The sequence below is a fragment of the Cygnus atratus genome, chromosome 9, assembly GCF_013377495.2.
Source record: "Cygnus atratus isolate AKBS03 ecotype Queensland, Australia chromosome 9, CAtr_DNAZoo_HiC_assembly, whole genome shotgun sequence".
Taxonomy (NCBI): domain Eukaryota; kingdom Metazoa; phylum Chordata; class Aves; order Anseriformes; family Anatidae; genus Cygnus; species Cygnus atratus.
In genome coordinates, this window is record NC_066370.1 from 4,487,804 (window position 1) to 4,617,224 (window position 129,421).

A 129,421-nucleotide genomic window follows, 5' to 3' on the forward strand; every position below is an offset into this window, starting at 1 on the left:
TCAGCTTTTAATAATGAAGTTAGCACTAGCAACACGTGTGCTGGGGTGCTGTATTGCTAAGCTGATGGTGTAAAATAAAGCTCCTTGACATGAGAATTGAGGTATGAGAGCAATTTGATTTTTTTCAGCCTACTGTGCCAAACTGAGCGGCGAGTAAGGATGAGTCAGCACTTTTCTGACTTTGAGATAAAAATATGCGTGAGGAGCAACTCGGATGGAGAGAAGGGAAGCGGCTGATGTCTGTGGGCTGCTGTACGCGTAAGGCCAGGTCGGGAGGAAGCACAGGGGCAGTAATTAGAGAAGTTAATCTACAGCAATCCGCAGTAATGGGTACAGGAAAAGCACACGGGCATTGTTCTCAGCTGTCTGCTTTGTTGGGAGAAGACAGGCCAGATCCTTAAACAGCTCGAGGGAAGAGCTTTGGGTCTGTAATGCAGGGACGACTCTGTTGCAAAGTAACGTTTTCAAAACGTAAACTGGGTTTCGCCACCGATTTCCAGCCCACTTCTGTTTTGGGGGCCTTTTCGACAAAAGCCAACCCCAACACTTTTCAGAAGACGTGGTCTTGGCTGTCCCAGAACGGGAAAAAGACAAAAAAAAAAGGGGGGGGGGGGGGGGCACGCCGCACTCCGCGGGGGCGCTGAGGGGCGCCCCCAGGGCCCGAGGCCCCACCTGAGGCCGATCCGGGTGAGGCCCAGCCTCCTCCCCACGCCCCGCCCCCTCCCCGCTCCCCCCAATCAGCGCCGCCCTCTCCTCCCCCCTCCCCTCTCCGTCCCCTCCGCCGCGGCGGTGACAGCTGGGCGGCGCTCTCGCGAGCCTTCCGCCGCTCTCGCGAGAACTGCGAGGCTCCCCCCCCCCGCCCCTCCCTCCCTCCCTCCCTCCCTGCCGCCCCCCCCGCCCCGCCCCGCCGCCGCCGCCGCCGCGGCCGGATCCGGATCCGCGCCTCGCTGCTGCCGGGGCGGAGGGGAGGGAGCGAGGGGCGGAGGGAGAGCAGCGGCGGCAGCAGCAGCAGCAGGAGGAGGAGGAGGAGGGGGAGGGAAGGAGGGGGGCTCCCGGCCCTGCGCACTGCGCGATGCTCGGCCGCCATCGCGGCGGAGGAGGAGGCTGAGGGAAGCGCCGCCACCGGAGCGCGGGGCCTGCACCGCCGCCGCCGCCTCGCCGCCCCCCGGCCCGGCCCGGCCCGGCCCCTCCCGGCCTCGCCGCAGCCCCGCAGCGCAGGGCGCCGCCAGCGGCCTCCCCGCACCCGGCCTCCCCCCCCCCCCGCCTCCCGGCGCCCCTCCGGAGAGGGGAGGCGCCGCCGCCGCCGCCGGCCCCGAAGATGTCGAACCTGAGCAAGGGGACGGGCAGCAGGAAGGACACCAAGATGCGGATCCGGGCCTTCCCCGTGAGTACCGCGCATAGGCCGCGGGCACGGCCTCCGCGGGCCTCGCCGCCCCCCCCGCACACACACGCACACGCACAGGCCCCGGGGGGGCCGGGCTGTCAGCGGGCCGCCCGCACCCCGGCGGGAGCCGAGGGGCCGGGGGGAGGCCGGGGGGGCGAGGGGAGCGCTCCCCGCCGCTCTGCGGGGCGGGGGGCCGGCGGCCGGCTCCTTTGTTTTCAGGGGAAGGGCCTCCGGGCGGGAGGAGCGGGCTGCCTCCGCGGCACGGGCTAACCCCGGAGAGTGGGAGCCCGGGGGGGGGGTGCCCCGGGGGAGCCCGTGCCGTGCCCCGCGAGGGGGCTGGAGTCGGGGGGCTGTAAGGTGCGGGTGGCAGGTCGCCGCTTGGGCAGGGGCTGGGACTGTAAACACCTCGGCACAGGTAGCTCGCGTGTCCCGCAGAGCCGTCCCCGTGGTTTACACAGGGGAACGATCCGGATTATTAATTTATGCCGCCATAAAGCTCGCTGTGCTCTGACAGCTGCTTCAATTAAAGCTCGCAGCAGAATAACAACTCCGCTACTGTTAATGGCGTGGAGGAGCGAGAGAAATCGAAAACCTTCGCTCAGCCCAAGGACCGCCAGGAAGCGCGTGCATGTGTGTGTGTTCATAGGTGCCTATGTTAAAAGGGAGATACTTAGTTGAGTCACTGGCTTGTAAGGTTTAGCGTAACTTTTTGATGTTATGTCTGATCCCACTAGGCAGTAGTACAGAGCTACTGTGCCTTGCCTTTATAAAGAAACTGGACATACCTGTTTATCCTAGTTCACTGGCAAGGAATATATCAATAAATTTGCTTCATCAGAGATCTCGCTGATGAAATTAGAGAATTCTCTATATTTTCAACAGCTTGTTCAGCTACAGCAATCTGACTTACTACTTTCTTCTTACTCTTCCCTCTGCTTTTAATCATTGACAGTTGCGTTTAGTGGTAAAGGTCAAAATAAAAAAATGAACTATGAAATGTGAATTTTAGCTGATGAAAGGTTTTTGATTCCTAAATTACATAGTTTTTTTAAAATAGCCTTTTCCAAGAATGTCAGGTTTTTTTTAGGAAATTTTATGTCATAGAAATAAAGAATTACTTCAGCGTGGCCAGGGCGTTACTGACAAGTAGTAGGAAAATTGTATAGAAAAAAAAAAAACATGATAAAAACAGTGTGTATGTTTTATATCAAACTACACCCGCTAAAAAATCGCATTCTTCTAATTTGATAAACAGATTCATTTATCTCAACTGTGAATATGTAGCAGTGGTTCAGCCAATAAAGGGCAATTTAGCAATGGAATAAACTTGAGTTTGTGTTTTATTTGTTTCACCACTTGTGTAAATGAGCACGTGAAATCAGGTTGGTGGTGAAGAATGCTCATACAGAGCTCTGCTCTTAAAGAAATTCAAGCGCTGTCATCATTTTTTTCTTCTGAAATTGTTCTTGCTAGCATTGTTTTTCCTTTTTTCTCAGCTGTTTAAAACAAGTCTAGATTGAAGTCCTAAAATTGAGACAAAAAAATCTCCCCCGAATTATCTTCTCCCTAAAGTAATTCAATAAGTATGTATAGGCATCGAGGCCTGCAGATCTCAAATGTTGGATGACGTCTGTTGACAGCAGTTTTTCAGGTGTTCCCTTCAATAGATTTCTTCTAAGACATGCTGTTGACAATCCTGTTGGTGAAGCGTTTATGGAGAAGAAGCATGCACTTGGCTGAGAGAGCTGGAGGGCTTTATCTTTCCTAATTGCAGAAGGCAATAGCTTTAGTTCATGTAAAAATCTTAACAGAGATTTTGCAGGGACCTAAGTGTTTGTGTATCTTTGGTTCTGCAAATAGTGCCAGCGACTGCAGTGGGATTATTCGTGTCAATGAGGTTACATCCGTGTGCAGGATAGAATCTATATTTAGAACGTGTACTATCTGTACTTCAGTTACTGATCTTCGCTCTTTTATCTCAAATTTGGTGCTTCTGCTCGCTACTGAATCGAGTGCTTTCAGAGGTGACTTTGTGGATTGCTTCAAATTGTTCAATTTGCTTCATATTGATCATCTTCCCACAGTAGGTCTACCTGTTCTAGCTGGATTCTCGCACGGAGGTAGCTACTGACTATTGTATTAAAGTAGAAGTAGCCAGATTGGACGGGTAAGGTTCCTGGAGCCCAGCAATATTATGGTAACTCCATCCGCACGCGTTCCGTCCCTTTTACGTGGCATAGTTTATGAAATGTCACGGAATTGTCAGCGATGTAAGTTAATATAGTTTGTAAGATTTTTTTGTGTTATTTGGAGTACAGTAGCCTTTTTGCTAAAAGGTAGTGTGTGTATGTGCAAAAAATACAGATTTGATACTGCTACAAAACATGTATTCGTGGCTCCCTGTTGTGGAGACATGCTGGGGGTTGTCTTCCACACCCTCCCCAGCTTAAAGTACTCTCGGGTCTCAGGTGGTCTCGCACTGCTTAACTCTCAGTGAACCCGCTAGTGCTGGCTAAAGGAATACTTTAAGAGTTCTCAAAACAATCTTGCAGCAAATCTAATGTTGACATGATTTACTTGACCTGTGAAAAGTGGTACCAAAGAGTGACAGTTGTGCACTTGAAGCTCTTGGAGAGATGTCTACAACTGTGATCTAGAGTGTATAATAAATTAGGTTTCCTGCAAGTTTTGTTGTTAGTTAGTGAAAATAATAGCCTTAAATGGGTTTTGATGGAAGAGTTTTAGTAAGTTTAAAAAAAAAAAAAAAAAAAAAGGGCACATACTTGTTTATTCCTACAAGAATAAACAGTATATGAGAATTCAGGAAGCATTTGGGAATTAGTTTTCAAATTTTATTAAAGTAACATTGAGCTAGAATGAATGAACTTTATTTTCTTTTTAACTCTGTAAATTGATATGTTAGTGGTCACCATAAAACTGGTGGGATAGATCTTTCTGAAAACCAGCACGGCCTGATGTAGGTTATTGGGTTTGATCTTCATAATGTGTGTTTTTTTCCTCAGTGCTTTTAATCATTTTCATTTCCTGCAGAGCTGTCTTCACTCTCTAGAGCAAGGCTGCAAAATAGTATTTTGCCAGTTCTCAGAACTATCTATTCTGGTGAATCACTATTATATGGTTACATTATGAATTCTGGAAAGCATTTAGACAGATCCTACGCATGCATTTGAGATAGAATGAGTCTTTCAAGTGTGTATATATAAGCTTCACTGATTCATTTTATTTGAAATACTTGTGCCCAAGAAAATTCTCGTTTCATCCAGTCTTATGCAAAAAGGCCACTTTCAACCCAGTTTATCAATTGATGTTACTTCTGAGATTTCAGAACTCTTTTTGAGGAAGAAGTCAGTGGCTTCAACTCTTACATACGAAGTACTATGGCTCACATCTTCATTGGTGTTGCTCCTTTCCCTTCAGATCTAACAGCCACTTGTTCAAGGCTTTGTATAGGCAAAAGGTCCCTGTCCCCCCTTCAGGGAGTGCTGACTTCTGTGGTTTGTTTTGAATCTTGGAGAATTTATGATGCAAGTCGATACGAGGTCTGTTAAATTTATGCTGCCAACCTGCAATGTGTAGATCTATCAATTCAAGAAGTTGATGTAAATTTTTTATCTTGCTTGAGCATCTTATAGCAGATAGAGCCTAGAAAACATGTTGAGCTGCAGTTAAATCTCTATACGTTCAGATTATACAAGCAATATTTATTTGTGTTTCTGCTTTGGCTTAACCTTCAGAACATATCTGCTGTATTGCTGAGTGCGAATGGGCAGACATGGAGGACAGGATAAGGACAGAATTGGAGGATGGTTTACTGCAGGCTTTTTCAGCTCTGATTAAAATAATGTAACTCCACTGAGTGCTGCAATTCACAGCGGACCGCCCAGTGAACTTGATGGTTTTCTGTGGTTGGCTTTGTGAATCTCACTTGCTTTAGGTTCTCGAATAAGTATTTGCAAGAGCATCTTGGCTCTTAATCCATATAGCGCATACAGCAGTAATAAGTTAATGTTTGCAACCAAAATTTTAGTAGGTTTAAAACTTAGAAGTAAAGCAGACCAGAAGATTAAAACACTGTTTCTTATTCAAACAAAACAGGTATTGTTTTGCTATAAACTACAATTACAGAAATATTTGCTGTTTATTGGACATTTAATCTTATGAAAGTCTTCTAGTTTCCACAGATTTTTTTTTTTGAATTAAATGCTATGTGTTACTTGTAGTATTTTGAGGAGATGCTAACACTAATTCCAAGGTAGCCTTTGAATTGTTGTGGGTTCTTGGTTTTGTTTTATCTAACACAAAGTATTTTCTTTTAGTTGTGGTCTAACCTAATCTCAGTAGAAATTCTTAGTTCTGTCGATACTTGGGGCTCAGTCTCAAGTTTTCTTGTTTTTCTCTTGGTAGCTTCTGAACTTTCCTTGTCAGGTCTTAAGTTCTGAGCAGTCGTCAGTCCACATGGTCTGAGGTTTGAGTAAGTGTCCCTGAGTGGCAATGAAAAGACAACTGCTGTTTTTGCATCTTGCCTGCGTTTGAAATTCACATGAAAAAATCAAGCAAAGTATAAACCAGAATGCACTGGCATTCTGTTAAAATCTGTTAAGATTTTATACTGGCTGATTCAATCGGTGCTTTTTGAGTGGCTTGGTAGGTTTCTCCACCACCTCACCCTCCCATGGTCGTTTTGTATAGCAGCGTGTTATTAAACAGGAATTACCATTTTTACCCTGCTAGATAGCCATAGGTAAGAGGGCTTTGAGAGCTGCTATAAGACTGATCAATGTTTTCTGGTATTCTACATGAAAGGTTACGATAATAGTACATAACAAAGCTAGAAGATTTTTTTCCTCAGAAAATTATTATTGTTATAATTTTTGAAAATGCTTCTATTTTCTGTTTCACACAGGTGTGTGCATGCCTAACACGACACCATTTCTCAGAGTTTCAAATGTGTGTTCTCAAGCCTTTGGCTTTGATCTGTAGGACAGGTAGTCCTAGTGCAGGAGCTTTTACATTTTCATCACTGTGACTGATCTATGGTGTTTGAATCTCTCTGTGTGTGGTGAAAGCATTTTGTGATAGATTGGGACAGATTTTCTTAAGATAATTCAAATGAGTTCATTCACAAAACACAGTAATCCTGTGATGCTCCAACACAGGTTCTTGGTCTTGTGCTTATGATGGCCGGATGTTGTCTTTGGTTTCTAGTAGCTGTATACGCAGAAAACCAACTCTTGAGAAGCAGGGAGCTTCTATTTCTCATTCTAAATCGCTTTTTGTGAGGAAACAAGGAACAGGAAAGCATTGGAATATAAAATTGTAGCATGCCTGAACATATTTTTTTGTTACATGATTATTTTATTTTTCTGAAATTCAGTTAAAGTCAGCAGAATCTTTTAAATCACTAATGATTCTTTTGTAGAAGTGCAAAGTCTGGCATATCAGCAGAAGTAACCACTGTTAGGTGATTTAACAAAAGAACTCCAGTACAGACACTTCTAACACACAGACTTCAGGCAAGGAAAAAAGCCTACGTTTAGTACTTGAGTACAGCAAGGAGGACAAAATTGTAATAAATATTTACATTTGGATGGTGCTTGCTGAGGGGTTGACTGGATTCTTCAATCAGTTACGCAGAAAATTAGTGTTTAAAGGGCTGAAACCATCTTGTACATTAAATAAGACCTAATTGTATGTAAAATGCACACAGATAACTTGCTTTATTTGTTTATAGTTGTGGATGAAGTCTGTGGAAATACCAATTTTTGTTTTAATACTAATAAGTTATATTTGTCTTCATTTGTATTTTTAAATTACAAATATGGTATGAAGTTGTACTGTAGCTTATCTCATAAAAAAACATTATATCCAGTTCTTATACTACATGTAGCATAAATGTGGGCTGTTTCTTGTATTTTCTGTATGAATAATCTATATTGAAATTAAGGCTTGTCTTATTTTTACACTGCCTTTATTTTTAAAGTATTGGTACTGTCTGAGTGGACCTGTTTTTTCACATTGCTATATACGTGGGTATATTCCCATGTGTAGTTCTGGATTTGTTTTTCTGTTGCACTTCTTTCAGTGTTAGTTTCGCTCTTCTAGGCACTGCTGATTTCGATCATGGTGTATACACTAAATAGTGCCCCAAAAAAGAAGAAAAATCCAAACCTGAACAAAACCCACAAGGAAAGTTTTCTGTCAGCATGCAGTGGTATTGATTATGTGTGTATTTATAAGTGATTTATTAAATGTATCTTCTTCATTTCCCTCCCTCAAGTAAACTGAAAAAAAATATTCTATTGTTGTCCTCTGTCTACCATAAGATTTTATCTCATATAAAAGTTTTGGATTATTAATGCTGTAATCATTGGGAATAGAAGTTGTCAGCAAGCTCCCGAAACCTTTAAAGTCCACCCCTCCCTTCTTCCCCAAGTAGATTATTTTGTTTCTTGCTATGAAATGGCTTTGGGGAATGTGGCTGCAATCTCTATACACTGCAGCATGTTTCATAGATTTCCTCTTTAAGTTGTGCTGATTTTTGAACAATTGTAAAATACTGAATTACTTGTAGGTTAATTGAGGGGGCGAGGAAAAAAAACCAACAAACTAGTTCTTGTGGGACTTGCATTGAAGTGAAGTGAGCAAGGAATGGGCCATTTGTGTTCCAGGAAACCTTCCGAATTCAGGCCACGGAGGCTGGGAAGCCGAGGCACTACTGGGTTTTTCACTCAGGGAAATGGCGCCCTGAGGAGGAGCAGGCCCGGTGCTTCCACACAAGCTGCGGGCCTCTTCTCCCCCCGGCGGCCTTCAGCTGGGAGTCGGACACACGACATCTCTGCCGTGCTTTAAAGGCATTATAGTTTTAATATTATACAAGCTGTTAGCCTAAGAGATTTGCAAAGTCTGCTGGCAGAGGCATGGGAGTGGTGGTGGTGTGAGGGCGGGCAGCCCCGGGCCGTTAGGGCGGTTGGAAGGCAACGCCTGGCGCTCCTCGGCCCGAACGGGCAAACCTGCGCCCGGGCCCTAAAAGGAGACAGAGGGAGTCAGGGACCTAAATCCTGCCGACATTTTGGAGCTCCAGCATTTTTTGTTGTTGGGTTACAGACGGAGTTGCCTTTCAGCTCTAAGGTCTGTAGTACGTTGGAAGTCGTTGCAGTGGAAGAGGAATGAGGCACCTTCCCTCTCCTGCAGCGTGAGGGCCTGCGCGCAGCCCGTCAGCACGTAAGCTGCTTTGTGAAAATTTGCAGTCGGGCTTGCTTTGTGGCGGTTAGCTCACGTTCACGTAGTCCTCAAGAGTTTGAAAAGTATGACCTGGGCTGTTCTAACGATTTTATTGCGGAGTGAAATGTTAAATGACTTGAATGACTAAATGATTTCATTCACTTCTGGGCCTTGCTTGTAAACGGTGAAAGGCCCAGTAAATTTGCAAAATCTTGTGCCTCTGTTTCACTGTCATTTCACCTTCTTCAAGAGCCTGTGTGACAGCTATGGACAGTGCTGTGCAGAGCTAGCTTTGTCTCCCAAGTACCCTCTAAATATCTGGCATTCTGCGGACAGAGGAGGTGGACGGTTTGCTCCCTGAAATCCAGCTTTTCATTCCATTTCTGCTGTCCTAAATAGGTTCAAATATTTTAACACCAACTTGGCATAGGTTAGAAACCTTAAACCCATTGTATTTCTTTCAGCAACATGTTTTCTTCTGTTACACAAACCTTTCATATTTTTTCCATAACTTTAATTTAAGGAAACTTGTCTTAGGATCACTACTTCTGAAGTGAGTCAAGAGGATTCTGAACTTCTCAGTATTCTTCAGAATACTGATACCCATTTTTATCCTTTCGGGCAGGAGAGGTGAAAACAGCTTTGGTGTCAATTTTTTGTATTTATTACTCTGTTTCATTTAGAATTGATTGGGGGGAGTGTTAAGCAGTCCTGACCTGCTATATTTTTTGTACAATCAGTACGAAATCAGAGTCGGAAGTAGGAGGACTACTGAAATAAACCAAGAAGTTATTTCCTGTCTAAAAATTCTTGTGTTACCTTGCAAAGTTAAACATGAAAGATCAGACTTTTTGAAGTGTAAACTAAGATCTAGACTTTGGCTAATACTTCCCAAATTAGCAAGAGAAGTTTCAGAAGTATAGGCAGTTCTTCCTCACTGTTGTTTAGGTTGAAGTGTTCTTAGGAAATAAGTAGTTTCATTATAGGTATTTCATAATTCTCCATTTTCAGACATCGTAGTAATGAGCACCGTAGAAATGTCATTGAATGTTTTTAAAAGGACCATGGTTAATAATACGGGCAATGTTGCTCTTTTGGCTGTATGAGCACTTCCATTCTGTAGCAATGACAACTATCTTTTGAACTGGAACTTGCTATTTTTAGTTTCTTACCAATTCAGTTTTTCTAGATGCTTGAACAAAAACAGTTACTTATTATTTTTTAATACTTTTTCTAAGCAAGTTTCATATTTCGGTGGCAGGTGGGCAAAAACTTGCACCTGAATTAAATAACATGCTGCTATTCTCTTTGGTAAAGCATTTAATTTTAGGATAAAGTCACTGGTATAATTAGTAGTATCTTTGAAATATTGAAGAGGAATTGATCCCCGCCCCTGGTGCATCCATCCTTGCTGGAGGATAAGATCCTTCAGACCTTGCTGACTAAAGTAGATGTGCGTTTCAAGGTATTTGGGTCATGTGGAAAATAAATAGTAAGATAGATGAGTGTGTAAAAGGCAAGATGAAGCTTTATGTAAGCAATCATAGATACAGTATTTACTAACTTTACTGATTTATTTAATTTACTAGTCAAGTGAGGCTGGTCAGCTGTCTCTCTTTTTTTTGTTGACCCATACAGATGGGTGACATTCTGCCTTTATCTGTATTAATGAGTGACTATTTGAAGGTGCATTTCTTAAGTTGAGCATCATAAATTGCAAATTAAAATCCTAAATTGGTTTCAAGAGAGTATAGCATAGTTTGTGGACTAGCCCTGATGGACCTGCAGGAGAGAAAAAAGCTAGAGGAGTCTTACCCATGGACTTAAACTTGCTGTACAAGAGTCTGTGTCTCTAATGGAAAAAATGAAAGGATCAGTGAATCAGAGTCTCAGTGGTGTCAGAAATGAGTGAATACACAACATGAGACTTGGTCTGAATGAAACAGATGCTTCTGCTATTTATAGCTATCTAAAGGTAATGCTTTGATCTTGAGCAATCTTTCGAGAGCTGACCAAATATTTAGCCTTTCACGCTTGTCATATACGCTGTGAAGCAGTTTGGGGGAAGGTTGCCCTTAGCCTTTTTGTATCCGATACGTTCTCACAGTTACGTGTTAGTAGTTACAAATACTGTGGGGGGTTAGTGTAGGGAAGGTGCACAAAGGTCTGTAAATGGAAAGATGTCTGTGCTCACAGAACCAGTGCTGATTCTGTTTCAGTTTATGTTTAGAGCTGTCTGCTTCTCCAGATTATCTTGATTGTTTTTGCATTTTTTAAAGCAACGAAACAAAAGGTTTCAGATTACGTTTTGCCTTGTGTTTATTCAGTAACTGGTGGCTGCTCAGATTTACATAGTCCATAGGCACAGTTCACATGAAACAGGTGCCTGGGAGGAGTTTTCTCATTCTTCCCCTTTCTTCCAGGACACTGTTCCATAGATCTGCGAGATTAAAGTTGGAGGTGCATTTGGAGAAACTGAAAGAAGTTATGTATATATATAAAAAATAATAGTAATAATTGAAGTATGTTGGCAGGTCAGGTTTAGTCTCATTTTTCTGAATCTGTTCCTAAAATATGGAAGAAAAACCAGTCTCTGATCTGTCTTTAAGTATGTTGGGTTTCCTAACCATGTTGAAAGCAGTGCTGTAGTATGACATTTTCTGTTTAAGGACTTGTTTTAAACTTTTCACAGAGACTGTCAAATGGCTGCTGTGTGGTGAAGCTCCTGTGTCAGGTCTGCTAATAATGCAGTCAAATATTACTTTTTGAGGGGAAGAGCAAATCTTTTTTTTTTTTTTTTTTTCTGGGGCTTTGGCCTTATTAGAAAAGGAAGTTCTTGAAGACTTACAATTTGCTGTAGAATTTATTGAAACCAAGCAACCAAACCCAGCCTCTTCCTTTTCAAGCCCCCACCCCAAAACAGCACTTGTTTGTGATGAGCCCAGCAGTGCTCGCAGACAATGCCTTGGAGGTAGACCAACCCTATCAATCACCGAGCGGGAGGTGCAACTCCATCTTTTGAGAAATAATCGCTTTTTAATCTACTTATCTCTTCCGCTCCATGCTGGCAGAGTGGCTTTTCATTGCTGCAGAACTCATTTCAGTGAACGGGAGGAGGACGGGGGTTTTGCCTACTGTACTGCAGCTCTTGGGTGTTCTAATTGACAGAGGATTATTTTTTTGTCTCAGTTGTGCATTCTGCTTACTTTTGAGCAAAGTCTGGTAGAGCTGGGAAGGACAGGTGGATATTGCAATTCCTACGTTTGTACTGCCTGTGTGTTTTCATGGAGTCCTGTCTAGTTTGCAGAGGCTTGAGCCCTTTGGCGTGGCTGGGTGTCAGGTGAGAGTTGATTTTCCTCAGTCGTTATGGGGCTACTCCGCTCATCTTGAGCCAGGAGTGCATTGCGGTGCAGTCCGCGAGTATTCCTTGCCGGAATGAATCTGGAGAAGCCTGGTGTAAAGGTCGCCCTCCATAACAAGTGTAAGGCTGGAATGCCAAAGGGTGAGTGAAGAACAAGACTCAGATATTAAAAATGGTGTCAATATTGAGTGCTGGAAATGGTAACTGGCCATAAGCAAACTCCAAGTACAACTTCCCTCCCACCAGCCCACAAACAAACGCCCTCTGAAGGAGTGTAATAGTGTAGTAGGCGTTTCCTGACACTCTCGGGAGACATAGATGATGTTGGATTATCATCTCCAACTGTTGTTATAGGTCACTTGGGAGCAGAAGGCTAATTATTTGGGCTGCTTTTTGTGGCATGTTGTGATGACTTTCCTGTGACTCTTTCAGCAAATGGCCAAAGTGGGCTCATGACCCAGATCAGGATCCAGTAGGTCAGGATGCTCCTTACTTTCTTCTTTCTATCCCTTCTCTTAGCTTCCACTTGTGTTTTTCTGTGTGTCTCGACCTGTTCAGATAACACACTATTAAGGACTTCTGTGCCTGGTGATATTGTTTGTCTGAGATCAGTTGTTTTTATTTCAGAGTGTGGGTAATGGAGTTGTTGAATTCTTGACATACTGATGTTTTCTGGACATGAAGTGTAGCCAGTGTATCCTCTTCCAGGCATGCCGATCACTACACAGAGATAAAGATTTCAAAATCCAGAGGAGGGTGAATATTCTTGTCCATCTGTCATTAATGGGAGTACCTTTTTATCTGTTCTGTAGCTGAAGAAGATAGGGAACTAATATGCCATGTTCAGAGGATTCTTGGAGCAAACTCTAGGCTGCATATCTCTGTCATCATAAGTTCTTGCCTTTTAAATTAATATTAGAAGGGCTTATAAAAATTCAAGTAGCGATTAAGTTTGGAGGCAGGGAATGTGCTGCTCTTGCCGCTTTCTGGTTAACCTCGGCCAAGCTTCATCCAGAATGAAGGTTTCAGGCAGAGGATGCTAAACTCTTGTGTAACAGGCTATTTAGTGCCATCTTGATGACTTCCCTGTCTTGAAGTGACAATATAGTTTTCACAGTGTCCCTCACCTCATGGACTGTGGGTCAAGGCCCCTGTGGTGGCAGTTCGTGATGGCAGCAGTCAGCCCCTGCTCATTTTGTCTGCTGACAGCTGGCAAGTAAGGGAGTCTAACAGGCTGCAATCACTAGGTGCAAATGTTTACTAACAGAGCTGCTAACTAGCTTTAATTGCCAGTATCCACTCACTTCCTTCAACGTAGGCAGCGTAAACACTCGCATTCTGTAATTTCAATCTGTGCTTGCTCTGAGGTATTAGACCTAAAGGATGTCATGGGAAGGAATGAGGCAGGTGTTGGTTGAGTTTCTGAAAACTTGATTATTGCAAAGCAACTCTTCTTCATTTCTGGATTGATCCGGTTCCCTTGGTAGCATGTAGAATTGTGGCAAACGCCCTGCTGGAAACTACAGTAGAAAAATTGAGTAGCGATGTTTGCAACCTTTAAAAAGGAAAAATCTGATGCAGGTCTTTTTACAGACTTTTAAAACTTATGAGAATTTAACAGTGGCCTGTTTGGCATCAGATGTTTGTGGGAGCCTCGTGGAATAAGTGATTGCTGATTCAGGCTTGGAGGTTTTGATAGGATAGACAAACTATTGTTAAAGGCAGCACATACATCTGATTCTGCATTGTGGCAGTACTGTGGAATAAAGGACCTTTTGAGTCCTTTGCAGGCTTTTTTCTGTGAAATGACTACAATATCAGTATACATGAAAGTGCAGTCTAACTTCCTCAAGATGTACTTCTGCTTTGCTTTGAGTTCAGATGTTTGTGTTCAAGCTGTATCTTTGAATCACTAGCATTAGAGCCGCAGTTTGTGGAAGTTTTCCAACTAGTGGCTTGTTACGAACAGACATCTCTCCTGCCAATGATGGACTTGATCTCTTGCCCGTTCCCCAAGAAAGGTAATGTTCAGATAAACTGGAGTACATTAATACATTTCCTCTCTTTGGACGTTGGTTTCTAACTATCTTTTTATGAAACTGGGTGCTGGGTGTAAGCACTATTGAAATTATTGGGATTTTGCTTTTAATGCTTTTTTTTTTGAACCGCCTTTTTTTTTTTCCGAGAAGCACCAGCAGAAACAGAAATTCAGCTTTTGCTAAAATCTGCTAGAATAGAAGGCACGAGTGTGACAACTGGATTGCAGCCATGCAGTTCACTTTTCTAATATATGGCCGTTAGAAGAAATCTGGGAATGAGCTTGCAAGAACATTTGGGTTTTGATACTGTATTCAGGTTTGTGGAAGAGGATCACACAAAAGCTTTGCTGTTAGTGGGATCTGGAGAGTTGTGTAAATCTATACTGGATGATCTCTACAGGGTGATTGGGATTATAATTCTCTAACAGAGTTTTTAGAGATGCTTTGGTACAAAATTCCAAGAGGTGAAAAAGTGGTTTAGTGGCACCATGAACTAATTTTATTTATTGCTTGTTTTTTTTTGCTTTGTTTTGTGTTTTTTTTTTAATCTGTGTGCAAGCCTAACATAAGGAAAGAGTATGAAAAAGGTGAACCTCAAGCTCGTAATCCAAGAGTAGATCTAGTCATTGCAGTTCCTACACAACTTTGAAGGTGATACAGTGGCAGTTCAAAGTTAAACCACTTTCACTAGTGGGGAGGAAATAACTTTTTTTTCAAAAACTCTACTGTCTGATAAGGCAGAGTTATTTAAAGTGTTTACCATCTCTGATTTGCTGGAAAGCACTGATGCAAACAAGCTGGTGAAGTTTGATCTTTTTTGGAAGACGGGGCTCTTCTAACCTGATAGCTTAGAGCTTCAGCAAACCTGTTTCCCCCCGAACATCACAGATAGCAATCTAAATAGTAGCAGAATAGGAAGGTGCACTGAGCAGCAGAGTCCTTTATGTTTGATCTTAAATGGTAATAAGTTTATGCTATCATTTAAAATATACCTGTATATTTATCCCATGGAGAAGTAAACTCCTTGAAATTACCTTTTATGAATCTTTCTTGTGCTTCCCAAGTAGATTGGTGTGTGGTTTAAGTGGCAGAAAGTTCTATGTTGCACTTAACTTCAGTGAATTTGGAGCAAATATTGCAACTATTCCTTCATTTTTGATAGCATTTGAATTAAAAGTAGAAGAACTATCCCATTTTTTCTTTTCCTGAACAGATCTGAATTATTAGATGTAATGCTTATCTCTAACGTACAGAAATGTTTCCTGACTGACCAACAACCAGCAATGCTATATAATACCTTCCCAAACTAGTGGCTGGAGATTTGCCTGACTTATATAGATCATATATTTGTTTAAATGTGGTAAGCAATTAAATTGCAGTAGAGAGAGACAAAAAAAAGTCATGTTGGCTGAGAGATTTTTGATTAGCAAGGGGAGAAGATGGCATAGGTAGGTGTTGCTTTGAGAGTCTGCTTTGTTTGAAAACAGAATGGCATTTTTGTGAAAGAAAAGCTGAAAGGCTTTTACTTGGATCGCTGTCTGCAATTGCTGCCTAAATAGTTGACTTCATTATCAGTACTTGTAAAATGGCTTGTTCAGGAAGACTTTAGAAAATCATTTCCCTGAAGAGGCACCAATGTAGCAGATGCAAATTAAGAGGAAAATAACTGACCTTTCGATATTACAGGTAGGAGAATGAGCAAGGTGTGTGTGTGGAGGGGAGGGGACGTTCAATTTCTGTGCTATTGCTTCTGGAAGATAGGGAGCTAAGAATTTCTCAATGTGTGTGTGATCTGTTTTTGTTTTTTTAGACAGACATTGATATATCTGTCAAGTTTTGGATGTGTACGTATCAGTAGGTTAGTGACTCTGTTATCAGGACAGTGACAAAGTGGTGAATGATGGGGGTATTTTTGGAATGAAAACCTTTGGTTTTTAACCAAAATTCCTGAAGACTAGGGGGATGGGAGACGGTGTTTGTTTCGCTTTGTTCTGTTTATCATTGTGTTTGACTACAAATGCAATCTAGTCTTCAGTGTCCTTCCTCTCCTTACTTTGTGGTTTTTGGGTGGATGGGGAGGGAGAAGGGAGATATACCAGGGTGGGTTATGGTTTTCCTTTATGCTGTCATACCATTATTTTTTACTTATTTATTTTCAAGGGTGCTTTTATGGTATTGCTAGAATCAAGGGTATTTTCTTTCTCTACAGTAATTCTGGGAGAAGTATTTTTATTTCTTCCTCAGCCTTTTTCTTTAGGTGTAAAAGGCTAGATCAAGTCCTTCTCATATAAAGTAAACCAGAAGTATCTTTAAAAATCACATTTTAAATTTGCTTTAATTAAAGTGGATTTTCTTTCAGTTGGGTGATGGAGCTTGAGTAGATCAAACTTTATGCAATACCATCAGCAACTTTGTTGCTGTGTTTCTTTGAGCCTGTGCCATCCCAGATGCTGCTTTATCCAGATAGCATCATATTTCGAAGCACTTGGTTTCAGTAAATAACTGGGATTGGTGAAACACAATTGTAAACTGTTTCACACGAATCACTAGATAGCAATGGACAAAAATTGTTTTGGTGTTCTGTTGACACTTTGTTATAACATTTTCTTTCACTGATTTTTTTTCTGTGCTGGTACTGTTCTTATTTAGTGTATTTACTGAAGTACGTATAGTCTGAATAACAGATCAGGGTCATGCATGTTCTGGTTAGAGCCTTATACGTACCCTATAACAAGTTATTCAATCTTGTGCAGGGGAACCTTGTTCAATACAGCTGTTAATTTTGGAGATTTAAGGGATTTAGTAACAACATCTGTAAGCATTTGAATCTTGGGCACATAATTATTTGGCCTTTTGTACGTTGCGGTAAATAAAGAATACCTAGTTAGCTCAAGCAGATGGCTAAATGAGATTGCTAGCTCTGTGTCAGACATTATCATCTTTTATGGTACAAATTGATTTGGAGTCAGGTTAAGCAGATCAGTGTTTTAGTATGACTGGTGAGGTGCTGACCAGCATGTTAGTATGGGAGGAAAATTAATTTTCATTATTATGCTGTGGAGGAAGAGTAGGGAAGACTCACAGCCACAAATACCTGCATGGAATCTGGAGTTGGGTTCTGTGGATTTGCGGGTGTAGAGGAGAAAACATTAAGCCTTTACAAGTGATAGTTTTCATAACTATTTCTTGAAAAACCTACCAGTTTCATCTGTACTGTTTTGATAAAAAAAACAATGTTGGAATCAACAAAATGTGGCAGAAGCAGATGCTGCTTCTAGAGCTATAACTTCTGAAGGTAACTTTATCTTGATTCTAAACAATGATGTCCTGTTTTATTGTTACAGATGACTATGGATGAGAAGTATGTAAACAGCATTTGGGATCTCCTAAAAAATGCCATCCAAGAGATCCAGCGTAAGAATAATAGTGGTCTCAGTTTTGAGGAGCTATATAGGAATGCCTATACAATGGTGTTGCATAAACACGGAGAAAAACTCTACACTGGACTGAGGGAAGTGGTCACTGAGCATCTCATAAACAAGGTATGTCATTTTTATGATCTGAAGTCCCTTATATGGAACCATTCTGTTCAGTTATTTAAGTGACTATAATCTAATGTTACTGTGTAACATTTCGTTGAAACTGTTCAATTGATACGCTAAAAAATGGTGGTTTAGAGCTAACTTCCTGCTGCTTAATTTACTTCGTGTTCCAGATAGTTTTTGTTACAAGTTACAGATGGAGGGCACACCGTAGGAAGTTTTTGAAAGTGGAAGACAGGAAACAACTCGAGCTAAAGCATCACTGCTGCGATGCAGCCATGCCGTTTTGTTGTTGTCTTTTTCTGAAAAAGCATTTTGAAGGCATCTTGTGACTTTCTCAGAGCTCAGTTTGGTTTGTTTTTCATCTGTGAAGCAAAATAAATACCTGTGCAACAACCTGTTTGTTACGGGCAAATGAACTAATTCACAAGTTAATGAGAGAGTTGTGCTAGGATTACACAGTTTCGAGAGGCAGTGGGCAATATGCAAAAACACAGCTCAGCAGCAACAAAAGTCCTGAGCAGTCTGCATTCTATTGTTTCAACCTTATCAAAGCCATGTAATTCAGTCAAAACGACACACAGAAATTTTCTGTTTCTGAAGATGTGTATCATCTCAGAAAAGGGCTCTTCACATCTTGTGTTAAACCACGGAACCATCTCTCTAGCTTTGGTGGGAAGAATTTAGGGTTGATGGTTAAGTGTGTTACTGAAACCAAGTTGAAGCTCACTTTTTATGAATCCGGATAATATTTAGAGGTAATAGGATCTGAAGTCTAGGGAAGATGCTGTACTTCTTGTGGTAACATTCAGACTTCCTATCTTTGGAAAGAAATGCACGGCCACTTTGATCCCATATACTGTCTGTGGGTTCAGATGGAGTGTCAGATTTTTGTCCTCTTATTACAACTTTTAATTAGGAAAGTCATCTGACATTGTGTATCTTGGATGTTTACTTGTGGCAGGAGTGCAGAGGGTGGATGGGAGGTTTACACCTAAATAACGGATAATGCTCAGGAAGCTTTTTGTGTCTGTTACCTGGAGATGCTGCTGTCACTATGCATGGAAGTGCTGTTGCTGTGGCACAGGTGAAAATCAGTTTTTTTCTAAAATCTTAGTTTTCAAAGGTATGGTTCTGATAAGCATAGTCTAAAACCGACTTTGTGTTGGTGTGTGTTGTTTTTTTTAACCATTTGCATGAGAGGAAACATCCTGTGTGAAATGGCTAAATATTTTATGACTCTAATTGTAGCGCATTTGAGAGTCTCGAACACTTCTGTTTTCATAATACCTACGTTCCTGAGGCTTTCTGTGCCTTGTTTGTGTATATGCCTGTGTTTTTATCATCTACATTTGATAATAATTAGGACACTAAACTTTTTTTCTTAGGTTTGAGTTTATCCTGGTTTAATTTGAGGAAAGCTGCTTGTCTTTATTTCTAACTATTCTATTTAAATTATCCATATGCAAAAACACTATTCTGAAGCATTAACTGGCAAAGTCACAAAAGAGCAGGAGGTCCTGTGAGTTTGTGCTATCACTGCACTGCCTGAGAGGCTTGTACAGATACTAGTATAGAGAAACGCCTTTCTAATGCTTAATCCTAATTTTTCTGTTGCTTTAATTTTTTTTTCCTGTGCTATAGTACTCTGATCTTTAACATGATTAATCAATTATCTGTGTGCATGGGTAACAGAAAAACAGATGAGCAAAAGTTTTGTTTTAAATAGAAGGAATAAATACTGAGTTTTAGTAGCTAAATGCCCTAAGGTTAAAATAGCTATATTATTCAGATGTCTGATAGTGCCTTCCTATAAGTTAAATAATCCTGGGATAAAACTTAAAAAAATAAAAATAAAAATAGTGGGGATTCAAAGCCTTGTCCCTTTTGGTGGACTTTGCTTGAGGATGTTATGTTTACATAGTAATAGCTGGAAGTATGGGAAAATAGTTCATTGTTTGTTAAGAATAGAATCAGTTCTGAAATGGCATCTCATTATTGTTAGTACTTGTTATAAAATAGATAAAACAATGCTTTTGTTTAACCTCACACTTCATGCAACAGAAATTTTAGAGGAATCGTGTGTTTTCAGTGGCTCTTTCCAAGAGCATTTCTCTGTTAGATGTTAAGTAGCTAGTTAACAATAAAGGTTTTAGCCACAAATCTCTGTAAAGTTATATTCAGAGAATCAAAAGTGCTAGAGTATAGAAGAGGGGAATTTTGCCAGCTGAAATGTTGTTCATGAAAACTGTTTAACTTCATCAAAATGAAAATTTTCAGAAATGGTTAGGTTGTAGTAAAGAACAGGCAGGCAGTGTTTATAAGGAACAAAATGCAAATTTTGAATTGCAATGAAACCTTCAAACAGAATTGCTACTTTTTGTTCATGTCTTCTGGTTATCTTCCTGCAAAAAAATTGCATTCCTGTAGTATTCCAGTTATGCGGGTTAATGAAGAGTAGATGCAGAGACTAAGCAGAGGCATTGTATTCAGATGTTTTTAAAAAATAGTTGCCAAGCTTGGAAAGCAAAAGTTTATTTATGGTGAGGTATTGTTAAGAGCTCTATTTATCCTCTATGCTTGTGTAATTGCTAGATGAAAGTTGTACTTGCCCATTATTTTTATTAGAAAGAAACTCCAAAGAATAATATTTAATGTCTAAGCAAGAAAGCATAATGCCATGTGCTGTCTTTACAGCCTGTTGAATTGTAAATAAAGTGATAGGTGCAAACACAGTACAAGCATACAAGATAAAAGCACATAGGCAGGTTCCTGTGAAGGGTGCTTGGTTTTGAACTTGCAGACCCCAGCAGCCTGTAGTTAGGATCACCGTGCTTGGTGAAGGACGTAGGAAGCCAAGGAGCTTACTCCACGTAATTGGGAGGAGTTAGCTGTCTTCAGCAACTGAGTATTTACCACAGAATAAAAACATTATAAAACTTGTCTTTGCTTGTATATTGACATTATTATTATAGTACATCTAAAATCAAGTTAAAAAATGAATAAAATGCACTGAAACCTTTTACCTTAATTCAAGCATGAAACAGGGTGCATTTAATTCTTGTGCATCTGAGGTTTCACTGATTGTTCCTTTTCTTGTCGTTTGGCGTTGCTGTAGCTCGATGTGGACACTTCACGTCTTGATCCTTGTCTGTTCCTTCAACACATAAATGTTGTAAAAGTATTTGAAAAAGCAACAACAAAATGCCAACAAAGCTTAGTTTGCGGCTCTTTAACATCACTTACTAGAATAGAAAATCCTGAAGTTTGCAGGATAATGTTTTTAAAATTCCCTTCATTTCGATGAGCATTTCAGTCTGAAATCCAGACTCAAAACAATTCTATAAATTGTGTGTGAGGCAGAGGGATTGATTGATTGATTTGTTGGCCAAGCCCAATAGAGTATTTTTTTTTGGTAGGTGATAATGCTGCCAGAGTATTCTGCACATCAAAGATTCAGAAACACCAAGGACTGTTCTACACTTAAATGGGCTGAAACACGCTGGGTCGGGGAGATATTAGAGCCTTACTGAAAAGGAAGAGATTCTTGGGATACGGGAAATCTTATCAAACACTTCCCTTGCTGCCTGTCATTGGCATGCCAGAGTGCTTTACAGCATAGTCTGCTGATACAGCTGATGGAGTTTATCAATGGCAGTGCATGTTATCTCACAGCAGTAGTAACGAAAGGCATCCAAGAAAGCCCTTTGGTAAGGAGCACAGAGCCAGTCCTTGTGGGGTCGTTGCTGGATGCAGGGGGAACGTTAGGGAGTGCTGGGGCAGGTTTGGATGAAAGGCAGCGTGTCTGCTCTGGGGCTCTCTGCGATCCTTGGCAAGCTTTAACATTTGCTGTCGTGGTGCTGCAGGGAGAAGACGGGTATCTCCTCCAAGGGAATTCAAGAGATGATTTCCACAGTGTCTTTGATTTACGTGGGGAATTATGCATGAGGAGTTGTGTAGGAGATGAATTAGTGAGCTTTAGGGTCTGCTGTACACTTGGCTGACAAGATATGAAGTATTGTCTACCCTTATCTTTCTGTCCTTAATATTTTAGGATGTTCTTGTGTGAGTCTTCAATTATATGGAGGGCAAAAGGGTGAGATGGAACAGACACAAAGCGAGTGAAGTTCAGAGTAATCAATGGTTTTCAGTGTTTTGTGTTTTTTTTTCTTTTATCTAAAGGTTGGTAGCTGCGTGGTTGAACAAACATTTCTGGTAACATCACAATCAACCTGCTAACTTAGCTGAAACTTGAATATTTTAGAATACTGTCTTTTGATTTTGGGACTGTTGCACTGTTTGGACTTCTGTACAAGATGAAATTCTGTAATAAAAGTTCTTGGACCTTGAGGTCTTAGGTTAGAAAATGCCTTCCTATACTGCTGCTCCCTGCAGAGGGCTCCGTCTGTGTGAGCCTGTCCTTAGAGTACTGCAGATCACATCCTTGGACTCGTCACGCTGCTGCATCAAGACGCTGTAAGACAGAGAATGCTAGGCCCCGAGCCTGCTTTGTGTACACTTAATAGAGAGTTACTTAAAAGTATTGAAAGCTTATGCCAGCAAACTATTCTTAAGAGATTTTGTATGTGCGTGTGCTGTATTTCCTAGGAGCCATGTCCATTATAAAATATAATTGAGCCTAGAGTCGTAAGCAAGATTTCCTAATTGCAAATATAAGACCTTACATAGATTATGAAGCTGCTAATTTACTTTGAGACTGTACCTTGGCAGTCCTATTCATGCTGGATATGCCTGCCAGTTTACTGCGTGACTGCAGAGATGGTTACAGAACTCACTACAAGCTGAGTTAATTGAACCTAACATTCTGCTGATGAAACTTTCCAGACTGAAATTTTCTTAAGGCTTTAGAAGAGCAGCAGCTGTCTCTGAAGGGCTTCCTTCTGTATAGAAAAGTGTCGATGTCCAGGTTTTTTTTTTACACTGAAAGTCATTTATTCACCGAAGCAGTTTTATTCCAGGCTCTTGCTTGGCTGTGGTGTGTTGTGCTTTATAGTATTCTTCCTGTAATAGGGTTGCATTCATGACCTGTACAAGGAATGTATTCAACACGTGGTAACTGGACAGCTGATGTAAACAACAATTGGGGTGTCTTTCGTAGCAACTACAAGAACTTTTTTCCAAACCTGTCTGCAGCTTAAAATAAACTGAGGAGAGTGTCATTGGGAAGTTTTCCAGAGAGACTCTGAGGGTAGCTTTGTGCCATACAGCCCCATCGCTGGACTTAAAGCATGTTTTCAGAAAGCTGCATGGCACAGTGCATGGGGCGAAGGTAAGGTGGTGCGGATCCGAGAGCTTTCATGTCTGCTTGGAAGCAAGTCGTCATCGCTACCTGGAGGTGAGCACCCTGTTTGTTTACCAGCTGACACGTGATTTGGCACTGGCTAATCTAGTAGGATTATTGTGATGGATGTGTGTAATTATAAAGGCACAGTAGCTCTATGTTGTAGAGATCTTTGAAGCGTCCTATGATGGTCTTTCATACACTTGAGTAAAACTGATCCCTACTCCGATTCTCTATACTTGTAAATGAATTGTGCTTTTCGTTTTCCTTTGTTAAGTTTTACTGCTGTGGCTGATCCACAAAAGAATTGCTTTTCAAGGTTTCTTCATATTGATTAAGGAAGTGAAAGCAGAGATGTCATGCTTCTTTTTCTTTTTCTTGGAGATTTGGCTTACTCTTTACAAGGCTGATGAAGTTTTTAAAGCACGTTTCTATTTTAGCTAAAAGCCACGTAGATGGGATGACAGCAGCACATACGTTTGGGAGACTGAAGGGTAAATGACAGTCACTACCAGAAAGAATGAGCCAGCTAGGCAGCACTGACTGTGAATTATACCTGCGTCTTGTGTTTTCGAAAAGCAAGGAGAGGTCTTGCAGAGGAATGTCTGCAGAGCAAGAATTGGAAGATTTCAGAAAACCTTGAACAACTTGCAATCAAACCTAGTTTCAGTTACTGTTAAAACAGGGTGAATATTACTGGGATGAGCTTTTGCAGCTTATTGAGAAGAGACCGTAGTGTCTGGATGAAATGCCATGCTGTGTTTTTGGTTTGCCTGTCTAAGTTGTTGGAGTGTATATATAGTTGCATGCCAGACTGATTTTATTTTTTGGTATACTGTGTTTGCCTAGTAACTTAATAAAGCTTAAATGACACAATGATGTCTCTCGGGTGTGTGGGTGTTTGTGTGTGTGCAAGGACTCTGGGATGTGGGTTGGTGGATCAGGAGCTGGCCAGAGCCTTCTTGGAGTCTTAACTATCAACTTGGACCAGGACTGTTGCTTCTTGGCCCCTGAGCATGTCTCTCTTGTAAGGTATAGGGCACGTAATGTGACGTGAAGCACAGATGGGGGGGAGGTTGTACTGCAGGATGATTTGGAAGGAGATCCTCCCCAGCACTGCAGTAAGCTGCTGGCAGCGGTTGAGTGTTGGTTCTGGGCTCTTCCTGTCGCAGCAAGTGGTCGCGGTTGGAGAGCTGCATGGGCAGCAGCCCCAGCCATGGTGACAGGTCGGCACGTACAGGCGGGGGGAGCGATGGCATCACAGATGCACCGGCAGATTGTCCCAAACTGTTGAGATGTATTTGCAATGAAGTTCTTCCAGTATGCAGAAAACAGTAGCCTTTGGTCTATTTTTCTAGTAAATTAGTTGTATTTTGAAATGAGAGGAGCAAAGAAAATGTTGCTCTCCAGTAAAGAAAACAAGTGTTCCCAATTTTGCTAATGTTTAGAACGTGGTCTGACACAATCAACAGCCTTCAAACTGTCTGTTTGGAAGGCAGCAGTCTCTAAAAGCGTTTAGCAGTTCTATAAACCTTTATTTATTGAACCATTTACATGTTAAGTACAAATTTGAGCATTCTTTTCAGTCCCCTCTCTTACCACGATGGCTTGCATAGAGCTACACAAAAATCCAGCTGTGTGGATAGGGCTTTAGTGGGCTGTAAGAACTTGAAGCTATACCCCATTTGCACTTACCACAGATGAGGGTCCTTCTAAAAGGATGTCCCTCATCTTTGCATGCATGCCTAGAGTTCCGTAGGCTACTTCTATTGTTCTTTATTACCTATTTAGCCTGTTGACTTTCCTCTTTTGGAGGTAAGGTTGAGAAAAGGTTTCTCCAAATTTGTTTTAAAACTTTGATTTTATGTCATTATTACAAGTAAAACTAGATTTGTTTTATCCTGCGTGGAGGATGTGTACAGGTTGATGTTTAGTTAAAGCTGACTTCTAGCAAACAAACTTTTTGATCTTTAAAAGGTACCAGGTTGTTTTTGCTTGATTATTTGGTTTTTGTTTGCTTTTGCGTTTTCTTCCTAACAGATATCTGTTGGTTGTTAGTTTTTTTCCATGACAGGTTCATTATAAAGGAGGAAAAAAATGAGTATTTTCTGCTGGCTGGGAGTGGAACGTACTCTAACTCCTGGAGGTTTATTGGCCATTCATTTACGTGCCTGGACTGTATGTGTCTTTTGGGGGTTATCGTAAAGCAGAGGATGGATTCACATGATTTGGGGGTAATGCCAGAGGGCTGGATGTATTCTTTATGCTATTTCAAAATTCAATTCACACATTTTGTTAAATCTGGAGTATGTATATATATGTATTTTTACATCAGGTTTATCTTTTACAGGAGTTGAAAGCTTGAGCACTGCTAGTACATGACTGCTGCATGAAAATCAAAATACAAAACCAGATATTCTTTTTGATTAGTAGGGAGTAGTAATACCAGAAAGTAGCAAAGCCTGAAGTTGATGGGATGAACAAATCAACTAGACAATGCATTAGTAAAAATGGTGATGATTTTTTTCTTGTTCCCTGAAGTCTTGTTAGCAATTTCGGACTATTAATACGAGAGTCTGGTCTTTACTGAGTGAATGTCTCCTTTCAGAACTGCTATTTGCTGCAACTATTTGCTGCTCTCTTGGCTTGTTTTTCTAACCGTCACCATGTCTGATTTTCTACCTGTGCTTGTTTCTGCTTACAACATCTACTGGTACTTCCCAATATTCTGAAATGACTTGTGATAGTAAAGTTAACGTTAATTGAAACAGTAGAGCATAGGAAATTAAACCTTTAAGAAGTTATATAAAAATATTTCTAACATTTGAAATTTCAGATATTCCTTTGAAATTTAATATCCATGTTTATTTTGTTGCTCTTGTTTTCACACTGTTTTTTTTCTTACTTATATAAAGCCTTATTTTTCTCCTGAAGTTATATACAAGGGTATATGCAGGGCTGGCCAGCACCCAGGAAAAATACGAACGTGTTTGTGATATTCAGAGTTCACAGAAGAGAAGAATTATTGTTTTCTGAAGCAGAGCTTGTTAAGATTTAAATGATGAAGGGGAAACTGACTTGGTTTTATGACAATATATTCTTTTTCACTTCAGGTGCGAGAAGATGTGTTAAACTCCTTGAATAACAACTTCTTACAGACACTAAACCAAGCATGGAATGATCATCAAACAGCAATGGTGATGATTAGAGACATTCTGATGTATATGGTGGGTGTTCTGCTTTTTTACATGTTTAATGTGATGCTTACTTGTTTTTTTACAACTGTAAACAATTGAGGTGGAGGGATAAAAGTAAGGCATGCTGAAGTCTTAAGATGATTCTTTTAATCCCTTGTTTTGAATTCCATATGTATATGAGACCATTATTACAAGTATGTGAAAAATTATAATTAGGTGGTTCTTTTCTCATCGCTAGGAAAGAACATCTGAAAACTGGTTGAATTTTGCAGTTCTTAAAAGATTCTGGCAGGCTACAAATGTTAATTTCATGTTTTTATCCACCTAGTGGTGGTTTCTTCCTGTAGAAAGCGTGGTGGTGTAAAGCCTGCACAAATGACATTTGTCATTCTTTAAATTTTTTGTGAAGAAGATAGCTTTGCTTAGGTACAGTTTGTGTCCTAAAGTAAGGGTTGAATTCAAACTGAATGTTTTGCTGTTCATATGGAGCTTGGCACAGAATTAAGCAACATACAATCTTTCGTTGGATGGTTGTAATTTTACAAGGGGGGAAAAAAAAGACATTCCTAACCTGACAGCTGACGGAAACGGTCGTTTCTGAAGAGAGAGGGCCTTGTATCTGGATTGTGTTATGCTTTACACAGTACGTGTATGTTTAAATTCCCAGAATGGTGGGCATACTCTGAGGATGTAGGAGAGTATATTTTTACACACTTTTTAGCCAAAGGGTTAACTTCAGAAGGAAAAGAAATACATGTTGAGAGACTGTTTTTTAATGTAAAAATCTCTTATTCCAAAGTATCACACTAAAAATAGTACTTTGTGCAGTATTGCTCAGGGAGGGATAAGGTAGTGCTTCATTTTTTATTATCAAAAAAGATTTTTGACTGAGATTATACCCTTATCTACTTAACAAGGGGAATTAAGTTCTTGCAGCAATTAAAGATCTCACAGTATGAAACTGAACCTATCTAAATTAGCTGTGAAGAAATCCTGTTGGTTAATAAGCTACTAAATGCTAAAGAATTTTGAGTAATTATTGTAGCTACATAGCTCAAACTTTTTTTAATGGATTTACTGGCTTTTTTTTTTAGTTGGAAATAGACCACAAGTCTAAATATAGAGGGCCGGATAAAATGCTTCAGTGACACTTAGATCTGTGTGCCTTATCTTGCCAAAAGGAAGATTTAGAGATTATTTTGTGTAGTGAAGATATATTGCCTTCACTAGGAGAAATGCTGAATTCTCTAATCTGTTAGTGAAGGAAGAATAAAAACCAATTGCTGTTAAGTGCATCTGGATAAATTCAAATGGAAAATAAGACAAATAATACCCAGAAAAATGGTTAATGAGTAGAATAATCAACCAAAACTAGTGATGAGTTTCCAGAAACATTATAAGATGGAGCCTCATCCATGGAAGTGTTCAAAGCCAGGTTTGGATGCTGCTTTGAGCAACCTGGTCTAGTGGAAGGTCCCTTCCAACCCGACCCGTTCTGTGATTTTATGGAATCCAGAGCTTTCCAGGGGGAGTACCTGCTATGTTTTAGCCATGTACTATTTACCTTTTCAGTACAGAAGATGCTGGATTCCACCAGAACTTCAGAAGATGGAGATCTGAAGTGCAAAATGGACTTAATTCTAATTCATACAGAATAATAAACAAATTTAAATATCTCTGGAATATATAGCTAGCATGGAATTACCAGTGAAGGTCGTTTTAGATTAGACTTCCATGTGCTGTTTGACAGTTTTTAATTATTTCAAGTAGGTGTTCTGCTGAGGCCTCCACTTGACTATTTGTCTCCCTATAGGCTTTTACCTTGTACCTAAATGAGACCCAAAGTAACAGAACAGATACATCTACTATAAATATTTTCATAGTATAAGAGTAAATGTTAATAATTTTTTTTCAAAATGCTCTTATAAACTTCTCAAACTTCAGGAGCTCTTATGTGTGTTTGTTAACCATCTATAATATAACATGGCTTTATGATTATTAATTTAATTTTTATTAGATAGAATTATCTAAAGCAGGGAGCTGATAAAAATGGGCAGACTCTGGCCCTTTCTTTGAATTGGAGAAGCCTAGGACACATTTTCAGAGAAAATACACACTTTGATACAAATCGAAACATAAGGTATGCTATAAAATTGGACAGGCCTCAAAGACTTGCAGTTTCACTTTTGTCACTGGAACATCCTGTTGTCAACATAATTCTGTTTATTAGAATGAGATTAGGAGCAGGAAACTTCAAGTCTTAAGTATGCACTCATTCAAAAAGCTTGAAAAAGCTGCTGGTACCACAAAATTATACGATGGAGGGACATCTGTCAAAGATAAGACCTTACTGCTCTAAAATAAAGCACTTTATAAAGCAAGTCTTGCTATTCTATGGGATGAGTCTGAATGAAATGTGGTTTTATAGCAATGTTCTTATGCCAGAGTAGTTTGTGTCTTTAATCATGCACAGCTAAAGTTATTTAAATAAAAATGTGGGCCTTTTTGTTGTTGTTTGTTTTTAAGATAAAATAAATCACTGCATAAACACAGTCACCAGGCACTGTTAACTGACATGCTTGTGTTCTGTCCGGAGAAGTATATGCAATTACGTTTATAATAAGGGATAACCCAATCCTTCTCTTATTTTGTAGGCCATCCCAATTGCTTACCCATCAGTTTCAGGAAATGTACCTATTGGTACCCAAGAAGCCACAGTTTGACGTCAGTGAAAGTATAACATTTAACGTCCTCTTGAATTCTAATCTTACTCTCTTACAATCTTGCTTCAACCTAGTGATTGTACATCCTAAACTAAGCTGTATCTGTTTTAATACTGTTTGTTTTCCAGTTTATTTTGAACCATTAGCTCACTTACGATATAATTCAAAACAAACACCTGTCCAACACACATCTATCCTTGTCTTCTGTTCGGATGTGCCACTTCTAAAATGAAAATGAGTTCAATAGGATCGTTTTAGGAAAGTATGTTTTGTAACGTTATAGTTTGTGCATTATTATGGTACTCATTTGTAGACTTAGAATCTTTGCAATTTGAGGTTTACGGCAGAACTTCGTTTACATTCAGAACCTCCTCTTCAAGACACTGTAAAGCTTGCACTGCAATTGCATTTGAAAAAAAAAAGTATAACCTTGTCTCTTGCGTTAAAGTCTGCTTGTTTTCATGTCTGCTATATAATGTAGCTCTAGTGTGAGGTTTTGCAACCTGGAAATGCACAATGAAGGCAAATCTAGGTTTCTTGAGATATTCCAGTTTCTGCGATGGAATTTCACGTATACATAGCTGTGCTGTTTTTTGTATTATATGTGAACTAGCACGCGTCCTTTCGGTTTGTGTGTAGGCTACAATAATCAGTGCCAGAGAAGATGTAACACACACTGTAAATTCATGGCGCTGTCCGCACAAGCAGTGAGCACTGAAGTAGCGAAGTTGTGTGAAGTAGCATCATCGCGGAGCGAAGTTCTAAGACGTTAACTAATCTAAGAACTAAGACATTCCAGTAGTGAAGTCATGCACTGTTTGTGTATATTCGAAGTGCAGTCTTGTTTATGGCTGTGGTGTAGGTAAGCATACCTACAACAGTTTTTGTTTAGCTGCTGTATGCAACCGTAGCAGTGGAGATGCAGTTAGTTGTTTGGTCTTTTAACTTACAAGAGTGTGAGTATTCCTGGAACATTGTGCAGAAACTGGGCTGTACTGGATTCTCTGGTGTCCCTTCTTCACTACTTGTACTTGCTAAATTTAAAGCAATTTCAGGTATGTAAGCACAGCAGCCACACCTCTAGCTACATACAGGCATACGCATAGGTGGTAAACTGTGTCAGAAATGAGCAATTGCTCTTGTGAATGCAGTTGTGTATTTTGAAGAGTATTCCCCTCGTGCGCAGTGGATGAAGCCGGTGCCTTGATTTAAGCTAGCAGTGGCTGGTCGGCCGTGCAGGTTGTGACCTCGGGACATAAGACTCTCATTGCTTGTGGCTCACACAGGAGATAGTAGGGAGAAGTGGTCATTTTATTTTCAGAACTGGGATTAAAGACGCCTGCTGTATACGACGGTGTCCAAAGGCTGAACATCATCCAGGCAAAGTATCTGTGCAGAGGTGGTGCAAAATGTGGCTGTTGATGATGTGCAGTAGGTAACTTGTTTCAGCTGAGATCAGAGTTATTCTGCAGCGTAAGCAGCACTGTAGTTTCTGAATAATTGCCGTCTGAAACTCCACCCTTGTCTCCTGAGAGTTATTCTTACCTTTTAAGCACCTGCTGCGTCTCCCCATGGGAAGTGATTGCTGTTCAGTAGCATGTAGCCTTGTCAGTCAAACCTGTTCCCAAATGAAGCTTCCTGTCTCCGAGGTTATTTTTCTGTAGGTTGGAAGAGCTTCCAGTAAACAATAAAAGGGTCTGTTACCAAGGGAGAGCAAATCGGCAATATCAGAAACATTAATGCTGTTACTTGGTTTGGGTGCTGTAGAGTGGTCTGGCTTACTAAAGAGGCATTGCTGTTACACTGAAAAAAGTTCCTAGTGCAGCTACTACTTCATTTCATAAGGGCAGTGTTTAGCATGGGCTGCCACAACAGAAACTATGCAGATGAGTCACAACCATTGCTTTAATCCATTTTGATACCCTGCTGCCTGTGCTTCAGAGGCCTGAATATACTTTGGAAATAACTTGTGGAGGAAAGAATACATACTTACATAGCATGTTAGGCACTTCTTTTTAGTTTTGTCTTGCATCTCTTTAAAAGTGTAGTTTAAGCTTGTCTTATTTCAGAATCATATTTACTTTTGTTCTGGATGTAAGTGGGGAAGTAAGGGAGTAAAATAAATAACATTATTTCCTGAATAGCAGGAAGAAATGAAAACCAATAACATTCTAAGGATGTAGACCACCATGTGTCACTGAACTGACTTCTTGACACCAAACTGAGTAAACTGTTTGGTTTGAGGCAGGGCTCTGCTTGCTTCATGAACCACGGAGTATGTACATGTGCCTGATCTGTTCCCATCCTTTGGCTTCGTTGAAATTAAGTGCTGCCTGTCTGAAGGGTGTTAGTGCAAAATCGTTCCTGAATATGGACTCCATATTTTACTTTCATCTAGTTATCAGGAGGCAATCTGTTATATAATTCCTGCATGGATAATATTTCCATGTACATTCAGCTGCTAAAATACTGAAGGCTGTAGGATCTATTCCTTCTGATTTCTTCCAATTGTGGAACTTGTATGAACTTCCAAGGAACTTCTGTGAACTTCCAATTGTGTAATTTTTTTTCCATGGTCTGAAGTATGAGGTTTTTTAAAAAAAAAAAAGTTTAGTTTTCTGTGTGTATGAGTAACTTTACAGTTCATTTCTGAGTGTGGTAAACCACTTAAGAAGTTAATCGATGGACCTAGTGGGGAAATGAGTAGTTCATACTCCCATTCCATCATTGACCTTCATTTTCTATAGAATTTGATTTGCCGTTGATTTATTTTGTTTTAGCTATGTAAATTCTCAGAAAACCTTGTCACAAGCAGATGTGTGAGGGGGTATAGAACTCTTTTTAACTTCTACTAATATGAGCATCCTGAGGCTTAAATGGTAATAAAGCAGTGTTTTCAGTAACAACCTGAACAATTACATTAGAAGAATGAATTATGTCCTTACAGAAATGAAAAAAAAAAATCATTACTGTTCATCTCGGAAATAGTTTGTAAAAACTTTAATTTTTTTGTTGTTTTAATGATCTTATCCATTACTAGATGTTAAGTGAACATACACATTTTCAGCCTGTCAGTTAACTTTATTAGTACTCCTGCTTTTCTGGAGAGTAGATGTGTTGGGGGAAAGGAATAGAAAAGGGGTTGATGAATCAAAACTTGAACAGAAGAGAGAAATTTTTGCATTTCTGCAAACAGTAATAGGAAACTCAGGGTTGCCTGCTCAGTAGAGTCCCAGTGAACTCTGTACTGTGGCGTTTGTGCTGTACAGACTTGGAATGGTGTTTTGAGCATCGGCCTGGATTTGTAAGTGTGGGTGGTAGTATAGGGCTAGTGGATGGTCGGGCAGCCTGACCCTTCTGATACATTGAGATTATGTAGGAAGATAGAATAATTCTTACGTTTCAACATAGATTTATTCTTTCTACTCTCCCCTTTCTTTTCTCTTTTTTGGGGGGAGGGCAAGGAGTTTTTGAGGAAACAACAAAGTTTCAAAATATTTGCTCAAGTTGAATGGAAGCGAATTTTTAAATGGGGGTTCAACAGAAGCCCTTATGAGCAATTTACATTACCAATTCATAAACTTTGACTGTAACTATTCTTATTTTGGATTTACTTTGTCTTCAGTTCACCTAATGGTGCTATTTCAGGAAATTTCGCTAAATATTGAGGAGGAACTGTGAACCTGAAGGGAGTGGTAGGAGTATGTATAGGAGATAGGGGAAAAAATGATTTTTTATTCATTAAAGAAGAGAAAAGGGGGTGGATGGAAGGGGATTGCATAGATAAGTAAAACCTCTTTCAAATGATGTCATGATTTTTCTCAATATTTGGGGGCTTCCCTACTCCCCAACTAAAAATGGCATGGGTTTTGGTTTGTTCTGGCATGCTTTAGTTATAAATGCTGTGCTTTTAATCTGAACAATGTAGACTTTCTATATAAATGAGATTTTTGAAAATGGGACTGATTCTGAGATTGTTATTAATTTCCTTTTATGAAGAAAGGAGAGAAGATTAATTTGATTATATCTGTACAGCACAAATATGACCAATCGCTTTCAATTTTGAATAGCCTGGGCATGATGAATTTAGAATTTCACTGTCATGTATGCCTTCATTGTAGGACCGTGTCTATGTGCAACAAAATAACGTGGAGAATGTCTACAATTTGGGTTTGATTATTTTTCGAGATCAAGTTGTACGCTACGGCTGTATTAGGGATCATCTACGGCAAACTCTGCTGGATATGATTGCAAGAGAAAGGAAAGGAGAAGTTGTAGACAGGTAAGATGTTTGTAAGTGACTGTCTTCTGTTGTAAATGATACCTATCAACTTTTGAGTGAATCAAGAGCGTACGCAACTAAGTCATTACTTAAGCAAAAATTGCTTCATAATCTGGAAAAATATTTTTCTTTGTGCCAGAGTTTAACGTAGTAGGTAGATGGAGAAGCTCATTATTAACATTTTTAATATTTGTGGTCTTTATTAAACTTTTTGTTAAATTTCTTTGTTACCACCGTGTGTCAGAGTATTTGTTTATAAAGTGGAGGTTTGACAATTCTCTGCCCCTTGCTATCTTTTATTTCCTCTGTGCTGTTGTTCAGTCTTCTTCTAGCTTTGCTTGTTTTTTGAAGTTTTGTTTTTTCCTTCTGTTTCCCTTCCTAATGTTTTAGTCCATGTGTTTCTTAGTAGTTCAGTTGTCTCCAAGCTTTAAAATCTCCTCCTCCTGTTCTCTTGCCATATTTGTAGATGTGGAGTTCTGTACCACACACTTCAGATACTGCAGCTGAAGTAACTTGAAATTTGCAAGGTTTTTTTTGTGCTTCTGCAGTTTCAGGACAGCTGTTGGGTGTGGAGATATGTAAACTTCATGCTACTTTGGCTGCAGTTCTGTGATTGTGATTGCCCAACATGCAATTTTTGAAGAGAAAAATACTTCCTGGCAACAGCTGTATAATGTCCCCTACTGCCAGAAAGTGGAATTTTTTCCTGGATACAGTTCTTTTGTTTGTGTATTTTATTGATTTGTTTCTATGCTTAACTTGCAGATATGTTTTCATTACTTCTTTTAAAAGAAGAAGAGAAATTTGTTTTGAATTGTTCAATTCAAACCTGCATATGTCATTTTCATTTTCCTTGGTTATTTTCATGTATGGTGAAATATATTCTTGTTAATAGTTACCAGAGTTGGTAGAACTTGAGACCTGCTTCCCTATCACTGTGTTTAAAATATTTAATAAACCTTGTCAACTCCTTGGTTTAGAACAGAAAGAATCTTGCTACTGTAAGCTTCTGGAAAACCTGTTGTAGCAAACAGATTTAGGATAGAGATTTTATCAGTATGTTTTAATTAAGTTGAAATCTTCTGAGTTGTTATTCTGTGTACTCTCTATCTTGTAAGCATGTTGATTTCTCAAGTTGTTAACAACTTACTTTTTGGCAGAGGCGCAATAAGAAACGCTTGCCAGATGTTAATGATTCTAGGTCTTGAAGGAAGGTCAGTCTATGAAGAAGACTTTGAGGCTCCGTTTTTGGAGATGTCTGCAGAATTTTTTCAGGTACAACAGTTTTGTAATTATCATATTCGGAATGCTTCTGTCACTGCTTGGAATTTTGAGAATTGATGGTACTTCAACCACTATTTATTTGAAAAGTAAGCCAACTTCTGTTAAACGAAATAAGAAAATGTGAGTAACTTTGAGAAAAAGTAACACTAATTTTAACAGAATTACTATAATTCAAATGTAATTGTGAGACATGGATACATGATAACATGTAAAGTAATCATCATGCTAACCTTGTGTATGCTTTGGGCTGTTTCCTGCAGCTCGGTCTATCTTCGCATTGTAAGCACAGTCTCTAGATCTAAAAGGGTTTTTTGAGATACCAGCGGCATGGAAAGTTCAAGTGGATGCAGGTTGGGAATGGAGAGCAGAGACTAGTTGTCAAACTGCCTTTGAGAAAGCTTTGCTTCCTTCATAGTCTTTTTTTTTAATTATATGTTGTAATGATATGAACTGAGTCAAGTAATTAAGTGCATCAATGTGGCTATCCAGATGTTAACCAAACACCAAACAGTGCATTTAAAATATTTCCTGAATGTTTTGGTGAGCTTGTTTCTGGGAAAAAAAGCCAGTTGAATGGTGGTTGAGTTTAATCATGCATTGATAGAAATTGTAAAAGTGTGTTAAAGGGTACGTAGGTAAGATAATTTGTCAGTCTCTTGATTCTTATGCAGGATGACTGCCTTCCTCTCATCTCTAAATGTCTTTGAAAATCAGAAGTTTACATTGCACAAGTTTCAAAAGTCATTGCATTCTGTTTTTTATTGGTGCTACGTTAAATTAAGAAAAGAAATGACCTTGAGTTTCATTCCTTAGCTCTGCCTTTAAAAATATATATATATATAAATAAATATAAATTAATAATATTAATATAATATATATATATATATAATCTTTTCTCTAGAAGACTACACTGACCAGTGTGGACAAAAATGATTTCATATGAAATAGTATGATCAGCATTGTCATTAGCAAGTATGAGAACTGTTGATCCTCACAGCTCATAAATATGACACAAGCTGATATTTGAGAAGAATTTTTACCTTTTCCTTCTCCCCACTTTTCTGTTTTCTTTTGACCTGTAGCTAAAACTCCTGTTGGTCACTGGATACTAGGTTGGTTTAGTTTGTTTTAGCATGAAAAGTTCCGTATTCATATTCCACGTATCCCCATATGTATGTAACACAATAAGTGTACTAGAACCTTTATTTTGTGTGAAGTGCGTATGTAAATCTTGGAGGTACAATAGTCTCATTTGGTAGACGTGCTGGGTGTGATTTAACTTGTTGATGAATGCTGATCTGAAATAACCAATACATTTCCTTTTTCCACCCTTAAAAAAAAGTATCTAAAATATTAATTTGTGTTAATCGCAGATGGAAAGTCAGAAATTTTTAGCTGAAAACAGTGCTTCTGTATATATAAAGAAAGTAGAAGCTAGAATTAATGAAGAAATAGAACGGGTGATGCATTGTCTGGATAAATCAACAGAAGAACCAATTGTGAAAGTTGTTGAGAGGGAACTTATTTCCAAGCATATGAAAACTATAGTGGAAATGGAGAACTCTGGGCTAGTTCATATGCTGAAAAATGGGAAGACAGAAGGTAAGACCCCATCATATGGGAGACAAATGCTTACGAAACTGCTTATTGGTTTTAAACATAGGATAAACTGAGCTTAAAGTTCGTGTTCCTATGTAATTCTGAAAATGCTTTGGTGACTTTCTTTTGCAAACATCTGAGAATGGTACTTCAGAGGCTTTTAAGACAGACTATTTTTAACTTGTTTCTCTTATTTCGGTAAGTCAAGTATTTAGTAAGAAAAGTACTCATCTTTTGTACTGATCTTTACCTGTTTTCCATGAGCTGTTTTATTCCTTTTGTGCTTCCAGTTTGTAGCTTTCAAAATTCAAAGTATTTTATTGTGTTTTGTTTGATTTTTTTTTTTTTGTTCTTTGGGGGTCAGAGGTGGCATGTTACTTGAAAAGCGCTAGAGTAAATGACTTATTTAATCAATGTATTGTGCAGCCAATTCTTGGGGAAAAGGCTTTGCTGCAGGAAGAAGTTGTCTGTTCCTTTCTTAAGGGATGAAAAACGTTCTGAGTGGTGGAAAAAGAAGGGGTCAGTCTGGTAAGGTTTTCTGCAATGCAGGGTGATACGGGACAGGCAGCGACTGGACGGAAGTTATGGAAAGAGAGAGATCTTAAAGATTCTACAGCATCGTAACGAAGAGTGATTGTAGTAGCTATATTTAGAGATCAGTCTTCATACTAAAGCAGTAAGAAAAGGAACAGACTTTCTGCTTAGATTAACGGCTTTTGTTCCTTAAAGTAGCTTCACAATTACTAGGTGGTAGTCAGAGAGACAAAGTGAGCAAATCTCTTAGCTTTAAGAAAAGGGAATTTCTTTATTGAAAAGGGAAGTGATGATACCAGACCTTTTTTTTTCTTTAATATCCAGTTAAGCTAGGCTTCAGACTGAGAGGACAAGGATATTGAAGGGTATTCGTAAGATACAAGAATTAATTTAACTTTTATGGGCATTGATTTGATTTAGTTAAATATTAGAGGGGAAATACTTGCTGTATTGTGAAGATAAGATTGTACATAAGAGATGTATAAGGATGGATTTCTCTTCTGAAAAGTCAGGTTTAAGCTAAGTCACTTCTCATAATTTTAGATACATGAAACAAAACAGTATGAATTTATGTGGCTGGAGTATTCTTTCAGGACAAAATGAATTTAAATTCACACTTGTCTTGCTGAATTTAACTCGTATTTGTGCCATTTTTTTTGCTTTACAGAAATAAGTATCTTAGTGTTGTCCTATTCGTTTCAACATAATACTTGATACTGGGATGGTACCTTGAAAGATATGTTCTTAAATACCACTGCAAAACATAGTTTTAGCAAAGCTTAAAACACACCATATTTTAAAGCAGTGGGCCTGGGGATCAGCAACACCAGATGACGTACTATAGACAATCTCAACTAGATAACTGAATGCAACCTTTGTTTTTAATTTAATTTTCTGTGGCTGCTGCAGTCAGCATGTTCTCAGGGGTAAAGGAAAGGGGACATCAGATGATTGAACTGCCTGAGCTGTTGTTACAAGATGCTTTTTATGGCTCAAGTGGGAGAACTTCTGCTGTTTGTTCTTTTTGCTATGAAATGCATGAGTTACAGAAGTACAGAATGCAGAGTGTCCTGCATAGTATCTCATTCTTCTTTACAGATCTTGCTTGCATGTACAAGTTGTTTAGCCGTGTGCCAAATGGTCTGAAGACAATGTGTGAGTGCATGAGCTCATACTTGAGAGAGCAAGGCAAAGCACTAGTTTCTGAAGAGGGAGAAGGAAAGAATCCAGTTGACTACATTCAGGTAGTTAAATATTTTTAACTTTCTTCTGTCTTTTCCACGTTCTCCAGAGTAACACGATTAATATAGTAAACCTTAAAATTGATTCAGAAGGGTTTTTTTTAATAAGCTATATTTATATTTCTATTAAAAATGTGCACGTGTTGACTTTTCAATTGTTTAGAACTCTTCTTTTACATAAGTTGCTTGGGAGCTCATGCTCATTATTTGTGTTTTTGGTACCTGCTCTTATTAAAATATTCAGGCTAATTATTATAAACACCTGGGAACTTCTTGATTTATCCTAAATGGTATTTGCCTCTATATTGAGTTGTATGCCAAGTAGCTTTGTAGCATCTATTTCATTTAATTTTCTGTAACTTTAGCTATTGATATTTATTGATCCAGTACTTCACAGCAAGATTCTTGTGATTTACAACGTTTACCTCTCACTCTTTGTTAAATTACTTAGCTTTATTCTTGGTCTCTCTGAGAGACGAACACTTCTGCATATTAAAAAGTTTTCTTTGTTGTTCTCCATCTCGCTAAGAAGTTGTGTAGCATTAATTTATTAAGATCACAAAATACACTTCAGGAGCATGTCTTCTTTTCTTTCCTCCCATTGCCTCTGAGAAGATGGTTGTATGTTCTTTAGAGTTCATTGAACTTCAAGGAAACGTTTCATAACTGAAGATGTTTTATACTTGATGTAAAAATGTTTGTGTATTCATTAAATATGGTTTTTTAAAATGTAGTTGCAGTCCTTATGTCTGGTCCTTAGGAGAAGCGTTTAATGTTGTATAACTATTATGTCTGTTTTATTTGACATCAATAACTTTACTAGAACTGGTTACTATAATAAGAAGCCATTTGAGTATAGAAACACTTTTGATTGGACTATCAATTTTCTGGCAATGCTGAAGCAAACTTCTTACCTAGTTTGGACAAGAAACACCTCTCCAAGGATTGCTAAAAAGAAGAGAAAATGCCCTTTGAAATTTTTTAGTTTTTACTGACTACAAGCTGTTAAGTTTTTGTGGTGGTATGATTTTTTTTTTAAAGGCGCAAATAATGTGGAAAATAAGTGTCTGGATTATTTTAAAGTAATTTTCACTCCCTTTAGATTCTGATGGACCTAAAAGGGTCCCTTAAGAAATTGAGCTGAGAAAGTTAAATTCTTAATTATAAAGATGCTATCAATGTTTCCTGCCACAAAGATGAATACCTGATGAAGCTGAAGAAAACTTACAACCATATTGCATGTGCTTTGGCAGAGCTGATCTGCAGCCCATCAGTATGTACCGCAACCATCTCATGAAGACGTTCTCAAGAAGGGATTGATATTTGATTACTGCTAAAACCCCAAACATGTTTAGCTTCCATTTCCATTGACACAGTGGAAGACGAGAAAAATACCTGTGAATTGAGGAACCACCTTACTCATCTCAACCATGTTCATCTGAAACTTTCAAGAACTTAAATAGCAGTAAGAAGAGAGGCAAGCTATATTACAGTATCAAGAAAAATATACTCTTCGTAGTCTGCCGCTGCTTCTGCAACATGACATCACCAAACCCTCAGCATCATTGGTAGGATGATTGCAAAAGCATTGCCAGGGGATTAGATTTAAAACTTCTTAAAATAATTTGAAGGGATGTTGAAATGCTGTTGTAATTTAAGGTACTAACAGTTTCTCCTGTTTAACACCAGGTTGTTCAGATCGTGTACTCCTGGAGAGGAGACATAAGCTAACCTTGGTAAACAGAGAGAGATAGTGGGATTTACTTTGAATTTAAAATTTCTAATACGCATTAATTAGCCTGTCTAAAGACCATTCCTTTAAGTGAGATGGTGAGTTCCTAAGAAACATTACTTCTTCTTTGAGTAATTCTTGAATGGCTTCTTTAAGTAACCACACATAAATAATCTCTTCAGAGACCTAGGACTTTAGGATCATTTAACCTGATCATTTAACCTAGTTTGTGTGGCCAGTAGTTGTCCATGATAAATTTAACTCTTGAGTGAAATTCTGACCCCCACCCCACAGTACCTCTTCCTTGAACACTGTGTTAGTTATGTCTAAACTCTGTGTGTATCATCTATGCTTAGCAGGGTGCTTATGTGATTTTAAGATGTTTTCCATTTCTACGCCAAGTTGTTTTAATTTTGGGTTAAAATGGTGCAATCCCAAAAAATGATGTCAAATATCTGATGCTTTAGCTCAAAAGAAATGGTTCATTTCAGGTCTGTGAACTTCATGCTATGATAACTGGAGAGCACTTGCTTGTATCTAGTTTTTGTATGTTCACAGTGATTCTTAAAGATCAGTAAGAAACGTGTGACTAAATAATGCAGAACGTGTCCCAGGATTGAAATTACAGGCAGAAAAAAAAAATAAAAAGACTTGGCCTATTTTTGTGGCGTGTTTTCTGCTTAAACTTGGTTAGTAGCTCCAGAGATACAGATAATGGGTACCTATCCTCTTCTTTCTTGTATTCTGTATTTAGGATAGTGACTTTGTCAATTTTACCATAGACAAGGCTTAACAAGTACAAAAATTCCTCCTTCAAGTTGTTGAAGTTTACTGCATTTAAAATGCAGTAAATCAGCCTGCTTAAAAAGGGTGATTAAAAACTTAATCTTTGAGTAGCCTCCTATTACAGCAAGAGATTTATTGCAATATGGACATTCATTTAAAAACACATGAAATTCCAGATAGATTCAAACAATGCAGAGTGTAGACAGCATTGCAAAACTTCTGACTGTAGATATGGTCTTCTCTACAACTTCATCTGTTGTTACTGTTTTACAGCATACAATTTCAGATCAGTGAAAATGTTCTACTCTTTTTTTTTAAAGGGTTTACTGGATTTGAAGAGTAGGTTTGACCGCTTTCTTCAAGAATCTTTCAATAATGATCGACTCTTCAAACAGACTATTGCGGGTGACTTTGAGTATTTCCTCAACCTCAACTCCAGGTCTCCAGAGTACCTCTCATTATTTATTGATGATAAGCTGAAAAAAGGAGTCAAGGGAGTAAGTATAAATTAAATTAAAAGATCATACTCTTTTCTTTGTAAACTTGGATCAGATTAAACTAGGGTATTTCCATGAGAATGATTTATTTTTTTTATATTAAGGTAAAAGGCAACATTGCCTTTAAAAAACAAGCAAACAAAAAAAACCCACAACCCTGTATAATACATTTGAGTGCTTAACACTATCAAGCTAAGCTTACATAAGGTACAAAGATATCTCAAGATAGATGTTTTGTAGCTTGTCCTTCATCTCTGAAGCAGTTATACTTAAATTACTTCTGGCAGTTACTCCATTGAAAATAAAATAATATTAATAGATTATGTGGTTCTCTTGGGAACCTGTTCAGTGCCTTAAATATATTTATAGTTCAGTAGTTATTCCCAATATCTAATAATTTCTCTTGCAAATTAAGCCCCTTGGTAGGGGAAACAGTCTTTACTTTTTTTACGTATCAGAGGACTATTACCACATTGGTCTCTTCTAGCTTAAGTACTGCTCTTTCCTTTAGTCTTACTTCATAGCTTCTTTCTTAAATTTTTTGAGGTACAGCACCCAGAACTGGACACAATGATTTAGCTGAGGTTTCAGTGGCCCTGAATAAAGATGAATATTATTGCATGCATCTTAGGTTTTGGGGATGAAATAGTAAATTCTATTTATAAAAATAAGTAATCATTTTATTTGTTGTAGCACTAGTCAGGCTTTGCAAAATGAACCTTAAAATGTAAAGTTTTTCATTCTGAGCTAACTTTTCATACTGCTAATAATGGTTCCTAGCTGTGTTTTTTTTTTACTTCAAAATTTATGTTTATCCAGGAACTTCCACTGTATTTATCCAGGTATTTTAACCATCCATTGCTTCTCAATCCCTCACGATTGCTTTTTTCTCTTATTATTTTCTTCCTTTTATTGATTCCGAACCCTCTTCTTCTGGCTCTGTTATTCGCATGTTGGTTTTGTTGGTTTCTTTACAGGCTACTGTTAAGCCATATACTTGCTGTGAATTGCTTTAAGTATCTGGGTTGTAGAGGACATTTGTACTGGAAGACTAAAACCAGCAAATTATTTCTTTTACAGCTAACAGAGCAAGAAGTAGAAACTATCTTGGATAAGGCAATGGTTTTATTTAGGTTTATGCAAGAGAAAGATGTTTTTGAACGGTATTATAAACAGCACTTGGCAAGAAGACTTCTCACAAACAAGAGTGTTTCAGATGACTCTGAGAAAAATATGATATCCAAATTAAAGGTAAGGTAATACCTATGTACATTTTGTTTCATTTAGTTCTTAAACACGCTTTCTTTGGTTTACATAGGGGGATATATACATAATGTCCATCTTGGTGTTAAATACAGATTTGATTTTTAAAGCCCCAACAGAAAACATAAAAGTTTTTTCTGAAAGATTATGTGGAAATAAAAGGAAGGAAATACTGGAAAGTACCTGTGATAGGAGAGCAATCTTGAAGACAAACATAATTTTTTTCAAAATTCATTAAAAAAACATTTCCATGCAAGAGATAACAGTTGTATTCTTGACTTGATTTGAAGACAAGATTATGCTGTACTGTAGATTTTCTGTTATTGACAGTGGATTTCTTTTGATTGCATGTAATTTTGTTAAATTTTACTTTCTCCTGCAGGCTAGTAGTAATGCTCAATGCCTTTTTCATTAAACGTAGTTTGAGATAGATTGAAAAAAATCTTCATAGCCAGTGTCTAGAAACATATCTTCCTTATTTCTCTTCATTCAATTTACATGAAATTATAAGAGTGGCCAAGACCTGGAGAAGAAGTTAAAGTCCTGAAGGTTGACAATCCTTGAAGCAACTTCTAACGCAACTTCTTTCTAAGTGGCGTGTTAAGTGCCTAGGGGACTTTTGCACCTGATTGATTTGCAACTGACCTAGAATCAAACTTCTTTGATTCTCAGTTTTGACCCTCGTATTTTAATCATTAAATAAAATCTCTTTGCATCAGATTTCTCCAGATTATCAGTATTCTTTACCAATTACCTATCCACATCTTACCTGGTAATTTGGAAGGTATAGGGCATACAGATGCAAGATGAATAAATGGACCGAGACTACGTTCTTTTCTCACAATTTGCCCAGTGGTTGGAATGCTGAAGATAACATGTTTGCCTTTACCATATACATAAAACTGTTCTAGAAATATGCAGAAAGTCTGGTATATGTGAAGTAAATATATGTTTGTGCACGTGTATTCATATATGCATATGTCCCTGGTTCTAAAAAGATCCAGTAATCTCACTTTGTAATCTGCAGTAAACCTTGAAATTTATATATGCTTAAGACAACTTGTTTTCTGATACACATAAAGATTTTTATTTTTTCTTTTCAGCATCATCCTAAAAAGGAGGTGAAAGCGTATACCTTGGTCTGATAAGCTTTCACTAATTTTTTTTAAGATGAGATAGGAATACTGAAAACATACCATAATACATTAATGAGAGAAAGGGGAAGGAAGAAGAGTTTCAATTTATGTATGATTAGTTAAATCCTTATATGAATAAATGAGGTGTAGTTGTTTTGTCGTTTTTTTTTTAAGTTCTGAAAGTAATGAAAATTAGGGTCCTGGTTACCAAATGTACAGAAATAGCATTTTTATGAGATCTATAAACTAGCTCTTTTCTTCTAGAGTATTGGTGAATCGGAAGATCTCTCTTCATAGTGCTGGCACAACAAGTCTTATTTTTTGTATTTTAGACTGAATGTGGATGTCAGTTCACGTCTAAACTGGAAGGCATGTTCAGGGACATGAGCATCTCAAACACGACGATGGATGAGTTCAGGCAACATCTGCAGACGACCGGGGTAAGAGCGCAGCGGTCTGGGTACTTGGCCTTTTACTTCAGTACAAAAGCTAAAAGGCCACGTGCCCTGCTGAAAGTTTTCTTTGTTAGAATACTCATGCAGATTTGGTTAGCATCCTCAATTTGTATTTCTCTTAGTGTTTCTCATATAAATAGACGAGTCATTTCGAACGGGCTTGTCCAGCCGGTGCGGGCCGGCAGGGGGCGGGCTCCGGCTGCTCGCCTCACGGGGCTCCGGCCGCCTTCCCGCCGGGCCCGGCCGCCCCGGGTGCCTGCTGCGGGGGTCCGACACACCTGTCGTCCCCGTCTGGGCATTCCTGACGCGGCAAAGGCTTTTGTTAAACGCAGAAGTGCTGCCTGATTCAAACTGGCCGATGTGAACATAACTGTTCAGTCAGTAAGTGTTCTGTTAGCTGTCCCATGCAGCCTGAGCCCTTATGCTGCCCTTGTGCTCAGTGGGGACCTCTGAAGCTTCATATTTCACTTCTATTTCAAGATACCAGTTTGCTTGCTCTAAACACATTTTTTTTAAAGCTGACACTTAGTAGTGCCTAATAATATATAATAAATAGCCAAGTAGTTCCTTGCCTGCAGGTAAGTAAGTCTGTATGTCAAGCGTATTTGAACCAGTTTCAGAAATCCAAATGCCAGGAAAGTGTTCACGGATGTACAGTGACTCTGGTTGTGCAAGGGGGTCTGAAGTTTTTGTTGTCTTGAAGCGGTCAGCTGAAATCTACCTCATCAGCATGCTGTGAAGCATCACGAGTGGAAGAAAAGAAATGTTCTCAAAATGCTTTCAGAAAAGGTTGTGGAGACACATGTGTATAGGTATAGAGGACTTTGTGGATGGGCATCCTTACTACTGCTTCTAGTTCTTACAATCTAATGATTTTTTTTCCCTCTAGGATGGTTAAAATAAGAATTTCAAGAGCAAATTCTTAAAGCATTTCCATTTTTAGGTAGCATTTAAGACTTCTACATGGGATTTTCTTTTGTGTTAAGGATTCATGTACTTTACCTGACAATTTTACACTGAGTTAATAAATGATGTATATTTTTCCAACTTAACTATGTGTAGCTAATAAGGTAAAGTTAAAATGTTAGCAGCTATTTTACTAAACCTTATTTGAAACTCCTCCTTGGCAAGGAACCAACAGTTTGCCGTATGGTTGCCTTTTGTTCAGACTCGTCATTGCTTTTTAATGACGTTTCCGGGATATTTGTTTATGATGGACATGTATGTATTTCTCTTAGAGTTAATATTTGAGATTAATTTTAATTTTTTAAAAATATTGCTGGTAACATGCTGGTGTTATGGCATTCTGTGTGAAATAGTCTATTCTACTCATTTTTAAACAATTTATACACTTCAAATATGTGCAGTGCCTCGTAGAGAAGTCAGAAGTCTGTTCTTCTCTAAATAAGCCTACCTGCAAAGTCTCGTGCTGGGTCCTATATCCTTATGCTGCATTTCCGGTCTGGCCAAGACCAAAAAACCTCAGGGAACAGTCCCTACTTCTGCTAAGATGACTTCAGTTCTGGATAAAATTATTTTCTTTATCTTTCTATTTATATTGATGTCCTTTGGCTGGAGTCAAAATTGTTTGAAGCTTATTTTTAGGTGACTTACGGATTAGTTTTCTGTGTCTAAATAGCTGTTTGAATTTCTCTTACGAGCCTCATGACATTGGTCATGACAAAATTAGAAGCATGGCAGTAATGCTGGCTACAGAACAGTCTTTATATAGGTCTTTCCATACTTTTACAAACTGATACTCTTAAACCTTAACTAAATTCAGTTCAAGGGGATTTCAGTATGAGTAGCCTGGCATTGGTCTAAATTTTTCAGAAGTTTCCTAGGCACAACTTTGGTAATGCACAAAGGCGTTTGACACACACAATACAAAAACTAACACGGTACATGGAATGCTGTTCTGCTGCTTAATGTTGGAAGTTTCCAAATTCATATGACGTTTTTGATCTTCTAAAATATAGTGTGCACTATTTCTCTGTCATAATTTATAACAAGTTGGATATATTATGCTTTTGGTTTTTGTGTCCATAATACATCCATAATACACGATCTTTGAAAGCATTACTTACTCATCCTAGAGCTGAAAATACTGAGTTTTAAGTTTAATGGTTTAGTTGAGATACTAGTGAGGACTATGCATGCCTCACTGGTAGCCAGAAGTTTATCACTTACTAACAGAAGTGCTTTATACTTATAGATCTCTACTTGAGCTATAGAATTTTTTCTAAGCAGTGCTGGTAAAGGCTGTCTTCAGGGAAAGTGGGTTGGTTGTGTGTGTAAAAGTGAGTAACTGTTTAGTGTGGAGGCAAATTGCAGGAAGAGCTTGCTGTTGTTTAACATCAGGTATTCAGTATTATTATCTGCATCTAGAGGATAAATTTATAAACACTTACTTAGAAACTTGTCTTTAGCAACCTGGCTTTGCTGTAGTAAAAGCCTATTTAGAAAAAACTGTTAAATACATTACATATATTGTAAGTTATGTTTAGGAACACAGGTATTTCATTCTTGGTTAACGCTTACTTTTATAATATCTGTACACTCTTAAATGTCACAAGAGAATAACATGGAGGATTTTTGCTGTACCATCTGATGTTTGGCATATGTTCTGGTACTGTTGACTTCATCTGTCCATTGTTGGAAGAAAAATGTTTATAAATAGATATCCATTTTTTTCTTACTCTGTGAAAATTCTATATATCCTATGCTGCTACAGAAAAACAGTGAAACAATCCTCTTTTAAAATAGTGGATGTTTTCTTCCAATTGTTTGTAGGTCTCATTAGGTGGTGTTGATCTTACAGTGCGGGTCCTCACAACAGGTTACTGGCCTACCCAGTCAGCCACACCAAAGTGCAACATCCCTCCAGCTCCCAGACATGCTTTTGAAATATTTAGAAGGTATGTATTAAAACAGCCTTTTAGGTAGAGGGTTTAAGAGCAAACTTTATAAACTTAATTTACAGATGCGTTTTGCCTTTAGAATTAAAGATATGTTAGCACACTGCTTTTTTTTCGGTGCATGTGAAAATTGAGAATGTAATGTTCACATTGTTAGGCTAGAGATTTGGGGAGTTTTTAATTTGATTTCTAATTCAGTATTTTGAAAAAGCAGGAGATAGATTTCTTAATAGCTTTGGGAAGTCTGCATAACTACTAAGCTACTGTTAAGCAGTTTCCTCCTAGATACAAAAAGTAAACTATGTATTACATTTTTGATTAATTTGTATTACAGATTTTATTTAGCCAAACACAGTGGGCGGCAGCTGACACTCCAGCATCATATGGGTTCTGCAGATCTTAATGCTACTTTCTATGGGCCAGTTAAAAAGGTAAAGTATCAAGACTGATAACTTGATTGATATTGATTTTATAAAAGAAGATTGCCCATTGATAATGGGCAAGGAAAAGGTGCCTTTCATGATCACCTTTATTGTCTGATTCTTCCTTTGTAACAGTTTTGACACGTTTTCCTCTGAATATGATTTGAATGGGTCACTTACCATCATCCTTTTTAGTACCTCATGGAAAAGTAGTAATTTTTTTTCTTGTAGGAAATTCAGTGTTCTGAATTTTTGGCTGTTTTTTTCACTAAATCAGTCAAAAGTGAAATGAAATTTGTTTATCTTTAGAATAATTTTTGTTATTGTGGAAAAAATACTGTTAAGCCAAGTCTAGTCTGCTTTTCATGTGCAGAGTGCTAGCAACATATACATTTTTCCAAACATGAAAATCTTAGTATAGTTTACAGAAGTATAATGCCTAATAGTTGTGTATACAAGAAAATGTTATGCTAGTGATTTAGACCAGTTCTAAAATGCTAAGTTAGAGGTAGTTAATGGCATGATGCTTGGGAACAAAGAAGGCAAGGCGAAATTAAAACAAAATTCATACAATACCACATATAAATAACATGCATTTGTGAGGGTGTTAAAATTGTATTACTGTAGGACAGACGTTGTGGTAATTTTGATGACGATATGAGTAAAAACTGGAGGTTGCTCAGATAGTGGAACAGGTGCCCGGAGAGGCTGTGGAGTCTCCATCCTTAGAGGTGCTTGATATTTGACTGGACGCAGCCCTGAGCATTCTGTTCTAGATGGCCTGGCTTTGAGCAGTGGCTCGACCATGCAACATACAGAGGTGCCTTCAGGCTGAAGAAATCCAGTCTGATTATAAGACAGCTACTGGAGAGAGATTCTGGTTATGCCACCAGGTGTGTGCGATTCTATCACTTGTATAGACTGATCTCCAGGATAGGTTTCGTTATATAACTTCCATCTTGCTGAGGTAACATATTTTGGAGTGAAAAATAATCTAACACTAGTTTTATGTTTTTAAAACAGGAAGATGGCTCGGAGGTTGGTGTAGGAGGTGCCCAAGTAACTGGCTCAAATACGCGGAAGCACATATTGCAAGTCTCCACTTTCCAAATGACAATATTAATGCTCTTTAACAACAGAGAAAAATATACCTTTGAGGTAAGCATTGTGTTTTTCTCACCTGATTTTTAAATAACTGCTTTAGGCCTTCTTGCCCTCTTCAATAAAAGACATGAAGAGCAGGTGTCTCTTGTTCCACTGGAGTGTGGGTCAGGCCAATAAATAAAGGAGCAGATCAGCACCAGTGCTGTGTCTGGCAGACACTCAGAGGACGATATTGGGAACAGAAGTTTTCAGGAAAGTTGAGAGGGGTTGTGAATGTGGTTATTCCTCAACCATAGAGCTATAGAAAAGCTGTAACTGGAATGTAGCAGGTGGCTCTGCTTGCTCATTTTCCTTGAGGAAACTGTATCTAGAGGCCCAGGGGTGCAGATAGGTTTGTATCCTAGCTTTTTAAATACTGAAGTTCTTAAATTGGCTAGCTAGAGCAAGCTGCAGGGTTAATCAAAGAACTCTAGTTCCTTCTCTGACCTGCTGAACCAGAAAAGACAATGAGGAAGTTCCACATAGCTCCCTAGCAGGGAGGTTGGAGGGTCATTTCTGGGAAGGGTTGAAATGATCAGCTGATGAAAAATGGTGGAGAATGCTTTGGAAGTGGAGGAGGATCCTGTGCTGTGAGACTTGAGCATTGTATTGTTAGACAATAATATGTGTTTCTTTGGTTTGAGAGAGCATTGGAAGCCTTGGAAAGCAGTTACGGGTGCAGCTTGAAGCTAAGGGGGTTCTCAGGTTTTCTCATCGGCTTTGGATTGTGCCATGTGTGGTACTCACCTGCCTGTTTGCTTGGATTTTGCTTTTCAGCTTTTTTGGCGTACTCCTAGCCTACTAATGCAGGATGTTTCTTTGAACAGTTGGGGGAGGAAGGCAGCGTTTCCTAAGAGACTCTTAAATACTTCTCATAGTTCGCAAAAGATTATTTGGGGGACAGAAAGTTCTGTGTGCTGTGCAATGCATCACAGGAGCATTACAGCTCTGAGTACTGCTGCCGAACACTTGAACAGGAAGGGGACTTACCAGCTGGGTTGACAGCTTGTTTTTCCTTGTTGAAATTGGGCTGGTAGCTCTATTATTTTGCAAAATTACAGGCTTTATGAATAGCAGAGCTTGTCTATATATGAATAAATAATAGTTGGTAGAGTCGTGAAAAATCAAATTTTAATATGTGTTCTAAATTAGAGTCCATTTTACTTAGACCAGATGGTAGAGAGCTGTGTCCTCAGGTTTTTAGGTTTTGTTTTTTTCCTTGTTTAGGTGTTCTTAAGCCATTTCATTGTGTCACCCTGTAACTAAAACACTAAGAAGGCATGCTTGTTTTGTTTGGTTTCTTTGGAGAAGTACGTGGGAGTTGTCTTTAACTCCAGCCAGAAAAGCTTATGAAAACCTAAGGATGGATTAAATTTTCTTTGTTCGTTGATTATTGAATACCATCATTAATTACTGAGTGTTGGGCATATCCTATTGCTTTGTCATATCAAACTAGTGCTTTTACTGCAACAGTAATGTGAGACATGGCTTGTGCAGTGCTTGAGTAAGCATGGAGGCATTTTTGATCTGCAAGTGTTTCTGCAAATTCGGATCTGGACAACTTAGTTTGAAGTTGTTTTTGCATTTGGATAGACTTTGCTGTTTTGTTCGTGTTCTCTGTTAATTCTATTAATTGGAAACTTGGTAAGAGCATCACAGTAATCCTAACAGCTATTAACCCATGTGATTGTAAAATGGGATAATGATGATGAAAAATTATGCATAAGATTTTACAGAAAATTAAAGGATCGTTACATAGCACAATTCCTTGCTTAAAATGTATGCAGGTATTGTATTTCTGTATGGTAAGGATTTGTTTACGTATGCAGAAGAACTAGTGGCCATATGGGCCTAGCTTTATCTTACTCACCTCTAAGGATATTCATGCAAGCCTTCAAAGCTTGCTCGCATTTCATTCAATTTCTTCTAATGAAGTGTCATGTATTACTCAGCATTTTTTCTGCTCAAGTTTACAATACAGCTCGATGTTTTAAAGGGTGAAATGTACATCTTTGTCATCAAAAATGAGGGGAAAATATTTGGTACTTACTGTGTCTTTGGGCTTAACAAACAAGAAATACAGGTGCCTCTGTAGTAGAAGTAAAGCTGTTGGATAACAACAAAAATGAGACATTAGCACTTAAAACTGACTTGACTGTTTTCTCTTTTGCTGATCTCTGCTTTGGAAGAATTATGAGTTGAAGTCTGTATAAATAAAAAATCTTTTTAGTTTGTCTTTTTCTTGTAATTTCAACGACATGACTTTTTCCTTTTAAGTTCCTTCTGCACTTTTTCCTTCTATCAGTAAATTTTCTTCTTGTGTAGAACCAGACAGAGGCCATGCCTAAAATAATCTCTTTTGTAGCCTCCAGATAGGGCTCACTTAGTAATGTTTTTACAAGTGAGGTTGTGTAATAGGTAATGCTCTTGTGCACAGCTCAATTATTGTCTTTAAAATAAGGCATTTTTGGAGATGGGGGGGGAACACTGTACGTTTTCCACTGTATTACATCAAATGTAGAAAAGTTTCTAGAAAAATGATATGCCACAGACGGAAGGAAAAGAGCGCAGCAGCACCTGTTATCCCCATTCATATTCAGAGCTACTTTTTTTATCCAACTTGAACTTTTTGCCTTCTTCTGAGGGACTGTATTGCAGTGCAATTCTTTCTTGGTTTTTATTTTTAAGCTTGTTTATAAATTCTGAAATGATTTGCTCGCATTAGTGACTGAATTGGAATGCTACAATGTGAAATAAAACAAATACATAGTGGTTAGTATAAAGATCTTCAGCATCAAAAAAACTCAAATTTCATTTTATCTCCTTGTTTTTTAATTTATTTTTTCTTTCCATCACAAGCAGGGAATATATTTCTTGTAAAAACAACTTAATTTTGAAAGGATTACTTTTAGCTGGTGATCAGAAACCAGCGTTTGGAAACCTGCATATTGCAGGCATTATCTTTCTTCTAAGCTAGATTTGGTTTATAGCCTCAAGGCTTTACGTTTACCTAAGTCCTAAAATCTTAAGTGCTGATGTCCTTTGGTTAGTTGAGTTTATGCTGATCCATTTTAGTAAGACTTTTTGATGTGACCATCGGAAGGATTTTTTTTAATACTGCTGTGTGCTGGGTCTGGAAAAATCTGTGAAGGTGACTGTTTTTTAAAATAAAGCAACAAATGAAGAAATAACATGCCTCTTCACAAGTAACTTGAAGTTGTTGATAATAGCAAATAATTAAAATGTGGGTGCACATCGCTTATTTCAAACACTGTGAATATTTCTGGATGTACTATTTTACGAATACTCTTAAGAAAACTTAAGATTTCCCAATCATCCAAAAGCGGTAGGTATCAAAAATTCTGAGATTTGATAGTTTTTGACTTACTGAATTTTTACTAAACTCATTCAAAAGAATTTAAAATCATGTGCAAAAATGCAACTTCGCATAACTTTACATGAAGTCAACACTGCACATGTAATACTGGGTCCGTAGCTGAAAAATAAGGCTTGTTCTCTGCCTGAGCTTTGCTGAGATCTGATAGATGCTGAATGTGAAAGGCTGGTATATTCAAATTGTTTTTTATTGCCTGTTGACAGTGGTGGATGACCACAAAAGAGCAGATTTTTTTTTTAATGTGTGTACACAAAAGAAATAACATAATTTAATAGAACTTAGTTGTACGGTGACAAAGTCAAACTTCAAAGAACCCAAGTTCTTTACAAGTCTTTAAACACTGGGAGTTCTTGGACCTGTTTTTAGCTTGGTGGTCATCAATCTGACTTGTGTGCCACGAGAATGGGGAATTCTGGGGACAACAGAATAGCTGGATACTGCTCCTAGAACTGATGGTGGGGAAGCTGGGCAAGTGACAGCTCTTGTAGACAGTTACAGGTCTGTGATGCTTAGTCTTCTATTTGGTAGCTTAGTCTTTAGCTGCTCAAGGTCCCTCAAGAGTCTGAATGGGAATGTGGAATGGGAGATGCTTGGGGTTTACTCAAAACTGTGAAAAAGAAGAAACTGCAGTTAAGTCTATAATGAATGGAAGCTCAGTAAATGAGTTAAATTTGAAGCAGCGGAAGCAGTTGGCCTGCTCATGAAGCATTTTAAGACATCACTGCAGCTTTTCAGTATTATAGGGGGCTTACAAAAAAGATGGAGAGCAACTTTTTGCTCAGGCAGATAGGACAAGGGGGAATGGTTTTAAACTAAAAGAGGGGAGGCTTAGATTAGATCTAAGGAGGAAGGAAATTCTTCACCCAGAGGGTGGTGAGGCACTGGATCAGGTTATCCGGAGAAGTTGTGGATGCCCAATCCCTGGAGGTGTTCAGAACCAGGCTGGACAAGGCCCTGGGCAACCTGATCTGGTGGGTGGGATCCCTGCCCATGGCAAGAGGGTTGGAACTAGGGGATCTTTAAGGTCCCTTCCAACCCAAGCCGTTCTATGATTCTGTGATCGTTCTGCATCCAGTGTAATTTGCTTACTGACTCATGATAACTGGTGACTTACCTAACATATGTCTCTTGACTGAACTCTTAAGAATACTAAGAGAGGTACAAAAAGTTATGTAAATGTTTTTTACGAAGATACGTAAGACCTTCTACGAAGTCCTTACCTTTTCACTCTTCTGTATTTCGCCTCTAGAAGTTGTAGCTGAGGGCATATGGGCTGTAAATAAATTGTTTCAGGTTATTCACAAAGGAGGTGTAGCTAATCTGGAGCACTTCTCTGTTATTGTGAAACAGGACCTTGCTTGCTTCCATTAGTCAACATCTTGTTTTCAGCAGAGGTGCTGACTGAGAATGCAATTACACAGTTTTTCATCAGGACTGCTTGTGAACAACATGTGTTTTCCATCACTGACGGAGTTACTTAGAAGCTTTGATTTCATTCTGGTCAGTGACTATTGGAGACAGCGAATAAATCCTTTCAGCTTTCTTGAAAAAAAAAAAAACACTAGTGAAACGTAACAGCTGGTTACTCATTTCTTTTTCTGGTTTCAGCTTATGGTAACTGTACTTTGACCCATGTGGATTATTTTGCATGGTACACATTGAGACTTTGTTCATGAATTCTCACCTGTCAAGCCCTACAACTGTCAAAGTACTACTTTTTTGCAGGCTTGAAGATACTCCTTTTAAGTAGCCAGTGTTGTTGTTTGCAAAATGTGATGCTTATTTCTGCACTGGCTGTAAACTGATTAGGATATTTTTCTTCAGGAAATTCAACAAGAAACTGATATCCCCGAAAGAGAACTGGTTAGAGCCCTTCAGTCTCTTGCGTGTGGCAAACCAACACAACGTGTTCTCACAAAAGAGCCCAAGTCAAAAGAAATAGAAAATGGTCATATATTTACAGTGAATGATCAGTTCACGTCTAAACTACACAGAGTCAAGATTCAGACGGGTAAGTGGATCTTTATATGCTGTCTTGTCCCCCAGACTGCCTTAAAGCGTAAGATTCTTTTGCAGGCTCGATGTCCATAGAAGTAAAAGGAAGCGAGGAATATTTTTTTTGTTTTTGACGAGTAGTTGCATCAAAATGAGAATTTAAATTAGAAGAGTATGGAAGTTATAGTTGAGCTTATTGTTTTTCAAAATTTGTAGTTCTCTCTTAAAAGGGAAATTCAAATTGAATGATAAAATTAAAAATATCAGGCCACTGACTTCATTAAAAAAAACACACTGCCTCAGATGTGTAAGCTATTGTACTGCTGTGAAATTGAGTGACATTTTTGTCACATGATACAAAAATGTTTATTTGCATGTAACCAGGTTGCTGAAATGTCTTCGAGCAATGATTTCAGTGGAACTTAAGTGAGAGAAACGAGTCGGTGTGATACAACTTCACTAGCTCACCAAAGCGCTGGTTTATGCTGTACATAAGTAATGCTGATATCTTTTGTCTAGGAGGCTCTCTGGAAACAGTTTCTGGTTTGTAGTATCGACGTAGATGCACTTCAAAATGTTTTGCAAAATAATTTCCTGATTTTTAGTACATAAGAAAACGTTTTCTGCCTTGGTAGGTCTTGGTATGTAAAATACACTGCATTGTGGGCAGTTTAGATGTGTTTTGAGTGCAGCCTTGGTAATTCACATGCTGTTTGTTGCAAGTAATGTAACTCTGGGCTTCTGTGCAGCATGCTGTGTCCAGGGATGTAGGTGTGTAAAATCCAGTAGTGTGTACCAGTAATTAAACTATATGTATCCTGCTGCGTAAGCAATAGCTAGACTGTGTTCAAATGCATGCAGAGCGCTGTGGTCACAACCCATTTGCCACACTTGGAGTATTTCTCTAGTACAGCGACTAAATGAGGTTGTTCAAATCCCCGTGATCAGAGCACTGGCAGAACTGAGCAAAGTTCTGTGACAACTGTTGGAGCTTTGGTGCAGTTCTGCTTTTCTACTTCCGCTCCACAAATTTCTGTGAATGGGGGATATGGTTTGGGGTTCAAGATGGTTTTAGAGCAAAGTCGATACTTGTGGTTTTAACATAACAAATGGAAGTCTTTTTACATATATCTATTTAAAAGGGATAAATACTTGAGGCTTTTGAGTGAAGAAGAGAAGGGAGGAAAGTGGTAGCAGCGTAGGGGTTGCTTATAATGAGACTCGCGCGAAGGGGTAAGAAAAGCTAGGCACAAGGGCAGAAATAAAGCATAAATAGAACAGAATACAAGAGAGAATGCAGTTGAGTCAAAGAAGATAAAAAGAATGAACTATTTCTTCTGACTGAAGCAATTTCTAAGTATTAGTTATGAAATAAATTTTCAATCCTTTTTCTGTTTTAATTAGTGTATTATTCACCATATTAAAGAGAAGAATATTTAATGGAAGCATGGGGTTGGTAGTGCCTGTAAGCAGATTTGAGTACTGCTCAAATTTTAACGTAGCAGTAATTAAGTAACACATTGTTATCTTGTCAGTTGCTATCAAAATATGCCAGAAAAAGTTAATATGTTCTTGGGGCTGCTTTTCATTATATATATATATATATATATATATATATATATATATATATATATATATATTTGAGAATGTGAAAACCCAGGAAAATATAACTTGAATTCTGGATGAAGTAAATGATGAAGTTAACACTTGCACAACGAAATTAAAATTAATTCTGCTATTTCTTTCTTTTTTCTTGAAGTTGCTGCCAAACAAGGAGAATCTGATCCAGAAAGGAAAGAAACAAGGCAGAAAGTAGATGATGACAGAAAACATGAGATAGAAGCTGCTATAGTTCGGATAATGAAATCTAGAAAGAAGATGCAACACAATGTGCTAGTAGCAGAGGTATGCTTGTACATAGTTCTGATATGGACTTGAAGTTATTTTTGTTCTTCCTTTTGAATTCATGAAAGTTACACCGCCCTCCCTAACACTTTCTGAAAGGCTTTTGAGAGATGCTATATTTAATCCATCCATTTTTTCCCCCCACTGTACGTCTAAAGACATTTAAATCCAAACCCTTCAGTTTAGGATGTATTCATACATATATCTAACTTTCCTTCTTCCCTTTAGTGGTATTACAATGTCGTCATATTCCTTGACATACCAATTGGCAATGAAAACCACTGTACTCGACGTTATTTTCTGCTCTGGTCTTGACTGTTGGGTCCAAGCTTGAGAGTTTTGATCTCTTAGAGAGAAAGAGGGAGAGTCCTGCTGCTCTCACCTCCTAAGCTCTGACAGCTTAGCAGATAGGATGCGTTTTCCACTCCAGAACTCTTTCTGGTTGTGAAACTGAGAGGATTTTCAGGTGGTAACTATGCCTTTTTGAGTGTCAGTACTTGGATTCATACTCAAAAAGGAGCAAGCATCTGATGGAAAAAACTGACAGAAGTGTGCAGGCTGCTTTTTCTGCTTCGTAGTTGTAGTCAGCCTTGCTTATGTACAATTTTATGATTATTTTGGTCAGTTAAGATACTTAATGAGCTTGTTTGCACTGTGATCTTATGTTACTGTTTTTGATCTTACGTTTTAGGTAACTCAGCAGCTGAAGGCCCGATTCTTACCAAGTCCAGTTGTTATTAAAAAACGTATTGAAGGACTTATTGAGAGAGAATATTTGGCACGAACACCTGAGGATCGCAAAGTATACACTTACGTAGCATAAAATGCATTCAGAAAATTTGATTTATTCTTGGACTATACTCTTCGCATGAACTGGGAAGTTCTTTTAAATCATTAATATTAAGACGACCATCTCTTCTATTAAATTACAATACATGTTCTAGACCGTTCAGATCAAGCCTTTTACTCCTTTTGAGAGTTTTCAACATGAATTGATTGAGCTTCAGGCTTTTCAACGTTATCCCTGTAGAGATCACCCTTACAATTCTTTGGGAAAATGTGAATGTGCCGCGTTTGTTTTCAATACTGTATGAAAACAGAAAAATAAAAACAAATTTAGAAAATACAGCTCATTAAAAAATAATAAAATTGTTGGAATTTCATTTCCCCAGATCTTCAGTGTTGATGTAAATGTGTTTCTGTAGTGTTGCTTAGCACTTCGCGCATTGTATAAGTTGGGTTTAAAAAAAAACCACAACTGGTAAGGCAAAAATCCCAGTTATATTGCTCTGCTTCAAATGTTTCTTTAACTAGCCATGTTTAATTTAAATACTTGGTAATTTTTTGAAGACCCAAGAATACAACTTGAGCATGTTTCACTCGTCCAGCTGCACTCACTGTTGTTTGAACAACATGAATCAGGAACTTCTGGGGATTCAGAAAAGACCATAATAAGTTTGGCTTTCCCTTCTGTAATTTGAGTTCTTCTAAATTAAACTCTATATTGATTAGGTTTGTTCTGGTTTCTTTATAGGAAAAAGGAAAAGATTTTAGTGTGTATAAACTGTATAATAATTTTTGCTGTTGTACTCACTGCTGATGGTGGATTGTACAGGGCGATGTTTTTATTTCACTAAATGTAGACAAAATAAATTTAAAATAAATGGATCTAGTGTACACAAACAATTCAAGTGTGTTAGAGTACAGGAATGGCAATTTTTGGAACTAAATGCTGTCCTCTGGGGAAACATACTGGGATTATATTTTGTCAGTTAATATCATAGATGGATTTGTAGCCCCAGGGTTTCCCATCATAAGTACATATTTCAGGAGATTAAAGTGAAGCCAGCGCACACTATTTGTTTTTAGAAATGAATTTTAATCATGCAATAAAAAATTGTTACTATATTGAAACTTCCAGTTCTTAAACTAAAGCTTTTTTCCTTCTTCTGAGTATGCTGCAAAAATAGATTTAAAATTGCAGTTCAGTGATGTCACTGTTCTCATAGAATGGGTTGGAAGTGTGCATTGTACTGCAGAGTTTTTATTAAACTCTATTTCTGACATTGCAATGTGCATATTACACAGTTTCTCTGCTGTAACTATTTGTTTTAATTCAATACATTTTGGGGGGAGAGGGACAGTCAGGTTGTTTTTATATGTAGGTACTGAAAAATATATTTGATGGGCTTCCCAAAATGCAGAGCTGGAGTCAAAACAAAAGAAGTTGGTTGTAGATCATTAAGGTACTGCCAGAGTATTTCTTGACCAGCTGTATTAAACAAATACATTGTTGTATTTATTTAATAGCAATTCAGTTGAGTATTCTTCATAATGTGTCCCCAGTTTCACCCTTCTCTACAGCCTTTTAAGATACAAAGCCGGTCTGTTTTCAGTGGTAGGATATTTCTTCTGAGGAGGAGGACAGGAATTGGGTTGGTTTTAGCCTGATTAATTCCAAGGCTTTTTTAAAAGAAGACTACCAAAGTTGACTGCATTTTAAAAAAAAAAAAAAAAGACATTCCCCCAATCCCATGATTAGCTTTGAAGTAATGAGAGGGGAGGTGACTGGAGAGCTTACCTGCCATTGCTCATCAAGGATCTAGCTAGGCCATCAGTGCTAAAAATGAATTTGGTGGCTGTTACTAAAATGCCTGTGTGTCTGTACAGTATATGCAGAACTTCAATTGATGATGCTTTTTTCCACTAACATTAGAAATGTAATAATTGTTTAGCCATGGTACCAGTACTAAATACAGGGTTGTATGAGAGTCTGGTTTTGGATTGTGTCTTAAATTATGAGAAGAATCTTCCTCAAAATGTAACTGGCTCTTCCATGTATCGGTATGAAGGTTTTCTGCAGGTCTTAATCTTTAATAGCGTTGCTGTTGTGACAGTTGCCTGTCAACGCTTTCACAAGTACTTTTCAGAGAGGAGTGCGTTCACAGCCTTTTCCCCGTGGTTTAGAGATGCTAATGTTGCTGTCCATGACAGCAGGGCTTGATCCTTTGCGGTGCAATTGTAATTTTGCTGTGTGTCAGAGGAAGCTTTTTGCCTCTGGTTGCTTTTAGCAGGCATGGGATTTGGAGTCGTGAGCCTGAATGTTACAGCTGTGGAACTGTGTTTAAGGGCTGGCTGGGTGGGATTGACTGAGAGAGAGAAAATTTTTTGGCCACTTACGTGTGCAGGGGTGTTGCTAAAGGAGTAACAGGTGGTGATAGCTATCTTCCCTAACAAATACTGGAGTATAGCTTCCATTTTAAATTTAATAGAGCTTTGAAGAGCTAACTATTCAGGAAAGGACTTCTGCTGAGGTCACCTTTTAGAAATGCGTCTTTACCATTGAACAACCAGATTGTGATACCAGGGGCTGACTAAAAGATGAAAATGTGAAATCTGTGATCAAAGACATCTGAACAAGACATCACCAGGACTCTGCTTAAGGTGAGCTTGATGCCTGTACCTTTACGCTGTGTACATGAGTGAGATTTCTTCTACAGTCCGTAGCAGAACCCTGCTATTCTTTACCTAATTTCAATTTTTTTCTTCCTCTCTTAATCTGCATTTAAAATTTATTTGTAATTTTGTTAAAAGTAAGCTTGCATAGTCATATGTATGAGTAATTATATATTTTGTTTATGTTGGATTAATGTACAGTCAAATGCTGTAGCAACGTGAAATTAACGTGGAGTTCACTTTTCATTTTAAAAGTTCTGAAAAATCATGCTTTGAGTCTTATTTATTGTTATTTGAAGGTACATACATAGACAAGCTTATTTTTAAGGGTTGAGATTACACTTCACTTACCATTGTACAAGAGTACCCTATTTATGCCTGATTTGGTTTTTGTTCTTTTCAGCTGGCTAGCTAGCTACCTTTTCAGCTAGCTACTCTTGAATGAAATGTCTCTCTCTCCTCACCCCTGTGATAAAGCCAGACTTTGCCCTGAGAATCTTAAAAGCTTTCACTGTGCTCTTCAGTTTTGGTCTGTGAGAACTTGGCAGCTGATGGGTAGCAGATACATGGCAATGCAGCCTGTCATGATCTGGCCTTGTCCAAAGCAGCAAAAACTGGGACTACTCGTGAGCTCCAGATGCATGTCCGAAACTGTTTGGAACCTGCCCAGCTTGATCTAAAGCTCCTTAACTCTTCTTCAGCACGGTGGCTAAGGGCAAGGTGGGCTCTGATCATTAGCTTCCAGATCTTTGGGGTGCTTGAGGTTTAGGAGGAGGATTTGCCAGTCTGGAGCTACACTCCTTGTAGTGCTTAGAGCTGATCAGAGGCATTGACTTTTCTTACCTATATTGAAATTCATTTCTCTTAATATTCATTCAGGTATCTTGGATAGTAAATGACATAACCAATGCGTTCAGTCTGAAGCATGTGTTCAAGCTCCTGTTTTCTGCAATGGGTCCTGTGCAAAGTCTGTAAAACACAGAACTTGATACACGTCCAGCTGTGAAAGCTGCATAAAAGAATGGGAGGGTAATCTATCTAACTTTGTGCCTCGGGATGTAGGGAAGTGTTTGTGGGATGTGCCCACAGACTGGGTTGAATATTCTGAATCTTTCGGATGACTTTGTCTGCCTTTTAACCCTGTGTGCGCTGTGGCAGAAATGACTGTTAGTATAGAAGTGTAGAGGTGCATTTTTAAATAGAAATAGTGGCACACCTTTAGTTGTCTAGCAAACGGCTGTGATGAACCAGTGCTAAGCAACAGCAGGCCTATCAGCACAACCTGTCCTAGCTTTTGTGGTCTGGTGGTCTCCTTCAGCGCGGCTGCCGCTCAGAAGGCGACTGCCCCTCCAGTAGGTCTCCCCGGCTGCACGAGGCTTCGGCTGCTTTGGTGTGACCTTGCTGGTGTGACCGGGTTCTTCCTGCACCTCGCAGGATGCTGCTGCATTGGTGCATGCTGAGCTTGTGCAACAGCCCCATTTCTGTCGGGGTCCTGCTCTTGTCTTTGTTTCTTCAGTTCCCTGAAACTGCGGTGTTGATGGGCAGTGAGCCCGTCTGTGCAGGCTGGTGCACTTAACAGTGCTGAGATGAGTGACTATGGGTCAGAAAAGAAATCGTGTCTGTACTAACAGCAGGGATGCTTTATTACCTATGCTTGTTCCTGCAGCTCACCCCCCCCCTTTCCCCAAAAAAACTTGGCTTTTATACTGAGCCACGAGCACAGCAGATGCTGAGGAAGCCTCTGTCCCTGACGACTGCTCCTCTGCTCCTCCCGCTGAATCCTGCGGGCAGTGGTGGAGCGCTGCCACGCTCGGAAGCTGCAGCGCGCTCGGAGGGGACGGACCCCAGCATCTCCCTTCCCCAACCCCCATGTTTTTATTTTTCTTTCCATTTTTCTGTTTTCCTTTTTAAACTGAAGCTCTATTAAAAGCTCTATTAAACACCCTGTGACATCCCCGATCAGCTGCTTTTACAGTGTCCGACTCAAAACTTCTAAGAATGAATTTTGATATTTCAAAATGGATGGGGTCAGGAAAAGCAACTTCCCTTCCCACGGAACGTGACCTGCTTGAGGACTAAGCAAAGAAGAACTGGGAGTTACGTATGCGAGGCCAGGTGATAAAACAAAACAATACTGGGTCTGGAAAAGGAATCTGAAAATTGGGAGTTCTCAGTCTAGCCACGGGACATGCACTTCTCAATTTATAGTGCCAGATTTTCTTTCTTGAATGTTTCTTGCAAGCTGAAAAAGTTTCAACGGATTTCCAAAGGCACCAGAAAGAGTTTGGATTATTGGACAGTGATGAATATATTTATTGTGCTTATTATTTACTTTTGTTTTTTGTTTTTCCCTTCTAACTCGTATAACCTTCCCTTTGGCTGTGTGTTACGGGGTTGGGGTGGACTATACGACATAGCAAGTGACTCTTGTGCACCGTGAACTTGGGCTGGGGGTTAAGGAAACGAGGAGAACAATAGTAAAGAGCCCTGTCTAGACTGAAGTCCTGGTGCCTTGAGCTCTGTTCCAGCAGCAGCTCTGCAGATCCATGGTATGACAGTGCTCGGGCTCGCCAGCAGCAGCCTTCATAAGGGAACCCCTCAGAAACCCTCTCATGGAAATAGGGGAGGGATTTAGCCCTCCCAAAAGGAATATTTCTCCACCTCCTGGAAATGTACAGTGATCTCCTGTTCATGTTTCATGTTCTCTGAGTTATTTTAATTATTAACTCAATTTTTGCAGTATACATTTAACATTAAGCATAGCGTTGGGCAAAATCATTCGCAGTGGTTTTGTTGCACAGGTTGTGCTGGAGGAGAACAGCATCAGGCAGTGGCAAATAACTGCTCAGTGCCTTAGGAAAACTCACTGGGTGCTGTCTGAGAGCTAGTGGCAGCACTAATATGCTAAGCAGAAGTACTGAGAACAAAGGTACCCACTGGTTTCTTTAACACCAAGCTTTTATAAGATCCCTGCTATATGCGTATTTACTACAGGTGCTTTTCTCCTGCTGACACTGTACAACACTCAAGTTTCACATGAACAGAGCTATGATAATAGCAAGTTGACCAACACCATAGCTGTGGTTTGATTATGGGTCATAGTCTTGCCTTGCCAAAATGCCTCTCAAAATCTGTAGGAGTTATCCCAAGTCCCAGGCTGCATGGTTTAGTGCTGGGTGCTCGGTGAAAAGAGATCTCAGTTACTTGTTCCCTTGAAGGAACTGCTGCTCATCGCACTCCTCGGCCCAAGCTGGGAACTGCATTCTTCTGGGGAAGCAGATTTCACAAAGACCACGTACCCTGACTCCAGAGGTCTTCATTCAAATCAGGCCCACTGCTAGTCAAGTCTGAGCTGGGACCCAGGTGAAGGAGCCCTGCATGTGCCTGTTTGGTTTGGTCCATCTGCTGTGGATATAGGTAATATCAATGTAGAATAAGATTTTACACTCAATCTGCTCAGGTAATAATGTCATCAGAAATGGAAAAGCAAGAAAGAAATGAAATTCTAGCTAGGAAGTGGCAAATAGAAAGCAATGACTGAAAACACTTTTCCAAGGTGTGTAATATAGCTCAAGATTCTCAAATCATTCTGCTTCTGTGCTTTAAGCTTTTCCTTTGTTAGCTCCAGTAAGAATTGTGCTCTGAAAATCCAGTGTAGATGTTGGCTTACTGCCCACGACAATTATGCTCTTTCCCTATGTGGGCTGTTAGCGTTATCTTTTTTTCTGGTGTTTTTTCTCTTGTTTTTAATCTTAGTTATTTATTAATTTCATTAGGGTAGTACCCCGAGCCTCAGCAGTGATTATATTGTATTTATGCTGTATATGCAAGACACAGCATTGGCTCTTGCTTTAAGGAGCTTATTGTATTTATATCTAATATGAATTTATTTTTTACAAACTTTGAAATTAAGCCAAGTTTTTAAGGGACAGTAAGCTACTAAAGCTTCAAGGAAAAAGGGAACAGAGAAAATAGTGAGGTCTCTAGCCATACTGGAAACTCATCTGTTGAAGAAGGCTCTAGCCCTTGCTCTGTGCTGTAACAACCTGGGTTTTGCTGTGCAGTCAGCCGTTTGGAGCCATGCAGAGGCTCTGTCCTTTGCCTGTGTTTCCAAACACTCAGGTCTGAGGCCTGCCAAGGCAAGACTCTTGTGGGAGAAACTGATACCTGAACACCCCAAGCCGATCTGCTAAAAGAAGGTACTTAATTGGTACCATGTGGTGTGACTGGGGATGTGGAGATGGGACAGACTTTGCCCAGGTGAGGCTTTGTGAGTGCTGGGGGAAAGGAGCCCTGGGTGCCACCCGTCTTTGCTCCCCTCCTGCTGCTGAGCACCCAGGGGCACTTCTGTCTGGGAGAGGAGCTCATGGTGGGAGCCACCTTGTATTCTGGGTATTTGGGGTTGGGAGTATTAGCTTCTGGATGGTGACTTGGTTTAGAATAGCCCATGGACTGTGCTAAAATGGGTGGAAATGACCTGAGGATTAGTACCTTGTTCAGGAAACGATGGCCTGGCTGTTCCAGGGAAGTACATGGCTAACTGTGGTCCTGCAGCACAGGGTTTCTGCCTCATTCCAGCACCTGAGCCAGATGCTTCTGGTCCTTAAGTCTTCCAGTACCAATCCCTGTCTCACCTTTGTTTCTGTACGTTTTGCCTGCAAAGAAACTCTCACAAATGTGATGAGGATGTGACTAACACAGCAACCTCTGCCTGGGTCTCTAGACAGCCTGAAATAAACAGCTGCTGAGAGCAGGCACACTCCCCTAAAGCCTGGAAGCGTGCTGCTGTTCAGGACAGACAGGCCTGTTTCACCTCCTCCAGTCCTGGAGCAGCTGAACCGTGTTAGTTAGCTGTGCACAGAGGTGAAGAAACCCTCTGGAGAGACAGGGCCTGGGAGCCACCCGCTGCTGCTTGCCTGAGGAGAAGCTGGGAGGGACGGAGAATCCTGGCAGCGCAGCTCCCAGTTGCTGTTTGCAAACAGCCCTTACTACTGCTGTTCTCGGAAGGAACAAAACCACAAAGGGAAGTCCTTAAAGCAGCATTAGGGCCCGATGCTGCCTTACTGTGATTCCGCATGCTGCCCTTTGTTTGCAAAGTTTGCGAGGGCACGTGCCAAATCCCAGCAACCTCTGTTTCTTAGACCTTGTGCACAACTTCTGTATTTACTGTTGTTTGCTTGGACATTGCTTCTGTTGAAATTCCATTAAAGATGAGGCTAATAATCTCCTGCAGCTTGTCTGTCACAGCATTTGTTATCAACTTAATTAATTATGCAAATCTGCAATTCCAGTGTAGTGTGGGATCTGGGCCAAGGCTGCTGGTGGTGGTTTTTTTAATTAGAATTTGGGTCGTATTACCCTGTATCTTAGGAGAGTCGCCCTCAGGAATGGGAGTAATTAGAAGCTTTCACACGGTAGGCCTGATTTGCTCCTGGAGCCAAAGCTTGGGCCTGCTGGCGAGCTCCCCGCCTCCTGGTGACTTGCTCTCATTAATGCCCAGCAGGGCGCGGCTTCTGCTGGTGTCTGCTGCTGGCCTTCCAAGAATTTTTCCTTGAGTTGTCTTCAACCATGCTATATGTAAGCTGATAAAATGAACGATTCATGAGATCCTGCAAGTCTCTGCCTTATTTCGATGTGCCCATGCGCAGCCGAGGGGCAGGAGGGAGGAGGATGGCAATGGCACAGCGCGGGGTGCCAGTGGCTGCCTCTCGCCCACGCTGTTGTGGGCCGCAGTTTCCTCTCTCCAGGTTGCCTTTCCCTTTGTTTGAGCAGAATTGGGACTGATCTGGGCCTGGCAGCTGGGTTATTATCAGCCTTGTTCATATCACTGCAATGGTGCTGGCTTAACGTGGGGTTTTCAAGCTCCTGTTGAAGACAGTGTGTGTTTGGAAACTCGGGCCTCAGACTAGGTGCTCCTTTTCCTGAGAGATCGCTCAGGCACGGATGGTAAAACCTTGGCTGCCTCTAAGCCTGCAGCAGGTTCAGCAGGCTCGTGGTCTGCCCCGGTGCCAGTGATGACCCTCGTCTCGGTGGTGCTCTCCCAGCCTTGTCCTAGCACCAGCTCCGTGCTGAGGATAACTCCTTTGTTTTACTTTCTTAAGCACGGCCACTAAGTGCACAGGGAAAGCGTGGTTTGCCCCAGTTGCCCTGCGGCTGTGCCCTGTGCTGCTGAGGGATGCTGTGTCCCCAGCCTGCTGCTGCTGGAGACTCCTTTTTTGTCAGGAGGAAATTCCTTTTTGTCTGCATTTAACTCCTGGGTGAGCCTTGAAACCCTGCCTGCCCTGTGTATCGCCTGGAGCAGTGTTTCCTAAGGCAGTCTCCAGTGGCTGTGTCCTGTCGACGGGAGGAGCTGCAGCCCTGCCGGCCTCCCCTCCCCTCTCCTCCTCATGGCTCCATTTTCTCTTGTTTTCTTTTCTTTTTCTGCTTGGATCCTGACTTGCTGTGTGTGGTGAGCTCTCAGTTTTCTGTCTCATTGCTGACAGACCCTTGCTGGATTCCTCTCTTAAAGCCTGTTAAAAAGAAGGAATAAGAACTATTCAGGAGAGAAGTCTGCCTTCCTAAGTGCAGTAGGTTAGATTATGATTTTCTCTTCTGGCCGTTGGGTTTTTACTTTGAAGCTATGATGAACTGGAGGCACAAAGTTTGGAGCAAGAGGCAGACTCTTTAAAAAGCTTACTGTATTCAAGTAAGACCTTAATTCTGCTTTTTGGCTCAGTAGTGTGTGTGCTGCCGATAACTGTTGCCTAGCAGGTGAATTAATATTTTTGTCCTTGTAGGAAGAGCTTGAGATTGGCATTTAAAAAAAAAATCTTTAAAAGCAAGGAAGCCCAAGACGTTGCATGGGTTTAATAAGGCCTGCTCCTGAGATGCTGAGGTAACAGAGTCACTCTCCTGAAAGTTAATTATGTGCTAGTGTACGAAGCCTAAACCCTCACCAAGTTGCTTCGTTATGGAAGTTACTATGGATTTAAGATTAAGTCCTGTGATGCATCATCAGTCCTGCGGGTGTCAGCTGGAGTGAAGGGCTCAGCACCTCAGAGGACTGGGGGCATTGCAAGAGCTCATTAGGAAAAGGAATTATTAATTTTTCTGCACTGTCTTTCCACTGTAAGATTTGAAACATATAGCAGGTAGTGCTCTGAGCCCTCACACAACAAAGTACCTGCTAGCTGTTTACATTTGGAGTTTATTTTATGCAGAGCTTACTAGTGAATATATTGGTGGTTGGTAAAGTATGTGTTTCATATGCTCTTACACAAAACTAGACTCTGATGTATTTTGTGAGCGCAAACTGATTTTTTGTATAGGACTGAACTATTATTTTTCTAATCACTTAAAGAAATCTTTCTTGGCGTGTTTGGTAGGTCACTAGGAATAATGTGCTTTTCCGTTTGGCAGCCAGGCTGGAAAGCAGGGGAAGGGGAAGCCGAGAGGAAGGCAAGAACTAATCATAGTCAGGAATCAGAGTGAAACCAACACTTTCTTTTTCTTACAAAATCCAGAGAAATTGGTTACAGTCATCCACTCAAATCCAAGAACTTCTGCTCCTCTAAGAAAAGTGATGGATGCAGAGGTCAAAACTCTTGAGACCGAAGCAATGAGGGAGGTGGTGGGAACGGCATCTGGCTTCCCTCTGGTGCGGGGGAAGTTCCCTGGAGAGACGTTAAGGGCATGAGAATACCCCCGTGAGGTTGGAGGGCCTGGGTTTGAGCCCTTCTGCGTGGACATTTGGGTGCCGCAGCAAAGTGGACGAGGAGCAGAGCCCTCCTCTACCACATGGTGCATGGCCGGGTGGTGGGGCTGTCCCCCAAGGAGGGGTTGGGGCAGAGGCTGGTGTTCAGTTCATCTTGTGGTCCTCGTGGTGGGAGTGGTGGGTGTCCCAGCCTGGAGCTGCTGGTCTGAGAGCTTGCAGGTCCAAGCACGAGGCCTTGGCGATTGTCCTGCAGGCAGGTCCATCCCTGCAGCTCAGGGTGAGACGGCTTCCCTGGCCTGCCCCAGCACATTGCAGCAACACTGCTCAGTGCTTGGCTCTTTCCTCATGTAGCTTGGTTTCTTGGCTGAAGTAAAACCCAGTGACGCGTGAAATGGATGGCAGCTACTTTCAGGTCCCTGCTCTGCAACGGAGAGATGCAGCTGACCTTCCGCACCCTCTGTTGAAGCCACCTGCCCATCTGGGCACCGGTTTGGTTTGGGACGAGCAGGAGCTGGAGCTTGGTGCCTGCAGCGCTGATCCCCTTGCTGCTTTATCGGAGGGCGCTTTAAACTGCAAGAGCCCTGTTACCTGCCTGATGCCATTCCCCTACAGACTCCCAGCATGTTCTGCTGGGACTCTTCTCCAGGCCAGGCACAATGCTGCCATACAATGTGTGCTGGCTCCTTCCCTGTGCTGCTGCTGGGCATGGGCAGCACAGTCGGACAAGCACCGTCGTGTTCCTGGGGCACGTGGCAGCTCCGGGTCCCAGTGGTGAGGGTGCAGGGGTAGGACTGGGTGATATCCATCCCACAGGTACGTCCGTCTGCACTTACCCACCCTGACTCTAGCAGTCTCTGCTAGCTTGGTGTGACCCCAAGGCAGACCCACGGGGCTGATGCCACCCGGCCATGCTGTGCTCATGTTTCTGGCCACAATCAGGGTCCTGACAAACTCTGTCAGCTTTGGTGTTTTCTTGTACAGGCAAAATTCCCATTTTTCTCACACTCAGGAAGGCAGATGACTGCCTGCCCCTTCGTCCTCTTCCCTGCTGCAAAGAGCTAATGAATCATTTCCTTTTTTTGTAGTTCAGTAATATTTTGTGTTGTTTGTAGCTCATGTATGGTGTTCTGATGGTTTTACACTCACAGTCTTCACTCTTCCTGCAATTGTCCAACGGTTGGATTTTTTGTCCGCATCCCAACAAGTCATTACTTGCTTGGAAGCGTTGTGTGTAGCTTTGTCTCTATCAGTGCAAATTAATTTTTTCTTCATTTTCTAGCTGGTCGTCTTATTGCACATTGGTCTCAGTGCAGCTTTAAATCATGACTTTTTCTGTCAGTGAGAGTGATCTTTTAAATAAAAGAAAGCAAAGGCACAGATTTTTGTACCTCTAGACCCTAAAGATTTTGTTCAGTTGAATATAAAGCTAAGGTTATATTAAAAAAAAAAAAAGCCCTAATTTAGGGTTTTGAATACATGGCCTTTATTAACAGTGGGCTTTTTGCTCGGTGAATTACTGTTTTGTGTGTGTGGATGTTTGAGAGGCAAGCTGGTGTATCAGCTGTGTTGTATCAGAGCTGTGTTGTGCTTCGTTAGATGGGACTGGGTATGTCCTTGGTGTCCCCAGCCTTGATTTAAACCCTGCTGTGGTGTGGGCGCTGCTCACCAGGAAATGGGGGTGCCCTGACTTGTACACCCTCCTGCTGGGCTGCAAAGCGAGGAGGCAACAGGATGGTGCGATTTGTCCAGGTGCTGGAGGAGGGATATTCCAGAGTCCCAAGTGTTGTCTACACAGTAAGAAAAAATAAACACCAATATGTGAACCCAAGGAATAAGGGGGTGAAAAATTGCAGCTGTTTACTTAAGGGTGCTGGTTATGTGGGTGTACGACAGCCAGACCCATGGGTGCAAAGCAGCTTCCCTCTGCACCCAAAAAAAAAAAAAAAAAAAAGGAGGAAAAACCAGGAATTGGAGCACCGACCAGCCTGGTGCTGGGCTCGCAGGGGCTGTGCACAGTGGGACAGGGCCGGCCGAGCAGTCAGATACCAGCCCCGGGACGTGTGTAGCTCTGAGCTGTGGCTTGTCCCACAGCGCCTCTGCCCCAGGACTGATTTGTATCTGCCCTTATTGTTATCTGTCCAGTTCACATGGTTTTTCCCTTTTGTTAGACTGTTTTCCTTCCTTGCTTTTAAAGAATAGCTTATCTGTGTGCCCCAGAAGGGTGTGACTCCTGGAGATCACACGCTTTTTAAAGCAAGCTGAAGCACAGCCTGCTGACTGCAAGAACACAGGGCCGGGGTTTGGGGTTTCCAAACACGGGGCCGCATTGTGGCTGCAGGCGGCGGCGAGCAGCCCGTGGGACCTGGCCCGTGGGACCTGGCAGCGCCCTGGGGGCAGGCGAGGGTTCCTGCTCTCAGCTGGGAGCAGGACCACTCTCCTGTTTCAGCCTCCCCATCCCCGCTGTCACGGTGTGCGCAGGGCAGAGCCAGCAGGACGCAGAGGTGTTTGTGGACACGGCGGTTGTGTGCACGCGGTGACCAGATCTGGCTCAGACAATGAGCCTTCGTCTGAGCTCTGCTGTGACGTGAGTGACTTGGAACTGGCCCTGCCGTGGCTGGGCACACTTACCTGCCTCGTGCGCGTGCGTGCAAGCCTGCTCGCCTCACTGGGTTATTGCAAGGCTTGCAAATGATTGGGTTATTTTTTTGTCTTAGAGCGCACTGTCCATGTTACTGCCGCTCCGAACGTTGCAGGAGGAGATGCGAGCACCAGCTTGTCTATTTGTGTTCTGTTTTGTAGGGAAGCTTTGCGATGGGTGACAGAGCAGACCCTCTGATGACTGTGCATCTTCTTGCCAATGCGGGACACTCATCGTTTCTGCAGCAAACTCTGGATCGGCTCTTGGAGTGGATCTGCCCCAACGTTCGACTGTTCTTTGTGTCCGAGCGGATTGCTCCACAGAAATACTACGAGAGGTACCGCAAGAGGAGCTGCGGCTTTCCTGGAATATCCGTCCTCCTTTTTCTGCACGAGGACCTGGGAGAAGAGCGGATTTTCCAGGTCCACGATCTCTTCCAGCACCCACCCTGGCGCTACCAGTGTGCCCAGACTGCCCGGGGGCAAAGCCCTCCTCATGCGCTGGCTGACCAGGACTTCTACGGCCTGGACGAGCAGATGCCCGTGTGGGGCATCAGGCGGGTGCACTGCGGCCCCGAAATCCTGCGTGTGACCCTCTACTGCAGTTTTGATAACTACGATGATGCAGTGGGGCTGTACGAGATGATCCTGCGGAAAGAAGCAGCTGTGCAGAAAAATAACTTCTGCGTCTTCGTGCTGTACGCGACCAAAGCCATCGCTGTCCAGCTCTGCCTGAAGCAGCTGCCTGCTGGGGTAGCTGCGGAGCCAAAGGAGTCATCGGCCTTGCAGTTCAAGGTGCAAGAAATTGGGCAGCTGGTGCCTCTCCTACCCCATCCATGCATTCCTATCAGCAGCACCAGGTGGCAAACGCAGGACTACGAAGGAAATAAAATTCTGCTTCAGGTATGCGTGTGGTGTTTGGGGAGGAGAACTTTTTTTTTTTTTTCCTCCAGCAAAAAGCAGAACGTATTCAAAATGGAAATTAAGATTTTGCTTGTTCCTCTTCGGTTTTGAATTTATGAATGCAGTAATTGGTATCTGCCAGTGCTATGATGCCGTTGATAAATGAGCACACATCCTTGGAATATTTCTGTATTGTTAAATTAACATCAGGACTGCTTGCCTGAGATTGAAAGTATTAATACTATTTTTTTGAGCTGTCAAGTTTAACTTTTTTACCTTCCTTGCCTGACTCAAATGATGGTAACAGCCTGTTCTCTTTCCAGTAAACTATTACCTTATAACTGTGTTTGAGGGCAGCATTTTAGCATCATGCCACCCTACACCAGGTGTTTTGCAAGTACAGTGCTGATGCAACGTCACCCACAATAGGTTTTACAAGCTCTCAAGTAAATTGCAGTTGAGTGAAAGTGCTAAATAAATGTCATAAGAAATCTGGCCCCTTTCTGTTCCCATGTGCGGTCCAATGGTTGTGTGAATGTGAGTAAAACCAGACAGACGGACTTTGCTGAGATGATACTTACTGGGGATTGCACCTACGAGCAGGAGGGAAGTTGAGCTGTGTGCTTATTTTCTATTGTAACAGCCCCTACAACCTCTGATTTTATTTATATATATATATATATATATATATATATGTATATATATATTTGGCTGTGATTTGGATATTTAAATAATCTGCCCATCCTATTTCCTTTATGTGTCGGGCACTGTGCCGGTGCTGTCGCTGTGCCGCCTGTCACAGCGGTGAGACCCCAGGGTTATGGTCAGCTCACAGCCTTTGTATGTGCGGCCGGGGCTGGTTTTCTCCATGCACATTACTTTAACCATGCTGTGTCTCGTCTCCTGTCTCTCAGGCTTGTACAACCGCTGCTGTTCAGAGGGCAGCCCCGAATGGCACGCATCACAGGGGGTGTCAGCGCAGCAAGGCTCGCTGTGAGCGCTGGCACTGGAGTAAAGCCAGCACAATGTTTTAACAGGGTTCTCTCCAACTTTTCCTCAACAGGTTCAGGACAGCCCCAGGCAGAGTGAGACACGGGCTGGGCTTCCCAGCCAGCACAGCAGCACAGGCACAGAACGACCCCAGGGCTCGCTCCCAGCCCCTCTCTCCGTTGTGTGGGGCAGCCCCGAGCAGAGGGGCTGGAAGGCCCGAGCCTTGGGGGTGAGAACGAAATCCCAGCACAGCGCAGCCCTCCCTGCGGAGCAAGGGGGCAGCGACCTTCACCGGCATTGCTGCTCCTCCTGGAGCACCACAGCGGCCCCACCAAGGTGGGACGTCCCCTCCCGGCACGCACAGGTGAGCGGGGGGCTGCAGGAGAGCTGGGCCCACCGGCTGCCAGCGGAGACCAACGTGGACACGGGGCTGGCCGTGGGGAGTCCTGCAGGCGGCCGCTGCCCCCTGCGCTGCTTCTCCAGGGACCTGCGCAGCCTCCTGCAGCCGCCAGCGCTGGATGCGGCTGGCATCACCCAACCTGCCCCTGACGGCACGTGGCCCTTGTCTTTGGCAGCCAAAAGTAAAGGAGCAGGGCAGAGGGCCTTGGGCTTCTGCTTGCAAACACCAAGAGTCAGCACTGGAATGAGGCCCAAGGAGGAAGAGGAGGAGTTCTTCATATGACTGGAGACAAACGTCCCGGATGGACGCGTTATTTCCAAATGGCAGTGATGTGCTTTCGTCTGGAAATGCAGAGAACACGTCCCACGTGGTGTGCCTCTTCGTGCTGGACCACCTGTGCCCAGCCCTTCCTTGTAGCTGTGAAACATTTCGGCATCGGGATCCCTGTGGCAGGCCCTTTCCACGGAGCAATGCTGAGAAGGCTGAAGGCAAAGCAGGAGAAAGAAAGCTGCATTTGCAGAAAAGCTTATTTCTTAAAAAGCACAGAATAGAGTGGAGGATAATTGTGCCATGGACAAGAATAAGCCATGCAAATCCTAGATATGATCTAAAATGCTAATAAATAAGCAAATAACTGTGTTGAAAAACGTGTTGAGATGGGTTAGAAGTTGAAGCTCGGCCACGGGAGCCTGCAGGATGTCCACAGCGCGCAGGGGATCGTCACTGTGAGTAGTGGCGTGGTCAACAATATTTATGCTGGTTTCCCTCTGTCTTCCTTTTCACACCACCTGCAGTTGGTATTTGAAAGATATCAGTGTTTTCAACTTTATGCAAGATGTGAAACATAACATTATTTTTTTTTTGAAGAAAACATTTCAACAGCTACCTTTTCCCATGGTAGCACAGCACGCACAAAAAGCAAATATTTGCAGAGAAGACTTTGAGCTACGTCTCTGCTCCAGCAAGACTTTTTTGCCTATATGCATGGCACTGAACAAAATAAACCCAGCAAGGGACCAGGCCTTGTTAGACCAGCGTGCAGTTATCTGCAGGGTGATGAAAATCCCAGCTGGGTCTTAAATAACAGAAGACAAGAAGCTGGAGGCTTGGAGGGAACCACTGGAAAGCAAAAAGGGCAGGAGAAAAGAAGTAATGCAGGAGCAAAGGATGCTGAAATAACCACACTCTGCTGCCTGCGGGCTGTGTGCCTCCACGGGTGCAGGCAGCAGAGCTATGGTGGTGGGTGCTGGTCTGGGCTGTGGGAGGGCGGGTGGCTGGGGCTGTGGGGTGACACGGGCGCACTGGGGGCGTGGTGCCCAAGGAGCACGGTGAGCAGTGCTCCCAGCAATGGTTTCACGCTGAGACGTGGTCTTCAGAAAGTGTGGTGAAACCTGGTTGAGTCCTGAAGAGGGGAAGCTGCGCTGTTCTGGTTGTACCCATTGCAGATCAAGATCTGCTGGCAGAGGCAGATGATTGTCTGCTGCTTGTTTTAACTGGACACTTTAAAAACAAACAAAACCCAATGTTTTCCTATGGTCTGTAATGCTTTGGGCTTTTTATTAAAGCATAGTACGATATTTTACAACTGTGGTGATGATTACTTGACCTTACCTCGCATGCTAGGAACTGGTCCAGTGATTTCCAGCACCGGAGAGGAGGTTTGGTGAGCTGGGAGAGCAGCAGAAGAGGGCGAGCAGGGGGCTTGCTGCAGTGTGGGCGAGGGTGGGTGGGAGGGATGGGGAGCGTTGACGCGGAACAGGTCTGTAAACATGGGTTACCATTCTGGCAGTGGGCATGGAGGCATGGTGATGAGCCTAGGAGTGGGATTCCTGGGATAAATGACTTTCAGTGGAGACTTCATGGCCAGGTTCCACACTCTGCGTACTGGTGGATCTGTTGTGGGCTTTGCTTCTTTTGGCTCAGGACAGAGAAACCTCTGCAGCCATTTGGTGGAGGAAAAAAACATCACATGTAGCAGAAATCCCTGTGCTCGCTGCATTTGCAGCAGGGACATGAATCAAAAACAGTTTTCTTCAGCCCCAGAAGACTGCGGCAGCTCCGGCGGCTGTTGGGAGTGCCCTAGTGATGCTGCCCTGAGCTCTCCCAGCCCAAGTGTTGTGTCCTGGGTGCTCCGGGGTGCCCGGGCTTCCAGCCTGCTCGCCCTCTGGCTCGAAAATGTGAAGTCTGTCGGTCTGTCAAGCCCAACAGACCCGGGGCTGCTCTCCCCTGTGCTGCAGCCCAGCTGCACCTTCCTGCAGTGCTCTTAACAAGGGTGCTGGTGCTGCAGCTCCGCCTGGTGCCCAGCCCGCCCTTCTCGCAGGATTTCCGTCTCTGTTCCTGTTCGTTCAGCCTCTCTGCTGGCGAGCTGTGTGGTCAGCTAACGGGATATGTCGTGTAAGTGACGGGAAAAGAGAGACTGGAGAGGTGGCCGCCTCCGGCACCAATGCTCTGCAGTTTCCTACGTGCTCGTTAGTGGGGCTGCTGAGGGTACGGGAACTGTAGGGCACTGCACTGATGTGCTTGTTAAAGGCCTCTTGCTAGCATGTGCTAAGAGAGATCAGCTTTTTATTTATCTTTTTCCTGTAATAATAGAAGAAAAATTAAATAATTAGTTTTAACGGGGAGTAATTTAACTCCAGAATTTTGAAAATGAAAAATAGACTTCTCCCTTTTCATCCATAGCCAAGCACCTACAGGCTGTCCTTGGCTTGTTAGGAACTAACAAATCTTTGCCTCCACCCCCTCCCAAATATAACGGTGTTTGTATAGAAGAACAAAGCACACATGGAAAGAAATCACTCATCGTTACCACTGCCAGGTACTGCGTTCTGCTGCGTGTGGAGGATGCATCTGCTCAACCCAGGACTGGGAACTCAAATTTCTCCTGTTTTACAGGATTTACAGGAGAAACAGGGATCACAGACTGGTTTAGGGGTGCACAGAATGAGACCTCAGTCTGTCAGGTAGTGGTCAGCATGGGCTTGGGGTCCTGGGCACCAGGCAGGAGGCAGTGGTTCCTCCCAGGAATTTCTCCACCTCCTTTTCCAGCAGACTCCCCCCCGCAAACAAACCTGCCCTGCAGTTTGCTGTGCTGCTCTGCTAATGTTTAATTCTCATAATTTCAAAGTGGCTTTGAGAGGTTTCCATCTCCTATGGAGCACTGGCATTAATATTCCAGTGCAGAGTCTCAGTTCTGCTGCTGATTGCAGGCAAGGACAGATCCCGTTCCTATTAGTGTGAATTAATATTCCTTAAGAGTTCCGAAAGCTTTCTTCTCCCCTGTTGCCCTCCCCAGGCGCTGGCAGCCCGGCTGTGCTGGGAGGTGATTAGGTTTGTAAATGTGCTCCTGCAGGCGCTCGCTGACACCGTGAGTGTTCTCATCTCACTTGTGCTGCTGGAATTATGACAGCCTCGCTTCCCTAATTGGGATCGTCCTGAGTCGCATCTTGGCATCAGAAGGAGCCCGCTGTCAAGCGGGAGTGGGTAGGTGCTGAGCAGGCAGGGTTGGGTGGTGACCTAGTGGTCTTGGTGGGTAACAGCCCCCTGCTCGTCTTCCAGCCCTGACAGCAGTGATGGGAGCAGGAAAGCTCCTGGCTCAGCAGTGGTGCTTGTCCCAGCAGGGCTGACTCCTCTCCCTCGTCCTGCAGGGCTGCTCCCCTGCCTGTGTGATTCCTCCTTTTGCTCCCACTGGGCTGCGGGGACCAAAGGTCTGTGCTGGGCTCCACGCTGGGTGGAGCCAGCCCTCCGCTCCTGCTGTGGCCCATCATAAACCATCAGGGAAACACCCTGCCACGGCTGCAGGAGCGCCCTGCCATATGATACCCACTGATACCGCTGCCAGAGAGCCAGTGCTGCCGGCACCACAGCTACTGCGGGGTGTAGGAGCTGCACGCCAGCCTGCTGCTACCCACGGCAGCCCCCCGTGCCCCTGCTGTGCAGGACGGCGTGTGGCACAAGGGCTGCCTGCTTGCTGGGAGCACGTAGAGGTGTCGGATCCGTGTTGTTCCCACGTTACTTTTTGGATCTGCAAACTCTCTGGTGCGTGCTTGGAGTGGAAGTGTGTTTCGTGCTTTTGCTCTAGCAGAGCTGGCTTAAAATGCTCCTGGGATTCTCAATTAAAACAAACAAAGAAGATTACACTCAGGGAACCTCCCCGGATGCTACAAGCAGTGTGATTCTTACTGGGAAGCTGGTACAAAGGGAACGAACGTGTTTTGGCTGTCCCAGCAGTTGGAAGTTTTGTTTTCAGCCTGGCAGTGGATATGAACAAGCAGATTTTGGTCATGCTCCTCTCCCTCTCATATTTGCTAGTCATATTAGACTGAAACACGTTCAAAGAGTGACCACACATATTAGGAACAGCACGAAGAGCTGCTTCCTTCAAACTTGACTGCAGGGAAAACCCGTAATGGTCTCTGGGATGGGTGAGGGATGAAGTAAACTAGCATTATGAAACCTTGTGCTGCAGACTGAACCCAGCATTTCACTGTGGTGACATCTAGCTTCCCAGCACACCGGGTACGGTGCTGCTTGTGTTGGCCCGTGTCCTCCTGCCAGTCAAGTCAGTGCTTCAAAGCAGCTGTACTTTCCAGAGGGGAGCTAAGTGCCTGGGAGATAACCAAATTGCTGCTGGCTCCACCAGAACTGCCATGGTGGACGAGATGCTGAAAGCCAACACCTGGGCTCCTCTGAAGGCCCTGCTGGGCCCCCCTGGTTTCACCCACCGGGCCGATAGCCTCACGCTGAGGAGGGCCCGGGGCTCCCAGCCCAGCTCCCCCGAACCCACCGCTCCAGGTTGGGCCAGGCCTGTGAGGGTTTGGGGCTGTCTGTTTGAGCTGGGAGACCAGGGACAGGGTGGGGAGGGGGAAAGCCTTCCCTGACAATTTTGCTGTGTTTTTTCATCTTGATTTAATTGAGAACTACTGGGCTTCATGGAAGGGATAGCTGATTGCGGGAATGCCTCGTGCTGATGCTTACCAGATACTTCTCTTGTTTTTTTAGATGGGAAAATTGTTCTGTGTCACGAGAAATTTTGCAAATGTTAGTTTTGCTGTAAATCAGAGTGAAACCACATTTCAAGAGGTTTAAATTTCTCACAAACTTTAAGTTTTGGCCACCTTCAGCTCCAGCTCTCTGGAGCTGCTGAGCTACCTTGTCCTGTAGCACATGGCACAAGGTGTTGAAATGTTTGAGGCAAGATGTGGCACGGGAAGCCAAGTATTTTATACTGAGGAAGAGCAAAACTTTTACTTCTTGTAGCTTTTGTTTGTTTGTTTGTTTCAGCAATTGTCTTAGTGGAGACTTTTTTTCTTTCAGTTCCATTTTTCTAGTCTGGTAACAACCACTATTGTGTTTGCAAGTTTAAAGTGATGACAGCCCGAATGTTTCCCCAGCATTTCATGTCTTGCTGTGCCAGGGTGCTGGTCTGGCCTGCCTTCAGCAGCACCGAGGCCTCGCTCTCCCGTGCTCCACGTGGCACATCGCTGAGCAGCGGGCACCTCCCGCCTTGCACCGTGCTGGCAAGGATGGTGCAAGCAAGGAGGCACCCTCTGCCTCTCCGGGCGATGAACATCTCCAGAGATAACTTCATCTGCAATTTGCAGGCAGCCCTGGCCAGGCTGGGCTCCTCAAGCTCACAAATGGTGCTGAAAGCCCTGACCCAAAGAAAACCTTGTGCGTTTAGCCAAAAGAAATAAAGAGGGGGGAAAGGAGGAGGACCAGTGAAACACTTTTCTCCATCTTGCAGATTGCACTTGCACCAGTTATCTGGCTGCTTGATTCGTGAGGACATGCCTCATGGGAGTGTGTCTCAAGGCATCTGGAAGCAAGTGGATCACGTCCATCCCCTCCCAGTGACTCGCGTGGTGCAGGGCGAGCATGCTGGAAGCCTGGCTGCCCCACGGGAGGAGGACAGGATATTTGGAGCCATGTCCTGGAGCCATGGCTGCTCCGCGTGGCAGTGTGCCTGTGAGGTTTGCTGTGCTTGGATAGCACAAAACTGTGCAAAAACAAAGGGAGATGGGATTTTTCCAGGTTCAATTTGAGCTTTTCCAGATTCCAAGTGCAACTTTGAGATTTGACCACGTCTTTTGTTTTCTCCGTTCTGTGTGCTTCATGGCAGGAGCAATCACAAGCATCACGGCATCATCAAAGCCTAGTTTTTAGTTGTGTGTGAAGGAAACTGAACTGACAATGAAAACACTTGCAGAGTATTGCAAACCAAGGCTTTGTGCAGATTTTGCATCCCTTCTGCTCCCTCTGCACCCACCGCAGCGATCTTGGGCCTCTGAGTGGTGGGTGAAGGTGGAAGCAGGGACCGCCCATGGCAGCCATGGTGCATGAAGGCCGTGGGCCTCTGGGTTTCTTGTCTGCTTCTCCGTTGCTGTTCTAGGTGGAATGTGAGTGCGAGTAAACTCATTGTGGTTTTAAGTTGATGGGCATTTACTGTTTGAAGGATAATTATTTGATAGTGCTTGCTCTATACGTTTCTTCTTTGTTTTCTGTCTTGCTTGACTGACACACAGAAATGCACTTTGGCAACCTCAGCCTATCCGTCTATTATCATTAGTGCTCCAGGCATGTGTTTTTACTTTGTGGAGTTGTGGATGGTAGTGGGAAAGGAGATGATGTGGGTATGCAGCAGCCACTTCTAAAATCTACAACAACTTGGCCAGTTTTTAAAAGCTTTGGCGGTCACACATTTTGTTCTAAAAGCCATTTGTCTGTAATATTAAATCGTAAAAATAATAATAATTATCATCATCCTGCTAATGCAGAGGATGTGTGGGAGAAACAGGCCTCCTTGAAAATTTCCTCCAGGGTTTTGCCAAGCCTGAAGCAATTGTTAGTTTTTTTTTAATGATGGAAAGACATTTCTCACGGTGGTGGGTAGCAGCCCCAGCTGTGACATGTCAGAGCTGAGCGCAGCTTTGCGCTCTGAAGCAGTGTGGCTCCACACTGTATCCTTTCGTCAAGCGTGTAGGAGGCAGTGCTGTAATTTCTCTAGAAAGGGGGGGGAAGCAGAGTCCTGGATGCGATGTCCTCTGAGTCAGCAGAGCAGCCCTGTCACCTCCCGGCAGGGAAGCCCCCCAGGGGGGCAGGCTCGCTGTGCAGAGCAGGGGCACCAGTGCTGGAGGTGTTGCAGAGCAGCACCTGGGGCACGGTGCCAGGGAATTTGGATGAAAGTAGATTCATTTGAGATTAAAAATTCAGTTGGCCAGGTGTGGTCAGTTAAGTTTTTTTTCTGTCATCTCATGCTTCATAGACATTTTGGTGGTGGACATCATGAGCATAAGGGATGAAGTGATCAAAATCCTCCACCAAGCAGGAGATAGTATCGTTCCTCTTTTACTCAGAGAGAGATGAAAATAAAGAGATTTTATACAGCTTGTCCAACATCACATGGCAAATCCCTTTAACAAAAAGCAGATCTCATCTCTTAATCTTAGGCATTAACTGCAACAACATCCTTCTCCCTTAATCCTCCCTTCATACATTTAGTAACTGTATTAACAGTTTATGTTTTATTGGGCATGGCCTTGATAAGTGATTTCTTTGAACAGTACCCAACTCACTGTCTATTGTTCAGTGGTAATGAGCTGTCTTAACATAAATTTGGGAGCATGCCAGGATTTTGCACCTGAACAGGCATCCAGAGGCCTGAACCCTACATCTTAACACTTAAAAAACCATCCTTGTTATTGTTTGGAAAGAAGCGTGAGAGCAATTAGAAAGAGGATGAATGCAGATGTGTGACACAAGCAAACAGCAGTGATATTACATATTTAGGCCTGATGGTCTGTTTTGTTATGCTGTATCATCACTCTGCCTTAGTCCTTACACCTCCTCTCAGAGGTGGTGAGGAGATGAAGTTGCCTGTAGTCAGCAAGGCTGGGGCTGAGAGTGGCCCTGCAGAGGCTGGTTGGTGGTGGGCAGAAAGGAAGGAAGTTTTGGTGTTGGTAGGATAAGGGGCTTTTGGATGGCCCTGAAAAAGTCTTTCTCCTTGCTTGGAAGATTATTACTTCCATCTGAAGTGGAGCTGGAGGCCAGACAGGCTGTAGTTAGGGCGCTTGATGGATCTGGCTGCTGCCAGACAACAGTGTACCTCCGAGGGATGTGACTGGTGGGGTCAGAAACAACCCATGAGTATTTTTATCTCCATATTGCATATATTTACATGTGTTAATGGAACTATTTCCATCTTTTCCCTTCCTTTGTAGGTACTTATTACTACAGCCCAGTGGAAGATCCTGGTGTGTGAACGGTCCTGCTTTGGTAGGAGTATTGCATGTGCTCGGAAATAAGTTCAAACAGCATGCTATATGAGTCTGACCCTTCCTCTAGCTGCAAAGTGCTTGCTACTGTTGCGTACTGTACAGTAATTTGGATTTTAGGGAGGTAGATCCTAAAACATCTTCACCATGATTGTGTCTACTGGTCAGTCAACTAATGATTGTTGATGCTGCCTTTCAGAAGTCGTAAAACTGCACGAGGCTTCCCTCTTTCTTCAGAGGCCCTGGCACTGAGGAAGTCCCACATCTCCCTGTGGGCACTGCCCTTGGTGTGCATGCGGGGTCCTGGGCTCCTGCCTGCCCCTGGGGGAAGACATGGTGGGGATCCAGCAGCACTGGGTGTCGGGAGCACTGGGGCCCTCCCCGCTTCCTGCTGCCCTGCGGAGTAGTGTCACACTGCTGGTTCTGTGAGAAGCCTTGTTGTGACTGAATTTGTTTGTTGTTTGCAATAATTTTCTCTCGGGGTCATAGATTAGGCAGTTCTGGTTTGCTTTCTTTCGGTTTGGTTTTAATTACCAATTGACTGCCTTGCTGCTAGTTCTCTCTTGCACTTGCTGTGTTGTAGTCATTTTGCTCTGGGCTGTATTCTGAGAAAAACTAGGACATGTTCGGTGCCTGTGGTAGATGTTATGCCTGGAAGATGGCCCAGTGCTGTAAGAAATGCTCCTGACTGAGTAGGAGTAGCCAAGAAATGAAAAGTTACGATAGTGTTCCAGTTAAAACATGGGAGTACCTCATGCAGTTTCAAAGTGGCTTAGCCTGTGTCATCGCAGCACCAAAGGAGAGGTGGGCCTAGAGTACTGCTGTTCCCAGGGGGCTGAGGGTTGTACAGATAACCACTTGAATTAGGAGTTTTCAGTGATAGCCTGGATCCACAACTTCTGCCTGCCTAGCTGGTCCTAGAGAGGAGGGACAGCCCTGCTGCCAGCTCCACTAGCGAGAGGCACCACTGCAGGCCCGGTGTGGGAAGTGCTCCACAGTTTTATTGTCTAGTCCTGGACAGGCACAAACTTGTGATTTTTGTCGTCCCTGCTGAATTTGTTGTCCCTACTGTGTTATTCTAAGAGTGTTGTTGAATAAAAGATGAGCTTGTCAGCACAATTTCATTTTTATTGTATTTGTATATTGAATCTAACCTACGGACAATGGTGAACTTCATACAGTGTTGTGGAAATGCTCCTAAGTCTTTGTCTCGTGCCTTTTTAAACAAAGCAATCTGTGTTTATCTAGAGGCATAAAAGCCCCTAAAAATCAATGCATATTCCCAAGTTTATAAGACTAGGATATTAAACTGCTTCTTTTCCATCTGAACAAAAGGTCTCAGGAACCCACGGACACAGTCAGAATTCTCCTGATCTGATTTGCTACACGGTTTTGCTTAACTGCACAGATGTTTTCTGTGAGTTTGGCAAAAGAGGGATCGAAGCCTGTATCTGGCCCACTATTTCTGTCAAAAAATTCAATGTGTTTAATCCTTTTTGAACACAAATCTTCTGAGAGCTTCTTTTGATTTATTAACCTCAGTATTTGAATGCAGAGAGACAATGTGGAGCTCTGACTTTCATTCAGAAAAGTGCATGTCCAAGTATTTCTGCTCTGCATACCTCAAAGCTGAATGCAAAGCTTGTGAAGAACCCTGGTGTGCACAACACGGCTACTCAGGGATGCAGGTAAGCCTGAGCATCTCTTTGAAAGACCTGGTTATGGTTGACTCTTGTGGTCTGCACAAGGGAGCGGGGCCTGCACCTGGTGGTAATGTGAACAAGGCCTGGTGGAGGGGTCTGGTTGCTTCTCTCCATGGCTGTGAAGACCCAGCCTGGCCGCCATCTTGTGGAGCTCTGCACTGGAGCCACGTTGGTATCAGCTGAGTTCACCTGAAGATCACAAGAGGGCATTGTGCTGCATGTATGGACTGCTCATTGGCAGCGTTGCTTAATGAGCGAGAACAGCTGGGTTTCAGGGGAGGTTACTTCTTGTAGTTTCACTAAAAAGTCCTCTCCATCTCTCCGAAGACCTGGAGATCACCTCTGTGTGGTGCCAAACATCAGTATAACCCCCATTCCCAACTTGTCTGGTGGGGGTATCCGAGTGCCCAAGTGTGTATGAACTGGGTGCTGTATGGATGTGAGACAGACGGACACCATCCCCCAGAGAAGTGTATTTCCTCAGTGAACGGCGGTGTTGCAGGATGAGTAATGCTGTTAGCGTTTTTTACAGAGCTTACAGCCTGTGTGACGGGGCTGTAGTCTGGGCCACTATACCTCCCTTCCTATTACTCACAGATAAACTGACTAATTCACGCATTTTTGGCCAACAGTTTTAAAGCTTGGCTGCCTAAAAGAAGGCATCTCTGACAAGAGTGGCTGCCTTTCAGAAGGTGCTGAGGAGCCACCATTGCCAAGCAGGGTCAAATTTGCAAATGTCGGCCCAACTTTTCTTTACAGCTGCACACCCTGCAGGCATTATCGTTGTAACCGGGATTAAAAAATTACCTCTTTCCTGGGGATCCTGCCTTGAATGCGTTGTGGCAGTGGCAGCAAGGTGCAGGATGGATGCATGGCGGGACGTTCCCGGCCCACCCCGGGGCGGTGCGGCTGCCGCTGCCCGTGCAGTGGGTGCCTGGGGAGGCGTCTGTCTGCTGGGGGGGCAAGAGCTGCTTTTGCAAGCTGGGTGTTGGAAAAGGAAACCGATGGAAACAATAACTGAAGCCAATAAACAGCCTTGTACGCAACAAACTTTTTAAGTTCTCCATTTCGTAAGAAATAGCAATTGTTCAGGGCCAATATCATAAACGCCCATCTCAGAGCGCTTCTCTTGACTCTGACGATGACCAGATGTTTAGTCAAATCCTGTTAACCTCGGTTTCACAAGTTCAGGCTTTTCCTGTGCTCGGGGCCAAACCCAAAGCTTTCTGGTGTGATGGAGGGCCTCTTTGGGACACAGGGGCTCTGGGTCAGGACTTGAGATGTTTGCAAACCTCTGAGATGGTTCTTATAAATACTGGAAAGCAGTTCTCAAACAGCTCTCACTGTGTTTTCAGTACTGTTCACTTCTGGGCTTTGAAAATGCGTCAGTGTAGACATCTGTGAAAATCAGATGCTGTGAATGACACTGAAGCGAAACCTGGGAATGGTGAAGGACAAGTTTCAAAAGGCTCGTGAAAAGCTAAGCTCACGCAACTTGCGTTACATCTTGGATATGTTTTTCTCCCTCTCTTCTCCGTAGAAATCTCAATGGGCATGGCAGAGGAGGCTGTATTACAGACATGAGCCAATGATTTTATGTGCTGCTTTAGTATCAAGTATTAGCCCTTCATGCTCTTTCTCAAAGCACATTCTGTAACTATATTTTTGATTTAATAATGATTTACCATGTCTTTTACTCGTCAGTCTGAACACCTCCATTCAGCCAGATGACAGACCTACAGGGGGATTGGAGGTGTGTGGAAGACAATATGATGCAAAAGAAGTCTGGATGTTTCAAAACATACTGTTTTTCATTCTGCATGTATTGCACAAGCCAAGTAGCAGATATCCAGAAGGCAGGTAATGTGAGTGGCAGGGTCAGAGCTCTTGTATGCAGGGCAGTCTTGTCTCATTTTATTCACCTATCCTGATGTGACTTTGTTAACTCAAGAAATCCCTTTTTGTCATGAAAGCAGTCTCCCCCTTCGTGGGCCTGCAGGTGAAGTTCAGTGAGGCAGCGGGTCTTGTGGTCTTTCCTTCCCATTTCTGTTTGAGAAGAGTGGAGTCAGTGGGAGAGAGGCACAGAGATGATCGCTGTCTTTGGCTCCCAGTGACCATCAGTTATCACAGGGGTACAGTTATCACACAAGTAGGTGCTTCCAAAAATCCTTTTTTCCCCTCAGCAATGTTGGTTAGGTGTTGGATGTCTAATCTGCCTGGAAGAGGCTCTGAAGAAGGACCTGTACTGACACTGGGACTCATCTCTGTTACAGTCTGATCTTCCTAGCAGGCAGGACTGAGAAACCTTTAGCTGGATTGAGACTGAAAAGGGTTAGAACTGGGACAGACATTGCATTTCATGCCTCAGTTGCCTCCTAGTCAGCATACAGCAGCACAGTGAAATTGGCTTGTAGCTCAGAGCCTGTCAGGGAAATTTTTCTTTTAATCCGTAAATGTAGGGCATCTGTCAGGTTTATTCTGTTTTCGCTTATCCCGTGGTGCTTACTGTGGCCTTTTTGAAGTGACAGCGTGGCTCGGTGTCCCTTTGACAATTGTCCAGTGCATAGGTGCTTCATGGGCATGCACAGTGAAAACCCAGGTTATTCAGCGCAAAAATTCAATGCATAAATTTCTCTTCTACTAACTCCCCTAATTTGCATACTTCTCTATAAAATCCTTAAATATTTCCGCTTCAGTCTACCTCCCCTCCTGCCCACCACACTTGCATCTTCCTACTGTAACAACACTTAGAAAAGTCAGTGGAAGGCTTTTCTGTAGCCTCTGCAAGGTCTGGGTCATCATCATCTGTCTAGGGGGTCCTTTAGCTCTTAAATATCATAAATACACATGAAATGTCACCTTAGATTACTTCCTTTTCTATTAATCTCTGATAGAGACAATTTTGGGGATGGTATGCATGTGCTTTTTTGACTCTCTGTGTGTTTTCCAGAATTGACACCTTCATGGCTACATCTCATTTCTGGACCTGGAGAGCTGCATCCAGGAGCTCAAACTGTGAAGTGCTGAGCAAAACCCTCAGCTATCCCATGTGTTTCTTCGTATAGGTGAAGATTGGCACAAAGCAGCTGGATGGTGTCTCCAGGTAAGCTAAGAAAAGGCTTAGCAGGTGGATAAATAGCTGCCTGTTAGAGAAACTTGGGGTGGAGATCTTCACGGTAGAGGATGAATCACAGTCTTGTGGACTATCCAGTGTTCTTGTCTAAGAAAACAAACAATTTGTTGCCAACCTGGACAAAGAGCAGCTTTCTGAGCGGGCCTTGTTCCAAGCCAGTGATGACAGCATGTCTCATCCAAGGTTATTATAAGAAATCCTACATTCAATTCAACTCTCTTAATAGACTGCCTACTCATCTGTGAAGAACAGAAATTATAGTAAAGCTTTGTACCTTTTTTCCCCGGTATTCCATATAACAATACCAGCACTGATGGCTTGCACCAGTGCATCCTAAATCCACACCACAGAAGCAATGTAGTGTTGTTGACAGTGACGCCAGCAGGATTTAAAAAGCAGGTTGTTGCTTGCTTGGCAGGCTCTTTTGCTTCCCTTGGTCTTCCTGTACCACCCTGTCCCCAAAAGGCCACATGGTGCCTCTGGGACATGCTGGGCTGTACTTGGTAGTGGGGACCCAATGTCCCCAGAGCTGTGCCAGCTGCACGCCAGGCAGGGGAAAGTCAGCCTTGGTAGCATCAAGGGCCACACGTGTTCACAGGTGGTGATTTGAGACAGACTGAACACCTGTATTGCACAATACCTGTGCTTGCAGACAGCACGAGTGAAAAATAGTCTCAACGTAATGGGCCTGTTGGTTGATCAGTTTTCCTCAGGGCTGGATAAAGCTGTCTTGTAGGTCTGGCCCGACTTCTGAGGGAAATGGATTCATCATATCTGTTTGGTTTCCACAGCAGGTCTGGGGAGTGCTTTCCCTCCTCAGGCCCACGTGTTGGATGTGCACGTGCTCCATCACCCCGTGGCAGGGCAATGTATGGGCTGCTGCCACACACAGCTCTCCATTTTGATCTCTGTGTCTTCCCCAAAAAGAAGGATCTCTGTCTTTGGCACCAACTATAAAAGTGAGGTAATGGTGTTTTATAGCTCCGCATGGCACGGGAGCTGGGTCTCGACCACTGCGCTGTGAGGGGACAGCATGTCCTCCCTTTTCGTTGTTTAAAACAGGTTGACTGGAATGCTACAGCAGATCATGGCACTGTGTGTGTTCGGAGTTTCAGGATGATAGATCACCTCTCGTAGAGAGGCAGATGGTACTGTGATGAGTTCCATATCCTCTCAGCTGAGCATCTCCAGGGACAGCTTTATGGACCAGGCCTGGGGGAGGGTGCTCTTAATTTAATTTAAAAAAAAAAACCCACAATGTAGGATTTCAAATTAAACCCTCTTGGCTCATAAACAGTAACACTAAAAATTGACTCTGCTTAAAATAAACTGCCTGAGACTCCTTCGGATGCAGGCCAGGCTGAAGGGCCCAGGTCACACATTGCTGAAGTCTTTGGGAAGACGCGGAGTGGGTCGGGATCTGTGGTGTGGTCTGAGCCAAGTGCTTCTGCCTGGCCCCTGAAGGGAGCCCAGGTCTTCTCCTGGCCTTGCAGCCTCGGGTGGTGACCCAGGTTCTGTCAAAGGTGCTGCACGAATGGCCCTGGTTGGATTAGTCTGCTTACAGGCTTTTGATCCCGGGAGCAGGAGCTGGAGCTGGACGGTGCTTTCTGACCTACTCAGAATCTGCCTGCGGTTGTTCTGGACCCGTTATCCCAGTAACCACACATCAGCCCTGTTATCATTGCTCTTTGTCAGTGAAAAGCCATGAGCAAAGATCAGCAGTTTTGCGAACACATCCAACGTTAACGTCTGTTGTCCGGGCAGGGTGAGAACCGCTTAGAGCTGCTTAGAGAAAGTCATTTGCTGCCTTCTTGGCATGGTTTTAATGCTTCCCCGTGAGTTGGCAGTGCTGGTGCCAGCCTCCCCTCTGTCTCAGGCAGGTTCCTGGTGAGCACCGGCCGTGTCGGAGCAGAAGCACATGTCTGTGCCTGGCGATGGGCCTGCTGCATGCAGAGGAGGTGAGGGGATCGCTGCCCCTTCGCTCATGGGCTTCGATCCCTAATTCCCTAACTGCATGTGCAGACGGAGCTGGTTGGCTTCCCAAAGGCAGTTTCTGGGCTTTACGGTGACGTAAAGGTTCTCCCTAAGCCAGCTGGCACCGGCATCCCTGAAAGCCCGTGCTGTGTCACTCTTCCTTGCAAGCACTCCCCGCCTCTCCTAGCACCAGCACTGCTCCTTTCTCCACTGTCCTGCCTGACTTCTGCAATTAGTTAAAGGTTACTGGAGGTTTAAAACATTGCCTGCTTTGGCAGCGTCTGCAGTCCCTTAAGGTGAAGATGCCTGTTTATTGTTATACCACAGACTAAGCACAACAGAGAAAAGTCCCTGCAGAAAAGAGTATTTCAGTGAAGCATATTTTTTGTTTTGTTTTTTAAAAAAGAAGTGTTGGCTGGCCTCTAAAACTTAAATACCACTGGAAACTAATACTAAGCTGTGGTTTTTGTTTTTTGTTGTTGTTTTTTTTTTTAATCCTCATAAATCATGTCTTGGAGTTTTTGTTATTCTGCTCTCATCCTGTGGTATCTTTCTAGTGCTGATAATGAGCACTCAGCCCTTGTCCTCTCTTCCCTGGAGGGCTGAGGGCTGCTGGCAGCTCTCCCGGTGGCTGGGCCAGCCCCGCTCCCTCCCCAGACCATGAGCTCTGTGCTGTGGGGGAGTGGGGATGGGGCTGGAGCCAGCTTGCGTCCCTGCAGCATCCCAGCCCCGGTGCCCTGCCTGTTGGTTGCTTCTCTGCTGGCAGGCCTGTGGCTTTCCAGAGGGCCACCATGCTGCATCCTAACGTGAACCTCATCCCCAAAAGCTGTGGGGATGGAGGCAGCACGTGGTTCCAGTGTGCACCCCCCCTGCTCACTGCAATGCGGGGAGGAAGCTCCCAACGCTCTGTGGGTTGCTTGGTCCCATGGTGGTGTTCATAGCTGCTGATGGCCACATCGCTGTGAGTGCCTTTGCTCTGCAACAGCCTTATCCTGGCCTTTGTTCCCATTAGCAAGCTGCAGGGCAGCCAGGATGAGCCACCGCATCCCATGGCTTCTGGAGCAGCTCCTCTGGCCACATACCCACCGTCAGACCAGCCAGCTCCATACATAGCACATCCCATCATGGGATGGGCCTGTATATTATTGAAATAACTGCCCTGAAATCTATTTTGGGCTTATCTTCAGGGAAACTGGAGTAGCCACTTCAGTATGAAATCTCTGCATACCTCAGTGTGGAGCCAGGGATGGCTGGGAAGCAGAAGCCTGTCTGTTGGGCTGCTTCAGGGCCTTCAATGCTCGTGCAGTTTGACATGTCAGAGCCTAACCAAGGGGACTGTTTGGGGCAGAGGTGGCTGGGGCTGAATCATCACACTGGGGACCCTTTCCTGCCTGCTCTGACCAGAGGTTCCACTCCTGAGCCAAGAAACCTTCCTGACCGTGCTCTTGGCCCAGTGGACATGTTGTCCACCAGGGCTTTGGTTTGCATCTTCTGCCGTTTTCCTCCACAGGGACAGGGGAAGCAAGCTAAATCTATAAAAATATATACGCTTATTCTCCAGCACCCATCTCTGAAGATTTCATCACACTTTATTTGGGCTGTGCAGAGGAGGAGACAGCCCAGTATGCCTTTGTTTCACACATGTTGGCGTGAGATGCTAGATTTCAGGAGAGTTCAGCCCTCTTCTTGCTTGCACCCATGATCCTGGATCACTGCAATAACGTGGGATAAATGCTGAAATCTTTTGAATTCTCCATCTTGCAGTGGAGAAGCTGCTGAGGCACGCTGTGGAGCCTGTCTGACCCTGTTGGCCACGCACACCCCGGAGCTGTCACCGAGTGGCACTGTCCGGGTGCCCTGACAGCCCCAGGTGTCTGCGGAAGATTTCCCAGTGATCTGGCACAAAACCAACTGCAATGATCTCTGATGTCGTTCCTGAGCCCTCTCCTCACACACGTGTAATCTAGCAGGAATAACGAGCCAGATTGCCCTGTCTGCTACGATATGACAGCTGATAAAATGGCCCATCCTCTTTGCAACCAATGCTGCGTCACACTGTGAGCAGTGCTTTGCATGTCTTGGTTTTTACTGAGAGCATTGAAACTTCTGATCAGATTTTTTTTTCCCTCTTTTCTCCTCGCATTTGATGTGAATTTCATGCTAATGCACTGCAGCTCTCATGTTCCTGTCAATATTCCAGCTTTCACATCTTTGCCAGTGAGGAGCAAATCAATTAGGTTCCTAAAACTTCACAGGAGCACTGGTTTCAAAGCAATTGCTTGTAAACACATTACTCAAGGAAGATGATTAGAGGAATATTCATGGTGTAGGCTTGTCTTCCAGCAGTAAAAAATGCAGGTTTAAATACCTCTGCTTTATCTGCCATGCTTTCCCTTTTGGGATCTGTAGCTACTATGTGAGATTTTAACGTTATATAAAATGAGTCTTTTTGAGGAAAGATTATATATGAAATACCTGCCTAAATATTGAATTGCGCTCTTTTTTCATATTTTTTTCTGCTTTGATAAATAGCAGCTGTGGTGACAATCTTTTATGATGCTTTAATAGCAGTGTGTATTATACCAATGTCTTCTAAAAGCACAAAGGGGCATTTACACTTAAATTATCATTTGATTAAAAGTGGGATGATGTGACCTTACTGTAACAATCTTTTGGAAGTCAGGCAGGACAGTTTCTCTCAGGTAAGAAAGGTTTCTCTCATCTGTCTGAGGGTAAGCTGGGAGGACACCTCCTTGGACAAGAAGAATCACAGCTCCCATCATTTTGAGAAGAACTTGGGACATGCATTTGAAAATTCAGTGCCGATGCACGTCTGTAAAGCTACAGTGCATCTGTTGCTCTTCCTTGTGCTGGGCTGCCCAAATTCTTTTAGATCTGCCCCTGGGGCTGGGAGCAGGGGACTGTTCTGCTCTGCAAAGTGCCACCACTCCACTCTTTTCTCCCTGCCTTCTTGGGAACGCCCTGCATCTTTTTGCCCCTTCGGGCATTCAGTTCACCAGCACTGTGCTGGAGTCTGGGGTATGTTGATGTGTTGCTGCTGGGCTGGTGTGTGTAGAAACCCCATGCTACTGGAAAGCTGGGGCTGCATTTGGGAGCATCTGAGGTCTCTGGCTGGCACGATGTGAATCCACCGCCCCATCAGGAACAGGCAGCATTTTCTGGGCAACAGGGGTGAAGCCCCTCGCCCCCCGTCATTCACAGCCTGCTTGTTGTGCTTGGGATGTAGCTTGTTGCTGATGTAGAAACTCTGCTGCAAAAAGTTATGCAGATTATGTTCTCTGAGAATTATGGCTGTGCTATGGGCTTTGTAGGAAATTAAATGTACTGTGCTACAAATATTGTTTTATGATGTTTGATGGGAGAACTGAACAGAGTGTTTTCTGGGTCATCATGTCAGTGTTAAGCTGCTTTCCCATATTAATACCCCATAAATGCAAAAGCCCCCTATTCTTTGTTCAGAACCGTACCAGGAGTGTTGCACAACCTCCTGGCTTGCTGCAGATGAGCTTTGCGTTGAGCGTTTTGGATGTGCTGTGGTTGGCACACGGACAGCCCGGCGTGGGGCTGTGCAGAGGGGAAGGAGGCAGCAGTGGGGCCAGGGCAGGATGGCAGTGGCTCTGCCCAGGGTCACCACTCTGTGCAGGAGCAGGTCTTGGTGTAACAGAGCTCCCTCATGCCTGCTGAGGCTGGTGGTGCACGGTGAGAAGTCTGGCGTGGTGGCCCCGCTCCGGCCCTAAGCATAGCAGCTCTGCTGGCTGCCCAGTACATCGGTGTGCAGAAGGAAGGGCTTGGCTGCTGCCGTGTTCAGATGTACAAGAGGCGTCTAGTCTTCACAGATCCCAAACCAGCAGCAGTCGGTGAAGGGCTGCAACATGGGATCACTGCCAGAAGGCTTCACGCTCTTGTGAGCCTCCTTGTCCTGACACTTCGGGACTGGTGACTCCCAGGCTTATACCGGGCTGTCCCCAGGATTAAATTATGTGCACGGAGCTGATTTTGCAGGCAGGCAGCAGACTGCTCATAGTAGAGCTCCTTTAAGCTCCTTATTCAAATAATTGCTCAGCATAAAAGCACTCTCAGAAGTCACATCAGTGCTCGGAGGTGACTCTGGGACATTGTTCAGACTGTGACCTTGGGTGCCACTAGAGTTTTCAGGTCATTCCTCGGGCTTCGGCAAACATCAGACTAGTTGAGGGGCAGGGACAAAGCACAGGAGGATGTCAAAATGAGCTACAGCTGCCTGCGGGGCTAAGCCTCACACAGGCAAGCTGTGCCCTGTGCTCACAAGAGAGCACAGCCCCTGCAAAGGGCTGCTTGCCTGCAGGTTTTCAGCATCCTTCAGTAAAAGTGGAAAAGAGCTGCAATCCCTGCTCAGAGCCTAACAGCTTGTCGGCAGCATGCTGCTGCTGGTGCGAACTGGTGAGGAGGAGCATCTGCAGGTCTCATGGCACTGCGGATGGAGGAAGCTCCTGGAAAAGGCGGCAGCAGCAGCAGGAGCTCGCAGTGTTTTTCCCATAGGCAGCAGGTCAGGAAGGATGGAGATGCGTGCTTCTCCCAGGAATGTCACAGGAATCTTTCTGCAGAGGTATGCAATGGGCTTGGATTAATGCAGATACTCATGGTATGCTGAGAGCAACCCTGCCACGGTGTCCAGGTGCTGCTCTGCATCCAGATAAGCAGCTGTGAGGTTTAACAGAAACAAGGCATTTATTTTCCCTTCCCCTTTCTGGTGGCAATATTTCCAATAAAACTTCCTTGAAAAGTAGAGCCTCAGGCAGATACCTGGCTTGGAGAAAATAAATAAATAAATAAATCTCAACATGATTGACTGAAGTTGTGCAGTTTTATAAGCCCTTGCAAACAGATAATGTTATCAGGAATTAGATAAAAATAAAATCCTATTGAGATTTCCATTTCTAATTGTTGCTTTTGGGGACTGGGGGCAGAAACAAATCAGCATTTAGTGTATAGTGTATGGAGCATTTAGTGCCTTTTGAAAGATTTCTTTAATGTTGAGCCTGACTGGAAGTAGGTCAACTGAAAAAGGAGTAAATTACACTTGCAAAAATGCATTAGGAGCTTCAGTGTGCATAAATCTAACTGCCATTGAGCAGAGGTCCTAAAAATAAAATAAATCAGGCACTGGAGTTTTAGATGGAAAAGTTTTGCCCGGTGCTGTCAATGAAGCATCCTCTTGGCTCCTCACCTGCTCTGGCATTGCTTTTCCACGTGGCTCAGAGAGGTGTGTGAGGAGTGGGTGGCATTTGTGTTGTCTCGTTGTCTTCTCTTTTAAGGTTGGGTCATTCCAAATGGACTTGCACATACTGCTCTTAATGAACTCTTTATGATTAACACTGCCATGACTGGCAAAGCCCTGTTTGGGGACAGCAAGTGCAAGGCATCCTTCTGGAAATTGAAACCTGTTGCTGACGATGCTAATGGCATTTGTAAAAATCATCACCATGGTTTTAAGGTTAAAAACCTTCAAAATCTTTCTGGCTTGGGTCACTGAAAAACCAAACTCACAAACTTGCAACTCTTGCTCTTTTTCTTAATAATAGGGGTATTAAAGGTCTTGGTGAAATACAGTTTCACCAATGAAAACTGAAGTTGTGTTTTGTATTGTTTTTTCTTTTTTAATTAAAGATTAAATGTGACTTTCCATCTCCCCGATGGCTGTAGACTAGCCCAACTTTGCTGGCTGCTGTGGACCTCAGATGTGACGCCTCTGTGTGCTGCTTTGCCAAGGATGAGGAGGGAGAGCGCCGGGTCCTCTGCCGCGGGCTGGCTCTGCTCCCTGCTGCACAGGCTGCTCCTTGGGGGCTCTGCTGGGAACGCTCATTAGTTCCCCTTTAAACAGGGATCAGGGCACGGCAGCTTGGTGCTGGTCACAGTTTGGGCAAGGACCAATCTCTGTTTTCTTGTGTGTTTTTTAACAGTCACCACTCAGAGTCCATTTGCAGTTTCAAAGATTGAACAGACACTCAAAACAGATGGAAATGGCTTTTCTCTGTGCCTTAATTGCTTATTATTAAAATAATATACAGTGTCACTTGGATTATATATAGCAGAAGTAAGAGCCAAGCAAAATCAAAATGATAAACATTTTACCACAAGCAAAATATACAGAATATTTCTTTGTGCTCTTCCAGTTAGCTGTTTTGCACAAGGTATTTCAGCAGTGCAATTTATTCTCCGTGGTTACTTGGTATGACAGTGTTAGCAGAGGATGAAGTAATGATTGCCAATGGTGGGTAAATTAATTTCCAAGCTGGTGAATCCCAGATGTTTGTGTTGCCTATTAGAATTTGTCAGCTGAGTGTTTCTCCACACAGGACTAACGTGACCTGGCCGCTCAGGCCCAGGTGACCAACCAGCTTGTCTCTATTATCAGCAGAGGTTGCGCTCTATTTAAAACCTAACTTATTCCAAATGTCACTTCCAAACGATCCAAAGAAAAGTGCTTACAGATGCCTGAGCTGAGGAGAACGGCAAGGGAAAGGAGAAAGGGCATTAAACGAGTCCATCTCATCAAGAAGTCCTGTCACGTTGCCAAAACCCCAACACACGGACTTGCCAAACTCCATTTCTCTCACCCTCTAAATCAGTTCAGCATGCGGTGCTGAGGAGCCGTCGGTGTCCTTGAGGAGCTAGCGGGGCTCGCTCGCTGCTAATAGAGACTAACGAACCAGATGTGTGGGCTCCCTGGGGAACTCGAAGCGCCTACCTACTGCTGTGGAGCTGGCCCTGCGGCCTGTCGGAGCAGTGCCACGGAGGGCTGAGGACACTTGCCTCTCCCCAGAGCTGTTTGTGCCCCGCTGTGCTGCCCCCAGCCCTGCAGCAGAGCTGGCTGTTTGCTCCCCGGAGCCTCCCCTGCCCCGTCCGGCCTTGCCTCCTGGCTGAGGCGGTGAGTGCAAGGCCGAGGCGATGACTCAGTGCCACGGGGCAGCTCTGCGGCGTCACCGTGTCCTGCTGCCCGACCTCCAACACGCCTGGATGTTCCTTGCAGTCTGCTTTACACTTATTTGTCATCAGAAAAAAAGCGGAAGGGGAAAAATAGCTGCTGTGGCAGGTTACCTGCCCTGTCCCCAGCAGCGCGGCCTGGCTGCAGCCCAGCTTGCTGGGGCAGCGCTCAGCAGTCCCCAGACCAGTGCTGGCAGCTGGGAGGCTTTTCGCTGGGGTGAAAGCCAGCCTTCTGCAGCAAGGAAGGGGTGTTTATGGGATGTGTTTGCATGCTCAACTGCTCTCAGCCTGAGCATTGCAGAATGCAAAACACCCTGGAAAATCTGCTGGCCTTTGGTACTTAACTCTTTGGTGATCACGTCACAAGCAACTAATAACTCCAATCCCTTGTTTCTGTTTAAAAGGACATTTATTTCCTCTTTCCCTGCTGCTTAAGAGGGAAGGTAGATCTGACTTCCCAGTGTTGGTTAGAAAATTTTTGTGGACTTCTTTTCTTGTCTGTGTAAGAAACTTTGCTACTTACTTCTCTCTTTAAAAGTCTATTTCTGGTTTAATATCCTAGAATTTATTAACTTACTATCTGAGTCATTGGAAGTTTACCGATGTTCGGGTCCTCGCAAGCTGTTATAGCCAGACACTGTTTCACAGACATGCTTCCAGCAAGACTTGCTGAATGAACCTGTTGAATCAGGTGTTGTGTATCATTTGTAGTGAGATTTATCTCCTGCCTGCAATGTGTAAGTCGACCACCTTGTGCACCCAAGGAAGAGTGGCTGAAAAGCTGAACAGTGGCCCTAACGTCTCTCCTGCTAACCTCTGGCAACAAACTCGATGATGGCAATGGTAGTGGTGGGACATGGGATAGGGAGGTATGTGCAGTGCCAACCCTTCCCTTCTATGTCAGAACTAAAGCACTCATGTGAATTTCAAGGCCTGAACTTAGCACATCATTTTTATGCACATGCACACAACAGTAATTTATATTGTAAAAATAATTTATAAATCCCTATGTGCATACAACACATATGTACCATTAAAACCATAGCCCTAGTCCTCTGTGTGAAAATGCACAAACTGCCGTGTGAACTTTAGCTGATCTCTGGTCCTCCCTCTAGTGATCAAATGTATTGTTTAACTCTTTTGGACAGTACCTACATCACTGACGGGCACTCCATAAACATAGCTAAATCCATCCTGGCAGACTTCATATCTTATTTTACATGGTTTTCTGTGTCAGACAACAACGTTTTTCTCCTAACCTAACAAAATCATCAAACATCATTCAGGTTTATTCTCTTAGTGGTCGTACACGCTGTGCATTCAAAATAACCACCTCCGCTGTCTGCGCGGCTGTACAGAGCTCCTGGAGCAGCAGGTGAGGTGCTGTAGTCTGAGGTTCCCGTTAGGGAGCTGCTGCAATCGGTCCATCTGACATCTTCAGACCTATGCCTGCATTTTTCTCCCCTGACTACGGCTGACTCACTGACTGCATCTTCCCCAAAGTGCGTTGGAGAAGCAGCCTGCTTACGGGTGACACTTGCTGCCCCCTCTTTCCCCTGGCAGGGTGACTGATGGGCAGATCTCTGAGCCTGGTGAGGGGCAGTGAGCTCCCCAGGGACCGCGCTGTGCCATGCTCAGCAATAAAGAGCTGCTGTGAGCACAGCGCTGGAGATGTTTTGCTGTTTCGGTCGGTCTCATGGTGGCCGTGGAGCCAGCCCGTAGCTGTACTTTGCTTTCTGTGTGCTTTCTTTCACAAGCTCTGAAAGTAGAAACTTGCAGAAACAGCTGGAGCTGCTGGGTGAGAAAAAAACCATATCAGGAACTGATTTGAATGGGAGTAACAAAAAGTTGCTGACCGGGAGGTCAGGGCTAAGGTACGTCATGTTTAACTAGTCTGTTTACCTTCTGTACTACTTTCAGGATGTTTCTTCATATATATATTTTTAAGTGGAAAATCTGGGGGTGGTTCTTTCCTTTCTCCTTGTAATCTCTGGGTTTAGTTAAGCCCACAAAAATGCTGGGAGAAATTGCTTAATCCCACTGAAGTCTGTCATCATTTTCCAGCTCTAGCTCGATACAAATTTTTGTTTGATTTTTGAGGAAACCGTCATTTGAAATGTTTTTTAGGCCATGAAAGAAGATGATAAGCTGTACATGCAATGGAAGACTTTTTAATCAAAAACATTGCAAAAGCAGTGTTCTGTACCTCCACTTTTCAGGGAAGGAAGAGGCAGAGTGCCGGAGCGTGCGGCGGAGCGGGCTCAGTGCGCTGCCCTGGCTGCCCCAGTGTGGCTCTCACCATATATAGCCAGCAGCTCATGCTTTCTGCCATGCTACCCTTTGAGACTTCAAAGATCTCGCTCCTGATGCAAAGCTGAGCTTCCAGTCTTCGTGGTGTTGCTGCAGCATGCTCCAAAGGAGGTACTTAGTACGTTGTTTCCTTTAACTTTGTCTGAAATCACCTTTCTTTGAAAATACACATTGTGCTCTGGGTGACTGTCCATGCACTTGGTGGGGCAGGGCTTGTAGTGGAACAAAATAGATTGATAGGTGTCCACAGGCCCTGGTTTTCCTGAGAAGTTACTGGGGAGAACCCTTTTGTGGCCAAAATATCCAGGACTCAGCATCCATCCTTGATCTCTGGAAGCCGTCTACATAATTCTCAAATGTTGAGGTTTGTTTCCAGCTCACAAGTTTCCTAAACTGCTGTTGTTTAAGCAGCCTCTTAACTAGGTCTTTCTTACAACGATGATAGTGTATTAGAAGGGCCATCTGTACTACCTGAATAAGCACCATGCTTATTCTTCCATCCTTCCCTTTGCTTTCCATCCTTCTGAAAGATCTGCTTGCAAATGTGGTAGGTGTTTCTGCTTAAGTCACCACTTAACCTAGAGAAATGAGATCTTTTATAGCACTTTTGCTTTCATTTCAGGCTAATAGCTGACACTGAACTCTGCCTAAAAGCACCCAGTATCACGTGGCTGATCCAAATATACAGAAGTCAGTAGTTTTGCTAACAAATTCTAGCACAAATTCTGAAAATGTGTATGTTTCATGTCCCAGATGTGATCATGAACCTTCCTTGGTTACAGCAAAGTACTCATGTGCCTGTATAACATTTCCCTGCTTTTTCTCAGTTAAAGCTTGACTTTAGTCAAGCCTTAGTAGTAAGGCAACACGGTACAGTTTATCAGGTGGGAAGGTTGGTATTTCTTGGTGGCAGAAGCTGCACAGAAAAGTTGCTTAAGTAGAGCTTGTTGGGAGTTCACCCTCACTATTTCCTCAGACAAAGATGTGATTTCAGCAAAAAATAGTATTTCTTTAAAAAAAAAAAATCTTGAGTTGGAGGAGAAAGGAAATTCAATTCTCCATCAAGGAAATCAGAACGAGGCGTTTCCTCTGGGAAATGTCGATGAAATGCTGATACTTGTCTGCTGTTACAACAGTGGCCTGGTGCCAGTGCTCTGGCTAAACCACAGTAGCTCAGTGTTATCCTGTGATTACAGCCTGCTGCGGGGTAGGTACTGGGCTTAGGGGCTTGTCACACATGCAGTGAGAGGCAGGAGGCTGCCGAGCTTGGTTTCACAAGGGCCCATCTGAGCAGGTTCCTGTCAGTGATTCCCCAGGAGAAATACTTGAGCCAGGAATACTCTGAACTCTCATGCTTCAAGAAATGTTGTGATAACATGACCTTTTGTGTTCCAGTTTAGAACAAAGCCAGATGGAGCTTCGAATGGGAGAAAAGCGTGATTCCTGAACTGTCACCCATGGCCCACCTTAAGGTCTGGTAAGGCCAGCTTGATCGAATAGATGCACGGGGACCCTAGAGACATTCAAAGATTGAGCCAAAATATTCTGTGAGGACTGTGATAGAAATGGCTGGGGCAGATTGTTCCTCCGTCAGCAGCTCTGCCTTAAAGAAAGCACTGCTGTTTTAAATGAAGAGTGAGTAAGTGCCTTTGAAGGATATGGCAGGTCAGTGCATTGGCTGAGGACCACCTTCGCCTTGTGCAGTGTGTTTCCACCTTGCAGAGTACAACAGCAACAAGCTGTATTTAACCAGCACCTCCGTGCACCCCACGGAAACAGTCTCTGCTGGCTGCAGCCCCGAGTCGAGGCTGGAAGCATCATCGTGGTGCTGCGTGGTCAGGAGAAAGGGGCACGTGGGATGTGAGAGGCAGGTGGAAAACCTCATGCTGGAAGTGTGGGATACGCAACTTTGCTGACTTGCTTGGAAGGTGCCCCACCTCGTTCTCCATGTCACAGGTCTGCTGCTGGGTGGTAGGTAAAGACTGAGCTTTTCTGTCCAATGCTGGGAGTGCAAGTTGACACATCATCGCTTTCCTTTCCTTCTTCTTGGCTGTGTTTCTGCTGGCTGGGGGTGTTGCGAGGATTCTCTCACGGCATGCAGTGCTGAGGTATTCCAAACTGACTGTGGAGGATGTTCCCCGTGGCTCAGCGGAGCTGTATAACAGGATAAAGTTGGATTATTTTGCCTTAGCAGGAATCACACACCTGGGTCATAACAGATAAAGCAGACTTGGTCCAGTGGGCACACAGAAGGCTCCAAGCATCGCCCCACTCCAGCCCCACTTGGAGGCTTGAATAGGTACCAAGTGCTGAGTTCAAATACCCATCAGCATGGCAAATAAAAGAAGTTTCTGTACAGAGGATTAACACAAAGCTGAAGCCCTACTGGTTTCTTTTGAAACTTCCTTAGGAAGAGTAGTCGCAGCCAGCTCTTAAAGCTCATTTTACTCAGAACATCTTATAAAATTATGTGGTAGATGAGGAACATATGTCCCTTTTGCCTGTTTCATTTTGCCCTACTTTAGCTCCTTTCTTTCACAAAGCCTGCCTTTTGCAGTAAGTCTTAGCCTGATGTAAGGGATCCTTCTCAAATCTACATTGTTTCCACCCTAGTTAAGTGTGGAGAAAATATTGCTCAACATGACCTTAAAAAGTGAGCATAAGAAAAGACTCATCTGGGTCTTTTGTGATAAATTGCCTTTTCCTTTTTTCTCTATTAATTAACTGGGTTGAAGTAATCCCAACTTGTACAATCAGCTGTGAAAAAAAGCAGCCAGCATTAAATGTGATAGCTGGAAAATGCACACTATGAGGCTGCCAGTGGTGATGGCAAAAGCTGGGCAGATGCCCACACCAACTTAGTTTTGCTGTTTGTGTGGGGAGAGCACGATGCTCGGCTGGGATGGGCTCTGTTATGGGAGGTATCACGTGAAGGTGGAGCAGCACCGTGCTGCAGAGAGACAGGAGACAGGGCAGGGACATGCTTGGCAGAGTGAAACACGTGGCGTGTGGAAGCAGAAATACCAGGTTAGGGCTAGGATTCACTTGGGGGTTGGGGAAAAAGCAAAGGACAGGGAGAAGCTTGTGAGGTGAAGAGGCTGAGAGAGGTGGTGAGACCAGCCTCCTTCAGAGGCCATGGCAATTGGGCAGCACCCCTTCCCAGCCTGCATTAATTGTCAAACACACAGCTGGCAGATGTGCATGCAGCTGGCCACGCACTTTCTGTTCCTTTCCCAGTGTCAAATGACAGCTCTGCCCTCTGCACAAAGTGATGTGAGGATTTCCTGCTGGCTTCAGGCTGCTCCGCAGCCTTACCTGACCTCTGCCTGGGCTACAAGCAAGCCTGAGCTCTGGAAACTCTCAGGTGTGTTAAGCTGAGAAGCATGAAGCTCATCCCAGAGCCATGCTCACTGCGGGCCATACGAGCAAGCGCTGTCCCCAGCTCTGGCAGAGACACCACAGGGCACGAGGACAAGCAAGGCACACACTGTCTGGACACGAAGGACATCGTCCACCTGCCCCTGTTTCTTCCAGGTGCAGAAAGCTCGTGTTTGGAGAAAGCCCCCTCTACCAGGTCCATTACTGGCTTCCTCATCAGCGAGGGACCTTTGGCACAGCCACCTGGCATGCCAGGCGTGGGCTCGTTAACTTAATCTGCCACCCAGGGTAAGGCTGTTAATCGTGTTTCTTTGTGGTGATGCAGGGATTGCTTTTTGGCTTCTTGCTCTGCTGTAAGCATTAGCTCCCCCACTCCTTCCCGGCTGCATTCATCCCCACCAGCAGGAAACCCCAGATGCTGTGCAGTGAAAGGTGCTTTTGGGGACCCTGGTGTCCGCAGCTGAGAAAAACCGCTTACAGAATGACTGCACTGAGTCATCTGCTCCGGGAGCAGCCTGTGTCGGCTTCTGGAAATAGTTACAGCTCTTAATTTCCCAGGGCGATCCCTCCAAGCAGTTCATCTGCCCTAAGAGGAAGCATTGGCTGTGTGTTTAGGCAGGAGATGAATTGCTCGTGTTTCTAATCGGGGGATGCAGCGGGGCTGGGGGGTGCCCAGGCGGTGGCCCCAGGGCTGGCAGCGTGGTGGAGCCTGGGGTCTGGGTGCCGTAGCAGGGACAGAGACGAGCCTACCGTTGCAGACGGGTGCTGCAGCACGGCGAGGTGCTTGGTACATCTGTCCCTGAGCATCTGTCCCCATCCTCGAGGCGAGAGCAGCCGGTTCCCAAGGGGGCTCACCCAGCGCTGCGCTCCTGCGGAGGGAGCACCAACAAGGCTTTGTGCGACACCGAGGTCTTCGGCAGGAAGGAAGCGAAGGGGAAAATAAGTCTTTCAGAACAGATGAAAAATCCTACTGAGGTGCAGCAGGCAGGGAAGGCCGCGCTTACACGCTGAATAGGAGGAAGGAGGAATCATTTCCTCGGGCCTCCTTTTGTGCCTGTTAAATAATGGATGCCTTTCTAGATCTATAGGCTCGTTTAAGCCTGAGCACCTGGAAAGCTCTTGGCTGCATGTAGGCCAAAGAAAACATGTTTTTGCTGTTAAAATAACTCTTCTTTTATCCCATCAGCCTCTGCATTTCTTGCAGACCCTGCTAATGTTAACAAAAGTAAATTTGGGCTCTTTTCTCTGTTCTCCTCATGTGCAACCGTTTAGCTGGCCGAAGGTTATAGAAAGCTTCTGGAGAACACCAGACCTCAGCAGAGAGACGTGTCCTGTCCTGGGGCTGGGAGGTAAAATCTCGCTCAGCCTCTTGTGGATCACGGCACCCTCTGGAGCGGGAGCACCCTGGGGTGGCCCCCGCGCAGGGCTGGGGGGCTGCAGGTGGCACCGCCAGGGCTGGCTGCTGGCATCGCTCAGAGCTGCTGCTGCCAAGTCCCCGCGCTGGCAGGGAGCAGGAGAGCGAGCTGCCGAGGGAGCCGCGCTGTTACGAGGTGACAGGAACAAGACCTCAAGCCACGGCCAGTAACGCGCAGGTAAAAATATACTTTTCGTTATGAACCAAAATAAGGGTGGGACCGAGAGTGGCTCTTTCCTCCTTTTTCCAGTATTACTTCATAGAGCGCTTGTAGAAGACATCCCCTTCCATGGAATTTGTGCTTGGCTGACGAATTTGTGACGTCTTCGCACAAGGGCTCATTGAAAGATGCCCTCGATCCAAGGTGCCACCAGTTCCTGGGAGAGCGTCCCGTCTGTGCTGCTCTCCGTGAACCCACCCTCAGGACACCGCGGCATGAGGTGGGTGGGGACAGCTGGGTGCTGGAGGCTGCGGGGCTGCCAGCGCCTGGCCTCGAGACATCCTACACCCGTCATCCACGAGGCGCTGGTAACGGAGCTGGGCTCCACGGGCAGAGTCCGCACCCCAGCGAGCGTGTTGGCCTCTTGTGCAAGATGAATCATTGCCCTTGCTTTTGGCATTATTATTATTTTTTTTTAATATCCCGTTTAGTGAACTGGTGAATCAGCAGTCAAATAAGGAAATAATAACATGGTGAATTAACCCTTTCAAACTCAGGTGCATGAAATTAGACATACAGAGCAGCGGCTTGATTTCCACGTGCTTTGTAATAAATGTCAGCCCTGATTCAGGCCTTCCTGCATGCACCCAGCCCCTGGCACCCAGCTCCAGGCTGCCAGCAGAGATGGGGTGAGGCAGGCTGTGCTTTCCAGCCCTCAGCTCCTCGCCTGGATTAATGGCAGAGGAGAAGGGTGGTGTTAAGGAGGGATCCGGCCTCCAAAAGGACCTCTCCAGGTCCCGTACTCCCGTGCCTCTGATGGGAATTTTTGCCAGGCTTGTCAGGGGTACAGCGGTAGGCTTGGTAGCTCATCCTTGCTACCCTAGCTGTTGGCTTAGTGAGTTGTGTGGGGTTGCTCATTTTCCTTAGGCTCTGGAAAACTGCATGGAGGGATCCCACTGCAAGGCTGAGCAGCTTTTCTTCCGTGATTGCTGTTTTTTCCTGCAATACATGAGCAGACCCGTCCCGCTGTCCTAAACAGAGAGGATCTGTGCTTTTCCTGCCTAACTGCTGGAAGGCAAAATGTGCACGGCACAGCATCCCTGCGGGGCTGGGGACAGCTGTGGTGGTTGTCAGAGCCGTCACGAAGGGAAGCCTGGATTTCCCCACCTACTCCAAAACCGGCGCTAACTACAGGAAAGGGCAAGGTGCGGGCGGAAAGCGTGCTGCACTGCTGCGAGCATGGCTTTGTAGGAATGAGCCCGGTGCTGCCCTCAGCCCTGCTCCCCAGCTGAGCACTGACGGCTTCTGAGCAGCCACCTGGGGTAGCCTGGGCGAGACCCGATGGGGTCTCATCCTGCACGGTCCCGCTGGCACCTCCTGCCTGCAGCTGCAGGGGTGCAGAGCTATTGCGGTGCTGGCCACGGCTCGTGTTCCCCGACGTGCCTCGTGCTGCCAAACAGCAACACAAAGATTCGGTTCCTTTCCCCATACAGGGAACCTTTATAATTATTATTTTTAAAGTGATTAATGGAGCTGTTCCTATGTTTACTGCTACAAGGTCAAACCATTTGTTTGCATGGGGTATGCTCATGTAATCTTTCTCAGCTAGCCTCCTTAAAAAAATTCTTAGAGGTTTCTTTGGGAAAGTGTTGCAGACACACTTGTGCATGACATATTTATGCATAGTGACTGATCTGCATTCAGCCCTGCACTGTAGTAACAACTGATAGGTTGTAATGTTTATAAATGTTGCTCTGAGGTTTAAATTTAAGAGACAAGCGTAGGAAATAGATCTTATTACAGCACACTGTAACCAAATATTTCCCAATAAAGAGAAATAAAGAGAACCAATTTTATATCTGGCCGTTAACGTTCTCCCAGATGTTGCGTACCATATGCCAGCATTTTTCAGTTCTAAAGCAAGCTGCATTTGTAGCATCTACAAACCCACTGATTTCTTCCCCTCCTTTCCCACTGCCCGTGCTTTTGACAGATAATGGCAGACATGGCAGCAACTGCTGACAGTGCTCGTGGGGCGCATGGCACAGCCAGGTAGAGATGCTGGAGGTATTGATCCCCACGTTACTGCTACATGCTTGCTACTTCAGCAGTACATTTAGATTCCCTAGAACTCAAGTTTTTACTGGAAAAAAAATGTATTTACTGAAATATTGACATGTCTTATCTGGTTTTGTTTTCAGTCTGAATCTCAGTGATTCACACAGAGATGAGATTTATTGGAGGCCTGGATGCCCAGTTCTATGTGCGTTATTTCCATTGGCTTGAGAGCAGATTGAAAACTGGAGAACTGGACATTTGCATAGTCCAAGAAATGAACTAGCATTGGATTATTTTTTTCCCCCTCTGAGTTATGCTGACAGCAGCCATAAGATCAAGGCTGAAAAGTTTATTTACTATGTAAAGACCATATTTTCCCTTCTTATCCCAGCTTTTCTTGGCTTGCATTGCTTGGCGGTATCCACTTAACCACTAACACCCAGAGGCTGGGATGAAAAATGAACATGCAGAAGAATATTGGAGATTTAAGTGGGTATGGTTCTAAGAAAACCAGTGGAAAATATGTTTACTCCAAGCATCTGTAGCACCTAATTGAAGCAATGATATTTTCTGTAGCACCTAATTGAAGCAGTAATTTTCTGTAAGAACATAGGGAATGCTTTTCTGCTCTCTCTTCGGATTTGAGTTTTGCTTTGAATCGATATGACATAATCCATGGAATTGTTTTTTTACAGCTGCATTGGAAACTTTCTGCCAATAGACAAGGATGTGTTAATCAGGGTGAAAAAGCTTACATTCATTCAAGCTTTGCTGATTTCTTGACTCTTTGTTAGGAACTGTTGCTTCCTCCTAATTTGCTGAAATCTCGTATTCAGTAAACACTATTATTTTTGAGCTATTAATGTTGCTATAAATTTGAATGGCTAGAAGAAGGTGGCAGGATGTGATTAAAAGGGAGCTGATCTACATCTGTACGTGAAATCATTGCCGACACTAAATGTGACAGCAAACGAAACGCGTATTTATGCGCCCATAAAGGATGATCTAGTGCTACTCGGTCTGCTGTATTGGCATCACCAAGGGGATTTCTGTGAAACTAACTTAGAAGAACGTACAGGATCCTGTATTGCCTCTAGGGCATCTGCGAGTGTTGCTGGTTGGTAGTTGGCTTGCTAGTATCACTTCTCTTGGGCATCTCTGATCTGAAGGCCGAGTTACTCCCGTTGTCCCCTTCAGAGCCCATGGCGTGAGCTGATATGCACGTGCTGCAGTTTTAATTAAACGCTCCATCATCCCCAGGCATTTCAGCTAGCAGCTCCTTCACTCCTCTCCCTCCCTGGCCAAGGAGGCAACAACACTCGGGGTCGCAGCCAAAACAGTGGGACCTTTTGGGGTCTGTGCTCACCGTACCGCTGCGGCTCTGCCGGTTCATGCTGGTTTGTGCTGCCAGACCTTCTTGCCAAAGTTTGGGAAAACGTGTTTCCACACCTCGATGGGGAACCCGGCCCTCCATTTCCCTGCCTTTTGTCACATGTGCTTAGACAGGAGCTGCTTCAGAAGTGACCTTTTCGTTTTTCTCCAAAACACAGATTTACATTTCTCACAGACCTTTGAGGATGCAAATCGAATGAGATACATTTTAAAGATCATCTGCTCGGCATCACAGCCCTGGTCTGTGCCATCTGGAGGAGAGGAGCAGCCTGGAGCTGGGCGGGGTGGGGAGCAGTGCTGGGGCTACACGCACTGGTGGGGATGAGCTGCAGTGGAGGGGGACTTAATGGGCACCGTGGTCACATCCATCGCAACAGTCTGATAGTGCCACCAGGGTGACTGGAAAAAAGCTAGATTTTATCATTTAATCAACCGTGTCATTTTACAGATGTATTTTGGAGATGAGCAATGGACAGAAGTAGCTGCTGATGCAAGTGGCTGAGAGGAGCGGGCACTTTATTCTGCAGAGCAGTGACCAGAGCCCAGCTGAAAGCAGCGTGGCCGTGTTCGGGCTGCACAAGCAGGGCAGCACTGACTTTAACAAGAGGCAGCATCGTGAGCATGCTGAAACCAGCGCTGCTGGCACCGCTGCACCAAGCAGTGCCCATCTTTCACAAGCCTCTGCAAAACAAGAGAAATGTAATACCCACCTCGTTACCAGCACCAGTTCCCAAACTTCTCAGTGAAGAGCTGAAAGAAAACTCACATCCCTCCCTGGACAAAGCTTTGCTGCTCTTCTGCTGTCCGGCTGTGAGTTCGAGAGGTGCATGCCGCTCGGGGATAGCTCCCCATGCCCACAAGGAGGTGGCTTCACACCACGCCTGAGGGACCTGCTGAGGCTGCCAGATCCCCACCAGGCTGTTCTGGAACATGTGGTGACAGCAGTTGGTGGCCAGATGAGAGGGGGTCTGCAGATAGCCAGTGCCAACAGGTATTTCTAAAATTGGTCTGGAAAATGTGTTGTTACAAAAATGTATTCTTGCAAATACCTTCAACCTGCACTGCAGCCTCTGGGTGAGGCCACGAAAGAAGTCTGCAACGTGAGGCATAAAATACAAAATATTTATTTAAATAATCAAAGCATTACAATTCTGTCTCTTTTCCAGTAAGCGTAAATAAATAGCAGTTCAGAGCTGTGCTGAAATGCATGGAGCGAGGTGCTGGGAGAGCTATTTAAGAAAAACAAACAAAACAAACAAACAAAAAACCAACACTTTAATAGTTACCCATTTATTTGCTCTTTTAATGTGAAGAAGGCTTCAGCAGGCTCCAGAGAGCCCTTGCCTGCTCCCCACAACAGTGTTGGGGGCAAGCATCTGCACAGGGAGAAATATCAATTCTGCAGTGGAGGGCGGTCAGGCTTTGGGGCTTTTCTTCTGTGTGCTCAGCCAGGATGAGGCATGCACACTCCTTCCAGATGAAATTAATGTGGGTCTGCTGGCATCACTTCTGTAAGTATGTGACAGGGCTTGCCATCAATTTGAGCAAGTCTTAATTTTGATTGAAATTTGTTTCTGAAACATCCAACAAAGCCAGCAAAGACAAAAGCAGGTCAGTGAAGCAGAGTTGAAGGCACTTAAACAAACAAACAAAAATGCCCAGGGTTCTCTTTAATTTGCAGTTTATCTGCAATTTAAAAGAGTAATCACAGCCATGCTGAAGAGGTATAAGCACAGCTTGGAGAGCCATCAAAATCTGGGTCATGGCTTCAGCTCTGCCTGGGGATCTTGTTAGGTGAAGGAGGGAGCGTCGGCGCTGCTCCTGGTGCCCGGCGCGGAGCGAAACCCGGCGGGCTCAGCACAGCACTCAGCAGCTCCTTTGCGGACCCATAACCGGGTAATGTGAGCCAGCGCTGCGCTGAAATTGCTAAATAACGACTGAGTCATGATGTTCAGTAAACAGGAAGGAAATCTTGGGTTTTTTGCCTGGAAGCTTAGCACTGCAAGCAGGACCTGGAGGCTCTGCCGGCAGCAGCCTGCCTGCTTTTCAGGTGTGTGGCGGGGAGCGCTGAGCTGTCATAGTCCTTAGCTAAACCCACGTCTCTGGGGAGAGGCTAGCATTGATCCACGGCCATCTGATTTGGAATGCGAGCATGACTTCTGCAGAGCGGGAATCTATTCTGTATTTAAGGCCCAGTCTGGCCTTCCAAGCAAAACACGTGAAAAGAGAAGATTTAAACAGGAAGGGTTTGATATTTCTCTCTCCCTCATCAATTTCTGTAGGTCTTGTTGCTGCTAATTACTGGAGATCCCAGCACAAGAGCTTTTCTCCCTAGCAAACCAGCTTCTCGTGTTCCCCGTACTTCAGTTAATCAGCCCCAGTCTCCTGCTCTGTTTATTTAACTTTTAAAGCCCTAGCTGAGTGCTGGTGACACGTGTCACCCGAAGGCCGCACGGCAGGGCTTGGGCCGTCCCCGCAGAGCAGCTGGAGGGTGGGAAGAAGCAGCGGACACTTTCTGCTGCGTCCCCGGATGTGTGAGTTTTTGGATGCTGAGTGGCCACCAGTGTGGCTTGCTGTTTGCCTGAGGCAGTCAGCTCGGGGGACGTGGCCAGCTGCCCTTTGGAAGGGGCCCTCTGGGAAGAGGCCCTCTTTCTCGCTGTGCATACCTACTGCACCCGCTGCTTCTCATCAGATGCTCGGGCTTTACCAGATGCAAAACTGCATGCATGGGTGTCAGGGCCTCTCTGCAGCTCGTTTCTAAATTGCACAGCAGCCATGTCTTTCAACCAGGTGCCAAAGAGGTCTCTGCCCTGAGCAGCCAGAGCAGAAAGCCCCAGCTTGTGCTCCCTGATGGTCCGTGCTGCAGCATCTCTGGTAAGGAGCCCGGCGTGTGTGGGGCTGAGGGCTCAGTGCTGACAGTGCGTTGGGCCTGCTGAGCGAGACTGGGAGATGGCTTTTCTCAAAATCTGCATTTAATTGATTGTAAGTGGGGTTTGTTTGTTTCTTTGTTTGTTTTGGCCGTGTGTTTGGGAGTTTTTGATTTGTTCTGCCATGCAAGAAGAACTAAGTCACACTGATTTTTCTTTCTTTCTTTTTCTTTTCTTTTATTTTTTTTTCATTTTATTTCTATTTTCTCCATTTAAAATAGGTCCCTAGATCACTTAAGACTTTGGCCATTGTATAGCTTTCTATGGTGCCACATGGCTACAGGCTCCAGGGCTATGGTCATTGAAAAAATCCTCCTAAGGGAATTCCTAAGGGAATTTTCTGAAAGGATGAGGTTTGCCATAAGGTATCTTAGTCGTGCTCATGCAGGCATATTGTTACTACAGAAGAGATTTCTCGGCAACTGTGGGCTCCTGGGCTTATATTTCAGCATCAGTGAAAGAGGCTGTAAAGAGCAAGAGCTCTTCGGAAAGTCCCCCTTGGGTTCCTGATATGACAAAACTACCATTTGACCTCAAGCCAAGTATGTCTCAAGTATGAGACCCTCTCTGTTTCTAAAGTGATTTGAGACATGCACGTTTCTGTAGAAATGCAAGCCGGGGCTGCTGTATGATGCCCTGTAGCTCAGTGAGTCTGGAGGAACTGGTTCGCTGCCCATAGCCAAAAAAGCAGTTCTTCAAAGCAGTGCCTGTCACAGCTTCCTTTGCTGTGGGCTCTTTAATTTTGTGGTTATGACCTGCAGTTTATTTCTGTGGCAACGACTGTGTTGTTGTAATAATCACATAATCACTTCACTGCTATTAGAAGAGGTTTATCTGTGAGTATCATTTTAGAAACAACGGTCTGGGTCCAGATCTTCAAAGACGCATCCACAGACACCAAGCTGCATTGATGTCAGTGAAGCAAAACGAATGCCCCCAACTGAAATAGCAAGCAAACAAAATTAAAGCTGATGTGGGTTTCTTGGGCATTGAGTCAGAAGGCAGCGAGCTGAGCACGCGGCTGTTTCTCCTCTTGCCTGCCGCAGCGGGACAGACCTACAGGGAGCCGAGGCCGTGGCCAGCACAAACGCTCTCATCGGTGCTTCACTTCACTTTTTCACTTCACTGCCAGCGCCCGTCTCTGTTTTCCCTTCCTCAAGGACTTCCATTACTCATGGACTGTTTTCCTTCCCTCTGCTAAGTGATGTACGAACTGTTTGTATGCTCCAGGCTGGCTTCTGACGTCCGTCCCTTCTGTGTACGCGCAGAGCGAGGGCGCTCCCCGCAGCGCAGCGGGTCAGCGGGCTGCCAGGCCGCAGGCTGGGCCCAGGGGGAAGGCGAGGGCTTGCCACCAGCTCTCAGGGATCAGAATTTGTCCCAGCTCCTCCAATTACTTACTAGTTTTGAACATGTCATATCTCTTCACTGACGAGTTCAGGACGTAACATGGGCTCCACTGGGATGAATGCCGAGTGCAATCAGTGGGAGGCTAAGGGAGAAACATCTTCCCTTGGTTCAAACTCCTGAACGGCCATAGGTCATGCTTCCTAGTTCTATCTGCTGTGGGTTCTGTTTGCTTTAAGCTTTTTTAGAACATAGTCAAGGTTTTTTGTTTTCAGGTGTACACACACATGCCTGTTGAATTAAATAAATGAGCAGCCTGCCCACGTGAGGCCATCCTACTGAGGATGTGTAGGACACCACACCCACCCAGTATTTAACGCCATGCCTTGGTTTGAATGATAGTCTTTTGTAATGTGTTGATTGACTCTATTTTAAGGGAATGCCTAACAGAAGTCAGGCTACTGCTAACATAAAATGAGCAAAGAAAAATACAGGGCATGTGCTTTCCTGAAAATTTTATTTTCTCCTGATAAGTAGGAGTAAGAAAGCCAGCACTCAGAGAACACAGCAGGTTATCAGGGAGGTTGGTTTGGCTGGCATAGAAATCATTTTTCAGATTATATGATTTTCCCTTAACTATTGACTGCATAATCAGTTGGAGAAGTTAGACTCTTCTGAGAAAGGTAAGAGTCATGCAAGCTGTTTGATCCAACACGAGCACTTCATCCTCGCCTGAAGCAGCTGGGTGAGTGAACATCACTTTTCTCTTCTGTGTGTGATGTGGGTTCCGAGTTAGCATTATAAAACAAGCCTCTTCACCTGCTGCTTTGCCTCATTACATTTCCATAGGCCAAATTGGATCAAGCACCAGCGGAAAAATCCCCACACCCAACAGTGCAAGCGTGGGCTTGCCTTGGCCCCGTGCTCCATAGCCAGTGGGTGCTGAGAGACCCCTTCCCGGCCCCTGGCTGCTCCTAGCACCCAACCCACAGCTCAGAAGCCCTGGGTCCGCCCGTTCTGCCCTGCGCTCTTCATGCTGGTGGTGCTCGCCTGTGTAGGTACGTGGACTTGGCAAATAATATTTGTGGCTGTATAGAGACGTTCTGCAATCTGGTCATTCATGCATAGTCTTGATTAGAATGTAGTTACCAAGAGTTGGCTCTGGTGTTATTTTTGGCAAGGTTGGGTAGGCAGAATTTGATTTTTGCTTTTTTTCTAAATGTCCTGCTTTTCCTTTTTTGTGATGCTGCAGTCTTTTCACGGCTATTGGACTCACCACGCAACATGTGCTCCTTGTTGCCATGTGTGTTTATTTTTTGCCTCACATTCAGATTATTATTAATATTGATGCTCAAAATAATTCTTGTGCCGTTTCTAGAAGGACGTGCAAACTGAGCCACTTTCCATTTAATATTAACTGAAATTCCCTGGAATGTTATCATCTGCATGGCAACCAGCAGCCCATCTGCACCTAATGGCAATGCTACAGAGTGAAGGAGCTTTGCTTGGTAAATATGCATTGTGAAAATCCTCATCAGATCTGATCTTGGGCATGGTGGGAAAAGCCACTCTTTCCCTAAAAGCAGCAGCAGGTCCCATCACATTTCAGCTGTGAATAAAGGACAGCAGTGATTCACCCTGCAGTTAGTCTCATAAAAGTCCACTCCTTATTCTGTAAGACGAACAGGAGTGATAATTTTATAGACAAGCATTGTTGTTGGTAAGCCCTTTCTGGGTCAGCTTATACCAACACGTGTAACCCCTCCCGGCGTGCTCCCAGCTTCACCCAGCCTGGCAGATCTACGAGGCAGCTCAAAGGTAGGCGCTGGAGCGGGGTGTTAGAGGGGACGTGCTGGACCAGACGCATCTTCAGAGTTGGGTACAAAACTGCACATGAACCATGTATCTAAACTTAGGAGTCCTGAGCCCTACTATTTAAGGGAAAAAGAAGAGTATCAAGTGCTTGCCAGGGAGGAAGAAACATCCAAGTGCTAGTCAGAGAAAGGATCTTCACATCTGCTGGTCTTCTGCCCAGGGGTGATACCAGTGCAGGTTCCCTATTTGGGGTTATGCCTTCCCTCAAGTTAATGGTACTCTTCTGCTTACAAAAATCTGTACAGTATTTATTTTGCTGTATATTAACTATTCCTCTTCTGTTTTTTCTACATACATGGCTGCTTCAGCTGCTTTATGTGTTAATGCAGTACTTTCCATTAAGCGGTCCTATGAGTACATCAAAAATAAACACTCTTATAACAACATGCATAAGATTAAACTGTTAAACTTGCTCAAAGTATACAGTTCATAAATTAAAAGTGTTTATGCTCATACTTTAGTATTGATTTCTGAGTTTATAAAAATAAAAGATCTTGCCCTTAGGAAACAAAAATCATGGTTCTTTAAGCTTTTCTTTGTCAGGATGCCAAAAAATACAACTTAACATGGAAACATCACCATTTGTTCATGTCAAATGTAGTTTATCCAATTAGATGTTTTATAACTCCACTGAGTTAAACGAAGAAGGTTAATATTTTTTATTGTTTTATTTTTTCATGCTGTGTCTGTAATACACGCAAAGATAACTTAGCCTAGCAAAATATACAGTGTAATTTGGTAATGTGTTTATTGGATTCCACTGAAAGACTCTTGAGAAATTATTCAAGATTTTTGCTCTTCAACTAAAATTATTTCTTTTTCTTTTCTTTCTTCTCCTTTTTTTTTTTTCCTGCATAATCTTTCAAGCTTTTTGTTTTCTGGAAATGTTTTAAAGAAGAGACTGTTAGAGTTGTTTTTTTTCTTTTTTTTTATTGTATTTTATTTTGTTGTTCTCTCCCCCCCACCCCCCCTCCTCCCCCCCCCCCAGTGTCAGGAAGGAAAGGCCTTCTGGAGATGAATGTCTTTAGTTACTCATGTTTTTGAAAATTTAATTGTGTCCATGGTTCTGAAACATATATGACATCTTGCAGTATGATAAATGCCTAAGCTTCCAGTAACTTGCATTTTAAAATTGTCTTATGGAGGCTTCAGATCAGTTGCAGTTTTATGGGTGTGGTTTTGTGGTAGCTTAAACGAGCAAAAAAAAAATATTCATTTTTCTTGTGGAATTCAGTTTTCTGCCAGGCTGGACTCCAGAGCTCCATGCAGCCTAAGCAGCCTGGATAAAGCTACGGACACATGAGTTTTACTGACCTGGGACAGTGGTGCCATGCCCTGTGCAGCGGCCTTGCCACAGACTTAATGATTAAGGAGAAGCAAGGCCATTCAGCCAGCTTTGGGCTGGGAACCACTTATGTGGTTCATGGTTACTTCCTAAAAGTTCCCGTAAGCACTTCAGGACGTTGCTGTGCAAATCTACGGGAGGTGACGCTTCTCAAAGGGGCCGACATCCTCCCTGGCAAAATTGCAGAAGTTCTCCAAAGGTGAAAGTTGAAAACTGCCACCCCCTTCCTCTTGTGTAACTTATTAGCTCATCTTACTAGGCAGCAGAAGTTGCAGTCACCAGAGTTAGCCTTTTTTTCTGAAGACTCGTATTTTGTCTGCTATCATGTTTGAACTCACTGAGTACAGGAGATCCCTTTTCACCTCTCCATGGCCAGATGCAGCTGCTGTGCCGTACAGGGACAGCCCCAATCCGATAGCCTTCCTTGCCTACTGCATCCCTGAGTACATGGACGGAGCATTGGAAGGGTCCTTCATGGTAGGAGCAGCTCTGGGCCCCGTGGCTGGCTGGGAGCTAGTGGGGCTGACATGCAGAGAGCCCTCCATCCAGTCCATGGGCCATGCTGAGAGAGCAGAAGTGCTGGAGATCATTGTGTGTTGTGGTGCACAGTTTGTGGGGTGGCTTCTGGGAGGGACGTTGCAAGCCCTGATGACTAAGAGTGGCCTGGAAGCTAACCCCAGTGTAACCAAGGGTGTGGTTTCGTGAAAGGCTTGATCCAAAAGCAAGCTGCTTCCAACACAGGTGGTCTCTCCACATCTCACCTACCTGTTTCTGCCCTTTTCCTTCTGTCGTCTCGGGGTCCCATTGAGCCAAACACTGAGTTGGATCAGTCTGATCCAACACAAAGCAACATGTTCTGTGCATAGTGGGTTAGGTTTGTATCAGGCCATAACTAAGTATGTGGCAATCTGCCCTAAGAGCGCCTGGCTGGTGGTGGGAGGGAAATGCTAGTTCTTTTTTGGTAGCCTTCAGTTAGACTGGGTCAAGTAAAAGGAAACTGGACTACAGGGAAACCAAGGCTTTGAATAACGCTGGGGGATGAACTGGTTTCAGCAGCTCAGGAGGCTGAAAAACAGAAAACTGTTGTAAACTCCTCATAGCTATCTCAGACAGGAACCACAAAAAAACTGGGGCTTGTACCGAGCTCTGGTGAGCAGGACCGCAAGCAGAGGAGCCTTTCTTTGGAAACAGTACTTGGAGGAACTATAGCCAGGCAAAGGTGGTTTGATGGGGATAGCTGATATATTTATACAGGTCAATGATCTGGAGCCAAGGAAGGTGCTCTGGTGGTATCTCCTTCCAGTCTTGTCAAATGCTGTGGTTGCAGAGCTCTAACAAAAGGTGCTATAAGACTGCTGAGAGGAGTGGTGGCTCAGGGAGGTTTGGGGAGGAGCAGGTGGGAGACGAAAGTGAGGGATATGGAGGGAAGTGGAGAGGATGCTGTTCGTGGAGTGTGAAGAACATTTGGCAGCTGTGGGAAGGATGGAGAAGACTTTTAGGTTTTATCTGTAATGCAAAAAAGTCTCAGAGAAATCAGGACATAAAACTGAGGATAAAGGTAGGAAAAATATGGGAGATCTTTTCACAGCTCCTGTGTCTCTGTCCCATTCTTCCCATCCTCTCTGTGCCCAGTGATGGTGTGTTACTGCTTTATACGCTCACCTGCAGCACCACTGTGAATCCTGCCTGCCCTCCTCATGTGGATCACCTAGTGGGTGCTGGTGGGGCTGCTTTCTGACATGCACAAGTGAAGGCTTTGCTGGGATGGGTGTCCACCGTGCAGTGGTCATGGAGCCCCTTGCAATTCCAGGAGGAGCATCCTGCCTAGCCTCCTGTACTGTGCAGCCAGGTCAGCCTGCTCTGCCCCGTCCCAGGGAGAGGCTGCAGCACCCAGCTGCCTCAGAGAGGGATGGTGAGAGGGCGAGCGATGGGTGCCCAGCACGAGCCCTGGCAGATTTGCACAGGTACTGAGCACCTCTGGAGTCCAGACCCTGCCAACTCTGCAGTCAAAGCCATTATCACGTAAAGTAAATATGTGAAAGTAAATCATTTTAGGTGGCCTGCTTTACACAGCAACACTCTGCATGTACTGTTGCTGAAGTCTTTAATGAGTTCCTCCTACTGTAAATTCTGATCTTTTTCATTAGTATTTTTAATTCAGCACACTGCTAGAAATGTCATCCTACTTCCCACTGCCATAAAAAATGCCCAAGGCCGTGATCGAATGATCTTATGAAAAGATACATACTCTGTTTCTTTTGTGCGTCTGCTAGTTTCTTCTAGCCTGCGTGCCCTTTCTATTTTCATCCAGCCTCCTCCTCTCCTCCCCCCCTTGCAGTACATGTCTGCACTGCCATTCCCTGCTTCACAAGCAGTTAATGCTAAAAAAACAGCGTTACCCTGTGCCTGGGCAGGTCAGCCTCAAGCACTCCTAAATCACAGCTTCCGCCAATGTTTATCGTGGCTAACAATGAGATTTTTTATGCTGAAGATAATGGTGTATTTTGCACCACGAGATAAGCCTTAGATGTAAAATCATTATTTATTTAATAGCACCATCAAAGAATATCACTACAGAAGGGAACTTCAAAGTTTCCCAGAATAATCAGGTTTCTGGTATGCGTGCTCTTTTTTTTTTTTTTTTCTTCCTGACTCCATTATAATCAGTAATAAAAGTGTAGTTACTTAGAAATCATTGAAACCATTACTATATTAGGCTACAAAGAGGGGAATTAAGCATTTGCCTAGAAGCCAGACGTGCAGCCAGCCGCAGGACTGCGGGACTAACGAGAAAGAGCAGTTTGACTCGCAGCAGCCCATGGTGCTTTGGAAACCTGCTGCTGACCTCGCCAAAGGTTTTATTTTGGGGAGGAGGAGGAAGGCTCATTGCCCCCTTCCCTATAGGATTTGCCTTACATACATGTATCCCTGGGTACGCGGGGGCCCAGCAGGGCAGTCCTGCAGCATTGCGGTGTGTTGTGCCGAGGGCAGCCCCCTGCCCAGCCCCTCGCACCCGGGGTGGTGCCATGAGGAGATGTCCTTCGTGGCTCTCCCCCCAGCCTCGCCTGAGCTCCTTCCCGAAGCCTCTGAGGACGGGCGGTGGAACAAGGCCCCAGTTGATTAGGGAGCCGAGTGGCTTGGCAGAAGAATGGAGCCCTTCAGTTTAAATTCAGGCTTGTTTCCGTTTTCTTAGCCCTTCCCATGGCTTGTGGAGAAATCCCTCGCCGGTTTTTAACCCGTTGCTCTGCTGGGCCATACCGTGAGGCGCGGGCTGTCTTGGCCGGCAGTACCTCGGCGGTGGCCCAGCCCCAGGCGGCTGCAGGAGCTGGCCTGGCAGGGCCGTGTGTGGGCCAGGCTATGACGGGCGGACAGCAGAAGCTGGGGGAAAGCCCAGGGCTGGTAGCCGAACAACGCGTCCTCCAGGAGGGCTCTGCTAACACCGAGTCCCAGGTGACAAGGCTGTGGGGTCCCTGTCATGCCCTGAGCCCACATGCAGCTTGCTGGCCCCGTCTGTGTGATGGACACCAGGGTGGATTGTTCCCTGCTGCGTGCACCATGTTTGTGTTTGGCATTAATTTGCTGAGCTCTATTGCTCCAACCCAGGCGCAGTCCTGGCCACAGAATTGCCAGGATTTGACGATGGCTGTGAAGGTTTTTCAACCTGAAGGAGCAGTGCTGTTTCCTCCTGACACAGTAGGCGCGGTACTAGCACGCAGGTGTGTTGGAAGGAAGAGCAGCGCTTCCAGCCGGGCAGGGCAACAATCAAGGTCTTGTTGGACCTGGCTCCTTGTCCCAGAGCTGCCACTGGTAATGCTCAATGGCCCCCAGTAAATCATTTTACCTCTTCGTGGCTCAGTTTAGCTTTGTGAAACAGAAATAAAGGTGGTGACCCTTGGCAGAGTTGATCCAGTGTCTGCCAAGAGCAGAGGGCAGGGGAGGATATGCCAGCGGTGGTTTTACGGCATGCACAAGCAGGACAACGGGCAGAACTGGAACAAAACCAGACCCCCAGTGTAGAGGAAAAAGGATGAAGCTGAGACTAGAAAAGAATATTTTATAGCAGTGACAGGAGGCAGGAAGGATAGTTAGGTGAGAGCACGTCCTGTTGACTCTAAGTAACCAGTGCTGCTGCTCTCTATGAAGAGATACAGGTGAACTTGGTGTCCTTGTCTGATGTCCCCACCCAGGTAAATTTCTTGACAATAATGTGTAGGACCTCCTGCACAGGATCCCCCTCCTTTGGAGAGGATCCAGCTCTCCAAATGACCGGTGTTTTAAAGCCTGGCTCCTCTGGACTCCTTTAGTCAAGAGGTGTGGGTGGCACCTCCAGAGGTATCTCAGCTGGGTGTAAGGATCTGCAGCCAGGGGTCACCATACTGAGCAGGATGAGTTGGGATGGGCAAGGGTGACAGAGGCTGGATGTTTAGAGGTGTTGTACAGATTTTGTTCTTCAGGATAGTTGTGTCTCATCTGACACGACAGGAGAGACAGAATTTGTCCTTATCTTCAGCTCACCCAGTGTTGGGCCCTGTGACACCAGCAATGAAGGAAGGTGAGATGAATTGCTTTCTTGACTCAGTCAAGATGCACTTTTTTCCATTTTCCTCACCACAGCAAAACCAGAAATAAGTTAGTTGAAATGAAACCTGTCACTTAGCTACTTAGAAGTGGAGAAAAAGTGCTCAGAGCACAAGGTGGTTATTGCTGTCACTCTCCTCGCCACTAGTGTAAAGGATGCAATATTCACCCACGGCATGGGGATGTGGCCCTAATTCCCCTCCTCTGCCTCACATGGGTCTGCTGCTGGCAGTGCCATCACCCCAAGGCTTTGCTTTGGTCCCCCCACACTAGCTGCTGAGTGAGGAGCCAGAGGGACAGGGAGAGTCCTTCCCAAACAGTAGCCCAGGAAGGGGCAAACTAAACTCAAGAGAGTGAGGAATGGAGGAGATGATTTTGGCTGAGCAGCACTAGGAACTAGGGAGCTACTCAGAGAAGAGCTTGAGGAAATTATTTTTTATAGGACACAGGATTTTAATGCATGCAAAATAGTTACAGCTTTTATGGGTACAATACCTGGGAGAGAAGGCAAGGGACTGCTCACAGATTTTGGTAACATATAGAGAGTTAAGAAAGAAGGTTTCCTGAATTACTAAAACAAACATGATACTCAGTGAGCTGTGTATGATTGATCTAAAAATAGTTCTGAAATTCACAAATAGTTCTGAACTTGCAGATTTTGACAAGCTGCATAAGGCATTTTCAGAAGGCAAAAGAATAAGACAGTATAACTGAATTGGAGGGCTACTGGTGTCCCAAGGTACCCAATGTTCTCTATGTACTTGCAGATTGCATGAAAAGCTTGGTGGATAGAAAGAGAATATACCTCTTAGTAATAAACAAAACATAAGGTCCAATTTCAGAAATACTTTTAAGTACTATTATAATATTGCATATAATATCAAATACAAAGCTGTATTTTCCTTCTTAAATTCAACATTCTCTAAAAGTTTGTGATCTGGGTGGTGAAAAAGCATTGTCCAAAGAATATGACTGAAAGCTACTGGGGTGCAAGCACTGGTAGATAGGAGTGTCCTACCTCCATGCAGTGACAGAACCTGCCACAGAGGTTCCTGCCTATGGGATGTGGGATGTGCAAAACAGCAGGAATGCACAGTTGCAAAGAATATCCATCTGTGTATAGGCGGGGCAAAGATACTGTCAGTTTAATCTTAAAACCAATACAGGCAATTGTCATAATTTTTCACTGAAGCAAGACTCTTGTGTACTTTAGCACTAGGGCTTGTTATGTAGCCAGCACAAAGAACAGAAGTGGGAAATTAATACAGCTCCAATCATGCTAAAGGATGGAAGAAGAGGGCCAGGGTTTCACCATGTAGCTCTCCACCAGAAGGACAGAAGGCTTTTTACTGGTTCAGGAGCAGTTTAAAAAAATAAATAAATTATCCTGAATGCAGGAATGTATTTTGGGGGAAATAAAACTAACAATGAAAGCACATACAGCTCTCATTATAAGGGCAGATTTTTGTGGCCCAACACTTGGGCCACAGAAAGCCCTGCAATAACATGGGTGATGAATATAATAACTTCTTGTACCTAGAAAGCAGAGTAGAGCACAACAGTGAATGGCTGGAAAGTGTAGTATTCTGCATGAGATTTGTGGTATTTTGTGTGCAGAACTGACTAGCAAGCACATGATGTGCGTCCTGGAAGAGGGGGGGAAGTGCTGGGACAGAAACCTGAGCTTTCAGAGAAATCATACTCACTGACATTAAAAGAACCTCAGCTCACAGATTTGTAGGAGAAGGACTCAAGTGCCAGATTTATAATTAAAATAGCCATGATCAAGCCATGAATAGCAAAGCAGCACAGCAAAGGCTTTTAAGAAATGGCAACATATTGAGGGAAATCTATATGGAATATGTTGGCTCCAACTGCAATATTGAGGCAGCTGTTGAATTGCAGCCTGAAAAAGCGTAAAATATTGAGAACTAGTAACACAAGCTCTGATTCTGATATACTTGTGTGACAAGCAGGAGTGAAACTCGTTAGGCAGCTGAAAATGTCACAGAACTAATTACTTCATTTTGCTAGCTACCTTCTGTTACATGCACATCAAAAATCCTCAGCAAGATGGGAAATAGTCAACTTTTAAGGAACAACTCTTTTAAGGCTCTGTTGTATCTGAGCACCTCCCTACCCCAAACTTCTGCTGTCTGGTGCTGCAGTACAGAAATGCCAATATACCCATTTTACAGACAGAGAAGTAAAGGAAAACAAATTTGAGAGGTAGAGCAAAGCAAAAAAGTGATCTCCGAGAGGTTGTTGGCAGGTCAGGGGCTGAACCCAACTCCCCAAATAGCTAACTAAAACTTTAGCTATGGGATTTTTTTTCCTCTTGTTGAATTGTCATTGTTAATAAACCAGAAGATTTTTTTTCGTCATTGACAGATTTAAGGACTGTAATATGCCACCTCCTTGTTCTCTCATGTGTTCATATGGAAAACGCGCTGCATATTTGGTTGAAAGCCAAATGTTTCTCATTTCCTCATCTGCTCATTTTATGTTGCAGCTTATCTTTCATCCCACCTCTGCATTGTCTTTTGCAAGGGTATCTCTAATCTTACGCAGCATTTAGCAAACTGAGATACCCGTGTCACAAGTGGTGACCACAGTAGAAGTGCTCCTAATAGTCTGCACGAGTGCCTCCATGGAAAGCTTGAACAGCCCCAGGAGCAGAGCAGGAGGTGTTTGAGATTATTTTCAAGAACCTTTGCTAAGTATTCACCAGGAATAGGGAGACAGCTGTTAACACTCCAGAAATACCAAGTGAAGGTCTGAATGCCAATCCAGAAAAGGACTTGAAAATATAGTAGATGATTTATCAAGAGTGTGTTGAAGAAGTGTGAATAGAGATGTTGCTGTCATGATGTATCTTACAGTGCCCAGTATTGGAATGACTACTTAAAGATTTAAGTTAGACGTAGCAAAATGTGTTAAAATGCCACATTAAATGGATACCAAATGGGCAAAGAGCCTGAGGACAATGGGATTTGTTTTGTTTTGTTGGGAAAGTTCTGACAGTGATTATTACAGAGCTAAGAGGATAATGGTGTTTTATCATGGTCGTCCCACTTACCATCAGTGGCAGTTCTCCCTCTCCCCAGCTCCATCCCAGAAGCAGGGGCTGGGGAGAGGTGGAAGGAGTGCTGAGTATTGCCCCGTAGCATGGTGCCAGGGGCTGGAGGACGAACATCTGATGCATTTGTTTCCCCCACTTCACCAGGGCTGGTTGCAGGGGCAGCCAGGAGGTAGCCAGTCACACCAGGAGGTAACTTAACCCAGGAGTAGGCATTGGTAACGATGTGTGAAAGGATACTTGGCAAGAGAGTTGCATACAAGAAGAAAGGCTTTAACCTGAGGTGTGATCACACTTGAGGTGCATTAACCCGAGGTGTGGATTACCAAACACAGAGTGTTTAGAAAAGACGAATGCAAAATTGAAGGAGCTGCCATAACTGCATGCGTGACATGTGAGCTCAGTTTTGTCTATGTTACTTGGAAGTGGCTTTTAGCCTCTACTGCTCTATTATCTGCACTGTTTTGACAACAACTTAATAAAAGTGGGAGCCAGCTGTTCTGAGAGATCAGTGTGCCAAACTGGGCAGCCAGTCCAAACCCAGTCTGGGGCCTCGCTGGCTATGGGCATGCACAGATGCCAGCTCGGTGCATGCAGTTGCAGTGTTAGTGCCAAGCAACATGGTGTGCACAATTTGTTCAGGCACATATGTAAAGAGATAACTTGAAAATCTAGTCCTGAAATGGTTATAGTTATTACCAGAGATGTAATTCACCTTGAATCTGTTTAATAGTAGCCTTTCAGAATGAGTCAGTCCTAGTGATCACAAAAAGAGCCCCGCATCCCGTTCGTTGTGAAGGCAGAGCATGAACGCTTAACTCTGATTCTCTGCTTTGATCCTCAGGTAACTATTTATTCCTGTGAAAGCTGGGCTCTAACTGCTGCTGAAGTGGAATTCAGTCCTTCTGCATCACTGTGTTGGTGTGAGGGAACCACTTCTGAAAGGTGTGGGAGATCTGTTGTTGCTGGCGGCCTGACACTGATCCTCCACATGTGCTAGAGACCAGGGCCAGACTTGCAGTGCTTGAAAGACTCAGGCTTTGTATGTCTTTGTTTTGACCCTGAAATGAAATCTTATCCAGTAGAAAGTTCTCTGCTCTTGATGACAGTGAACACACAGTAAATGATGTAATATTAGATTGCTCAACACTTGACATGAAAAACGCTTATAAAAATTGGGTATGTGAAGATTTATTGTGATAAGCTGTGGCAAGCTACCAGGAGCTCTCCCTGGGAGAGAAATAACCATCCTCAGAAAGCAGAGCCCAGGACACCTCTGAGGGCTGTGCTGGCCAGCGGTGATGGTAAGAAATGGCTTCTCTGGAAGCTCGGGGAGTTGGAAATGCTCTTAGAAGAAATGGATGGATATGAGAGGCTGGTGCTTTGAGCTGTCTCAAAGCTACTTTGAGCCTAAATCCTGGCTTTTTCTTACAAGTTACTAAAAACAATGTTTTGATATATGCCATTTATTCAACACAAATGATTGCACAGTCTGGCTGAATACTAACCCCAGGGAGCAGGCGTTAAGGCGCCAGGCGAGGTCACCACCTTTGGACTAGTGTATGAATCAAGTGGAAAGTTCTTAAGAGAAGCTGAAGTTGCTTTATGCAGCTCAATACTATCAGGATTGCCTTCCTGATAACAGGCAGACTGCCAAAAAAAGCTCCTTCTGATACTGTAGGGCATGAGACCTGATAACATAAAGCCAGTACGAATGCATACGCCTCGTGTTGCTTCATGTGCCTTTTGCCCCTTCCATTACGGTGCATAATAAGAAGAATTCTCAGTCAGGGCACTTAACTGCAGTCTTTTTTAAGCTGGGTGGACATTTTACATGGTCTTCTGTGACTTCTGAGCTGCACAATGCACCAAATTAATTATATGGATTGACATGGTGTCCTGGCATTATGGCTAGAGGGAGATACATTCACATTTTGCTATAGAAATCCAGCTTTTATTGGCAACTGTCCAAGAATTTGTAGTTAGGAACCCTAATCCGTGTATTTATGATCTTGAGGCAGCTAACTCCAGAGATCTGCTGAAACTAGACAGTGTTTCTGTGGTGGTCCATTCTCCTTGAGCATGGACAGAATTCCTGAGTGCTGCAGGAAAGGCAGGCATGGGGCTGCAGCATCAAGTGTTTTTGAAGCCTTGTCCAGCCCATCAGGCAGAGCAAGCCAGGGCCAGGGTGTGCTGCTGCTGGCATGCTGGATTTCTAACTTGAAAGCTTATCCACTGGGCTCACATGGCATGGCTGGGGAGCAAACAGCAAAACCCTCACTGACAGACATGGGCAGAGGAATGCCAGGACTAGAACAAAACAAAAGCTGGAAATATAAAATGGACCATCTCAACCCAGTTAAAAACAAACAAAACCTTTAATGTGGCATGGGGAAATTTGTGCAGCCCTGAGCGCGGATCAGGCTTGGGAAGTGATGTCCCCTTTTGTAGGGGCTGATGTGACACTGGGAGGCAGAGCTGTCTGCCCAACACAAGACAAGCAAAAGCCATATTTTTTGTTTTCCCTCTGGGATGAAGTGACATGAGACAGCCTCTGGTTCCCTGTGTCCTGTCTCGGTTAAGGGGTCACTTTTCTTTCTGGTCTGTTGGGCTATGTGTGTATAAGCCAAAAAGGTGCTGACCCAAGGAAGACCCTAAGACTTTGGTGCAGAGCTGAGGTTTTCTTAGGCTAGCCCATAAGCCTGCCAGCTTACATGTGGTTGCAAAATGCAGACAGTGGACACACCCTGGAGATAGACAAATACCCAAAGCTCTATTATGATAGCTGTGGAAACAGCAGTCACTGTCTGCACAATGTGGATCGCTGTGGCAGCATCCTCTGGTCTGGGAGGGGCAGGCGTGGTGCTCAGGCCTGACCTAGGAAGTAAGCGTGCTCCTATGGGCACTGTTGGGAGGTCTCGTGGTCTAGCCTCCTAACTTCTGGCCCTCGTGAAAGGTTCCTGGCTGGGGACAGCCTGAACATCATCCCTACTTCCCCTAATGGTGCTCAGGCTGACAGACAGACCCATCTGACAAAGCCAGGCCTTGACCTTGCGCCATCGCTGAACAAGCCAGGAAAGGGAAGTTGTGGTGGAGGCTGACCACAGGGCAGCAGCATGGGCTGCGGCCGTCAGCAATGCCCTCGTCCCATGGGGACGGCCCTGCTGCTGGCTGGCAAGCTGTGGGCATCCTGTCTGTCCCCTCCCTGCGCTGTCCCTTGTGGGAGCCCACCTGCCCAGAGGTAGCATGCTTAAGCTTCAGTCAGCTGCTGCTGCCCGCTGCTGGGCCTCGTCCCTGCCCGAACAGCCAGTGAGTCCAGGCTGCAGCTGCCAGCTATCCCAGGTGTGCTTTGAGCCTTTGGAGCATCAATGCCATGGTATTTCTCTTCTGAATGCCTAACTTTCTGCTTTATTTGCTGTTGGCCGAGTAGGCCACGCGCTCTCAGAAAGCGTTAATGGCAGCCTGTTGCATCCAAGTGGGTGGAAATCAAACCCCTGAACCTTGTTTTTCTCTGCGGGCCTCTGAAAGAGAATAGTCATTTTAACTGATTTAATGTTCTGGAGCTGAATGTAAAATTTCTCTTTAGACCTTATCTTCAGAGTACTTGTTAGCCCCAAAGTTCACTTAAATGGGAGGAAGAAAAAGGCAAAAAGATAAAAGTCTGGAATCTTAATTTGTAAATCTTGGGAGAATATTAGTTTTGTATTGTTTCCCTATCAGTAAAATCCAGGAAGTAGTCCAAGCTGCCCCGCCTCTACAACTTCCCATTATTTATCACAATAAAAATCCCTTCTAGGTGGCTTGGTTTACTACTGCACATACAAGGCAAAAACATCTCAGGATTCGGTATACTGAACAGGACAGATGAATACTCTGTTCAACCCAATGCAAGGCACCTTCAAAGCAAAGCTAATTCAGACCATGAGCTAACTGCTGTCGGAGAAGGCAATGCACCGTATTGTGCTAAGAGCTGGGAGTATGAAAATATCCACCTAGTCTCAGAAAAATGGCTAATCAGAAAGTATTCATTAGAGCTGGCAGGGAAGCACATCTTGCAAATGCTTGTTTTACAAATATTCATTTTAAAAATTGAATTTTTTGAATTTTCAACCCCCAAAAGAAGCCCTAAAACGGTGAATAGAAGCTTCAGATTTGAAATTCTCGTGTGTGGGTTCTGTGGGTTTTTGTTGTTGTTCTTGTTTGGTTTTGATATTCCCTCCAACCTTTTTATTTATTTTCAGTCTGAAACAACTGAAGAAATCAACATCGAAAAAAACTGACTGAGGCAGAATGCAGAGCCAAGGCCAGGTTTCCAGGGGAATGCGTCAGTAAGAAAGAAACCTACAGCTAGTAACCAAAATGCCTCGAGCTGTTATCATTAAGTTATCTTGAGTAAACTCTGTATTGTGTATTTCCTGAAGAGCATGACCAAAAATTCATTGAGACCATAGATCTCTCAGTAGGTTATGGCTAAAAGCCCAGCTAATGTTTTATGCCTCTTTTTGGTTCATAGCCAAGATGACTTGTTTGCTTGTTTTTACTCATTCCTTACTCATGAAAAGAGAGAGAAAAAAAAAAAAAGTGAACTTAATGGGTTTTGCAATTCATTTTTCATTTGTTAGAGAGCACTTCCTCCAAACCGTAGAGAGGTTGTTTCCCAGCATAGAAAAATCTGTACTGATGTGGCTGAAATGTACCATTTAGTGATACATTTCCTCTACTGGGGACATTCTGAATTTCTTTAGGGCAGTGAGTCATTCTGGTGGTGGCACCAGACTTGCCTTATTTATGTTGAATGGCAAAAAAACAACAACAAAAACTTTCCCAAATTTGAAAATATCACTGAAGAGAATGAAAGCCTAATCGTCTTCGACTATTATGGCTGCCCTAATTTGAATCACATGGGAAAGCGCTTTGTTAATGGCTTTGTTCTCTTACTCCTCACTGGCAACAAAACAAAACAAGACACCCCTTTCTTTGTTCTTTTTCCTTTATGTGTTGCTTTTCCATCTGGTTTGAGAAGAGACTGGCCCTGTGGGTTAGTAATTATGTCGAAATGCTTGAGATCTGGGGTAGTTTCCCCAGACTTTCTGAACAACCACGGACTGACCACTTTACCTCCACTACTATTCTGTAAAATGGGAATAAATTGACTTTTCCTCCTAGGGCTACTGCTAGAAAATCTATTTATTGCTGCAAGGCACCCAGGTACCCATGGAATATTCAAGGCCTATGTATGCTGTGTTTTTCATTACAAGCGTGTTCTGTGTAGAGTTTAAGCTAATAAGTCCCAATGATGATTCACGATGATGTGATGATTTCATAAGAGGAACAAATTTGAATAGATTTAAATATATACATGTAAAAGAAATATGTGCGGCCTCTCAGCACTCTTTGAAATCTAAATGTGAGAATTCCTTCAGGTGGAGCACTGGAAGCCCTGGAAGCCTTCACTTCAGCTTGCACTGGCAGGTGCTCAGCAGAAGGAGCACGCCAGAAGAGCGAAGGATGTGGTTTCTACCAGCAGGTCCCAAAGGCTGCAGCCCCACATCGCGCTGCTGCAAGCAGCAGGGCGGGTGGTGGGACACGCTCCATAAATGCCGCCTTCTGCTTTTAAGCCCAGGCAGAAGGCTTAGTGCCACGTGCTCTGGACCTGTGTTTCTTTTCTTTCTTTTTTTTGTCTGCTTTTTTTACACCAACTTTTCTGAGCTCAATTTTCATTTTATTCCCCTTCTTAAATTATTATTTACAACTGAACAGCGAAATGTTACAGGCTGAGCAGGCAGGGCACTATATATAGCAAGAGCACGGCAGTTCCCTGCTCTAATCATCTCCTGCTGCTTTTATGTAGATAGTAAATGATGGGCCACAGGGTGAGCTGCAATTCATCTCTAGGAAATACATGTCACAAGCGTTTAAGCACTGCATCCTGCCCACACCAAGAGGAGTAATTTGGACTTGACATGGCAGTACCGGGCTTTCACAGAGCTGAAGAGTTTCAGATGAGATCTTTCATCCCTTGGCTGAGTGCTGAGAGAGCCCGTGTTTCAGAATAGGATATTTACAATAGCAAACTGTAGCATTCCCAGCTTTGAGTGACAGGCAGATTTCTGCCCCAAAACCAGCAGCGTTCATTCACAGCGTCCCCCCTCTGCCGACCCCGCTATCGCGCTAAGCCTCTCCCAGCCTTGGGAAGCAGGCCATGCCTCGGCTGTGGACAGCCTCAAGGCTGCCATTTGCTTTGTTTGTACTTCGGGCTCCTTCCACTGACTCGCCTCCCCCGAGCTGCCTGGCTTGCCCCTACATTTTTCCCTCTGCCAAGCCTGCTTCCCTGCCTGCTTTCAGGTCTGGAGCTGTTCTGCTGCCTGCTCTCTTTACAGCAGTCCAAGTGAGCAGAAACAGTTGAACCAACAATACAAGTTTGCCAGCTCCGGTCACTTGGGTCCTACAACTGAAACACAGCGTGCAAAAACGTAAGCAGGAGCTTTGCTGATGAGGCTTAGCCCAATATCCACACAAATCCGAGGTAATCTGGAAGCAGCTCACTGCCCTTTCTTAGTACCACGGTGTCAGAAGGCTGCAGCAGAGCTGGGGGCTGAAGGAGCTGGGAGCTGCGTGTGTGCCTTGTCAGAGAAAGTTGGCAGTCTGAAGGTTTTATAAGATGCCTGTTTCAAACAGCATGAAAGCTGAGTGCAGCGGTCCTGCTTTCACCAGCGCAGAGCCAAGGGACAGGGGCTGAGGTCTATCTCCAAGAAGAGATGAGGTTGTGCAGCGCAAAGGAGCAGACGGGATTCTGAGGACCAGGCCCTTAGTTAATTTTTCTGCCCAGCTTAAGAATTGTTCATGCATTTTATCCACTGGCTGATTAATGTAAAATACAAAAGCAATCTGCCCTTGCGAGCAAGGAGTGGAACTCCCCCCTCCCAAAGGAACGACTTAAATGTGAAGCTCCAGGGACGTGCTCTTCCTTTCCTCTGTCTGATCAAATGCATTTTTAATTCTTTAATGCAAAGTAGGAAAGCATCAACATGAGAGCTTAGGAGCTCTCCCTTGTTCCAGAAAAGCCTCAGCCGCAGCGGCTGAAGAGCTCTGCTGGGAACACAGGCGCCTCTCTTGCCTTTGGGGGAGCTAAAATCAGGCTCCCCATGCTCTGAGTGACCTCCTAGCACCGTGGTGCCTCCTCCCTGGCTGTGGTCAGTGCACAGCACCAGGTAACGAGCTCTTCATCATCCACCACTGGACTTCGGTACACTTCAGGAAGTCACCGTTCCATAGGAATTGTCTTACTGACAATTACCCCACTGACTACACGAATACGAATGAATCTAGTGGTCTGCCTGAGATAAAATAAAGGCTGGACATGCTGTTTATTCTTGATTACACAAAAAGCATTTCAGAGCTGTTCCTCCTGAGTTGCTAGGATCACCCGCTGGGGTGTTTTCATTGTATGACCCAAGTTGCTGCTGCTTTCCAGTTAAGTTACTTCAGATGAACTCAACAAAATCCAATAAATAAAGGGAATTGTTGACTGGAAATGTTTCCCTGTTGTTGCCACCAATAAAAGTAGCCAGCAATCTACTGTGTTTGCAGGGTGAAACAGAGTACAAACTTTTTAATCCTCAATCCAGAGCTCACCTAAAAGATTTAGGGCCAAATATTCCTTTTATTTACACCAGTGTAAATTTAGGGAAATTTCATCCATGTTAATGTACCACCAGGTGGTGAATTTTGCCTCAGATCTCATTATTTGTTGGGCTTTTTTTATATTCAGCCACTGTATGTATACATATATACAAAGCAGTAATTTTTGCCAGCAATGAGAAGAGAGTGGAGTTTGCTATATAAATCAGTATTCTCAGTCAATATGCTGCAACCCCTGAAGGGGTTATAAAAACCATCTGGGGGCTTGTAAAGCACTGAAAATTTTATAACAATCTAAAGCAAAGAAAATGTCATTTCTTCCACTCTCCATATAGCAGCACCGTTCTGTTGGCAACCTGTCAAAGCTGCACATGAAACAATAAATTCTACAGGCTTATCACTTTTACCATAGTTTTTTACTCTTAGGTTTATAAAACATGTATGGGAACTGTGATTTTTTTTTTTTTAACTTTTAATTTAGGATTTCCAATCTGCACTGCTTGAGAAATGGTACTCTAAAAGTTTTGGCCTCAAAAGAAGGCAGTTTTCATTAAGAGCCTCCGCCTTAGTCTTTTCCTAAACTGCTCGTTAAAACTACAGCCTATTTTGTCAAGCTTAGGCTTGTTTGTGTTGGAGTCAGTCTTTCTATTTCACCATGACTTTCTGTCTGTCAGCTTCCTCTCTAAGTTTAAATCATACAAGGCAACATTAACATTTCCCTCTGTGGGGAGAGATGTTTTGCTTCAAGTGGAAAAAATGGATGAGATTTCCTGTATCCTCATTAGCAACTTGGCGTATAGTTTGAAATCTGCCCTTCCTAAGGTGAGATACCATCAGAAGAACCTCTGTGCTTTCAACTATAGCCTCGCAGCGCATGCAACTTGTCAGTGAATTTGGCTTTCATGTATGCATCTTTAATCTCCGTGCATAGGTACTTATGTATGAAATGAATTCCAGTAGCAACCAACTGTGTCCCACGTGCACACACAGAAAGGAATCTGAGCCAGATCTTGCAATGCCTCCTGCAGCTAAGCTCCTACAGCAGTTTAAGCCAGCCTCACTCCTGGCTGCTGTGGGCCTGGACACTTCCTAATTCCGGTGGCTCCAGCATTCATCAAGCCCCTCAGAAGGCTCCTTCAGAGGATGAAGTTAGAAAAAAAAGGTCAGCGTTGTGTTTTTTTTTTTTTTTTCTTTTCCTGCCAGAATAAGGTGGGTCACAGAAGTGTTTGGCAAGCAATGGAGCAAGAGACCCAGGTGGTACTCTGAGTCCCCCAGGAAGGAGAGGTCAGTCGTGCTCCCTTTTCGGCAGTTTTTAGATAGGGTGGACCAACCTCATGTGGCTTCACCCAAAACTCCTCTTGAATTCAACTGTTTTTGCCTGATGCTTGAAATTCCACAACCAAGTCCTTTGCTGATGCTAAGTAAATAATGTGTGTGATGCCTCTGTTTTCTGGGCATGGCTTTGATCACTTAAAGCATCCGTTAATGAGGAGAAACAGTGATTTCTTTCTTGGGTGAGAGGTGGTTGCCCATGGCTACTTTGGTTTCCAGGTGCGGGCTACTGTGGCAACAAGAAAGGGGAGGGATAGCATTGCCTTCTGGCTGTAACTCTTTAGTTCCAGTTTCACTGGGTCAGAACCGTGCTGTCCGAAGTGGGTGTAAGGAAACCTGAACCTATTTCATGGCAATTTGCGTGGAATGAAACTTCCCTTTACAATGTCCTGGTTCTACTGAAGACGGACTATAAACTTTGCATCTGGAAATTCGGGGTTCAGACCCAAGCTGAGGATATTTGGAGGCTTGAATGTTGGTTTAGGTCTCCAGCCTTTCAGATTATAGACAGGATTCTTGCCCCAAGATCTGGGTGCAGCTGGCTAGACATGGTTTGGCTCTTCTGCTTCCTTTCTATAAGCCAGATTGTACCAAAAGGCTCTTCAAGCCACTCAATAACATTTTTCCGTATGGTTTTCATGACGTTAAGCAGTTGGGCAAGAGCTCTGACACAGTATGTAGCTTTCTCTGTTCATCCATGAGAGAAAATGGATACTCAAAGGTCATCCCTGCTAAGAATATAATCATCACGCAAATGTTGTTGTTTTTTAAATTCGGCACTACTCAGCTCAGAAATGGACCCACATTTGCAGAAATTAAGTATTCTGGAAAGAGAAAAAGAGGACATTTTAAAATGAAAATAGCAAAAATGAGCTAGTTTGTAAATGGCAGCAACTGTTGTAGTAAGAGCCTAAGAAACGTCCATCTCAGCTAGCACTGCCTGTGAAGAAAACGTTCCTAGACAGCCTCGCCTGCGGGTGCCAGGACATTGTCTCAGTCAAGTTCCCTTCGCTGTGGCTGAGGCCAAGCTCCTCACCACCTTCCTCATCTGCCCGCTGGCATT

The 129,421-nt window shown here is 43.6% G+C and overlaps 2 protein-coding genes and 1 long non-coding RNA gene across 7 annotated transcripts; all 3 read left to right on the top strand.

The window, feature by feature from the left end:
• The first annotated feature begins 1,207 nt into the window (after positions 1 to 1,207).
• CUL3 (cullin 3) lies at positions 1,208 to 57,287 on the top strand. The gene is made up of 16 exons (XM_035545011.1): positions 1,208 to 1,384; positions 17,371 to 17,568; positions 25,984 to 26,097; positions 32,912 to 33,072; positions 34,233 to 34,347; positions 35,730 to 35,958; positions 37,588 to 37,733; positions 40,569 to 40,745; positions 41,826 to 41,996; positions 43,477 to 43,584; positions 46,393 to 46,517; positions 46,852 to 46,948; positions 47,963 to 48,097; positions 53,304 to 53,490; positions 55,234 to 55,379; positions 56,071 to 57,287. Exons 1-16 carry the CDS (start codon positions 1,319 to 1,321, stop codon positions 56,200 to 56,202), a joined length of 2,307 nt encoding a protein of 768 aa, XP_035400904.1. The 5' UTR covers positions 1,208 to 1,318; the 3' UTR covers positions 56,203 to 57,287.
• A 12,052-nt stretch (positions 57,288 to 69,339) lies between these two features.
• Positions 69,340 to 71,740, top strand: FAM124B (family with sequence similarity 124 member B). Its single transcript, XM_035544912.1, has 2 exons — positions 69,340 to 70,068; positions 71,132 to 71,740. The coding sequence occupies exons 1-2, from the start codon at positions 69,340 to 69,342 to the stop codon at positions 71,738 to 71,740; spliced, it is 1,338 nt and encodes a 445-aa protein (XP_035400805.1).
• Positions 71,741 to 95,040: 23,300 nt separating this feature from the next.
• Positions 95,041 to 124,640, top strand: LOC118246996 (uncharacterized). 5 transcript variants are annotated; one of them, XR_007708636.1, is made up of 11 exons: positions 95,041 to 95,399; positions 95,745 to 95,946; positions 97,231 to 97,810; positions 99,105 to 99,199; positions 99,370 to 99,501; positions 100,486 to 100,805; positions 100,878 to 101,067; positions 104,686 to 105,228; positions 107,028 to 109,253; positions 109,358 to 109,566; positions 123,627 to 124,640. It is a non-coding gene; the product is annotated as an uncharacterized LOC118246996 (long non-coding RNA). The 5 variants fall into 5 exon arrangements; XR_007708635.1 differs by having other exon boundaries at positions 107,028 to 109,566; XR_004778274.2 differs by having other exon boundaries at positions 97,231 to 97,312; positions 99,073 to 99,199; positions 107,028 to 109,566.
• Positions 124,641 to 129,421: the final 4,781 nt, after the last annotated feature.

Bases quoted from the DNA above. Each gene is read 5' to 3' on its own strand.
- CUL3 (XM_035545011.1), top strand. From the start codon at position 1,319: ATGTCGAACCTGAGCAAGGGGACGGGCAGCAGGAAGGACACCAAGATG. The intron at 41,997-43,476 runs GTAAGGTAATAC...TTTGTATTTTAG, and splicing joins ATATGATATCCAAATTAAAG to ACTGAATGTGGATGTCAGTT. The intron at 53,491-55,233 runs GTAAGTGGATCT...TTTTTCTTGAAG, and splicing joins CAGAGTCAAGATTCAGACGG to TTGCTGCCAAACAAGGAGAA.
- FAM124B (XM_035544912.1), top strand. From the start codon at position 69,340: ATGGGTGACAGAGCAGACCCTCTGATGACTGTGCATCTTCTTGCCAAT. The intron at 70,069-71,131 runs GTATGCGTGTGG...TTTCCTCAACAG, and splicing joins GAAATAAAATTCTGCTTCAG to GTTCAGGACAGCCCCAGGCA.